The following is a 115459-nucleotide window of genomic DNA, read 5'->3' as shown; positions in this document are numbered from 1 at the left end:
ATTTCTTTACCTGTAATTTAAAATCTGTCACCAAAATGGAAAATACAAGTGAGGAAACAAAATTTATAATCTATGAAAATGTATATTCCACAACCCTATAATTCTTCATTTTTATTATCATGTAACATTCATGAATTTCATCTCACCTAATTTGTCACTAATATTCTTTAGAAGAAGCTGTCAGGGATTTTTCCCTTGGACCTCCCAAACGTTGCATACTTTTGACCCTTTCTATCCCGTAAGGTTGCCAGACAACAGTCACATGATGAAGGACTGCACAAAATAAAAAGAAAGCACATTCTTCGGGAAGTGCTCAAATGTTGCATTTAAAGTGCCTTTGTAACACCTGTATGCTACTGTGTTTCATACAGATGAACTTAGATCTTGTGGAGTTCCATAATGATTCATGTTTTCTGGGTTTTCATGTTGATCTTGGGCTTTTTTGAATGTTTTTGCCTGTATGATTCCTGCCTTTGTGTTTGTGTTTGGTCTTTTGCCTATTCTTGGCCTTTACCTTCAAACCTGGCAAGTACACCTGACCCTTGTCTAATGCAGAGGTTGATACAGCAAAAGGCCGGAAGGAGAATGGAATATATCCTGCATGATAAGTGTTATCATATGGTCTTCCACTGAAATCGTACAGACCTTTAAGGGCAATTGTGCGCACACAAATACGAGTTGCCAGTCAAGTCTAGCTTTCTGCCTCTAATTCCAAGGCAGCACATCACTTTCAATGGCCAACAAGATGCTTCTGTTAAAGCAACCTTTGTAAAAGCAATTGCCATGTCTTATAATGCAGCTTCTGCAACAGTAGTTGCAGCTTCTACGTACTTAGTCCCAAAGCTCCAGTCTTCATGCAGTTCTGAAGCCCTCAAAAAAGTTTAACTTTGTTGAAAGTTATGATTGAAAGTAAAGTGTCAGAGCACCAGAGAATTCTGGATCTCAAGGATCTCCCAGTAAATTAACCCCTTATGAGATGCTTAATCAGTGTGTTGTAAATTTCTTCTGTCTTTTTTTCCATTATTTTGTTACTTTTGTCACCTTTTTGTCATTCCTAACAAGTCACATACCTGTTGTGAACCACTAGGGGGGAGCTGTAGCACCCCAAACCCCACACACAACAGCACAGACACAGTTCCAGATGCCAATAAATAGATTTATTGCCACAAATGCCTTAATACACTCCACAGATCCAGCAATATAACTCTCCTCTTCTCCACTCTACCCAGGTGAGCTTCGTATGATTACTGTACCAACTCTGACTCTCCAGATGAAGTGGAGCAGCTTCATTTATACTAGTTCTGGTAGAACGTCCAGTGCTATCACATTGCATCCAGGAAGGACTTCTGGGTCAGATGGAACTCCCCCATGATAGGAAGGTCTGACTATAGCAACCCCCCCAGCAGCACCTGAGGACCCCAGGAGGGCTGTCCACCAAAACGATAAATCCAATCCTGTATTCTGTTGTCCAAACAGGATGCATGCTAGAGGGATGTCACCACTCAGTGTACCAGAGAAGCATGTGGCCTGAGAAGCAGTCTCCCCGTCCATCCATTATAACTGCCTCTCGACCAGGAAAGGTACCACTAACCAACCTGGTTGGGATGCCGGTCAACCCACATTCTTCCGTTAAAAAGGTCTCCCAGCCACCATTTGTAGTTAGTTTACATGAAAGTTTTCATGACTTTTATGCTATTATACTTTTGCACTTGTACTAGGGGGTATTGAGGTCAGGGATTATGTTCCTTTTATTATTTGCTTGAATTTTGTAGTGATTCAGATGTTGTAGTTTGTTCTGCAACATCTTGGATGACATTTTAGGTTCTCAATCGGATCCATTTTGTCATCTTGTCATTAGGCCAGCTTCCCTGTGTATCTAGAGGCATGGCCTGGGAGGTTGTGACCTGAGCTTAGTTGATAAGACAGGACAAAAGGAAGGCTGGGCATCCATTTCACAGAAAAATTCACAAAAAAAGCCTTGTGCTTTGGATACTATGCTTGCTGTTGGTCACAATACACAGAGGTCACATGTTGTATTAAGTCATCTTGCCCCACTTATATAAGATAGCAACACAGTATGCCTTACTTCCCAGCTTTCAGATATTAATAAACAAACCTCTTTGTTGTGGATTATTCTATCATGAAGCACAATAAGGGAAGCAGGCTTCAAGAAAATACACAAAAACCCGGACCTGTGTTTATTTTCATGTCTGGGCCTTCTGGATTGTCTGGATCCCAGGCATCTTGGCCCCAAACTCAAAAGTTCAGCTTCAATACTATTTCATCCTAATCCAGATTTACCATTTGAATTGAATGTTGATGTGTCCAATATTGAAGTGAATGCAGTTTTGTCCCTGAATTTTTATGAATACTGGTAAATGCCAGTTTTCTCACTAAAACTGATCAATAAAGAACAAAATTAGGATGTGGGAGATAGAAAACTATCAGCGATTAAACTTAAATGAGTGAAGGCTTTGGTTTGAAGATGCCCAACTACCTTTTACCATCTTCACTGATCATAAGAACCTCACTTAACTTTAGACAGGCAAGCATCTGAATGCATATCACTGGGCCATATAACTGCTAAACTGTGGGAAAAGACTATCAATTCTTATACCCTACCACATCAGTCTGATTCTAAAAAGACTGATTCTGCACCAGATATGCAAAATCAAGTAATTGGTTATTGATTTTCGGCGCACCAAAGAGCTCTATGTGCAGTCACTACTCAGGGAGTGGATGTAGAGGTGGTCTGCTCTTACAAGTACATGGGGGTCCACGTTAATGACAGGTTGGATTGGTCTTGAAACACAGAGGAACTAAATAAGAAAGAGTAGAGCAGGTTATCTTTCCTTACGAGATTGCATTCCTTTAATGTGGGTTGTGATATCCTTCACATCTTCTATAACTCTGAGATTAACAGTGCAATTTTCCACACTGTGATGTGCTAGGCTGGTAACATTACTTGAAGAGAGTCCCATCTAATCAACAAACTAGCCAAAGGGCAAGCTCAGCTATGGGATGCACTCAGGGCTGTCTTAACAGCATCATAGGACCCCAGGTACAGCAGTGCACTGGGGCCCCTGTTTTGATAGCAAAACAGAAACATACATAGGCATCAGAAACATTGTAGGCCCCTATGCTCCTTGGGCCCATGGCCATGGCCAGTGCCCATTGTGCCCATACGTTAAGATGTCCATTTAGACCCCCTGGTGATAGTAGCAAAGGAGAGAATTAAAATAAAAGTACCATTATGAGCAACGAACAATGCTGCACATCCTCCCTCTGACACACTAACACTGAGTAATTTCAGCCAACAAATTATTCAGCAAAAGTTTGTCAAGAGACGCTGCTGGGGATCCTTTCTACCAACAGCAATACGCCTGCCTAATGCCTCAGTGTGACTGTGACAGCCAAGTTAGAAGTTTGCTTTTCTTTCTTTTTAAGAAATTCTTCCTTTTCAGTTATTCTTCTATGTGTCCAAACCATAGTGTGTGTGTCTGTGTTTGTGTGTGTGTATATTTATCTGTCTATTTATGTTTTTACTAGCTCATACCTGACGCTACGCCAGCTTTGCAATAATTTCACTAAAAAGTTGTCACATTAAGTTTACAAAATAAAATGGATAACAATAAAGAAAACAATACCTTTTCCCTGATGTTTTATTTCAAATAATAAAAACATAATACATTTTTGTTATCAAATTCATACTAAGAACTCACCCCTTCTCTGATTACTTCACAACAAACTGTAGTCTCTGTTATTACTAATTATAACTAGACAGTAGAAATCTGCTTATCAGTGTGAGCTAAATAAAACTTTTACTTCTATTTGTTTATTTATTGGCATTTGCTTTTATATCTCATATGAAACATTCATGAGAAACATCTCTCATAATAACTCAACAATGGTAATATTAATTATAGTTGGTTAGATAATGGATGGTTGGATGGTATTTGTTATGTCCATATCTTTTTAAGTTAAATTTCTTTAAAATACTTATTTTTTAAAAACATTAAATAAACATTCACATAGTATGTTTTTAATATTTGTAAATATATGAGGTCTTCATATTTCTGGTTATATGTGCTAAATCATATACAGTTATGAACACAGTCCATAAATATTTGGACAGAGACAACTTTTTTCTAATTTTGGTTCTGTACATTACCACAATGAATTTTAAATGAAACAAATCAGATGCAGTGGAAGTGCAGACTTTCAGCTTTAATTCAGTGGGTTGAACAAAAAGATTGCATAAAAATGTGAGGCAACTAAAGCATTTTTTTAACACAATCCCTTCATTTCAGGAGCTCAAAAGTAATTGGACAATTGACTCAAAGGCTATTTCATGGGCAGGTGTGGGCAAGCCCGTCGTTATGTCATTATCAATTAAGCAGATAAAAGTCCTGGAGTTGATTTGAGGTGTGGTGCTTGCATGTGGAAGATTTTGCTATGAACAGACAACATGCGGTCAAAGGAGCTCTCCATGAAGGTGAAAGAAGCCATCCTTAAGCTGCGAAAACAGAAAAAAACCCATCCGAGACATTGCTACAATATTACGACTGATGAACTCAGCAACGCAAAAAGACCTGGACGTCCATGGAAGACAACAGTGGTGGATGATCGCAGAATCATTTCCATGGTGAAGAGAAACCCCTTCACAACAGCCAACCAAGTGAACAACACTCTCCAGGGGGTAGGCGTATTGATATTCAAGTCTATAAAGAGAAGACTGCATGCAAGTAAATACAAGTGGTGCACTGCAAGGTGCAAGCCACTCATAAGCCTCAAGAATAGAAAGGCTATATTAGACTTTGCTAAAGAACACCTAAAAAAGCCAGCACAGTTCTGGAAAAACATTCTTTGGACAGCTGAAACCAAGATCAACCTCTACCAGAATGATGGCAAGAAACAAGTATGGAGAAGGCGTGGAACAGCTCATTATCCAAAGCATACCACATCATCTGTAAAACATTGTGGAGGCAGTGTGATGGGTTGGGCATGAATGGCTACCAGTGGCACTGGGACACTAATGTTTACTGATGATGTGACACAGGACAGAAGCAGCCGAATGAATTCTGAGGTGTTCAGAGACATACTGTCTGCTCAAATCCAGCTAAATGCAGTTAAATTGATTGGGCGGCATTTCATGATACAGATGGACAATGACCCAAAACATACAGCCAAAGCAACCCAGGAGTTTATTAAAGCAAAGAAGTGGAAAATTTTGGAATGGCCAAGTCAGTCACATGATCTTAACCCATTTGAGCATGCATTGCACTTGTTGAAGACTAAACTTTGGACAGAAAGGCCCTCAAACAAACATCAACTGAAAGCCACTGCAGTAAAGACCTAGCAGAGCATTAAAAAGGAGGAAACCCAGCATCTGGTGATGTCCATGAGTTCAAGACTTCAGGCTGCCATTGCCAGCAAAGGGTTTTCAACCAAGTATTTGAAATGAACATTTTATTTCCAATTATTTAATTTGCCCAATTATTTTTGAGCCCCTGAAATAAAGGGATTGTGTTAAAAAAATGCTTTAGTTGCCTCACGTTTTTATGCAATCTTTTTGTTCAACCCACTGAATTAAAGCTGAAAGTCTGCACTTCAACTGCATTTGAGTTAATTTAAAATTCATTGTGGTAATGTACAGAACCAAAATAAGAAAAAAGTTGTCTCTGTCCAAATATTTATGGACCTAACTATATTTGATTGCAACTTTTCCATAACGGCCCATTTACAATCATGGCCGAAATTATCGGCACCCCTGGAGTTTTCCCAGAAAATGCACCATTTCTCCCAGAAACCAAATGTTTTGGTATACACATGTTTGTTTCTTTTATGTGCATTGGAACAACACAAAAAAAAAGAGAAAAAAGCCAAATCTGACATCATTTCACACAAAACTCAAAAACCAGGCTGGACAAAATTATAAAAAATAACTGAAATCAAGCGCTTCCTATAACCGTCATCCTATAACCTCTCAACTGGAATTCCCGACCACTCTTCTTTTGCAAGGTCTCTCAGATTTGAAGGGTGCCTTCTCCCAACAGCAATTTTGAGATCTCTCCATAAGTGTTCAATTGAATTTAGATCCAAACTCATTGATGGCCACTCCAGAACTCTCCAGCGCTTTGTCTTCAACCATTTCTGGGTGCTTTTAGAGGTGTTTGGGGTCATTGTTCTGCTGGAACACCCATGACCTCTGACGCAGACCCAGCTTTCTGACACTGGGCCCTACATTGCGCCCCAAAATCTTTTGGTAGTCTTCAGATTTCATGATCCCTTGCACACAGTCAAGGCATCCAGTGCCAGAGGCAGCAAACATCCTTAAAACATCTTGGAAAACTCCACCATATTTGACTGCAGGTACTGTGTTCTTTTCTTCGTAGGCCTCATTCCGTTTTCTGTAAACAGTAGAATGATGAGCTTTACAAAAAGCTCAACCTTGGTCTCATCTATCCACAAGACGTTCGCCCAGAAGGATTTTGGCTTCCTCAAGTACATTTTGGCAAACTCCAGTCTGGCATTTTATGTTTCTGTGTCAGCAGTGGGGTCCTCCGCCAATGGCTCTCCTGCCATAGCATTTCATTTCGTTCAGATGTCGGTGGATATTTCGAGCTGACACCTTTGCACCCTGGGTCTGCAGAACAACTTGTATATGTTTTGAAGTTGATTGGGGCTGTTTATCCACCATTTGGACTATCCTTTGTTGCAGTCTTTTATCAATTTTTCTCTTCCGTCCACGTCCAGGGAGATTAGCTACAGTGCCATGTGTTGTGAACTTCTTGATTATGTTGCGTGCAGCAGACAAAGGAACATGAAGATCTCTGGAGATGGACTTGTAGCCTTGAGATTGTTATTTTTCCACAATTTTTGTTCTCAAGTCCTCAGACAATTCTGTGCTCCTCTTTCTGTTCTCCATGCTTAGTGTGGCACACTCAGACACACAACAGAAAGGTTGAGTCAACTTTTCTCCATTTTAACTGGCTTCAGGTGTGATTGCTATATTGCCAGCACCTTTTTCTTGCCACAGGTGAGTTCAAACGAGCATCATATGCTTCAAATAAAACAATTTACCTACAATTTTAAAAAGGTGCCAATAATTTTGTGCGGCCCATTTTTGGAGTTCTGTGTGACATGATGTCAGATTTGGCTTTTTTTCCTCTGTTTTTTGTGTTGTTCCAATACACATAAAGGAAATAAATGTGTATACCAAAACATTTGTAATTGCAACAATTTTCTGGGAGAAATGGTGCATTTTCTGGGAAAATTCCATGGGTGCCGATAATTTTGGCCATGACTGTATACTTTTTATTATGAAGATTGGTCTTTTTATTTAATTTTTCATATCTCAATTTTCAGCAATAATTGATTATTAAAGTTGTTTCTTATATTTCCCCAAAAAATTTTAATTACTTTATTATGTATGATAATTAAATTTGTAAAAAACATACTTTTCCCTTTTCCCCTCCTCAGGGGCAGAATTTGGAAAAATCCTTTCTTAGTGGGTCCCTATGTCATAAAAGGAACGTATTCTCCAAATTTCGTGTTTCTGGGACCAATGGTTGAGGCTTGGCGTTAATATGTCATCCAGTCAGTCACCTTGCATTTTTATATATATATAGATTTATTTAGGTGGCAGGGTGGCGCAGTGGGTAGCGCTGCTGCCTCGCAGTAAGGAGACCTGGGTTCACTTCCCGGGTCCTCCCTGTGTGGAGTTTGCATGTTCTCCCTGTGTTTACGTGGGTTTCCTCTGGTTTCCTCCCACAGTTCAAAGACATGCAAGTTAGGTGCATTGGCGATCCTAAATTGTGCTTGGTGTGTGTGGGCTGGTGCCCTGCCTGGGATTTGTTTGCTGGGATTGGCTCCAGCAGACCCCTGTAGTTAGGATATAGCGGGATCTATCTATCACATTTTACCAGATGAATGATTTTTAGCTGATGTTCAAGTAGATAAACTTGTGGATTTGATAAAATTAACTGTTATCACACATGTATGCAAGGGAGACTGTTAAAAGGCTTGAAAGATGGTAATCCCATGCTGGACCAGGAGGTGGTAGTGTGCACTAACCCTTTCTCTTTCTGCTGCAGACCACCCAAGGGAAATTCTGCCTCGGCCTGTCAACATTACTGGAGACATTATTTACTGGTAGTAAGCGAACCATGTATTACTGGTAGCCGTGATTTTATTGCTGAATACCTTTGGTTGCTTGCCATCAATAGCGATATAGAGACCTAATGTCAAATCTTGTGCAATTTACAGTTAGTCTAAAGCCATTTCAACCAAAACGTTTCAGTTACTTCAACCAATACCACCAATAAAATATGGATTTTATGACAAAAATAGAGTAATCTTAGTAGTTAATTTCCTTCCCTGCAACTCTTAAAAAAGAAACAAAAAGAATATATTTTTTTGTTCATAAAACCATCTCATATATTTTTTGGCTTGTCTTATTTGGTTGCTGTTTGGGAAAACTGCTCATATGGGTTTTTGAGTGTTTCTGAGTTGCCTTTCCGATACTTTCTGTATCATTTATTTTCAGAATATTTACCATGGAGATGATGAGATCATATGACATTTAAACGTTTAACTTTAGTATTATATATAAGAAGTTTCTTTTGGATGATAAGATGTTTGGTAAAGAATTCTAGATTTACAAAGGTACTGGGTGTGTTGTGGATTATACTACTTATCTGTATGCTGACTGATGCAAACTAACGTATCTCTGAACTGTGTGAAGGTTCTCCTAAGTTTACCAGACTGCATAGAGAATTCAGCTGTTAATATGCTGCCTCCCTTGGGTCAAATACTATAATAAAGTACATCCATATTTGGATCTCTGCAATGATCTTGGCTATTGTTTACGAGTATTTAAGAAGTATTTCAGTGACAGTTACATATTGAGAAGAACTTAACCAGGATTTTCTGGATGACTGAGGCTGGCTGCTTTCTGCAAATGTCCTCTGTTGCGAAATGTCACTGCCAAACTTGTTTGTCTTGTCAAAAAATTTTCCAATTTTAGATTTTAAGTCTTATTTTAAGCGACACTGGGCTCAAAAAAATGAGAGAGAGAAAGAGAGCGAAAAAGGTAAGAGGTCTTGGGCATGGCTTGCATTGTCTTCTGCCCAAAGTTTGCTCATTTTCATTTTATTTACACAGATTTCCTCTGGACACTCTAGTTTTATCCTAAAATTCTGGCACACTCTGTTAAGATTGGTGACTCTGAATTGTCACAATGTGAGCGTGTGATTTTTATGCAAGTGCTCGGCAATGAACCAATGTCTATTGAAAACAAAAATAATTAATGTATCTGATGTATAATTCTGTATGTTAATGCAGTCAGCTGAATAACTCTGGGTTTTACGGTATTTTGCATATTCTGAAATTGTAAGGAATATAATAGGCCATTCAGTAAAATGTCAGGTTGTAATCTTTGAACTATAATACAGATTCAACTTCAAATAGAAGATTGCTTGCCAATCTGGGAAATATCCAGTATTACCATATTGTCAGGATCTATCACCTGGCACAGGTGTCCCAGGTGGCCATTTAACTGCAGCAACACTTAATCTCCTGTGTATTTACTGCTTTCTTGAACCAGCAACAAAAACGACAGCATAGGCATGAAGTGCACACAGCTGAAATTACTGTGCTCACGAAGAGGTTCAAAATGTACTATGTTCTGCTAACAGACTTTAATGCTTACAAGGGTAGTGTATACAAGAAAGAGTAAAACTTAGAAAATAAATCTGCCATGCAACAAGACTGATTAATGCACTTAGATGTGAAAAATAATTTATATTCAACACATGGCCTTGATTTGAGCTTAATAGTTTAATATACATACGGTATGTGCTCAATGTCTGTATTAATGCTAGTAGTAATTACGGCTTACAAGCTGCAGGCCATTTTGTTTTTCTTGTGGAATGAATAACACAGCTATCATGAAGTACATATATACAGGAATGGAGATATTTAGAGAATGCTAATGACCTATGAACAGGAGTGATCATTTTGTGCAGGAGCAAGTCAGACATGTGAACTAATAAGAACAATTCCAGAAATACAGTATATAGAGACAGGGACAGTTCTGATTTCATCAATTTACAGTTTGATTCACAAAATAAAGGAGTTTCAATAGAAATCAAAAAATGTTATTGTGCTTCCTGATGATAAAGTAAACCGCATCTATAAAGTGTAAGAGTCCAAGTGTCTGTCTGTCTGGTTGATATGTCTCTGTCATTTCAACGGATAGCGCATCACAAACAATTTTAGTAATAAAATGCATTGGATTTGTCATTCCAATAGATAATGAAACAACAACATTGGCATCACTTTAATGAATCCCATTCCAAATAGCATATAACAGAGACATATGCATTTTCTAGTGCACTGCACATGTTAACTGTGAGGTCTACGTTGATTATTTAGACTTCAACCAAATGTAGATGGGTAACACAATGAGTCTAAAATAAATATAAGCTTTATTACAGGACTGAAGTAAAGACTGGATGGTGTCAGTATCTTACATTTTTCAGAACTAAGTGGGACACTATTTTTGATTTGATGAGAATTTGATAGTAATGAAAACAGTCTAATTGTGCTGATAATTATTTGTCTACAATATATTTTTTATGAAACATAAAAAATCTCAAGATAAAAAGGATAAAAGTAGGACTCAAGCTACAAAGCTCCTGACTTGCAGTCACACATGCTACCATATACTGTACTCTTGTTGCTGTAGACTGGCACTAAGATTGCACTTTCCAACTATTAAATGTAGAACATCAGCTCAATTTTTTCTGATATACTTCTCTGATGTGATTGCAGTGAAGTTGGATTTTTCTGGCTTCAGAGCCTTGATATTGACCCATTAATGAAAACACAGGTTTCCATAGAATTTCCGCAAACAGCTAATCAGGTATGTAGCTTTATGTATAGATGTAGCTTCTTAAAAGTGGCATTTTTTCCAAGATAATTTTGTTAGGTAGCTCACTGAAAATCTGTAAAATTGTAAAAGTGGCAAACTACATAATTTTGCTAGGAAATAGAAGCAAAATTGATATTACAGTCTGAAGCACATTTCAAATGAAGTAAGTTTAAAATACCCACCAAAGTTCAAGGTGTAACAAGTGCAACAGCAGTAAGACAAGTCAGACTTTGCTTTATTTATTGGCCAACGAAAAACAAATGTTATTTAAAAATTTAAGGTCTTATAATGATCCTATTTTCCTCTTTTATACACTTTATTGTGAAAACCTTAATAAAATGTCTAAAATCCTGACACTCTCTGCTCTGTGATCAGGTACTTTAGCACTCCCAAACCACCCCACCCCCTCTACATCTGTAACCTCAGGCAATGAGACAGTAAAGAAACAGGCAGGAGTTATATTACATATTTAATTATGTATTAGTGATAAAATGTCCAAAAATATTAATGAAGCAGAATAATATGTGAATGTTGGAAAACCATACCCGTACAGCCTAAGTAGCAGTGAATCTTGCCTCCATTGGTGGCTCTTGTCTTATCTTCAGTCAATCTTGCTTTGCTACCACATGGCCTTTGAAAGAAGTATAGAAACAGGATACATGCCTGTCTCAGTATGGCTGCCGAGAAAGAGTTGGCTTCATCATGGTCAGATGGTGAGAGAGAGAGGTAAAGGCAAGGTGACCAAATATGTACAAAGTGCTCACTAAGTGCTGTTTCTGTGAACACTTATATCAGAGCTCCATCTTTTAACGGCTTATCCGGTAGTCAGTTCCCTTCAAACAGTTGAGCATGTGTATGAGATAAAATGTTTTTGTGTTTATTAGAATAGTGATGTGCCTTTGTGATGGTTTTGGTTACAAAGAATGTGCCACGACAAAAAAAAATTGAGAAATACTGACAGAGGGATATACATTTTTAGGAAGGATAGACAGAACAGAAAAGGAGGTGGGGTTGCTGTTTATGTGAAACAGAAATTAAACACAAGTCCTCTTCAGTTGGACGAAGAACCCCATCTTGGTGAGGACATCTAGATTAGTCTGGAAAGCTACATAGGGGAAGAGGCCTCATTTTAGGAATGTGTAATAGACTGCCCAATACATACAATAATTTCAATGCACATCTTTTTGCTAACATTAAGAAGGCAATGTTGCAGGGGGATATTATAGTCATAGGGGACTTTAACTACCCAAATATTAACTGGGCTCTCCTTGTAAATCGCATAGCACAAGAGGAGTTTCTAGAAGTAATCAGTGAGTGTTTTTAACACAGTATGTTAAAGCACCAATGTGGGGTGAAGCCTGTCTAGATTTAGTATTTTGCAATAATCAGGATACAATCAAGGGTATGAAGAGTTAAGAAGGAGTTGAAAAAGAACCTGAAAAGGAAAAAAACAGATGAACAAGGCAATGTGAATCGTAGGGCATATGAGGGCAAAAGGGCAACCATTAAGAAGGATATTAGGGAAGCTAAAAGGCAGTTAGACAGGAATATAGCAGATAAGGCAAAATATGACCCAAAGAGATTTTTTCAGTGTTTTAGTAATAAAAGAACAGTCAAGGAGGAGGTAAAGTGCATCAGTAGTATGATAGTAAAGGTGCATCAATAGTAGAATAGTAAAGGGGAATTAAAAAATACAGACAGTGAAATAGCAGATGCTCCTATAATAATATAAGTTTATAATAGAACTGGAAAACATAACTAATTATTAAAATAAACCTACTGCCTATTCTCAACAAAAAGAGTGAAAAAAACACACGTCCAGCAGCACCCATTCTTAACATTATACACACATCTGTGTTGACTGTCACAGTTCCTAAGGCATTGAAAAAAATCACAGTTTCCCCCACAAATGCTTAATAATCATAGACTGATTTCAACTTTTACCTTATCTTACTTGAGATATTTCAGTCAGGCCTTCACACAGGTCACTGTAGAGAACAACTATTATACTGTCAATAACATTTTAAAGTCTTTTGATAAAGGAAGTGCTACAGTTATTATGTTGTTAATGTTATTGTTTATTTTAATTTCTTTTACAGCCAATTCCTGGTGAAGTCACTGCATTTAATTTCATCTCTGTAGCTTTCTATTGTCTGCATATTCTTTGGTTAAAATCAAGGGTGCTCCTAACATGTGGTTGTGGTCATTTTCTGTTATTGAATAATAAGACATATAAGTGCAGGTGCATGACTTCAGCCTGATTCCACTATAAATGATGGTGCATGCACAACACTGCATTTGAAATGTGACCCAACAAATGAAACCCCAGTGGCAGACTTACAATTATGGCCGAAATGATTGGCACTCCTGGAATTTTCCCAGAAAATGCACCATTTCTCCCAGAAAATTGTTGCAATTACAAATGTTTTGGTATACACGTTTATTTCCTTTATGTGCATTGGAACAACACAAAAAACAGAGAAAAAAGGCCAAATCTGACATCATGTCACACAGAACTCATAAAAATGGGCCAGACAAAATTATTGGCACCTTTTCAAAATTGTGGGTAAATCGTTTTATTTGAAGCATATGATGCTCGTATGAACTCACCTGTGGCAAGAAACAGGTGCTGGCAATATAGCAATCACACCTGAAGCCAGTTAAAATGGAGAAAAGTTGACTCAACCTTCCTGTTGTGTGTCTGAGTGTGCCACACTAAACATGGAAAACAGAAAGAAGAGCACAGAATTGTCTGAGGACTCGAGAACAAAAATTGTGGAAAGATATCATCAATGACAAGGCTACAAGTCCATCTCCAGAGATCTTCATGTTCCTTTGTCTGCTGTACGCAACATAATCAAGAAGTTCACAACACATGGCACTGTAGCTAATCTCCCTGGACGTGGACGGAAGAGAAAAATTGATAAAAGACTGCAACTAAGGATAGCCTGAATGGTGGATAAACAGCCCCAATCAACTTCAAAACATATACAAGCTGTTTTGCAGACTGAGGGTGCAACAGTGTCAGCTCAAACTATCCGTCGACATCTGAACGAAATGAAACACTATGGCAGGAGAGCCAGGAGGACCCCACTGCTGACACAGAAACACAAAAATGCCAGACTGGAGTTTGCCAAAATGTACTTGAGGAAGCCAAAATCCTTCTGGGCGAACGTCTTGTGGACAGATGGGACCAAGGTAGAGCTTTTTGGTAAAGCTCATCATTCTACTGTTTACAGAAAACAGAATGAGGCCTACAAAGAAAAGAACACAGTACCTACAGTCAAACATGGTGGAGGTTCTAAGATGTTTTGGGGGTGTTTTGCTGCCTCTGGCACTGGATGCCTTGTCTGTGTGCAAGGCATCATGAAATCTGAAGACTACCAAAAGATATTGGTAGGGCTCAGTGTCAGAAAGCTGGGTCTGCATCAGAGGTCATGGGTGTTCCAGCAGAACAATGACCCCCAAACATACCTCTAAAACAGTGTTTCCCAAACTCAGTCCTGGTGGACCCTGTGGCTGCAGGTTTTTGTTCCAACCAGATTCCTAATCAGTGACAACACCTGATAGCACTGATCTCATTTAATTAGCTGGGTTTTTTTTTTCTTTTATTCGACATTCAGAAAAGCTTAGCAGCATGATTTTTACATTTATAAGATATTTAGAAATATTTCTGCTTTTGCTATAATGCTTAACTCTCTTTTGTTGATTTCATTGTACTTTGCCCTTTCTCTGTGTAGTTTTTCCCCTTTGTTGTATCTTAATAATGACAATTAAAAACAAGCAGAGCAAACATGCAGGCAAACAACACAAAATAATCAAAAGCCACTACAAACTCACTAATTAGTAAACAATGAATTAATTAAACAATTAGAAGACGTAGAAAAGTAAAATGAAAATCAAGATGAAAATACTGTTAAAAAGAAAAAAAAAACATTATTCCTATATAACTGCTTGGTACATTTTAATATATTTTTTTTTTAGCATACTTAGTTTTCTAATTTCTATATTGTTCCCCAAACACAGAACTTGAGAAATATCAGTCCACTTAATTAGCCCAGGAGTTCAATTAAAAACAGAAGCTGGTTGGAACAAAAACCTGCAGCCACAGGGGTCCACCAGGACCGAGTTTGGGAAACACTGCTCTAAAAACACCCAGAAATGGCTGAAGACAAAGCGCTGGAGAGTTCTGGTGGCCAGCAATGAGTCCGGATCTAAATCCGATTGAACACTTATGGAGAGGTCTCAAAATTGCTGCTGGGAGAAGGTGCCCTTCAAATCTGAGAGACCTTGGGCTGTTTGCAAAAGAAGAGTGGTCGGAAATTCCAGTTGAGAGGTGTAACAAGCTTGTTGATGGTTATAGGAAGCGCTTGATTTCAGTTATTTTTTCCAAAGGGCGTGCAACCAAATATTAAGTTGAGGATGACAATAATTTTGTCCAGCCCGGTTTTTGAGTTTTGTGTCAAATGATGTCAGATTTGGCTTTTTTTCTCTGTTTTTTTCTGTTGTTCCAATGCACATAAAGGAAATAAACATGTTTATACCAAAGCATTTGTAACTGCAACAATTTTCTGGGAGAAATGGTGCATTTTCTGGGAAAATTCCAGGGGTCTCGATAATTTTGGCCATGACTGTAATAGTAGCAACGAAGCATAATATAAACCCAAATTAATAGAATGTTTCATTGGGACTTTGAAATTGGTTTAGTAGCAGTGTAGTGAATGAAACAGATGATTTCTAAGTAATGACCTTGCTAACAGCTATAATGATTCTCCTGCCTAATCTACAAAGAAAGGAAGCTTTTCAAAATCACTTTTGCCTTCTATAAAAATTCATCCATTGCTCCACTCCTCTTATTGCGGGTGTTGGTTTGATATTAGCACAGCCTTCGACCTCATAGACAACTCTATTTTGATACACAAGCTTAAAAATTACACTGGGCTTTCATGCAATGTCTCTGCATGGTTTAATTCATACTTACTGTATATCACTGTATATCATCAGGAATGTAATAATAGCACTTCACTGTTATAATCTAAAGTTAGATAAGGTGTTCATTAGGGCCCAGTATTTATGTTACACGCTGTCCTGGAAGATCCTATAAGATAACACACTATTCACTTTCACACTTCTGCAAACAAAACTCAGCTAATCCTTTCTTCAAACCAAATAATGTTTCTTCTATTATGTCCTTAATTAACTGTGTCAACAAATTAAATCACTGGATGAGTAATACAAGAAAAACAGAGTCATTGTTAATTGATGGGGATGGTACAAACACCACCAAAGTCCTGTCACATTTTAAACCAATAGGCCCAAACATTAGTTTATTATGCTATTCATTAAAGGGCAAATGTTTTTCTGCTTAGGTTTCATGGGCACTACCACTTTATGTGTCTGGTCGCTATGATGTAGTGTGGTTGTTAGGTGCATGATCTACATGATCCATGACATAACAGCAGGTGTGCTATAAAGGATGGCACATACATAGAGAAACATCTCAACCTTAAGTAATTGTAGGGAAGACTCATTACAGACTAAAACTTAATCAAATTAAGAAAAATACAATTTTTCATTTTAGTGCTCAAGATTGTTTTTGACTATGGATTTTTGGCTTAAAGTATGTGGCTAGACATTTGAAAAATACCTGTCTACTTATCTATGAAAATGCCATCCATCCATCTTCCTAACCCATTAATCCAAGGGCAGGTCATGGGGCAGCTGGAGCCTGACCCACCAATCATGGGGAAACAAGGAGGAAAAGACTTGCTTGCTACTTGCTACAAGTTTGGGGTGGTGAGTAGCGGGGGTGGTACGTGTTTTGTATTTGTGTATAACTGTCAAAGGTGCCTGTGTTGGATAATTATTATTTTTTAATTGGAAAAGATTTCACCGCTTACTTGGTTTCATAACAATGTTACCATCATAATCCAGTCTGTCAACGATGCCTGCCTTTATATTTCCCTGAAATGATGTGTGGGAATATATACTAGTATAGTAGAAGGCGACAAGGTGACGCAGTGCTTAGAGTCATGGGTTCAAATCAAAGCCAAGGCAACGCCTGCGTGGAATTTTCAAGTTTACCCCGTTTGTTTTCAAAACATGTCTTCCCACGTCAGAAAGAAGTGAGGGTAAGGTCAATGTGTGAGTGAGTTCGCTGTCTGGACGGGCGTGCATTTCTGAGAAGGCGCAAGTCCATCACAGGGTGAACACACCCACAAAGACTAAGGCCCATTTAACAATACCAGTTCATCTAACCTGCATGTCTTTGGACTGTAGGAGGAAGCTGGAGCACCTAAAGTAAACCCACATAGTATGGGGGGAGACCTGCGAATTCCACACAGGGAACACCAAGGAAGCAAAGCCCAGTCTCCTTTTTGTAAAGAGGCAGTGCTACTATGTCACCCTATGAGAACACCATCCGTCAACTTCTCCCGGTCAAAAGATTAAGAATTTTAGTGGCTGGAAAATCTACCCAAGGGCTTATCATATAATAAACACTGTAACAAAGTAAATAAATAAAATCCCTTGTGATGTCTGTGAGTAGTGACAACATTTATAATAAGCACTTATTTATTTATATAAATTGGCTTTTATTACCTTTCCATTTTAAACATAAGACAAAAATGTGCCTGCCGTCCCGTTCAGTGGTGCTGCATCATTCCTTACGGCAAGGCGTGTTAGACAATCAAAGGGTTTTACATTTAAAAAATATATATTTAACCACTCATTTTCAGAAAACTCTTTTCATCGAGTTGACACCCATGTCCATTATACTTATAGGGTGGTCCAGATCTAATTATGCAATTTTCATTACGTTATAACTTAAGTTATTACATACAAAATCACCCGAAAAATCCCAGACCATCGAGAAGTGTGCGAACTGACGACATGAAGAATCGTCTTCGCACCGAACTGGAATCGTCCCCGCATAAATCAAAGTCATCCAGACGATCTGGATCTGCATAATTAGATCTGGACCACCCTGTAGATTTGACTGCGCGAATGCAGTACCTCTTGTAACAATAGTGAAAGGTCGAGGACGAAGTTTTGTTTAAAACACTTCGCACTATGATCTGCTCAACAGCTAACAACATTGTAAACATTATGTCGTACAAATACAACAAACTATCCGTAATGAAAACGAATGCGAGTTCAGACACTGCTGCAATTCGTTCGTCCACATTCAAAGCAGATCTGCTGATTTGGCTCGTTGGGTGCTACAGTTGTGATCGGAACCAAATATCACGAAGCTCAGTGGAGGACACAATATAAGGAAACACCAAGATGCGCACGGTGCTTGCTACTTGCTAGAAGTTTGGGGTGGTGAGTAGCGGCGGGTGGTACGTGTTTTGTATTTGTGTATAACTGTCAAAGGTGCCTGTGTTGGATAATCATTATTATTTTTTAATTGGAAACGATTTCACCGCTTACTTGGTTTCACAACAACGTTACCGTCATAATCCAGTCTGTCAACGATGCCTGCTTTTATATTTCCCTGAAATGATGTGTGGGAATATATACTAGTATAGTAGAAGGCGACAAGGTGGCGCAGTGCTTAGAGTCATGGGTTCAAATCAAAGCCAAGGCAACGCCTGCGTGGAATTTTCAAGTTTACCCCGTTTGTTTTCAAAACATGTCTTCCCACGTCAGAAAGACGTGAGGGTAAGGTCAATGTGTGAGTGAGTTCGCTGTCTGGACGGGCGTGCATTTCTGAGTTAGGCTCAACTTAAAAGTATATCATCCTTCAGTCCCTGACTTGTGCCAAATGTTCAAGGGATGGGCACCGGTTCCCGCAACACCTCACTTGGCTGAATGAATGAACACGCTGTTAAACCGGATAAACCTGACAACATAGATACGAATTAAAGTTTATACGTGTATTTATTTATTCTATCATCGGGCTAAAAAAATGTCATCAAAGTGGGAGTGGCCACACTTATATCCTGGTTATCGTGGAACAATGTTAGAATAAGACACATTAATTCATGTAAATCGTGCTAAAGTTGTGATACTAGAATCACTTGACTACATGAATGCATTCACCCAAATGAACAATATTTTGGGTGGCTTTATTTTTATTAAAAGACTAAACTAAAATTAGATATTTAGCTAATGGTGCTGCTTATTTTCACAATGGTCTGCACATTGAAATTCAACAGCCATTTTCAGTTACATAAATTATATCATCTTTTCAATAGTTTTTTATTTTTAAAACAGTGCAGCACATATTTAGTGCAATTCAACTCACTTTTTCCATTTCCTTATTTAGCAATGGAGAGGAACATACTAGAAATAGAAGAAGACTGCCCTGAACTTATTCCTATTGAAAAAGAAATCCAAGTCCAACCTGGTCAAATACCCGTCACTATAATTACTGGTTATTTAGGTATGGCCAAGCTCATTTTCATTATTGTGTGTGTTTGTTTGTTTGTTTGTTTTATGGATTAGGCCAGTGTTTCCCAAACTCGGTCCTGAGGACCCCCTGTGGCTGCAGGTTTTTGTTCCAACCACATTCATAATCAGTGACAACACCGGATAACACTGAGCTCATTTAATTAGCTGGTATTATTTTTTCTTTTATTCAACATTCAGAATAGCATAGCAGCATGATTTTTACATTTATAAGACATTTATAAATATTTCTGCTTTTCCTGTTGATTTAAATGCTTAACTCTGTTTTGTTGATTTCATTATATTTTGCACTTTCTCAGTGCAGTTTTTCCCCCTTTGTTGTATCTTAATAATGACAATTTAAAACGAGCAGATCAGACACCCAGGTAAACAACACTGAATAATCAAAGGCTGCAACTACTTTAGAGTTAGACCTACTAATTAGTAAAAAAAAAAAGTAGAATGAAAATCAAGATGAAAATACTATTAAAAAGAAAAAAATACATTATTCCTATACTGGATAACGGCTTGGTACATTTTAATATATATATATATATATATATATATATATATATATATATATATATATATATATATATTTAGCAAACTTAGTTTTCTAATTTCTATATTGTTCCCTAAACACAGAACTTGGGAAGTAGCAGTTCACTTAATTAGCCCAGGAGTTCAATTAAAAACAGACTGAGTTTGGGAAACATTGGATTAGGCTGTAATTTCAGAAGTAAGAGTTTACCACATAGACCTTTATCACAGTCATTTCAGTAGTTAGCATTGTTAATTAGGCAGGCAGTGTGGTGTAGTGGTTAAGGATTTGAACTTCATATACCACTACTTGACACTGTATCGTCATGAGCAAGGCACTTCACCTGCTTGTGCTGTATATAGAAAAACAAAAGAAACTAAATCAATTGTACAGTATCTCTCAGATGTTCTAAGTCACCTTGAATCAAGGCACCAGCCAAATAACAAGTAATGATAGTAATAATAATTATCCTTAAAACTGTACTTTTGGACAATTGTGTGAATGCAAAATGATCAAGTTAACTTTATCCTTTGTTGTGGTCAAAATGCAGATATAAACTGTTGCATTACTTTCATTTTGTACTTGAATTCCTTGAATCTGCTGTAAAGTGTCATGTTACATAATATACTTGCTTTAGTAATGATTTATTAGAAATATAAACATAAAACCTATCTGTATTTAAAAGATTTCAGATCAGATGAAATTCACTCCTTTTTGCACCTCATGTTGCATTATCAATGTCTGCAGAATGTTTAAAATCACTTCTGGGTACTTAGGATAATTTTACCTAAAGAAATCATCTTCTGTAGTCACACATGCTTTAATGTAGCATTTCTTTGATGATTTTTACAGTTTTTGTTTCTTTTACCAGTTTCCTCCTTTTAGTGATTTAAATGGATGTATTAAATTTCAAGGTAACTTCATTTTCCGATGTTGATTAACCTGAGTATTTAACACAAAGCATAGCCTGTTTAGTAATGCTATCTTCAACAAAGCACAAATTCAGTCCCTGTTTCTTGCTAGGGAACATAAAGCACATTGGGGTGATGATATACAGTGCAGTTAGCAGTGTATAAAATAAAGACAGCCTGACTGTTCATGCATAACACTTGTATCTGGCATGGAACCATAAACTTCTATATCACTTGTCTTTATTTTAAGGGGGTGGACACTTTTTAACATTTTCACACTTACTGTAATTAGGTTTGGAGTCAACATTTTGCACCCAATGAAAGAATGATCAATAGACTTAAGATATTTTGGAAGTTTTTATTATTTAGGCTTTAAACTTGTTGAATGAGATAATTAATATTTATTGATATTATAAGGGAAGTAGAAAGCAGTATGGACATTACATTTGTTACATATTTTATATTAACAAGGGTTCCTGATCCTGTCTAGGATGGAATAGAGTGCAAGTGCAGTCACTAAATACATTACCCAGAAGAAAACAATCTTTGCCCCAAATCAAAATTTCAGTGACTAATTCCACCATGAGAAGAGACTTTGCATTTCTGTGCCAAGTTTCAAAAATGCCTTCTAGAAGGACATCTACAATAAAGTGTATGACTGTATGTGAGTTAACTTACACAAACACTGAACATGATCTTTTTTTGTTTGTCATAAAATGAATATTCAGAACAGATGGAACAAATTTTGATACGATCAACCATTAAAAGAGGCAAATGTATTAAAAAAAAATGTAATTTTTTTTCAATTCACTTAAATATTTAAAAGTTTTCAATAATTATTGTAGTTAACATAAACACCTGAAATTGGTGCTGTTTTTGTTAGACTATTGTTTCAAATTCTTTTGAAGTAAAAATCATGTCACCATCATGTTGTATTCTGGAGATATTAAGGTTAAAAACACAAAGGTTCAGCAAACATGGCAACTTTTTCTCTAGATATTTATATATAGAAAATGTAAAATTTTATTAGCCTGTATTCTAAGTTAGATTATACTGGAAATAAATGCAATGTTTTATTGAAATAGGTTTGGTAGTTTTTGTATGATGCTCTAACAGACAGAAAGAAATTTAGTTTTATGTACTATATATATAGATTACAGAAGATTGTCTTTTTAAAAGAATGCATCAGCCTCTTTTAACCTTTTTGGATTGATGTATTTCAAAGGCAAATAATAGTTGATATGTACAGTGGTGTGAAAAACTATTTGCCCCCTTCCTGATTTCTTATTCTTTTGCATGTTTGTCACACAAAATGTTTCTGATCATCAAACACATTTAACCATTAGTCAAATATAACACAAGTAAACACAAAATGCAGTTTTTAAATGATGGTTTTATTATTTAGGGAGAAAAAATCCAAACCTACATGGCCCTGTGTGAAAAAGTAATTGCCCCCTTGTTAAAAAATAACCTAACTGTGGTGTATCACACCTGAGTTCAATTTCCGTAGCCACCCCCAGGCCTGATTACTGCCACACCTGTTTCAATCAAGAAATCACTTAAATAGGAGCTGCCTGACACAGAGAAGTAGACCAAAAGCACCTCAAAAGCTAGACATCATGCCAAGATCCAAAGAAATTCAGGAACAAATGAGAACAGAAGTAATTGAGATCTATCAGTCTGGTAAAGGTTATAAAGCCATTTCTAAAGATTTGGGACTCCAGCGAACCACAGTGAAAGCCATTATCCACAAATTTCAAAAACATGGAACAGTGGTGAACCTTCCCAGGAGTGGCCGACTGACCAAAATTACCCCAAGAGCGCAGAGACGACTCATCCGAGAGGTCACAAAGACCCCAGGACAACGTCTAAGAACTGCAGGCCTCACTTGCCTCAATTAAGGTCAGTGTTCACGACTCCACCATAAGAAAGAGACTGGGCAAAAACGGCCTGCATGGCAGATTTCCAAGACACAAACCACTGTTAAGCAAAAAGAACATTAGGGCTTGTCTCAATTTTGCTAAGAGACATCTCAATGATTGCCAAGAAGTTTGGGAAAATACCTTGTGGACTGATGAGACAAAAGTTGAACTTTTTGGAAGGCAAATGTCGCGTTACATCTGGCGTAAAAGGAACACAGCATTTCAGAAAAAGAACATCATACCAACAGTAAAATATGGTGGTGGTAGTGTGATGTTCTGGGGTTGTTTTGCTGCTTCAGGACCTGGAAGGCTTGCTGTGATAGATGGAACCATGAATTCTACTGTCTACCAAAAAATCCTGAAGGAGAATGTCCGGCCATCTGTTCGTCAACTCAAGCTGAAGCGATCTTGGGTGCTGCAACAGGACAATGACCCAAAACACACCAGCAAATCCACCTCTGAATGGCTGAAGAAAAACAAAATGAAGACTTTGGAGTGGCCTAGTCAAAGTCCTGACCTGAATCCAATTGAGATGCTATGGCATGACCTTAAAAAGGCGGTTCATGCTAGAAAACCCTCAAATAAAGCTGAATTACAACAATTCTGCAAAGATGAGTGGGCCAAAATTCCTCCAGAGCGCTGTAAAAGACTCATTGCAAGTTATCATAAGCAGCTTGATTGCGGTTATTGCTGCTAAGGGTGGCCCAACCAGTTATTAGGTTCAGGGGGCAATTACTTTTTCACACAGGGCCATGTAGGTTTGGATTTTTTCTCCTAAATAATAAAAACCATCATTTAAAAACTGCATTTTGTGTTTACTTGTGTTATATTTGACTAATGGTTAAATGTGTTTGATGATCAGAAACATTTTGTGTGACAAACATGCAAAAGAATAAGAAATCAGGAAGGAGGCAAATAGTTTTTCACACCACTGTATATCGATAAGCCTTTAAATACTGTGGCAGGAGGAGGTTGGGCTTGAGCAGAACTCCTCTGAGTGTATACTTATGTGTTTGCGAAGAATTAGGTAAACAAGTTTGTAGATAGGAGACTGATTCTTAATTTTGTTGTTCATTTACAGGAAAGACTGAAAAAACAGTACAAGTCTACCATCACTAATCCAGCTACCGATGATCTGGTTCCACACTAATATGGACATAATTTCTGCAAGCATAATTTCAAATTTGCCAGGTTGGCACATCAACCTGCCACTACCAGTTTAGTCACATTGGTGTAAACTTGTAAACACTGGCAGGACATTCCTACTTGTTTTTCTGCATTTACTGTTATAACATGCTCACATTTAGCCCCAGCTATGATTCCAATGCATAAAGGAAGTGCTTCTCATGTTGTAAAGTGCAAAAACCATATATTGTTCATAACAGGTAAAGTTGAACTTCTGAAAAAACTCGACAGTGGTGTGTGTAGCTGCCATGGTGAAAATACATCATTTTTCAGGATTTTTTCTTTCTGGATGCTTTCCTGAAGAAGCTTAGCCAGTTCCTTATGTAATATAAAAGCAAGAAAACCATAAAGAGTTGTGGCGTCAATTACGTAATTGATAGAAAATAAGCAAAAAAAAAATATCTTGCAGAAAATCAAGAATAACAAAGTACAGTGATTTTTGCCTCTTCTTCAGACGAAAGTCTTTCTACACACAGAGCTGGTCCATAATTGTCCATACAGTATAACCTGTCATGATTTTATCAGCTTGTGAAAAAAAATTACTGAAGTTACCCACATAGTTGTAGAATAAATGTCAGAAATATGCATCTTGATCGACTCAGCATCATGCCACTTGGCAGACTTATTAGCAAGGCTATATTGCAAGCAATACCTAGTGGCATAGTTGATAACTACACCATACTCCTGTACTATTGACAGATTCTGGAAATTTTTGGCCACCACCACCTCAGCCCGTATATGCAAATTTAACCATTGGTGATCTGCAAACTCAGTAATCTGGCATCTCTGGGAGATATGTGATGCGGAACCCGTACAATGTAGCAAGTCAGCGCAATCCACATATAACCTACACTTGCTCAAAAAGTGTAAAGACTATAACTCAAAGGTTGCTGCAAACATCGATGAACATGTTACACATGTATGTAAATGTATATCTCTATTTGGGTTTGAAATGCATTTGGACAGTTATTTGTTGTAATAACTTTATTCCTGTTAAACTCCGCCAAACTTTTTTTCCTTTGTCTACACAACACGCACACTTTAACTCTTTCCCTTCTGTTACTAAGATTTTAAGCCATCTGCCCTTTAATATAATGATGTCTTAACAAGGTTTCTTGAGTGGGTATTTTCTGTTATAATGTTAGGTGCTCTTTCCTGGTAACTCTGGTGTTACTACAGCACCAAAGAGGACATCTTCTTTTCATCCAGTTTCTTACAGTCATTTTAAAGGAGAATTCACACAAAGACAGAATTTGCAAAAGCACAAATCTGGGGAATAAACCTTAGGAATACATCTTCAGTTATTCTTTTGTAGTTATTTCACTTTAGGTAAAACAGCAGAGAAAATATCTTTTTGGTATATCATTTACAAGTATTGATATTGTCCTCACAGAAAAACTCAAGTTCAGTTGTTAATGAATTCCTATGTAACTTTACACATTGTGGATATTATCATAAACCAGACTGGATATTTAACTCTTACTTTACTATGAATGTTGTTCTATAATAAAACTAAATACTGTACAGAACATATGTTTATACTGCTAAAATACACTGACTATCAATTTTTGCCCTAGGAGCTGGAAAAACAACACTGTTAAATTATATTTTAACAGAACAGCACAACAAGAGAATTGCAGTCATCCTAAATGAGTTTGGAGAAGGTATGTTGATTAGCAGCAACTTCTAAAAAATATATGTCTGTTATTAAAAGTTAGTCATTTTAACCTAACATTTTGTCATGCTGCAGCTGAGCAAAACTAATTACTTGAATGTTTTCTGCTTTGTAAACTTCCATATCTTCAAAGTTGCTGCTGTACTTTCTGTTATAGTCTAATCTCTTATTTGACTTATGCTGATTGCAACAAATAGTGCTTGAGCTCCCTCCAGCGGTGAATATGGCAATTTTGAGCTCATATGCTTTTCTCTTACTCTACTGTCTCTACTTGTGTGAAGGCCAATTTTACATCCCCAACCATATAAAATACATAATTTATCAGTTTTATGAATTTCTTTATTTTAAACTTAGGGTCAAGGGTAGCCGGAGCTAATACTTACAACAACAGGCAGAAGGAAGAATCCTTGGCAGAGGCAACAGTGTACAGCAAAGCACACTCACACACACATCCTTACTTGCTAATACCAGGCCAGTCTAGAGTAGGAACAAAACTACAGTACCAAATATAATAATGTATTAACATGGGGAAACTTGTAAACCCCACACAAACTGTAACCAGGCCAGTTCATTAACACAACATCTATTTACTGTAGGAAGCATTAGAGATGCCCAAGGAAAAATAACAAAAGTAAAAAATGAATTTCATGTTTAAGCATTTTTTAAATACAGATAAAATGTGCTTTAGACACTAAGCATGTTGAATGCTAGCATGAGCCTGTTGGGATTTTACTAATACTGGGTAAACGTTTAGTTGGCAATTTCCATGAATCATTTTAGATTCAAGAAGTACTTGATAACTATAAAGTTGCAAATGTTCTGTAGTCTACGCGAAGAAGAGAAAATTGATCTCTGTTATTAAAAACTCTTAAGTCTTAATTACAAGGCCACTTCTATGACATAAGAAAACAACCGTAAAGGGTTTATGAGTGAAGTATGCTTCCAGACCAGTCTGTTATATATTTTGAACAGGCAACAGGAGCAGCAGACAAAAACAAAGAATACCATACAATTTATGTAGAAAACTGAAAAGCTTTTGACACTATTCAGCAACAAAATCAATTCTGAAGCAAGAATTTACTAACATTAGAGGCAATTTACAGATTTAGATTTCAAGCTGTTTGCCAGGACGGATACAAAGAGTACAAACAAGGGTAGAATGCCAATGAGTATCAGTTGACTTCATGAGGGACATGTGTTTGGACTTCTACTTCATAAATGTATAATAATCCTTGTAAATAAAGAGTAAATATGTGAAATGTGTGGATGACATAAAATTTCAGGTATTGCAAATAAAATAAAATGTAGCAAAACAATTTAGAAAGAACTGGACAAACCTCAGTAGAGTATAAAAATCTGAAAATGCAATTTGATGTAGAACAATGTGTACTGCTACATTTAGGAATAAAGAACATCAACTATAAATAAATATTGCTGGTTTTACAGGACAGAAATTCTAGAAAGAGACTTTTTTGTTGAAGCACAATTTCTTAACATTAACAATGCACAGAAACTTGTAAAAAATAAAATGTTAAGTCAAACTGTAAATAATATGCTAGTGAGATTGCATCTGTAGTACTGTATTTTTCATCCTCATCCTACTAAAATACATGTTAACTCTAGATACTATTCAGAGAAGAGCAACCATGTGTATCCCTGAACTAAAGGGCATATCTTACTCTGATAAGCTAAGGGAATTGAACCAGAGAAGGAGGGGACCTAATGAAGGTCTTCAGAATTCTCAAAGGAACTACTACTAAATCTAGCAAATTTATTTTATTTAAAAAGTTAATCATATAACTCATAGCACACTGAAAATTGAAGACAGATAGCAATTGTTTAAACAAAGGGATGTATAAGTCTCCAATTAACTACAGTATAACATCTTTAAATTTTAAGTGGTAGACATAACAACTTTTAATGGGAAATCATTATGGTTTTTGCCTTTTGCTTAGTTTTAGGATGGATGTCTCCACACAACTATGTAACAGAATAAGAAAATTTATTCTTAATATTTTGTTGTATCATTTTAGTGCTTACCACATACATCATTTTCATCAAATGTACAGTAAATAAAACACTCAAATCTTCAGACTTAGTTTTTTAATTTTAAATTAATATTTTCTTAAATGATTTGGTTAAGCTTTAAAATAGAAAACAGATTTATATACGGTACAAAAACAGTGGAAATAAGTAAAACTTATCATGCCTTTTTGTTAGTACTTATCAATAAATACCATGGCATGCAATGGACAGATGTTCTAAGGATGACTCTTACCTTGCACCTAATGCTGCCGACCCCTTACTGCTAACAGGATTAAGTGGGCTTTATAGTGGATGGATAGATTATTAATACTATAGTTTTACCGAATGATCAATCAATTCACTTTTTTTGTGAAATCTGTAAACTGTTTTTATTAGAAAATAAAAGATTTAAAAAAGCAATGCCTTGGAAAATGCTGTTCAGTAGAGTGATTGAGTGTTAGCTCCACTCCTGCTTCATTGGATTAAGTGGTTTTAACAGAAAAGTGTGTTATGGATCATTCCATTGAACGTCAGGAATTACTATTTTTTAAGTTCAGAACTATCAATCTCACAAACTAAAGAAAAAGTTGTTAATTGCCAAAGCCAAGGAACTGCTGCTTGTAAGAAATGCTTTTTAAATGTTGAAGCTATTCATTACACTCCTTAGACACATGTTCAACATAAATTCTCATTTTATATATATTATAAATCCACCTAGATCCTTTATTAGGCTGTAATATTTCTTCTAAATAGAGTAGTAGGATTATTTATCTCATAAATTATATAATTAGTTTATAATTTCATATTTACTTTTGCTTACAGTTTAAAATGTACATGATAATATATCAGTATTGCAGCTGTAGAAATCCATGTTAGTAAATCAAGAAGTCATATACTGTAGTTCCAATTTATAGTATATGTATATTCGATTTTCCAGGTAGTGCTCTTGAAAAGTCTTTAGCAGTAAGTCAAGATGGTGAACTTTATGAAGAATGGCTTGAACTCAGAAATGGTTGTCTTTGCTGCTCTGTAAAGTAAGTTAATTTTATGTGGTATATTAATTTTCTTCACTTACTGTTTTAGCAAGTTTAATTCATCATTCCTCAAAGTAACATACAGTGCACATGTAACAAAACTAAATGTATAAATGTATCTTTGCAGGACTGATATGTTCAATTTGTGCTTTACCTTCTTTAGAAAAAGCAAGTCAAACTTCTCAGACAAAAAATCTTACAAAAGCTAAAGCATAATCAATATTTTTTTCTTGGGTCTATACTATGTTCCTTACATTAACTTAAGCATTACTTAATGTCAATACAAAAATTACAAGGGGTACATGCATAATTGTAGCAAATGCAGATTTAAATTAAAAGCCCTGTCCTTAACTATGTTAATATCTTTCTCTTTATTATATTATTGTAATTGAGTACATTAAATACCATTATTCAATAGATTAGATCAAATAAAATGTATTAATCCCATGTGAAAAATTCCGATGCATCCCTTTACTAGGGTTCTAGCCCTCTATGGACCTTTGTCAGAGGGTGGGAAATTTCTTTTACAACCGAGAATATTTAGACTTAAACTGAAGTACACATTTTAATATTTCAAATAGTTGATAGAACGATTGTTGTTTATTGTGTACTGTACTTGTATCTCATCAAGTAAATCATTACATTCCTTACACACCCCAAATTACAGTGGCTTACTCCAATTCAGACTTTTCTCCCATATACATTTGTGCTTGAAAGTTTGTGAACCCTTTAGAATTTTCTATATTTCTGCATAAATATGACCTAAAACATCATCAGATTTTCACTCAAGTCCTAAAAGTAGATATAGAGAAACCAATCAAACAAACGAGACAAAAATATTATACTTACTATATTTATTAAGGAAAATGATTGAATCTATACTAATAAAAGGCAAAGCCCTCACTCACTCACTCACTCACTGACTCACTCACTCACTCACTCACTCATCACTAATTCTCCAACTTCCCGTGTGGGTGGAAGGCTGAAATTTGGCAGGTTGATTCCTTACAGCTTCCTTACAAAAGTTGGAAAGGTTTTATATCGAAATTCTACGCGTAATGGTCATAACTGGAAGCAGTTTTTCTCCATTTACTGTAATGGAGATGAGCTTCAACGCCGTGGGGGGAGTTTAGTGTGACATCATCACGCTCTCACGTAATCACGCAGTACATAGAAAACCAGGAAGACCTCAAAAAAGCGCTCAAGAAAACATGCATTATATAATTGAGAAGGCAGCGAAACAATAAGAAGCGAGTTCTGCTACTTCGGAAACAAAGCCGATGTAAACCTACACTTTAAATTAAGTTCATAGACAGGCTGCCGCTGGCGTTTGTAATTTAGTGCCTGCCCATATAAGGCCGTCCGTCAGCGGCAATCAATAGCAAACTGCCACGGGTAAATATTCACGGGTGAAGGACTGTGCTTATGGAGAGGAAGATGAGATGGTCAGGGTGGTGTTTGACACAAACTCAGCGAAACTGCCAGAGAAAGTTTTAAGTGCCAGGACTAAGGTAACATTAAATAAAGCTATGGACATAGCGAGATGGCACCAGCACAGCTGGGAACCTTCGATGCAAGTACACGAGTGGCTCCGTGAACTGATGCAGTGCACAGATAAAAGCAACAGTTCCAAAAAGCTGAACAAAACCGAATTACACAATTGAAAAGGCAGCAAAAATATGAAGCGTCTGATAAGCATATTCATAAATGCAGCTACTGTGGAAACAAAGCACACGGTGGAAAAAGTCAATGTCCGCTAAAGGAAGACAGCGTAAAAAAAAAAACCGTGCATGCAGTTTGTCACATCACAGATAAAAAGGAAGGCGAGCTGTTTATTGATGCAGTAAGGAACTAATCGATGAATGAAACCTCTTATCTTTACAGCGATTGACAAACACGGAATGTAACTTGAACACATCGTACAAATCGAGCCTGATTGAAAGAAATAATGATAATCAAATCCTTGATGACAGCAACATTCAATAACACTCACAAAACAATTACTGTATATTGACAATCATGTTACGTTATTTTTAAAATGTTCCCTTTTCTTTTCATAACTTCTACTTCTCCACTGCGATACGGGTATATATATAAATGTATATCTATAGCCCGATCTACAATACATACTTTAGCATAGACAAGCGGTGGCGCAATTGTAGAGTCTTAAGCCTCTAACGCCGACATTGAGGTTCGATTCGAGAGGGATGTACTGACTATGTATGCGCTACCGATTCATTTTACCTTCCCATCTCCTTGGTTTGGGGCGTATGAAAAATATTAGGTTAGCAGAATCATGTTACGTTATTTTTAAAATTTTCCCTTTCTTAGCACAAGCACAGTTGAGAAGCTTGATGCATGTACTCCATAGCAGCGTTAAAAATAACGCATTTAATCACACTTTCAATTCCAAGCAAGCGGGAACTTTTGTCAATGCATGATTTCCTGGTACATCCATTACACTGATGCACACATCACAGCTACAAAAATGTTAGAGTCGGAATAAAGCGCGTTCCTACGACTGATCATTTCGACTACCCCGAAGCCTTGATAAAAGCATGGTTTTGTGCACACTGAAAAGCAAGCAAAATTAGATGCATTACAGAAAGCGGACTTTGTGGCTCTTACTGGGGATCATTGGACTTCCGTGACCGTTAGTAATTCTAAATACATCTAATTACAAAATGTTCAATGATCACACTGTTTTAGCCTAATGTACAAAATAATTTTGGCTAATGTTACTCAGAGTTTAAAGAGTAAGCTGGTCAAATTACCTTTTATGTTTCTGACTTATTTTTTTTAAGAAGAAAAACTGCACTTTATGGTGAAATTTTGGTTATTATTATTTAAAGACAATACTATTCTGAAAATGTACTTAAAGTACTTAAACTACCACTTTATTTTTAAGTCTGCCCAATTTTAACCAGGGATGATATTTTTGTTTCTGTTTTGAATTCAAATGCAGTTTAAAGCTTTTTTCAGAAATTAAAACAGCTTCAGTTTACAATATTCATGTCCATGTCTATTATTTGATTCTGTAAGCCCACTAAAACCGTTTTAAATAAAAAAAAACATTTGCGATTTGGGGCAAATTTCGTGTCGATTACATACGATTAATCAAGATTAATTCTTACACAGCCTCTAATTAATTGGATTAATTTTTTAATCGAGTCCCACCTAATATATATATGTAGATATATATATGTAGATTTGTATATATATGTGTATATACAGTATATATGTAGATATGTATATGTTGTATATACAGTATGTATATATGTGTGTGTATATGTATATATATATAACTGTATATATATATGTGTATATATATATATGTTTATATTTATATATATGTTTATATATGTGTCTGTGTGTGTGTGTGTGTATATATATATATATATATATATATATATATATATAACACTCATGACAATTACAAAACAATTACATTGTCAATCATGTTACGTTATTATTAAAATGTTTCCTTTTCTTTTTACTTCTCCGCTGCCAATGCAGCTATTTTGCTATATATATATATATATATATATATATATATATATATATAACTAGATAGATATGACAACAACACTCATATCAATGACAAAACAATTACATTAACAATCATCTTACGTTATTTTTAAAATGTTTGCTTTTCTTTTTCATAACTTCTTTAACACACTACTTCTCCGCTGCGAAGCGCGGGTATTCTACTAGTATTACATATTTGTGAGTGGCAAAAGTATGTGAACCTTTGCTTTCAGTATCTGTTGTGACGGACCCCCAAAACTAAACGTTTCCTGTAACTTTTGTTCATTTCTGCACACCGGCTTGGATGAATTTTAGCCCATTCCTCCATACAGAACAGCTTCAACTCTGGGATGTTGGTGGGTTTCCTCACATTAACTGCTCGCTTCAGGTCCTTACACAAAATTTCGATTGGATTAAGGTCAGGACTTTGACTTGGCCATTCCAAAACATGAGCTTTATTCTTCTTTAACCATTCTTTGGTAGAACAACTTGTGTGCTTAGGGTTGTTGCCTTGCTGCATTACCCACCTTCTCTTGAGATTCAGTTCATCGACAGATGTCCTGACATTTTCCTTTAGAATTCTCTGATATAATTCAGAATTCATTTTTCCATCAATGAAGGCAAGCCGTCCTGGCCCAAATGCAGCAAAATAGGCCCAAACCATGATACTACCACCACCATGTGTCACAGATGGGATAAGATTCTTATGCTGGAGTGCAGTGTTTTCCTTTCTCCATACATAATGCTTTTCATTTAAACCAAAAAGTTCTATTTTGGTCTCATCCATCCATAAAACATTCTTCCAATAGCCTTCTGGTTTGTCCACGTGATCTTTAGCAAACTACAGACGAGCAGCAATATTTTTTTTGGAGAGCAGTGGCTTCCGCCTTGCAACCCTGCCATGCACACCATTGTTGTTCAGTGTTCTCCTGATGGTGGACTCATGAACATGAACATTAGCCAATGTGAAATAGGCCTTCATTTGCTTAGAAGTTACCCTGGGGTCCTTTGTGACTATTACAAGCCTTGCTCTTGGAGTGATCTTTGTTGGTCGACCACTCCTGGGGAGGGTAACAATGGTCTTGAATTTCCTCCATTTGTACACAATCTGTCTGACTATGGATTGGTGGAGTCCAAACTCTTTAGAGATGGTTTTGTAACCTTTTCCAGCCCGATGAGCATCAGCAACTCTTTTTCTGAGGTCCTCAGAAATCTCCTTTGTTCGTGCCATGATACACTTACACAAACGTGTGTTGTGAAGAGCAGACTTTGATAGATCCCTGTTCTTTAAATAACACAGGGTGCCCACTCACACCTGATTGTCATCCCATTGAATCAATCATCCCATTGATTGAAAACACCTGACTCGAATTTCACCTTCAAACTAACTAACTTTCACATACTTTTGCCACTCACAAATATGTAATATTCGATCATTTTCCTCAATAAATAAATGGCCAAGTATAATATTTTTGTCTCATTTGTTTAGCTGGTTTCTCTTTATCTACTTTTAGGACTTGAGTGAAAATCTGATGATGTTTTAGGTCATATTTATGCAGAAATACAGAAAATTCTAAAGGGTTCACAAACTTTCAAGCACAACTGTACTTTTATTGTTTAAATTAGCATTGACATTTATACAAAAGCACTTCTGAAGGTCAAATTTTAAACTTATACCTTAAACTGGCTGTGTGTCAGTATACTTCTCTATCATTATGAGGCTTCCGTATTTGGCAAATGGCTGAAACATCAAACTAATCAAATTGCAGCTCTCCATACATCTGTTTCTTTGACAAGTATGACCCATGCTATACAGTACATCAAGTCTACACTATTAATCATACCAGCTTAATACAACCGGCAGCATCATATATTTGGACAATGTTATTTAATGCTTGTAAATGGGTGTCATTGAACTGTATTTATGTGTAATTCTGAAAAAAAGCAAGACTAAATATGCATGTTGTTTCAAATGCAGCACATATAGCATGTGTCATAAGTGTACCAGAAATAGGAACACTGATGGGGTTTTTGAGCATGACAGTGTCACTGGTACACTTAAGAGACAGGACCCCACTGATAAAAATTCCAGCTAATCGAGGCTTTGAGATTAAGGAAAATAAATAAATGCAGAGATCAATTGGGGGCTGATATAACTCACACAAAATAACTGATCAGCTCCAGTTAGTAAACTAACAAGTGAATACAATAAATGTGAAAATGGTTGTTTATTAGAACACACAACCAATTTTACATTGTCATGGATGAGGTATATTAGATGATGCACCAAACTACTTTCAGTCTTTTCAGCAAAAAAAGAAGTAGGTACTTTTAGAGTAGGATATGGAAGACAGATCAAAAGTTGTATGGTTGGAAAATCTTTGCCCAGCCTGCTGAATCTTGTTTCCCATTTGCTCATGCTTATGACAGCATGTCATATTGCAAAAATCTTGATTTCCTATTGCTAGTTACTAATAATGCATGTCTACATTAATAATACAATACAGATATATGAGATTCACATCTGGCCTGAATCTGAATACTTTGATTGAAATTGTCCAGTAATAAAATTCAGATATCTTTTGAATGTCCTTACCATAAGAATTGGTCAGCAACATCCTGTACAATTAATAAAAGTCACTTCTTCTGATTAAAATAATTTATGTTGTTTTTCCGGGGCTAGGCTGTGGGCCTAGCAATGATGGGAACATAATGTATTATGCCAGTGCTACATGCATACTGCAGAAATATCCTCTAGCGCATTCAGGAAGTCATCAGGGTTGAAAAACCTTCATTTGGTCAGGCTAGGTCTAGCTCTTCCCTTGTTTCCACAGGTTTCAATGAATGGAGACATCATTGGTTATTTGCACCCAAAGCAACAGCTATTATTCTTCATTTAAGGTTTCTTTTTCTTGCTATGACAACTTAACAATTTTGCATATGGCATCCACTGGAAACAGTATTACTAATTAGCACAGTAGCCATGTTGTTGTTGTTCACTGTTGTCTGTTAGGTTGCATCTGTCTTTCAAAACAGATTTGTTTATAGTAATTTTGTGCATCTAGGCTACATTCAGGATAGATTTATATACAAGCAATATCGGATTTGGATAATTTGTAAAGCTAATATTAACAGATAAAAACAAAGATATGTGCCAAAAATCATAATGGAGTAATCTTTAGCTGCAATGTAAACATAGCTTTAAGCATGTGTCATCCACCAGGCCAAACACTAGAGGTCAAGATTTTGAAGTTACTCCATGTTATCATATTTTAGAATGAAGCCTTTGTTAATATAATAACATATGAGGAGAAAAAGAGGATTTTTTTGACAAATGTTGATGATTTCATGTGCTCATTAGAGCCATTTCAATTAGATTAAGACTAATACATAAAAAAATTGAGAGCATCCCAATACACGTTTGTCCTTAAGCCAATACATTTCCTAATGTCAGTGTTATGACAATACTACTACTACTACTATTACTACTACAAAGACTGTTATTCAGCTCTGTTTTAGAACTTTATTTCTCAAAGTAAACATTCAGTTGCCAGCTTATGTGCAGTATTCCTATTACTTTTGTTCTTCTTGGTGACAGTGAAGCATTTGAAATTTCAGATCTCAAGAGTACATGGTTGTTTGAGGATTCTTGTGTATTCTTTGTCATATTTAAACATTAAACTTTGACAACATTTAAACATTTTTAATCATGTTTCTTTTTTCATCTTTCTTATCACAGCATTAATGAGTCTTGGCCCAAAAAAACTGTTTTATAATTTGACATTTTTTTTTTTTATCTTGAAAGGAATAATGGCCTAAAAGCTATTGAAAACTTAATGCAGAAAAAGGGAAAATTTGACTATATTTTGTTGGAAACCACTGGACTTGCTGATCCAGGTAGGACAGGCAGACTTCACATTTTGCTATTAGCTGGTAGTGTTTATTCAATTATTGTTTATTTAGACAACATGACAATAAGTAAAATACACCAATATGGTGCCTTTCTGATGGTAAGCTTATTTAACGTTTGTGGAAGGAGCCTTACATGTGTATTGAATGTGCAAGCAACATAACATAACATTACAAATCATCTTAGTCTATTTTGAGAGCTGCAAAGGCTTTCTGTCTGTCAAGGTTCTTTTAGACTTTAGGCAAGAACTAATCCTGAATCCTACAGTTCATTACAGGGCCCACTCACTTGGGACTCATCAGTTTGGTAGGCATGTGTTTGGTGAAGTGGGATAAAAAAAGCTGTTGACACAGAGGTTTTTGTACATAGTATTTTGTTAGGTAGACAAATATCAGCAATAGTGGGAAAATGCTTAAAGGTAAGTAATAGTATATAATGATGTTTTATGAACTAAAATCCACTTCAATGGTTCTGGAATTGTATTCTTTGAGATGGGTGATTTTATAATGTATATGTGGCCACTGATTAAAAAAAATGTCAGGAATTTAACCAGGAAAACTACCACTGTAGCCTTACCATTGTATACAGATTCCTATGCTGTATTCCACTGGTGAAGTGTGCCATGAGTTATTTCAATTTTATGACTTCTACTCTTTTGAATGTTCTTTCTTCTTTGAGACCCAACACTAGAAGCATTCAAACTACCGGTATTCCTGCAAATGAACCTTTTATCTTCTGAAAATACTGGCTATGCCTGAATCTCTTTCAGTCTCTATCTGACAACTTGTTAACATGGTATATTAACTGTTAGGTATTATCTGTTCATTTTTTGTTTTTTTGAGGGAGTAGTGGGGGGGTGGGCTCTGCCTAATACTTGTATCCATGTGGTTTATCATGTGATCAAATGATCTTATATTGCACTTGGTTATCTTGTTGATTTTAGCTGTATTCTTGCATGCTTTGTAAAGCACCTTGTAATGCTGAGCTCAGTGTAAAGTGCTTTATACATCTAAGGTCGATAGGTTTTTCCCCTGTAACAGCAATTTTTTTTTCTTAAAAATTATGAAGGTCAAAATTCTTTCACTCATCTCTTTCACATTTTTCAAAAATTCTATTGTAATAGATTGCAATATCTCAAAGGCCTAGTTTTTGGTTACCAAGCTTCAAGGATTCAGAAACCAATAGAACATTCAGGCTGAAATCACAGTGTGTAGAACTATAACCTTATTGTTAAAATGCCACCATGTCACTAGCTAGGGTCAAGCATTTATGGATGAGCACCCTTAAAGGTCTACTAATAGCTATTATCATTCACTATGGCAAGTGTTCTGTTAAAAGGTAAAAGTAAAATCTTGGGACAATTTTTATATAGTTTGTATTATATGATTAATATCAGTCTCTTACTGATGTAATGCACACTGAAATATAGACCTTTTTAGTCTTGTATTTAACACTTAAGTAGCCTTTCAGGGTCAGATTGAGAATTGTAGTAATATGCTCACGTCAAAATGAAATGCATTATGTGAATGTACTCTGTATATTGATGTAAACCGGGCGGAGTGGTGGCTCTGAGGCTAAGGATCTGCACTGGCATCCCGAAGGTAGGCGGTTTGAATCCCTGTCACTGCCAAAAGAGATGCTACACTGCTGGGCCCTTGAGCAAGGCCCTTAACCTTCAATTGCTCAAGGGGCACTGTACAATGACTGACCCTGCGCTCTGATCCCAAGGAGTATGCGAAAAGATGCATTTCACTGCATGTTGTCCTGTATAACTATGGATGCGACAAATAAGTAATTATTATTATAAATGGAATTGTGAATATCTGCTTAATAGCTGTAATTGGTTCTGGCTCCTCACAGTTGTTTAACAGACTAAAGGTTGAAATTGGTTCCCCTGAACTGAGGTGGTAGAATGTCTCCTTTCCTTTCTTTATCATCAAGGTTTTAAAAACCATCAAATCTAGATTACTTATAATTATTACCTTCTAATTACAAGTATTTAAGCAATTCGATCCTGGTTTAAACAGTTTTACAGATGAAAGTTACTTTAAGTCAATTAGCTACTTGTGTCAGTTTAACAATGGTGGCCATCTACACGGTCCATTACAAGTGCTAAAAAAAAGTAAATAAAACTTGACCCAATTTGGTCTTCTCAAAATATTATCTGCCTCCGCTCAGACCTGATATGATCACATAGAATGGAACACTAAGTCAAAGAGTGCAAAATAGCTTTAAATTACATAAAGGCTACTAATATAATCATCTTCCTTACTGCTAGTCTTGTTTCTGCCAGGGTTCCTCCCCTGGATAGGGTTCAAAGTCTTCTTTCATGTTGTTTTTGTGTATTTTGTGTCATTTATTTATGTTAAGGTTGCTTTTGTTGGGTATGTACATTATTCTTTGTATCTTGTATATACAGTATGTTGCCCCAACTATGTTCCATGTGCTTTCACCACCAGGAACTGCCCTCCGCCCCACATATTTGGAGGGTCTTCTACAGCTCCTCATGGTTCACTTCATTGTAAATGCACTCTGGGAGCTTGGGGAGTTCTTGCACCTTTACTGTGCTTTGTGAATTTTGAACCTTCTTGCTATGTTTTTTTTTACTTTTTTCTGGACTGTGAGCTTTAGGTTCTCCTGTATTGCTTTGTGTTTTTAAACATGTTGCCTATTTGCTCCATGGACCTTTCATTTGTTCTGAACATTCTGTGAAAATAAACTTTATTCTATAAAGATTCTTCAAAGCCCTTTTTGAGTCTAGCTGGGGATTTTGACAGTGTTTGCTCCTCCTAGTGGACATTATTGGAAGTGTTTATTGGAACTTTTTTGGAACTTGTGTTCTTTGGAACTCCTAGATCAAAACACTGCTAGTTTATTTTGAACAGCAAATGCTCCTGCCACAAGCTGCTCCTCATCCCACATGTGAATGCATGTCCTGTTTACTCAGTAATGCAAAAACACGTTGTTATCCAATTTAGAAAAAATTCAACAAGTATACAAGATGTGACAATTCAATTGGATGTAGTGTCGCCCACGCTATAAAATGCTACTGAAATGTTGCAGCTGTTGAAAGTGGCGTACGATGAGGATGCTATTAAAAAATCAAGGGCATAAGGGTGGCATAAGAGGCTCAAGAAGGGTTGAGAAGATGTGACTGACAATACCAGAAGTGGACTATCACAACAGTGCCCCAAGCCAAGATGCACTCAGTCTTTGTGACTTCCTCACTAAAAATTTGCAAATTGGATCATCCATTCTACTCACCTAATTTGTGAATAACCAAAAAAAAACAACTGCCATGAAAGGAAGATTTTTTTGTGACATCTAGTAAAACATGACAACAGAACTCGGGGGGAGGGGAGGGGGTATTCTAGAAACAGAGTTCTAGGGGTGTTTGCCAGGAATGGCAAAGTTAACTAACTAACTACATAGCTGTGGAAGGAATATACTTTGAAGATGATAGTAGCTGTTAGTGCACAGATACACACATATTTTTTCTACAGGTTCACTCCGTGAATTAAATTATCACACCTTATATATAAAAGCTAGATTGATTTCAGAATACTCTGTCATCATCAGAAATTAAAGTGAATGAGTTAATCCTATAAAAGTGTCATTTTTAAAAATTAAGAGTTATTAGTTGTAATGTGGCCAGGAAAGCAGTCCAGGGTTGACACCCAAAAAAGTTTGGGGTACCAGCATGGTAACCCCTTTATAATAACAACAACAACATTTATTTATATACCACATTTTCATACAAAAAGTATCTCAAAGTGCTTTACATAGTGAAGAAAAGAAAAATAAAAGACAAAATAAGAAAATAAGACAACATTAGTTAACATAGAAAAAGAGTAAGGTCCGATGGCCAGGGTGGACAGAAAAAACAGAAAAAAACTCCAGACGGCTGGAGAAAAAAAATAATCTCACAAAAGAAAAAGACAGGTCACTTGACTTGAAAAATACCCAACTTATTCTTTAAACTATGACATGCTTAAATATACTATTTGCCCCGGTCAAGATTTCACATTATGATAAAAGCAGTACTGTATTATTTATAACTCTTGTGTAATTACATTTAGCACTGAAAAGGGTGAACACATGTCTATACTTTTAAAATTGTGATACAGAATACTGTACCTCTAATACAATAAGTACAGTATATTAGTAGCTGAAATATACAGGGTGAGTCAAAATTATGTTAACATTTGAATGGCAGAAACAATGAATTCACAAAACATACTTCATATGTGCAAGATGATTTACAGGAGTGCCTCAACCTGTTCACCATCATGTTCAACACATGTACCATGTGTGGCACAAAAATTGTATATAAGTATATACATAGCAGTACCATCAGTGTTAACATAATTTTGACTCACTCTGTAATAGAATTTTGTCTTTTTAAAAAATTTTACCCACTTGTGTATTATCTTTCACTGTAGTGAAATATGTACCACTGTCTTTAATTTTTTACACACTTATTTCATTATGCTGGAACTTTATTAAGTATTTTAATTCTGATAATCTGAAATATTATTGTTACATTGCCAAATTTAATTTTGTAGAAATGAAGGAACACTTAAAAAAGACATGTTTTTCTTCATTTATTATCAGCCTTAACATAAAGATCTACTTTTGGTCACAATGAATTTGTTCACAATAAATGGGTTTAAATTTCAAAAATTGTCTAATAAAACTTACCTTTGTTGTACTTTTTATTGTAATCCATTGTTTCTTTAAGGTTTTCTAAATTATACTTTTGCCTGTTCTGCAAGAGTTTTAATTTAGTATCAAATTTAAATAAGTTAGTAATAATTTTATATATAGCATTGTATGGTTAAAACTGTAATTATTAACTATTTTGATGTAATGAAATATATTCTTAACAAACTGAAATATTGTAATGCACAAACAAAACAAGATCAAAACACAAATTGCACATTTGTGTCAAATAAATGCTTGCTTTTTTATTATAATTACATTTAAGGTGATTTCCTGTTTAAAAGAACATGTTAAAACCAAATGACTGTCATGTACACTTCTAGTTACAGTGATTTAGCCCTTGTTGGAAAGGCAAATCCTATTTCTCACAAATTGCAAAACTGTTTAACTTGTGAAAAAAAATCAATAAAAATCAAGAAGTCATTAGATTACAAAGTTCTTGCTTTCTCTTGGATGAGTAAGCAGCATAAATAAGCAGAATGTGTTTGAGCACTGACATGATTGGCAGTTCAGAGGCTTCTACACCTACGCATTTAGGATAGATCTCTTAGGACAGGAGGGGAATGAGATCAGTTATCCTTGCTTCTCCCCTGAGTTTCATTCGCCTAGACAAGCATGTCACAAAACATGCCAGTAAGACTGAAAAATTCAGAATACCATTATTTACTGGTCAGTTTTATGTTTGTTTCTTTTTAATAGATATTTCTTTGCTGTGTTTAATAGTTAGTCATTCATGTGTCAAAATAAAAGATTTACAGTTAATTTTAGACAATCTCATTTAGTATTTCTCAAAGTCAACGTAAATGTCAAAATCTCAATGCAACACACTGATACCATTAATCTTAAAATGGCTTTTAAGGAATAATATTTATAGTGCAATAAATTAAAGTAGTTGATTCCTTTATTAGGTGTCACAATGATTCGCACTGCTGCTTGACAGCTTAAGAGTCCTAGGTTTGAATCTCAACCTTTGCACTGTCTGTGTGGAGTTTCCATGTTCTCTCCATTTATCATTGCTTTCTCAGTTATTTTCCATTGGTTTTTCTCCTGCCTCCCAATGATGAGTGAGCTAGGTGAAGTGGCACTCTGCTTTGGCCCAATATAAATAAATTTGGGTACATACTGTATGTAAGCATTGCATGTCAATGGCTAGTTCTTGCCTTGTACTTTATGTTAGATGGACAGTTTTTGACACCACCAACTGGATTATAAGTATGTTTGAAGATGGATGAATGATTGGATTGCGTCTTAAATATAATTACCTTTATATATAATACTCTACCGTGGCTGTCCGTTTGTCTGTCCGGGATTTTAAATCACATGTAGCTCGCTGGCACCCTGCCCGGGGTTTGTTTCCTGCCTTGCGCTATGTGTTGGCTGGGATTGGCTCCGGCAGACCCCCGTGACCCTATTCGGATTCAGCGGGTTAGGAAATGGATGGATGGATGGATATACTACGTTACATCTACTATCCGCTTTTGGGGTGATGATTGACCTCCAAGGTTTTTTATTCCTCTTTTTATTTTTATTTTATTTTATTGTAGAATCAACTCACAACAGTGGCCAGCAGGGCAGCCGTGTGGCACATGCGTACGGGCATTGTTCTCATCCCTACCACCTTCGCCATCACTTCCCCTACCTCTTCATATCTTAAATCATTCTCGAGGCAGACTGAAGACTTAAGTGCCAGTTTAGGTGAAAAATTAAAGAAAACATACTAATAATTGCAACATAAACACTGACAATCAGTTTTAACACGAAAGGATGCCGACAAAAGAAGAGAAGAAGCGAGCCACAGGAGTGGAGAAAAGAAGAGCTGCTCAGGAAGCAGCAAGCACATCAACCTCTGAGCAAACGAATGCTAAAAGCACAGAGAAAGAGGATGAAAACTATGAATGCCATGAAGTCAAGTGTATTCACTGCACTTATCACACAGTGCACTGTTACTGGTTATTTAATATTATGTGACGCAAAATACTCACATATTTAGTAGTATTCACACAACTTTCTTGCTTAAAGAATTTTTAATTGTGGTTGATAAGAAAAATTAACTACTACTGGATTTAAAAAAAAAAAAAACCTAGAAAAAAATAACCATAAATTGCCTAGATACCGCGTGGCTGGGCCATGGTTATTGTTACTGTGTCACAGATTCAAGGAACAGGTTTTGAATCCTGGTTTGGTCACTGCTTCTGTGTAGTTTGGATTTACTTTCTATGTCTGTATAGTTTTCTGTCTGGGAACTCGAGTTAACTCTCACATTTCAGAGATGTACATGTGAGACTGATCGAATACTCTTAATTGGCCACAGATCTTGAAGTGGATGTGAATATATTCTGTAATGCACTGGCACATCAACCAGAGCTGGTTCCCGACTTGTTGCTGATTTTGTCTTTAAAAGGCTCAGGTTCCTTCAAAATCCTTGATTGGATAAAACAGGTCTGAAAAATGGATGGGGTTAATACTGTAGATGGGCTTGATCAAGTGTTTATTTTTATTTTGAGATTAAAAGAGCTGACTTTGAATAACAAGATTTTTTTGTGTGATAATAATGTGATGTAATATAGTTTAATTGTTCTTGCACTTTCTGATTGTACTTGATCTATGCATTTAGAATTAGACTGTGTGTTAGCTTTTATTATGATCTGATCATATTCTTTGCTTTACTTTACTGTTCTCACAAAAGATTATATCCTGATTTGGATGCAAACAAAATGTGGCACAAGCTCAGTAAGAGCATTGTGTCATCTTTGTAGCTGCCAAAATAGCTTTTCACATCAATGCAGATTGCTTGCTCTGTATTTCATTCTAGCAAAGCTTAAATGTTACTGCTTTTTTAAGCAGTTCTCTATGCTAACCTCCCCTAAGGCTGTCTGTATGTCAGTGTATTTCATTATGTTATGATTTAGAAACAGAAAGTCTACTCATCACTACTGTGTAACTTGTAAAGATGCCTAATACTGAAACCCAGTTTTGCAAGGAGGCTGGGTTCTGCAAGATATGAAATTCTTCTATACAGTTTATTCTTTTCACTCTTCTTACAGGTGCTGTAGCTTCCATGTTCTGGGTTGATGCTGAACTAGGGACTGATATTTACCTGGATGGTAAGACAAAGCAGTTATTTTATTACTATAGTTAAATTATATCATATAAAGTGCAGTATGTTTTGTATCATCTTTAGCCATTACCTGTAGAGCCCTAATTGATATGATCCACTATTAAACAGTACAAAGTAAATAATTATAGTGTTTCACTTCAGACATTTCACTGTTACTTTTTTTGAATTTTAAAGGTTGACTAGTATAATACTATTTTTGTTTAATTGGTAAACAAAATGAAAACAATGTACTATAATTACCATCTATAATATAACACTTACAGTGGGTTTCTTTTAACACGTTGGGTTGTTTAATGATACCTTTAAATACTTAGCATGCAGTTACGTATTATATATGAGTTTGTGCTCGCTTCCATATGAGGAATCCAAGTTCAGCTTCTGGCATATTAGAATGGCATAAGTATGGGAAAAATGATTTGATTTAAGGGCTGGGCTTGTTGAGAAGAAATCATGCCAATGCGGACTATTGCAGGAGCGACTTAGATATTTATAAGGCATATGAGATGGATTTAAACTGGCTTCTGTGAGAAGCAGGTTGGAAGATGGTAGCTTATTCCTATTAAACTTATGTTCAATCAACAGAGACAAAAATATGTTTGATTATAAACACAGGCCCTATAAAGTTTTATAATGAGTCAAAAAGATTAAACCTCCATTTTAAGCACTGTTGTTATCAACAGAGGCTTCATTTTAGTCTATGTATTGTAAATTAGTATAGATAGTTAAATGTGCACTTTCACAAGTTAAATTTCACTTTGATGTGTCACAAACCAAAATGTGCAGTGTTGTGTCTATCCTTAAAACTTGAAATTTTACCATGCTAAAGTTTACTTAAAAGTTGGAATGTCAAATTTTAGTAGTGTATAGCTCATGTTCTGACATCTGCAAGTAGATTCTGATAATTATGAACTACCACCTGGTTTTGTGAATTAAGATAATTTGGTCTAATTTATTAACAAGTAGTTTTTGGAATCTGCCATGGAAATCCTGTCTGATGATTTCGTATTGTATGCTGTATTTTATATATTGATTCTCAAACAATTAAGTTAGTGTTGAAAGGTGTCAGAGTATGACCTGTCAGCTGCCAGTCTAACGACATACACCATCTTTTGAAACCATAACAGAATTATATCAATAGAGACCACTTTTACTTTTAAAACATTGTTGCTTGAAAATTGTACACGCATGATATTGCATTGGATATTGTTTCATACAATAAAACACATTTATACATGTCATAGATTATCTGATCGTTTTCACTATATTGTCGTGTATTAAACATAAGTATCATTTTGATAGCTATTTCCATTTAAACTATAGCTCAGAGATATAATAAAGGCTGATATTTTATTCTCAGGTATTATAACCATCGTAGATGCAAAATATGGTATTCAGGTAAGTACTATTCTATCTTTTCTTTTTCTGTTCATTTATACATAATGTGTTCTTTTCTGGTTCCTTCTCATGTAAAACTTTTACTTTGTGTCATATTAAAATAAAGATAAAAATGTATATGTATGCATTAAAAAGTGGCTGTGACGGTAAAGCTTATCAAAATTGTTATAAGTGTAAAATGCAGACAAACAGAAACATAATATAAAATACAAAATTATCAAAAAAAATCTCTGAAGAACATAAACATGAATTTTAGCACTTGAAAATGTTTATAATATTGAAGTTTAGTATGCCCCTAAACCTTTACACAACCGTCTTTGATGTGATTTAAACAATTCCACTTCCAGGAGTTGTAATGACACTTGGATAATAGGCAGCAATTTAAGGGCGTCATGCTTCACAGATCTAACTTTTCACAGCTGTAGCTTTGAGAGCTGTTGCTTGGCTTGGGAGCCAAATTGAAACTGAAGGAGTAATTGATATCAGGGCCTATCACAGTAATGGGATTGTCACCTAGTGATCTAAAATATTCATTTCCTAATCATGGACAAATGATGGGACAAGTTGAAATGCCAATTCTCAGGCACAGAGGAGCTGACACCTCGGCCAGAGACAATGTTCTTTTGTTCTTTAAATCTACAAATCTGGCAACTGAATAAATGGATAACAAGTTACAAAGAAGAGGTCAGAATAAGGGTTGTTTTTTGATTTCCTCTATTATTACACATCAAACATTAACACCAGAAAAGTCTTAGTTTTCAAATACATAAAGAGATATGGCTGTATTAGGAAGAAAATAGGGTTATGCTTCAAGGTCAAATTGCTCTTCAGTGATTTTGTTCCTTCAATCAAACACAGATTTTCTGTCATTGGTTTTTTCATTTGAAGAATGTCACATTCGTCTATTGCCGCTTAAATGAAACAAACCTGATTTATTTTAAACTCATTTATTTTAAATCGGATTATAATATAAAGTCATTGTTTGAGTCTATTATTTTAACTGGGAAAGGGTTTCCTTATATTTAAATAATATGGATAGAGCACTGCAGCTAAATTGAGGAAGACTTTCACCAAAATCTACATTTTTGGACTATCAGAGCTTATTTTAAGGAAATAGTCTGCTTAGAATGATCAGAAACATTGACAATGTAGCTCATTTCACAGTAGTTTCAAATAGTTGTTCTTATGAAGAACCCATCATTCTGAAACCTTTTCCTATAATAGATTTAATCTGTTCACACTGAAATGTAAACATGTTGCAGATACAGGTCTGCGAATTTCATCTGAAAATTACACAGTTTCTTTTACTGTAATGTAACACCATTTACTTGTGAATAATTTGAAAGTAGAAATACTGGTTACTGATACAACAACATTTATTTATATAGCACATTTTCATACAAAAGAATGTAGCTCAAAGTGCTTTACATAATGAAAAATAGAAAAATAAGAGACACAGTAAGAAAATAAAACAAGTCAACTTTAATTAACATAGAATAAGAGTAAGGTCCAATGGCCAGGGGGGACAGAAAAAACGAAAAAAACTCCAGACAGCCGGAGAAAAAAATAAAATCTGCAGGGATTCCCTCTGGGCAATCTACCTAACATAAATGAAACAGTCCTCTTTGTATTTATGGTTTTCACGGAAGGACTTGATGATGATGATAATGATGATCACGTGGACTTCTGGATTTTAGCCCATCAATGCTGGGGCATCGTGGTGCTTTGAGTAGGTTGGTGGTGGCGCAGGCCGCCACCACAGAGAAACCGGAAAAAGCAACAAGAGAGAGTAGGGGTCAGTACGGATTTTAGAGCCACCATGAATAGTTATTATGATGAATTGAACATACAGAGTATCAGGATTAAGATAAAGTGAAGTTATGAGAAGGCCATGTTAAAGTAATGTGTTTTCAGCAGTGTTTTAAAGTGCTCCACTGTATTAGCCTGGCGAATTCCTATTGGCAGGCTATTCCAGATTTTAGGTGCATAACAGCAGAAGGCCGCCTCACCACTTCTTTTAAGTTTAGCTTTTGGAATTGTAAGGAGACACTCATTTGATGATCTAAGATTACGATTTGGAATATAGGTGTCAGACATTCCGATATATAAGATGGAGCGAGATTATTTAAGGCTTTGTAAACTATAAGAAGAATTTTAAAGTCAATTCTGAAAGACACAGGTAACCAGTGTAGTGACATCAAAACAGGAAAAATGTGTTCGGATTTTCTTTTCCTAGTTAGGATTCTAGCAGCTGCATTCTGCACTCGTTGCAAATGATTTATGTCTTTTTTGGGTAGTCCTGAGAGCAGTGCGTTACAGTAATCTAGTCGACTAAAAACAAAAGCGTGAATTAATTTCTCAGCATCTTTCAATGATATAAGAGGTCTAACTTTTGCTATATTTCTTAAGTGAAAAATGCTGTCCTAGTGGTCTGATGAATATGTGATTTAAAATTCAGGTTACAGTCAATGGTTACCCCTAAGTTTTTTACTTCCATCTTAACTTCTAATCCTAATGCGTCAAGTTTATTTCTGATAACCTCACTGAATCCATTTTGCCAATCAATAACATTTCAGTTTTCTCTTTATTTAACTTGAGAAAATTACTATTCATCCATTCAGAAATACCAGTAAGACATTGTGTTATTGATTCGAGAGTCGGTGTCATCAGATGCTACTGATAAGTACAGCTGTGTGTCATCAGCATAGCTGTGGTAGCTCACGTTGTAACTTGAGATAATCTGACCTAAGGAAGCATATAGATTGAGAAAAGAAGTGGACCCAGGATAGAGCCTTGTGGAACACCATATAGAATATCATGTGTCTTTGAGTTGTGATTACCACAACTAACAAAGAATTTTCTCCCTGCCAGGTAGGATTCAAACCAATTTAAGACACTGCCAGAGAGGCCCACCCATTGACTAAGGCGATTTCTAAGAATATTGTGATCAATGGTATCAAGCGCGGCACTCAGATCGAGGAGGATGAGAACAGATAAATGGCCTCTGTCTGCATTTACCCGCAAGTCATTTACTACTTTAACGAGTGCAGTTTCTGTACTGTGATTTGTTCTAAAACCTGACTGAAATTTATCAAAAATAGCATGTTTATTAAGTGGTCATTTAACTGCATAATGACTGCCTTCTCTAGAATTTTACTTAAGAAGGGCAGGTTAGAGATGGGTCTAAAATTTTCAAAAGCAGAGGGTCAAGATTATTTTTCTTGAGTAGGGGTTTAACTACAGCAGTCTTAAGACAGTCTGGGAAAACCCCCATATCTAATGACGAGTTTACTATGTCAAGGATATTAGCAATAAGCGTCTGATACTTGAAAAACCTTGTTGGTATTGGGTCAAGGACGCAGGTGGAGGGTTTCATTTGAGAGATTATTCTATGTAAATCAGGTAAATCTATCCTGGTGAAAGAATTGAATTTGTTTATAACGGAGTACTGGGGCTTAGGAGGTTCCACAGTGTTGGGGAGATATACTATATTATTTCTAATATCATTAATTTTTTGATTGAAAAATATAGCAATGTTCTCACAGGTTTCGCTGGAAGTATTATGAGGGCATTCCTTTGTGTTACCTGGGTTTAGCAGACGATCAATTGTAGAAAATAGGACTCTGGGATTACTAGCATTGTTATTTATAATCTGAGAGAAATAGCAGCACCTCTCAAGACGGACTGTGTTATTGTATTCTGTTATTTTAACCTTCAATATCTCATAATGGATAGTTAGTTTAGTTTTCCATTTACGCTCAGCTCTACGACATGTTCTCTTTAATTCAGACACTCTTTGGGTCTTCCATGGTATAACAATGCTAGAAGATTTTTTAATTGTCTTTTCAGGTGCAACTATGTCAACAGCAGCTCTTACTTTAGAATTAAAGTTTTCCACTTTACTATTTACATCATCCTTGCTATTGTAGCTGGCACTATAACCGGACTAATGGTTAGAATGTTTGTAAGTTTTACAGCTGCTGAGGAGTCAAAGAAGCGTTTTTTACAATATGCTTCTCATGAATGTTTTCTATCATTATTTCTATACTGAATAGTAGAAGAAAGTGGTCTGAAAGACCAATACCAACGATCTGCTTCACATCAACTGTTAGTCCTTTGGTGATACACCACTATAAAACCCCTAGTGACTTCTCCCCTGTATTAGTTTGTTGGTCTTTCTTGTGAAAAATACAGATTACACTCATGAATAAGACCTGGGATTAATTTAGGCCTGTGTGTCCCTATAAGGAGAGTGAGTGTGGTATTCTAGATGGAAGCATTCATGCGAACCTTAGATAGATAGATAGATAGATAGATAGATAGATAGATAGATACTTTATTAATCCCAAGGGGAAATTCACATAATCCAGCAGCAGTATACTGATACAAAGAAACAAGACATCTGACAAACAAGGAGAGAGAGACAGCAGCCTTGGATCTGAATTTAGGCCCATAGCACTAAGTAGCAATTGAAACTGATGGGTGCAGGGACACTAGTGGGGAGCTATAGTCTGGCATATTTGACCAGGTGAGTATTTAAAACCTTCTCATGCAAGAGAAGATTAGAGTGAATGTTATCTTCTAGGGAGAAGAGAGACTAAGATCATGATAGATAGAATGGGGCAAATGGAGAGCATGGTAAGGTGTATAAACTATGGACAAGTAGGTGCCTACACAACCAAATGGATGGGATATTCACTTGTCTAGGTAAGCACAAACTGTTTTGTACTGTGCTTTTTCCCTTTGTGTGATTCTATCTTGCTAATTAAAATAAAATTACTAGTCTTTTGATACTTGTTGCTTATTCTACATTTTGCCAGTTGTTTTTTTGCTGGGTATTGTCAATATTTTTTACTGAAGGTTTTCCACAATTTTGATCTTGTTTTTGTACAACCTAGATGCCGTCAACTTCACTCTTGATGACAAACACCAAAATTTTTTAGCATATATTAGACAAGGCTAGCTTAAATTATCCCTTTAAATGAAGGTTTTTCACAGTAGACTTTTCACACCTGAAAAACATGTTTGACACCTTTTTTTCTAAACAAATGAAATGATAACTTTATTTTTTCATCTATGACTCTCCTCTATTTATAATACTCCAACCTATAAAAAGATTTGACTAATACTTTCTCACTGCATTAAATAAATACACAATATATCCAATGTATAGTGAATTCAGAAAGTATTCAGACCCCTATATTTTTTTACATTTTGCTGTGTTACATCCTTTTTCTAAATCATTTCAGTTATTTTTCCCCACATAAAGCAACACTCAATACCCTAGAATGATGGAGCAAAAACAGGATTTTAGACAATTTTGTAAATTAGTGATTTATTGTACTCACTTAGTGTATAATTGTGGCACATTAAGAGGAGGAGGTCTGTGAAGGTGCATTGAGGAATAACTATTCTTCATTTTATTCTATTAACGTGTAGTGCATTGTCTGTGTTTTGGGTTTGTCTGGCTCCCCCTTATGGTCTATATATTTAAACTGCTCAAAAAAACTAAACGAACACTTTGAAAACACATCAGATCTCAATTGGGGAAAAAAAATCATGCTGGATATCTATACTGATGTGGACTGGGTAATGTTTTAGGAAGGGAAGGATGCAACATCGTTTGATGGAAATGAAAATTATCAACCTAAAGATGGCTGAATTTAAAGACACTCCGAAAATCAAAGTGAAAAAATGATGTGGCAGGCTAGTCCATTTTGCCGAAATTTCACTGCAGCAACTCCAAATCGTACTCAGTAGTTTGTATGGGGGCATCACCGAGCTCCTGGACAGTCTGAGGTGCAACCTGGTGGCATCAGAAGGACCGAAACATAATGTCCCAGAGGTGTTCCATTGGATTTAGGTCGGGCGAGCGAGGGGGCCAGTCAGTGGTATCAATTCCTTCATCCTCCAGGAACTGCCTGCATACTCTCGCCACATGAGGCTGGGCATTGTTGTGCACCAGGAGAAACCCAGGACCCACTGCACCAGCATATGGTCTGACAATGGGCTCAAGGATTTCATCCCAATACCTAATGGCAGTCAAGGTGCTGTTGTCTAGCCTCCATGGATATGCCTCCCCAGACTATCACTGACCCACCACCAAACCAGTCATGCTGAACAATGTTACAGGCAGCATAATGTTCTCCATGACTTCTCCAGACCATTTCACGTCTGTCACATGTGCTCAGGGTGAACCTGCTCTCATCTGTGAAAAGCACAGGGCACCAGTGGTGGACCTGCCAATTCTGGTATTCTATGGCAAATGCTAATTGAGCTCCACTGTGCTGGGCAGTGAGCACAGGGCCCAATAGAGGACGTCGGGCCTTCAGGCCACTCTCATGAAGTCTGTTTCTGATTGTTTGTTCAGAGACATTCACACCAGTGGCCTGCTGGAGGTAATTTTGTAGGGCACTGGCAGTGCTCATCCTGTTCCTTCTTGCCCAGAGAAGCAGATACCGGTCCTGCTGATGGCTTAAGGACCTTCTATGGCCTGTCCAGCTCTCCTAGAGTAACTGCCTGTCTCCTGGAATCTCCTCCATGCCCTTGAGAATGTGCTGGGAGACTCAGCAAACCTTCTGGCAATGGCACGTATTGATGTGCCATCCTGGAGTTGTTGGACTACCTGTGCAACCTCTGTAGGGTCCAGGTATCGCCCCATGCTACCAATAGTGACACTGATTGTAGCCAAATGCAAAACTAGTGAAAAAACTGTCAGAAAAGATGAAGAGGGAAAAATGTCAGTGGCCTCCACCTGTTAAACCATTCCTGTTTTGGGGGTTGTCTCATTGTTGCCCCTCTACTGCACCTGTTGTTAATTTCATTAACAACAAAGCAGGATTAACAATCCTCCGTACTACTTAACTGACCAGATTAATATCCCAGAAGTTTCATTGACTTGATGTATATGACTTGATATATACAGTACATAGGAGCGCTCCTGGTGTTCCTACTATCTCTAGGATGGATTTGTTTTGTTTTCTCTGCCTAATTAAGGCCTGTTTTTACTTGCATTGACAGCTCTTTGGACTTTATATTTATATTTAGAATTAACAGTAACAGCTTCCAAAAGCAAATTCCACAAATGGAATCAACTCTAGACCTTCTGCCATCTTAATAGTTAATGAACTAACGAGGGACCTGCTCACACCTGGCTGTGGAACAGCTTGTCAGTCAATTGTCCAGATATGTTTGAGCCCCTGAAAATGGGGGGTCCATGTATAAAAATGAATGTAATTCTTAAATGGCTCATACAATATTTCTGTTATATCCTTTAAATTAATACTGAAAACCTATACTTCAATCATGCAATTATTTTCTTCATTTCAAATCCATTGTGATGGGGTAGAGAGCCAACATTATGAAAATTGTGTTAACTGTCCAAATACTTATGAATCTAACTGTATATGCACAGTATGTGTGTACATAAAACATTTATACATATATACAGTATATATCTATACAATTTATATCATTCTGTAAACTCAAGAGAAAGACATAATGAAGGATTGGGGCATATTTTTAATAATTTTGTCAAGAATTATAGTTTGCTAGCCAACCTGCGGCGTAGCATACGCCGCATATAATTATTTATTGATGAGTGAACACTTCCTGAAAGACATAGTTGTCTAAATGGGGAGGGTTTGAGGATAAAACTGGCAGTGAATGAAAAGATGGAACTCTGAAGAGAGCAACATACAATTGTCCGTGAGTGAAAACAGGTTTTAGCAGATACAGGCATATTTTTTTTTAATTTTGTCCTTGTGCCTTATTAATAGTCATTGCAAACGCCAATCTAACAGGAAATTGTCTGCGTGTAAAAGTAAAAGGCAAATTTGAATCTGATGGGGTCAGGAAAATCCGGGGAATAAGAATGTTTGTGAGGTAGCAGATGTGATAGTTTTACACTCCAGTACATTGCGGTGAATGCTAGTAACAGAAAGTCTAGTGCCATTACAGAGACCTTTTGCTGGCATGAGGTACCTGAGAAGCATGATGACTGAACCATTTTTAATTTTGAGTTTATACGGAGGCATGCCAGCGGGAGTAAGACTATTAAGAAATTAATTGGGGAATGCAAGTTGATCTGCAGGATCGTCTGTGACGATGGAGTCAACGTTGGTGAAAGTTACTTCGTCATTAGGGATAAGTTTCAGCACCTGTTCATTAAGGTGTAGTGAGTCTTCATTGGTGATGCTTAATATAGCTCGCATACTGAGTTGTTCCAGAGTGACAGTTGAGAAGTCGATGTCACCATATAATTGCCTCGAGAGAGATGTTGGAAGCCTGCAGAGGGTTAGAGTTGGAGGGCGGGGTCTTGTCGTGCGTTTCCCATGACGTGGGAGGAGGGTTAGAGTTGGCGTTCGTGGCTCTTTCGTGAGTAACCCATGGCCGGGGCTCTGTTAGAGTTGGCGGGCGGGGCTCTCTGTCTTGTGTGCGGTAAAAATTCAATGTGGCTCAGAGTTGCATGTGGACGAAAGCAACTGAGGCTGTGTTTGATGAGTTGTTGCGTGCGGGCACATGAGCAGGCAGTGCACATGCCTCGAGAGCAATGCTGGACGCGGGAGGACAGTTATAGTTGGAGTGCGTGGCTCTGTCGTGTGTATCCCATGACGCGGTAGGAGGGTTAGAGTTGGCGGGTGGAGCTGTGTGAGTTGGCGGGTGTGGCTCTCTGTCTTGCTTGCACTCACTGTCTTGCATGCCCTTAGTGAATTATATAAATAGATATTGGGTTGGCAGATGTGTGTCTTGTCCCTGTGAATGAGCATACAGTTTCTGTATCTGTTTATGAGTATATTAGTGGTTTTCATTACTCAGACTGTTCTGTCATCTCATTCTTAACATTCTTTAACCATCTTAGACAAACTGCTTTATTTTTGTCTACTGATGGTAGTCTGTTTCCATAAAAAAATCTTAAAAAAAAAAAAAAAGAAGTAATCCAGCTTCACTCCAGAATCTATGATTGAAACTACTTCACACAGCTGAAAACCCAGAATTGCATTCCTCACACATGCCTCTATGGAACTTACATACAGTATAATTGTCAGAATCTGCCGCTGCCTTCACCTGTGCAGGCATTTCTTCAAAATATAGTTTTATTAAAGTTATTTTTACCTAAAAAGAAGTGAAATTAAAATGACACCTTACTGTATGTCAGGTATATACACTTATTTCATGTTGTTTTCCAATTTAAGTAGTTGTTTATGATGCTTATTGGTTATGTCGCACTCAAAGTAATGTAAATTCTAAGCAAACATGTAAATGTAGAAGGATTAACACACTAAAAATAGCTTGCCTTAATGCTAGAAGTATCAAAAATAAGGTAAGTGAGTTGGAGTTGTATGTAACAGAGCATAATTATGATATTATAGCAATAATGGAAACCTGGCTAAATAACAAAGATGGGTATGAGTGTAACATAGAGGGATACACATTTTTTAGGAAGGATAGACAGAACAGAAAAGGAGGTGGGGTTGCTGTTTATGCCAAACAGGGTTTAAATGTAAGTCATCTTCAGTTGGATGATGATCCCCATCTTAGTGAGAACATGTGGCTTCGCCTGGAAAATATTAGGGAAAGAGGTCTTATTTTAGGAGTGTGTTATAGACCACCCAATTCAGACAGTAATTTCAACAAACATCTTTTTAGTAATATCAAAAAGGCAAGTTTACAGGGGGATAATTATAGTCACGGGGGACTTTAATTATTCAAATATTAACTGGGATAACCTTGCAGATGGAGGAGCACAAGAGCAGGAGTTTTTAGAAGTAATCAGCGACTGTTTTTTAACACAGCATGTTAAAGCACCAACATGGGGTGAAGCCTGTCTGGATTTAGTATTCTGTAATAATCAGGATAGAATTGAGGGTGGAGAGGTGATTGAACCACTAGGGTCAAGTGACCATAATATAATAAAATTCTCAGTATTTTGTAAGAGTACAGATGCAAAGACTAAAATTGTTAAGTTGAACTTTGGTAGGGCTAATTTTGAGCAGATGCGACAAAGTCTAAATAGGATAGACTGGGATAAGCTTTTAAATGTGGAGACAGTCGAAGAGCAGTGGAACAGGTTTAAAAATGTTTTACATGTAATGCAGGACAGATACATACCTAAATTTGGAATTAATAGGAAACTAAAAAAACTCCACAATGGATTAATAAAGATTTAAAAAAGAAGTTGCAAAGGAAAAAACTGCTGTATAAGGCATATAAGACTAATGACTGCAAAGAGAACCGTAGCGCGTATGAGAAAATGAGGGCAACCATTAAGAAAGATATCAGAGAGGCTAAAAGACAGTTGGAGAGGAATATAGCAGATAAGGCGAAAGAAGACCCCAAGAGATTCTTTCAGTATTTTAGTAGTAAAAGAACAGTTAAGGAGGAGGTCACGTTCATCAGGAATAGTAAAGGGGAATTAAAAGATACAGACAATGAAATAGCAGATGCCCTAAACTTACATTTTTCTGAGGTGTTTACAAGTGAGCAAGTGGATAACCTTCCAGAGGTAAATGCAACTACTAAGGAGGTACTGAGGGATTTGGAAATTGTAGAGGGAGAAGTGCTGCTCAGATTAAATAAGATGAAATCAAACAAATCACCAGGCCCAGATAATATTTATACTCGTGTTCTTAAGGAGGCTAGTGAGTACATATATAAACCCTTGACACATATTTTTAGGAAGTCACTGAGCACTGGAGAGATTCCGAAGGTCTGGAAAATGGCAAATATCATCCCATTATATAAAAAGGGTAACAGGACAGATCCAAGCAACTATAGGCCAGTAACCTTAACATGCATCACAGGAAAATTAAAGGAAGGAATTATTAAGGATAAGATGGAGCAACACATGGCAAGGGCAGGAGTTATTCTGAACAGTCAGCATGGGTTCAGAAGATGGAGGTCGTGTTTTATTAACATGTTGGAATTTTATGAGGGTGCAACAAAAGCATACGATCAAACTGGAGCTTATGATATTATTTATCTGGACTTTCAGAAAGCATTTGATAAGGTGCCACATGAGAGGTTGGGCATCAAGTTAAAAGAAGTGGGAGTTCAGGGTGATGTTTTTAGATGGGTGCAGAATTGGCTCAGACACAGGAAGCAGAGGATGATGGTGCAAGGAACCTCATCAGAACTGGCCGATGTTAAGAGTGGTGTTCCACAGGGGTCAGTGCTAGGGCCGCTGCTATTTTTAATATATATAAATGATTTAGATAGGAATATAAGTAACAAGGGGCGGCACGGTGGCGCAGTGGTAGCTCTGCTGCCTCGCAGTTAGGAGACCCGGGTTCGCTTCCCGGGTCCTCCGTGCGTGGAGCTTGCATGTTCTCCCCCTGTCTGTGTGGGTTTCCTCCGGGCTCCGGTTTCCTCCCACAGTCCAAAGACATGCAGGTTAGGTGGACTGGCGATTCTAAATTGGCCCTAGTGTGTGCTTGGTGTGTGGGTGTGTTTGTGTGTGTCCTGCAGTGGGTTGGCACCCTGCCCGGGATTGGTTCCTGCCTTGTGCCCTGTGTTGGCTGGGATTGGCTCATTTTCCCGGTGTTCAGATTCAGCAGGTTGGAAAATGGATGGATGGATATAAGTAACAAGCTGGTTAAGTTTGCAGATGATACCAAGATAGGTGGATTAGCATATAATTTGGAATCTGTTATATCATTACAGAAGGACTTGGATAGCATACAGGCTTGGGCAGATTTGTGGAAGATGAAATTTAATGTCAGTAAATGTAAAGTATTACACATAGGAAGTAAAAATATTAGGTTTGAATACACAATGGGCGGTCGGAAAATCGCGAGTACACCTTATGAGAAGGATTTAGGAGTCATAGTGGACTCTAAACTATCGACTTCCTGACAGTTTTCAGAAACCGTTAAGAAGGCTAACAGAATGTTAGGTTATATAGCACAATGTGTGGAGTACAAGGCCAAGGAGGTTATGCTCAACCTTTATAACACACTGGTGAGGCCTCATCTGGAGTACTGTGTGCAGTTTAGGTCTTCAGGACACAAAAAGGACATAGCAGCACTAGAAAAGGTCCAGAGAAGAGCGACTAGGCTGATTCCAGGACTACAGGGGTTGAATTATGAGGAAAGATTAAAAGAGCTGAGCCTTTACAGTTTAAGCAAAAGAAGATTAAGAGGTGACATGATTGAAGTGTTTAAAATTATGAAGGGAATTAGTACAGTGGATCGAGACTTGTATTTTAAAATGAGTTCATCAAGAACACAGGGACACAGTTGGAAACTTGTTAAGGGTAAATTTTGCACAAACATTAGGAAGTTTTTCTTTACACAAAGAACGATAGACACTTGGAATAAGCTACCAAGTAGTGTGGTAGACAGTAAGACATTAGGGACTTTCAAAACTCGACTTGATGTTTTCTTGGAGGAAACAAGTGGATAGGACTGGCGAGCTTTGTTGGGCTGAATGGCCTGTTCTCATCTAGAGTGTTCTAATGTTCAAAGTAAAGATGAAAATATTAGTTAATCCTCATACGAGCATCTTCACACTGGTCACATTTTGGGAATCAGAATCATATTACCATTTATAGCCAAGCACAGACTGGCATTACTTTATCCTAAAGCAGTTTGCACAAGAAGAGAAAATCAGATCTGTGTTGTATGGGCCAAAAAAATTGTCTATGGTAAAAATGACGAAAATGTAGCCAGTGTGCAGTTCTTTCTATGGCCAACTTTCTCCTGGTTTTGAAAAAAACAAATATGTTTACCAGTTGGGTGAAAAATACATGCCTGAAAATACACATTTACAATTCTTTTTTTGTTTTGATATATCATTAAATGAACCCTTTGTTATGCACTTTACAATTTCTGGCGCATAGATTCTAATGTGCTATTCTTTCTTTGATAGCATTTAACAGAAGAAAAGGAAGAAGGACTTGTTAATGAAGCAGCAAGGTATATTTTACCGACAGAGTGTAGTGGCTGTCTTTTTGGACTGTAAAACAATATGTTGCTGGCTCTGTGTTCTGAAATTAGTTTTTATAAGAGTCTGAGTAGTGAACTATTCAGCCAGTTATGATATTGTAATCTATCAAGTAATGTTTTTTTTATATACTAAGCAACGTCATGCAGAATTCTATAAAATATACAAAAATCTAATTGTAGAATTTGATGTTTTTTGTCACTGAAACATAAGCATAATAGATCAACTATAACATGAAATATATTAACAACAAATGAGGGTTTACAGTGAGATATAAACACCAAAGTAAACCTAGGTACAAATTAACAATCTCCAAAGAATAAGCCTACCTTCACAAATCATGCTTCCTCACTAGCTGTGAGAGCTGCCTCCCTCCTTTTACTAAAAGCACACAATTTAAATCTCACCCTGCTCTCTCTCAAATCTCTTCTCTGATTAAACTCTTCCCTTAGCTTTAAACTATGCCAACACATTTTATTTTAGAGAGCGTGTTTTAGTTTAAATTATTATTATTTGTGCCTCAAGTTTAAATGTTTTAATGCAATGTATTTCACTATAAGTCTATCCGTTGTCAGATGCATTTTGGCATCCTTAGTAACTGTCTTGTTACTATTTATAGCATAGCAGAAAATTGTGTATTGTCTTTTATTTTAAATAACAATGAGGATTTGCTCTAGCAAACCACCGTGACCTTATGTTAGGATATAGCGGGTTGGATAATGGATGGATGGATGAAAAAATATAGAATTAATTTTTCAATTATAAATGTTTTAACGTTTGCATCAAATAATTCATATATCTTTAAGGTTTATAGTGACAGTAGAATGCCTACACACATTTTTACATTTTATTTTCTTAGTGTCTCAGTTTTAAATGAGGAATTTTTCCCTTTTCTATATAATAAACCACAAAAGTACATGGGAAGAATACTATTGTAAAATAAATATATATCTTAAAAATACAAAACTTACAGAAGCAGAACCATCATGCAGTGGATAGCGCTACCACCTCATGAATTAAGCATTTGACCAGGCACCATTCATATTGAGTTTGCAAGTTGCTCATGTCTGCATGGGTTTTCCTCTCAAACCTCAAAGATGTGCAGATTAAGTTAACTGGCGTTTCTAAACTGGTCCCGTGTGAAAGGACCGTGCGTAGTAATGTTGCTCAATCCAAAGTTGTTTCTTGCCTTGTGCTCGATGCTACTAGAATAAGCTCTAGCTGTAGTCACCATGACTCGATTCAAGCAGATTTAAGAATGTTACGTTACATTTAAAAAAGAATCATGAAACATAGTGTTCTAGCAAAGTCAATTTAATTAAATATTAATTTAGTCTACTTTTGTTACGCAAACAACCACTCAACACCTCACCGTAGTAAACAATAATTATGAATGTAGTAGGCCATTAAAGACATAAATGTATAACATATAAACAAAACAGAAAAATAAAATATGCAACATACTGTACAAGCAAAACAGAAACATCATCCAGTATATAAAGGGAAATACACATACAGTATACGTACTATGTGCTCAATGAGTTGCCCTAGGTTAGCTATACAGTATTTAGAAATGCATCACTCCTGACAAAAAACTACCATTTCAGTAGAAAATCGAATGTCTGAAAGTAGGATTATTATTTGTGAAGACACATCCATTTCAAGGCACACCAGCTACCACTTTGTATGCTGGGAAAAAGATTAGTAATGGCCATTCAAAACAGTTAGTGCAGTTCATTAGTAAGCAATATGAAAATAGTTTTCTATGCTAAAATAATAAGTCTTTAGCCTTGACTTAAATACTGAGACTAGCAGTGTTTCTCTAATATTAGTAGATAGTTTTGGAGCTCTATAAGTAAAAGTGATAGCTCCTATCCTTATTTTTTAAGGCCAAGGTGATTTTTTTAAGCCATCTCCTTATGCTCAAAGTTTTAAACAGGACTGCATCTTGAGATCACTATGTACACTGCAGACAATAGGTATTAATATGTCAATAATGTTAAGGTGCTAAACCCTTTATGACGTTGTAAGACAGATATATTTAAAGCCAGCTTTAAATGTTATTAGATGGCAGTGGGGGAATCTAAGAACTGAAGAATGATGGTCATAATCCTTAGTTCTTAATATCCTTGCTACCTTGGTTTTAGTTATCTGTAAACTACTTGGCGAATCAAATGATTAGACAAACAATAAAGTACTATAATACTAAATTTTGGAATGAAAAGCAGACTAGAAAAAGTTCCCTATTAAACAGTAAGTTTTGGCATAGGAATTTGAGGTTTTATCTGTTATATAAAAGCTTGGATGCCAAATACTGCAGCCACCCTCTTTTTATAGTCGAGTAACAGTGGCATCACATGCCACACCCATATGATCGGCCATGGCACCATTACATTAAACAACATGGTGTACTGACTCAGAAGGAAACTGTAAAACTTTTTCAATAAAAAATATCAGAAGATGATACAGAGTTGAGAATTTAATCCAAAATCATGAAATTGTAAAAGGTACAACTGTAAAAGGTGCAAGTACATCAAACAAATAATATAAAAAGTGCACAGCTTATGACAAATAAATATAATACATAAATAAATAAGGAAAAGGAAATTATTATTTACTAAATTGATTGTCATTCGTACTGGAGGAAAAAAGAAAAGGTAACAATTCTATGATTTCTTAAAATTTAAAATTCTGATGACCCAAGGACAAAAACTATCTGCAAACTTTTTGTTATACTTCTAATGATCTTCTACTGCTTGCCGGATAGCAGTAGTGTGAACAGTGAGTGGCCAGGATGGAAAGGGTCTTTAATGATTTTTCTGGCCTCTGCGGAGTCATCGGGCACTGGAGATACAGTATCTTCCAGGGATGGCAGAGAGCAGCCAATGATTTTCTCTGCCGTGGTTATTGCACTCTGCAGAGCTTTCCTGTCTGCTGTTATACAGCCAGCATATCGTGTTGAAATACAGTATGCTAAAACACTCTCGAAGGTTGAGTGGTAGAAGGTCAACAGCAGCTTCTCCTTCATTTCCACTTTCCAGAGAAGTCTCAGGAAATGCAGTCGCTGCTGGGACTTTCTGACCACCGCTAGAGTGTTTGCTGTCCAGGACATGTCTTCAGAAATGTAAGATCCTAGGAAGTTAAAGGAGGTGACCCTCTCCACCAGGTCCCCATTGATGTATAGAGGGGCTGGCTGTGCTCTGTGCCTCCTGAAGTCAATAACCATCTCTTTAGTTTTGCAAGTGTTGAGTGAAAGATTGTTTCCGGAGCACCACGCTCACCTCGTCACCGGTAATGAGGCCTTCCATGGTGGAGTCATTAGCAAATTTGATGATTGTGTTGCTGGATTAATTAGATGTACAGTTGTAAGTGTACAGGGCATAGAGAAGTGGGCTCAGTACACAACCCTGGGGTGAGATGGTGCTAAGTGTGAGGGTGGAGGAGCTGTGGGGACCAATACTAACAGTCTGTGGGCAGCCAGTGAGGAAATTAATATTCAAGCACAGATGAAATGGAAGAGTTCAGGTTATGCAGCTTAGTATGCTAGGGATGATTGTATTAAATGCTGGGGATGATTGTATTAAATTCTGAGCTATAATCGACAAATAGTATCTCTACATAGGTTCCCAAGTGTCCCAGATGGCTCATCACTGTATGGAGGGCTGTACTGATGGCGTCTTCCATGTATATATTTGATCTATAAGCAAACTGGTGAGGGTCAAAGGTGAGAGGGAGGCTGGCTTTAATATACTGAACTATAAGTCTTTTAAAACATTTCATTATTGTTAACATTAATGCAATTGGTCTGTAGTCATTAAGGTTATTGATGACTGACCTTTTCGGGATAGGAATGATAGCAGCTGACTTAAGACAGGGTGTAACGGTGGCCTGCGGCAGTAAAAGATTAAATAACTTAGTAAGAACTCCAGTCAACTGGTCGGCACAAGCTTCAAGTACCATGCCAAGTATGACATCTGGTCCAGCAGCTTTCCTCATGTTCACTTTAGTACCAAAAAAAGCTTGTTAACCAGAAAATGTTTTAGTTTCAAGAATCGCACACCAACACTGTTATTATCCATTCTCGGACACCAGAAAGTATATGCACCTTTCTGTTATACCCTTGACTTCTACTACACATGTGCAGTGTGACCCTGGACATCACCCATAGCAGTGCCATAGTAATCACTACAACAAACCTGCACAAAAAGGACACATCCAAGTTCAAACAAAATGGCATTGAAAATGAATCAAAAACATTTTCAGTTTCTTCAAGAGCCCTTCTAGAAGAAAACAAAGGTCACAATTGAATTCTTCAAGTAATAAAACTCCAAAATTGATGCATAGCTTATTCATTACACTTCACAGTTACTCATAAACATTTGATGAACCACACCTGTCATAACACATGGCCGCTGCCATGAAAATCATCCAGAAGCAGGCGATGATCTCAAAAATTATCAGTAAATAAAATGGCACTAAAAAAGCCATCAAAGTAATAACAACTAAAATGAGCAAAACATAATAACAATAAGTATTTCTAGTCCCCACAAAATGTTTATGACAAAATAAAAATGATGCCTATATATATATATATATATATATATATATATATATATATATATATATATATATATATATATATATATATATATATAAGCCAAATCAAGTATTAATTGTGTGTTGAAAAGTGCTACGATCAATAGTATCAAAACCTCAGCTTAAGTTTAAAAGCATAATAATGGTATTATTTTCTGCATCAGAAGAAATCAGAATATCATTTACAAAACAAGTCAAAGCTTTTTCTGTGCTGTGACTAGGGCAAAAGAAAGACTGAAATCTGAGTTGTAAGAATTACAGATTTCTCCAGAATTTTACAAAGAAAATTTAAAGGTAAAATTAGTCTCAATAATTCAGCAAGTACAACAAGTACATTTTTTTAAACTACTTAGAACTGGCCAAAGGAAAAGTACTTGTAGTAGATGTTATTTATAAATCAAATATGAACTCCTGTTTTATAACATTGTTTTAAATGAAAATTGAGGGATTATGATATTTTTATATATTAGTCTGAATAGTCTTCTGAGTGTGAATTGAGGCTTCTTATGAATGTTTTTTTCTCTGCAAGATGGTGCCAGTGTATGTGGCAAGCCATCTCCTTCTTCTCCTGGTCTGTTCGTGGATTGCTTGTGTTTGTTTTGTACACATTTTTCTTTGGGGATAATGTCTCATCTCTGCTAGTCATAGTTTGTTGCTGCCTATAGAGATGCTGCTCTGGCCTATGCTTTATGCAGGCCCTTCACTCACCTTTGTGTTGAGAACCTTATTATTTTGTTTAAATGCATTTGCTGCAATAGTTTGTTCAACTGAAGGCTAGATGTGCTAAATGTAAATCTGAGCCATAGTTAAATGATGCCAAGAAGGTCTTTAGACAAGCTTGTAGGAAACTGGAGCGCAAATGGGAAAAAGATAGCTTCAGGCACTCTGACTGCGTCTGGCCTGTCTGAGTCCATTTCTACAATCAAGCAGTGGTTTTATAATTAGCTGACGGACAGATATTGTTGTTTAATAGTTTTGCTAATTAGTTAGTTTTTGATATATTTGAACAAATATGTATCCTTATTTGTGATAGTCCTGTACTTAGTGAGTGGTATACTGTAGTATATTTTTCTGGGCCTGCACTTGGTGAGGAGCACTGTGCGAGAAGAAAGTAGTTTCTGCTGAAGAAGATTGTATTTATGAGGCAGCAATGACTGATTGGCCATCTAAATCTGTGAAGAGGATTTGTTGTGTTCCGTTTTTGTGTATTGTATTTACTCAATTTTTGACACCCATTGCATGTCCAGCCTACCTGGAAGGGGGTCTCTCTTTGAATTACCTTTCCCAAGATTTCTTCTATTTTTTTTTTTTTTGGTCTACAAAGTTTTGTTTTGGGAGTTTGTTCTTGTCTTCTTAGGTAGACATCTGGGTTGGTTGCCTGTCAAAAACCTCCTTGTGTGATTTTGGGCTATACAACAAATACTGTTGTTGATAGTTAAAATATCAGGAACTTAGTACTTTTCAAATGTTATTAATAATAACTGTCATCAACCAGGAGTTTTGTTTAACATCATTAATATAGTTATTAATCCTGTTGTGTCTGCATGCCTTGATGCATCCCCGTCAACTTGTGAAAACGTCCTTAGCTTTCCCTTCCTCCACTCAACCAATCCAGAATGCTGCTGCTAGACTTTTGACAGGCACACATAAGCGTGACTCTATTGCAGCCTCCCTTGATTTGCTTCCAGTCCATTACAATGTTCATTTTGAGATACTATTTTTTGTTTTTAAGTTCCTAAATGGATTAGCACCTTCCTACCTGTCCAACCTTTTACACCTTTACATTCCATCTTGCTAACTTAGGTTGTCTAATTAGATACTCTAGTAGTGCCAAGGGCTTGACTAAAACGTAAAGGTTGAGCATGCATATGCAACAGCTGCTCTTAGACTTTGGAACAATCTACCTGCTACAACTGTGAGCAATTTTTAAATTTATAAGCTCATCTTTTATCTTTAGCTTTTAATTAGAATTGGTTCATTTAATATATTTTTACTGTGTTTATTGCCTTTTGTTTAACTTTATTGATGTTAAAATAAAGCATTAAATGCAAATATAATTCTCAAGAGTGCATTGGTCTTTTACAATTTTGCAAAAACAAAAAAATGTTGTAAACATATTTTCTGGTGAAGTTTCCACATCTAAGTGAGCATTAAGGTTAGTAAGAATTCTTAATCATAATTTATAGTTAATTTAGATAAAAGGTTAATAAATTGGAAAAACAATTGGGAACAAGGGAATTAATAATATAATTATGTTTAATTCATTTTTGTGTAACATTAGGATGAAATGTTATGTAGGCTTTTTGCTTGTATTCATTATTAAGTTCTTGGACTCCAACATGTTATTAATACCATCAGGAGAAATCTAAACCAGCTGTTAATTAAGATTCACCAACACCGTTTTATGTTTTGTTATTAGTATTTTCATTTGCAACAATACAATAGATACAGTGGGTACGGAAAGTATTCAGACCCCCTTCAATTTTTCACTCTTTGTTATATTGCAGCCATTTGCTAAAATTATTTAAATTACTTTTTTTCCTCATTAATGTACACACAGCACCCCATATTGACAGACAAAAAAAAGAATTTTTGAAATTGTTGCAGATTTTTTAAAAAAGAAAAACTGAAATATCACATGGTCCTAAGTATTCAGACCCTTTGCTCAGTATTTAGTAGAAGCACCCTTTTGAGCTAATACAGCCATGGGTCTTCTTGGGAAAGATGCAACAAGTTTTTCACACCTGGATTTGGGGATCCTCTGCCATTCCTCCTTGCAGATCATCTCCAGTTCTGTCAGGTTGGATGGTAAATGTTGGTGGACAGCCATTTTTAGGTCTCTCCAGAGATGCTCAATTTGGTTTAAGTCAGGGCTCTGGCTGGGCCATTCAAGAACAGTCACAGAGTTGTTGTGAAGCCACTCCTTCGTTATTTTAGGTGTGTGCGTAGGGTCATTGTCTTGTTGGAAGGTAAACCTTCGGCCCTGTCGGAGGTCCTTAGCACTCTGGAGAAGGTTTTTGTCCAGGATATCCCTGTACTTGGCCGCATTCATCTTTCCCTCGATTGCAACCAGTCGTCCTGTCCCTGCAGCTGAAAAACACCCCCACAGCATTATGCTACCACCGCCATGCTACACTGTGGGGACTGTATTGGACAAGTGATGAGCAGTGCCTGGTTGTCTCCACACATACCGCTTAGAATTAAGGCCAAAAAGTTCTATCTTGGTCTCATCAGACCAGAGAATCTTATTTCTCACCATCTCAGAGTCCTTCAGGTGTCTTTTAGCAAACTCGATGTGGGCTGTCATGTGTCTTGCCTCTCCTCAGTGTGTGGAGACAACCAGGCACTGCTCATCACTTGTCCAATACAGTCCCCACAGTGAAGCATGGCGGTGGCAGCATCATGCTGCGGGGGTGTTTTTCAGCTTTCCCAAGAAGACTCATGGCTGTATTAGCTCAAAAGGGTGCTTCTACTAAATACTGAGCAAAGGGTCTGAATACTTAGGACCATGTGATATTTCAGTTTTCTTTTTTAATAAATCTGTAACAATTTCAAAAATTTGTTTTTTTGTCTGTCAATATGGGGTGCTGTGTGTACATTGATGAGGAAAAATTTAATTTCAAATGATTTTAGCAAATGGCTGCAAAATAACAAAGAGTGAAAAATTGAAGGGGGTCTGAATACTTTCCGTACCCACTGTATGATAGATAATTAAAAAAAAAAGGTTAACTGAGAATTAGGCTGAATGTTAAGACAATCTGGTGCATGATAAGTGATGTTTGACATTGTGGGTGATATGTGATTTAAAAATTAAACCAGAAGTGATGAATGTGTCTCAGACGAGAAGGAGATCAAAAATTAACAGGTGTGATGGTCAGAAAAATGAGAAATGATGTCCAAAATGGACACCCTGTGTTTACCCTGAATGGCATCATAAAGAAGCAGGAAATGCTGTCTTGACTTTTGCATAAATTATATATTCAGTACAATAACATGAAAATAACCTTTATATTTGTGAGTCACATATATTGTACGTCAATATGCAGTATGGTTAAAAGCCTCATTTGTAAAATAGAGAGATTTGCATGTTTTATCTGTTTTATGTTTTTACTTTTTATTAATTTATATTCAGGCAGGCTGCCTTGGCCGATCTTATTATCATCAATAAAACAGATTTAGTAGATCAGGACGAAATTAATCACCTTAAAGAAGTTGTGAGGTAAGATCTAAGGTTTTTATAAATCTGTGATAATAAGGTATTTTTTAATCAAACTTGATACTTTTTTTACAGTTCAATAAATGGATGTGTCCGAATTACAGAAACTAAGAAGTCAAGGTATGTAATTTTTGACACATTTCACTAAATACGAAAATCTAGTTAAGCATAAAAACAGCTGAAATGCAGTACTCCTTTTACATAAAACGTAACTGCAGTAATAGTATTCACAAAGGAGATTCTTAAAAATGTCAGTTTAATAAATTTAATTCATTATGCATGTATCCATTATGCTGTTTTGACTATTTTAGGTCTTATTGTATATACTTTGGTTTGATAAGTACTTAAGATTATAAGTGGAATGTTTTCTTTCCAGATACTGCTCCCTTAGTTTTGAAAAAGAAAAATATTCATGATTCTGCAAGTTTATAAAAAAACAATATGAATTTCTACATATAGCACTTAATATGCTTTCCGAATCTCTGACTGTCCTTGAGTGACCCAGCCAAAGCCCAGACTTAAACCCCAAAGACCATGTATAGAGACAGCTGGAGATGGCTGTTTTGCAGATGCTTCCCATTCAATTTAACTGTCCTTGAGAGGAACTTCCAGGAAGAATGGGATAAACTGCTCAAATCCAAGTGTGAAGAGCTGGTAGAGATTTACCTAAGAAGACCTGAAGCAGTAATTGCTCCCAACAGGACTTCACTGAAGTACTGAATTAAGGGTCTGAATATATATGTGAATGAGAGATTTCAGTTTTTGATTTTTAATAAATTTGTAGATCTTTCTAAAAACATGTTTACACTTTGTCCTTAGGGGGTTATTGAGTGTAGATTGATGGGCAAAAATGACAAATTTATTAATTTAAAATTAAATCTGCAACACATTGAAGTGTGCAGAAAGTGAGAGGTCTGAGTACTTTCTGATTCCACTGTATATTGTCTTCTGTATTCTGTAATTCTGAACTGTGCATTGCAGAGCTCCGGTTTGCTTTACATCATTTGGCCTTGATCACTGTATTATACTTAAAAGTTATTATACCATTTTTTTCATACCTGTGGACAGTTCAATTTAACTGTCCTGTGATACACATTAACATACTAAGTATAGAGTGCGTCTGCTTTTTTAAATTTTTATTATTAGAACTTTTTTTATACATTCACCCTATGAATTACTTATTGTAGAATTTCACATACATAAAATTTGGCTTGACTAGTAAGGAAGAAAGGATTGCTAAGTGTGTGGTTGATTAGGAACAAACAAACAAATGCTTATAGAAGAAGCAGCAAAATGTTTATTTGCACTTTATGCTTTTCAACACCTTTGATCCTGCCATAGTTAGCATTGGTAGGGAATTCACAACTAGGTAGCTATGTGATATCAGTCTTTTATATTAGTCAGCCAGTCAGTAAGTCATTTTGCAACCCGCTATATCCTAACACAGGGTCATGGGGTCCGCTGGAGCCAATCCCAGCCACCACAGGGCGCAAGGCAGGAACAAACCCTGGGCAGGGCGCCGTCTTTTATTTTAATAAGATTGTAAATTGAAAAAGTTGAGAAAATGAGCTGATAGGCATTTTAGGCACACAAAACTGAAGACAGTCATACAAGTTCTGATACTGTGCATTATTATTGCTATTCTGTTTCCTTAAAAAAATGTCTTATGCAATATTGTTACTCACTTTAGTATTAGGGTTAGAAATGAAAGGATTTCTTATCTGTCTAGTTGGTTTTGATATACTTATTTTTAATACACTTAATATTTCTGTTTTATCTACAGATTTCACAGTTAAGGCTCTTTATTTAACCAGCAAATAGTGGTGACCAAATGGAATAGTCAGGCCTAATCAGTGACTGAAAAATAATGATTTTTACTTATATCATCCAGGACATACAAAAAGTATATGATATAATTAATATAAGTGAAGGGCCTTTGTAATAATGTAAGAAGGCTACAGTAAGAGGTCATTTGTGCTTTTAGCTGTTTTTCTAGTCTACAACTAGCCACAAATAAAACAATACATTTTAAATTTGCACAAAATGGTTTAGTGGATACTGCTGCTGTTTCATATTTGTACTTTTTTCATCCTGGCAGTTTGCATGTTCTCTTTGTGGGCATTTTACATTAATTGGTGACTCTAAATTTGGTGTGGGTTTGCTCAGCAATGCCCTAACACTCCATCATAGGGCTGGCTTTTGCAGGATGGTTACCAACTCCTAGTGACCCTGATAAATGTGTTAGAAAATGGAACAATGGCTCTTCTTAGAGTTAGTAGTATTGGAGTTCTTATGATGTTTATGCTCAGGGTAGATTGGAATCTGATGTGTTACAAAAAACCTGATCTACTGATTAGTTATATATTGTATCCATTTTGGTAACTGGTACACTGTATCTGTCATGGCAGATTGAGTTACATTTACAGTCTTATTTGTTGATATCCTCGCTTCCTAATTACACTGTTTAGTAATATGATAATTCTGTATGGGATCTCATCTATTTGTACTATAATTTATTTACAATAAAAAAATTAACCACAAAATAACAAACAAGGTCCTAGCACCTCATAACGACAGATTAATTTTCTGATTTTACTTTACATGTATTTTTTCCTATAGGGTTAACCTGTCAGATGTTCTGGATTTACATGCATTTGGCGGCAAAGCATCAACAAGGTATTATTTTTTTCCAATTCTTTAAGTTTTGGGTCGGGTTACATTGGTATATTTTAACTTTTAGTTGCATGTTTTAATTGCTAATAAGCATTGTATTTTTTAATTATCATCTAATGCACCCTCAAAAATGTTTACCTACTATATACACAATGTCTTTAAAAGTTTTAGCTTTTTATATTGTTTACCATAAGCAAAGTGATGCCCTATCTATAAATATGGGACGGGGGCTTCTGAAATTGTTTTAGTCCAAGGGAATATTTGTGTGTCTCTCTCTCTTTAAAGAATACGATGTCTTAAGATGGAAGTGAACAAGGATAGTGCAAGGATAGTTGAATTACTTTTGTTACATTATTTGTAGATGAAAGCAAGACAGTAAATCTTGTGCCAAACTTAAAATTTTGAATTTTGAAAAATTTTATAATAATAATTCATTACATTTATATAGTGCTAATAATGCATACAAAACATGTGGACTGAAAGTGTGTGAAAGTGTACATTTAGAAACGGCATAACAAAAAGAACAAACTGTACCAATTCTGGATGTGCCTTGTGTAACACTATTGAAAAATTGATAAATTAGAAGTTTCACAACTATTACATAAGTCTTTTCTTTTTCCATTTTCTTTATTTACTCACTTAATTGAAATATCATTCCCAGTGTGATGCTTAATTCTCATATTAGTGACTAAATCATATATGTATTTGATTAAAGCTCTATTTCATTTTTTTTTTCATTCAACATAGCCTATCCACTGAAATAATGTCAAGTTACAAGCTACTCTGAAACATCATTGGAGTGTGGTGGGGATATACAAGCTGCACCCTATTTTAACTAAATAGATGAATAATAAAATTAACAGAAACAAACTACAGCCTGCACCCCATCCAGGGTTGGTTACCGTCTGGTCCCAGATACTGATGATATGGGCTTGGGCCACCAATACTCTCATCCAAATAAGTTGGGCTTGAAGATGAATGGATGGAAAATACAGTTGTGTAGTTTTACTTAATAACAATTAAATTATGAAACAAAACTATGAATCTTCAGAATGAAGGTTCACATGAATCTATACAAAACATATATGAAAATATCTCAGTCTGCTCTACGGACAGTACTGCATTGCAGTCTGATAACAGCTGCATATAAACATACAGTATTTTAAGCAGGCTGTTGAGTAATGCCATGTGACACTTCTTAGTTGGTATATAATGGCAATATATTAATGATCACTAAATGAATCTTTTCCTTATTTAAAAAGAAGTTAAAAGAGTCTAACATGCATGTCTTTGGGGATGTGAGATTAAACCTAAAGTACACATAAAAACCCTCACAGATATGGGAATTATATGAAATCTCTTCAGAGGCTGCAACCAGATGCAGAATTCACACCAAGGAGGCCGGGACTATGATGCTCCGGGACTTTGATGCTCCAGCACTGACCCTTGCACCACCTTGCATGCCTGCCACATGAATCAGCTAAGGGGTAGGACAGGTTTTTAAGGTCACATTAGTTCAATTTTGAGGTTTCTTGACAAAATTCAAAACATTATATTCAACACTAATATAACCCCAGGCACCAATTCTACCATTGTATTAGTAGCAGCAGCATTATGTAATATGAATCATTTTTATTATCACAGACTGGGCAATGGTATTGATTCCAGAAGTGAACATATTTAAAATAGAGCTAGAAAGCTACTTTCAGTCTACTAAAAATTGAAGTTAGGGAAAAGATTTTTCTTTCAACAGGACAATGATTCCTCTTATTCAACTTGAGGTTCATGAGGTATTAGTACACTCTGTGATTTGTTTTTCTACTTTGCGCTCCACCAAATGCATTCCCTTTTTGTATGCCTGCCTTCACGACTTCATTATCACACCTACCCAGGTCAGAGGTGATCATTGACCTATCCTTGTCAACTCCATTGTGTTGGAACACAGTTTTTAAAAATGTAGATTCTGGATGAATTTGTTAATCATCAACACATTCAAGATAAAGTTATTCACAGAGTTGTTACTATCCTAGAAAAATATTTCTTGATGAATTTAGCTCCTGAACCACTCTGTCACCAGTACACCAGGCACTTTTCTCCACACTTTCTGAGAATGTCCTCACAGTTCTTTGAGCCTCAATTGCTCTGATTCTCTACTCCATTTTTCCTGTCTCAGTTCCTTGCTCTCCTATCATTCTACTTCTTTTATATTTATCTATTCTCTCACTCTCTCTTCATCAACAGTGCATTATTTCAATAGCTTCAATAATGCCTTCTTCCTCTTTTGGCAATGAAAAATAAAACCAATCTCAAAATATAAAATAAAAGAAAAAAACAGGATGATAATTCCAGGAACAAATTCAAAGCAACACTAGAGTAGGCCTTAATCTACTGTATACTAATAAAAGGCAAAGCCTTCACAGACTGACTGACTCACTCACTCACTCATCACTAATTCTCCAACTTCCCGTGTAGGTAGAAGGGTGAAGTTTGGCAGGCTCATTCCTTACAGCTTACTTACAAAAGTTTCATTTTGAAATTCTACGCGTAATGGTGATAACTGGAATGTATTTTCGTCCATATACTGTAATAGACTGAAGCTCGATAGCCGTGGGAGGCGGTGTTTCGTATTAAAGCATTTAACCAATCACATTTCAGCCATCATTTGTTGCCAGGCAGAGAGGCTTTCACAATCCATTGTGCAGGTTTTCTAACACAAAATAAATGTCGATTAACCTGTTGCTTCAACCAATCAGGTTTTGAGTTGGTGTCTGTAGGGCCCTCTAGCAGGCGTACGGCAACGTCACCGTATTCAGACTCATTGATTGGATAGAAGCCGATATAAGGAACTCTACGAGGCCACTGAACACACCGCAAACGCTCCGAGCGAAAGATCGTCGCGCCCACTACGGCCAACTCCATGGCAGGATTCTGGACAATATTATTTGCCAGACACAGACCAGATTTCAAGACCACGAAAACCTGATGTTTGTCACGCTCCTCGAGCCCCAGAAGTTTCAGGAATACAAGAAAAATTTCACGCATGCAGCCTTCTCCAGTTTAACACAAGAGCCACGGAGCACTTTTTGATCTGTCTCGGCTAAAAACAGAACTGACTGTAATGTATGCCATGGATGATTTTGTAGGAAAATCCCCCACTGATCTTCTTTACTTCCTTCATCAAAAAAATCTGAATGAGAGCATGGGGCAGCTGTTCACATTGGTATATTTGGCGGTGAGCATTCCCGTGTACACTGCTTCTGTCGAGCGGACATTTTCAGCCCTAAAGCGAATTCAAACTTATGCCAGAAATACCATAGGGCGGGTTCGCCTTTCAGCATTAGCTTCGAATGCGATAGAAAGGGACGTTTTGATGGAACTGAAGTGCACGGATAATCTGTACGACAGAGTAATTGAACTGTTTTTGAGGAAAGAGAAGAGGATGGATTTTGTGTACAAATAATCCGAATTTTTGGTGAGTAAAATGTTGCAATTTTCCAAAATAATATTGCAAGTTTATGGGTTATTATTGATGGTTTTTATGTGTATCGCGGCTCTGGCTGCAGTAGAAAGGAAACTTGTTCACCCCGGTTTGTCTATTCAATAAAGGCATTTATTGTGGCTACAGGAGTTATCTTATTTTTATATATATATATACAGTAATCCCTCCTCGATCGCGGGGGTTGCGTTCCAGACCCCCCCCCGCGATATGTGAACATCCGCGAAGTAGAAACCATATGTTTGTATGGTTATTTTTATATATTTTAAGCCTTTATAAACTCTCCCACACTGTTAACATTATTAGAGCCCTCTAGACATGAAATAACACCCTTTAGTCAAACGTTTAAACTGTGCTTCATTACAAGACAGAGATGGCAGTTCTTTCTCACAATTAAAAGAATGCAAACATATCTTATCTTCAAAGGAGCACCGTGAAGAGCAGATAATGTCAGAGAGAAGCTCGCTAAGAAAAACAAACAATCAAAAAATCAATACGTGCTTTTAAGTATACAGACGCACCGCGATAAAGCGGTATTTTGTAGAGGAGCGTCCTATCTTCTAGGCAAAGAGCCACTGTGTAAACAGCCCCTCTGCTCACACCCCCTCCTTCAGGCAGAGAGAGTGAGAGAGACAGAGAGAAGCAAACAAAACAAGCGCCACGCGGGAAGCATATCTTATAGCATTGAGGAGTTTTAGTTAATATGTAATACATGCTCTGATTGGGTAGCTTCTAAGCCATCCGCCAATAGCGTCCCTTGTATGAAATCAACTGGGCAATCAAACTGAGGAAGCATGTAACCTAAATTAAAAGACCCATTGTCCGCAGAAAGCGGCGAACCAGCAAAAAATCCGTGATATATATTTAGATGTGCTTACATTTAAAATCCGCGATAGAGTGAAGCCGCGAAAGTCGAAGCGCGATATAGTGAGGGATTACTGTATATATATCCCGATCTACATACTGTCAAATAAACGAACCACACGCCGTGGCGCAACATGAGAGACTTCGCCTCTAGCACTGACGTCCGAGGTTCGATTCCCGAGAGGGTGCAGTGAGTGTGTACGCCTGATGAGCCCAGAATTTGGGCCAAACACGTGCCGCGTACTGATTGCATTATTTGACAGTAAAACTATTTCAGTATATTCAATATATACTGTATATATCAGCGCTTCCCGATTCATTTTACCCTCGCACCTCCTTGGTTTGAGAAGTATGAAAAAATATGAGGTTAACGCAGAAAAACAGATCATCAATTGAAGCTTTATGAATAACGGATACTTTATTCGCCATCAATAATTGTTTTGGTAAAGCCTTACTCAGTGTAATCCTCCTTCCATTTTCTAATTTTTTCGCGACTAGCCATGATTAAATGAACGGTAAAAAAGTAAGAGCGAAGCGAGGGTCACTTATTGAGGCAGGCAAGCAACAGCTCAATAGCTCGCAGGCTCGATGTGGTGCGTGTCAAGTCGATCTAAAATGCGCGATCAGATTCGAAAAAATATATCTTTTCAAGTTCTATTTGGATATAAGTAGGTTCTATTTAGTTGACAGAAATATCTTTGGTAGGAATGAATTTAGTCTTTAAATTTCTATAGTGAAGAAAAATGTATGCAATGATGACTAAATTTAACTTACATTGCTACCAAACATATTTCTGTCGACTAAATAAAAATTATCCATCCATCTTCCAACCCGCTGAATCCAAACACAGGGTCACAAGGGTCTGCTGAAGCCAATCCCAGCCAACACAGGGCACAAGGCAGGAACCAATCCCAGGCAGGGTGCGAACCTACTGCAGGACACACACAAACACACCCACACACCAGGGCCAATGTAGAATCGCCAATCCACCTAACCCGCATGTCTTTGGACTGTGGGAGGAAACCGGAACGCCCGGAGGAAACCCACGCAAACACGGGGAGAACATGCAAACTCCAAGCAGAGAGGACCCGGGAAGCGAACCAGGGTTTCCTAACTGCAAGGCAGCAGCGCTGCCACTGCGCCACCTTAAATAAAAATTACTTATATTTAAAATTTAAATAGAACTTGAACAGATACGATAGTTCATAATACCCATGCAGCACTAAGTGCACGTAAGAGCAGGAGTCATCTGTTTTAACAAGCAGCGTATTGCACTGATACGAAATAGCCTGCCCATTTAATTATTTAGGAATGGATAGATAAATTAAGATTTTGTACAAATGTTTTTCATTTTTCTTCTTCGATGGATTCTGGCACCCCCAGCAACAGCTGCTTGCACCCCAAAGGGTGTGTATATATATATATATATATATATATATATATATATATATATATATATATATATATATATATCTATAATAATAAAAGGCAAAGCCCTCACTCACTCACTCACTGACTCACTCACTCACTCACTGACTCATCACTAATTCTCCAACTTCCCGTGTGGGTGGAAGGCTGAAATTTGGCAGGTTCATTCCTTACAGCTTCCTTACAAAAGTTGGGCAGGTTTTATATCGAAATTCTACGCGTAATGGTCATAACTGGAAGCTGTTTTCTCCATTTACTGTAATGGAGATGAGCTTGAACGCCGTGGGGCGGAGTTTCGTGTGACATCATCACGCCTCCCACGTAATCACGCAGTACATAGAAAACCAGGAAGACCTCCAAAAAGCGCTGAAGAAAACATGCATTATATAATTGAGAAGGCAGCTAAACAATAAGAAGCGAAGCGAAAGTGACATATACAACCATGTTCATGAGTTCTGCTACTTCGGAAACAAAGCACGATGTAAACCTACACTTTAAATTAAGTTCATAGACAGGCTGCCGCTGGCGCTTGTAATTTAGTGCCTGCCCATATAAGGCCGTCCGTCAGTGGCAATCCAATAGCAAACTCCCACTAAATATTCACGGGTGAAGGACTGTGTTTATGGAGAGGAAGATGAGATGGTCAGGGTGGTGTTTGACACAAACTCAGCGAAACTGCGAGAGAAAGTTTTAAGTGCCAGGACTAAGGTAACATTAAATACAGCCATGGACATAGCACAAGATGGCACCAGCACAGCTGGGAACCTTCGATGCATGTACACCGAGGCTCACGTGAACTGGCGAGTGCACAGATAAAAGGCAACAGTTCCAAAGAGCGCTGAACAAAACCGAATTACACAATTGAAAAGGCAGCAAAAATATGAAGCGCCTGATAAGCATATTCATAAATCCAGCTACTGCGGAAACAAAGCACACGGTGGAAAAAGTCAATGTCCCGCTAAAGGAAGACAGTGTAAAAAACCCGTGCATGCAGTGTGTCAGGTCTCAGATAAAGAAGAAGACGAGCTGTTTATTGATGCAGTAAGAAACGAATCGATGAAAGAAACCTGTCATCTTTACAACGATTGACAAACACGGAATGTAACTTGAACACAACACATCCTACAAATACGAACCTGATTGAAAGAAATAATGATAATCAAATCCTTGATGACAGCAACACTCAGTAACACTCACAAAACAAATACTGTATATTGACAGTCATGTTACGTTATTTTTAAAATGTTCCCTTTTCTTTTTCTAGCTTTTTTAACACACTACTTCTCCGCTGCGATACGCGGGTATATATATATGTATATATATATTCCGATCTACATACTCGAATAATGGATACTTTATTCGCCATCAATGATTGTTTTGGTAAAGCCATACTCAGTGTATTCATTAGATGAACGGTAAAAAAGTAAGAGCGAGGGGAGGATGCAGGCTGTAGTGCGCGTCAACTCTATCTGAATTGCGCGATCACATTTGAAAAATATATCTTTTCAAGTTCTATTTAGTCCATATTTGTCAAACTCAAGGGCCACGGGCCACATCCGCCCGGCGTAATTATATCCGCCCCGAGATCATTTTATATACTGTATTATTGTTATTAATGGCCCAGGTATATGAAGCGCTGGTAACACAATAAACTACAGATCCCATAATGCAGCGCTTCAGCTGCCTTGCCAACACTTACCGCTAATCAAGTCTAGCTTATGATGCTGCAAGTTATTGTGAAGCTAGCTCACACGATGCTGAGAGAAAAGTTCATTCTGAAAATAGAGCCTTTAAAACCGATGGGAGGCTGAGTATATGTTTACTGAACCCGTGTGTCTCATTTGTGGAGCTAATGTGGCTGTAATTACAGAATTTAATCTAAGACGGCACTATGAGACAAAACATCAGGGTAACCTGAATGCAATGCAGAAGATACAGAAAGCAGAATAATTAAATAAGAATCTGACACTTCAGCGGACGTTTTACCCGTGCACAATCACAAAGTGATTTCAAGTGAAGCTGCTTTTATGGGAGACACAAATGCACCTTGCCCCACTTTCCCTGTTGCCAAGTAATGTTAAACCAAGTCGTCACTACGGTGTTCCCAAATCGCACTTTGCTGATAAACTGAGCGCACTGAGTTTGCACGGCGCTTTGGTGACTTTGAAGAACAAAAAGTCCGTCTACATGCGGCTCGAACCTTGTGCATGTTTGGTAGCACATATCTGTGTGAGAAGCTCTTCTCAGTGATAAAGACTAACAAAACAGCACACAGGAGTCGCCTCACTGATGAGCACCTGCAATCCATCCTGAGAATCTCCACAACACAGAACCTCACACCAAACAGAAACGAACCTGTGCCAAAAAGATGCCAGGCGTCCAGCTCTAAAATGACATATGAGCAAAGACAACTGAATGATTTGATTTGTTATTGCTGAAAGGAACACATTTTATTTATATTTCCAGGTTTTGTTATGCAGCATGTTCATATTTGAATTTGTATAATTTTGACAGGATATATTTTTATGGAGAGCAAAATCTTTTGGGATATTTAAAATCTAAGTTTATTTTTTTATATAAAATTACATAAGAGTAAAGAAATTTGAATGTTTGTTCTTTTAATGTTTACTTTATTTCTAACTTGTATAATTTAGACAGGATATATTTTTATGGAGAGCAAAATATTATAAGTTGTTTAAGGTTTGAGTTGATTTATTCAGGAATAATATTCCTGTCTGTTTTACCATTCCTACCAAAGATATTTCTGTCGACTAAATAAAAATTCCTTCTATTTAAAATTTAAATAGAACTTGAACAAATACGATAGTTCATAATATCCACGCAGACTTGCACGTAAGAGCGGAGTTATCCATTTTAACAAGCAGCGTATTGCACTGATACGAAATAGCTGTGTGTGTATATATGTAGATATGTATGTATATGTATATATATGTTTATATATGTGTGTGTATGTATGTATGTGTGTATGTATATGTATGTGTATATATGTAGATATATATATGTATGTATATATGTGTATATGTATAGATATGTATATATATATGTTTATGTGTGTGTGTAAATATATATATATATATATGACAACAACACTCATCACTCACAACAGTGACAAAACAATTACATTGACAATCATGTTACGTTATTTTCAAAATGTTTCCTTTTCTTTTTCATTGCTTCTTTAACACACTACTTCTCCGCTGCGAAGCACGGGTATTTTGCTAGTATATATATATATAATATATCACAGCAACACTCATAACAGTGACAAAACAATTACATTGACAATCATGTTACGTTATTTTCAAAATGTTTCCTTTTCTTTTTCATTACTTCTTTAACACACTACTTCTCTGCTGCGAAGCGCGGGTATTTTGCTATGCAAAGTAAAATCTAAAATTAAAAGCCCTTGGCTGGTTCAGTGAAAAGCCTAGCCTCAGTCCCATCAATAATATGTAGCAGGATTTGAAATTAGAGGTCAACAAACACTGTTCTAGAAGCTTGAATAAGTTTGCCAAAATATGTAGGCAAAGGTCGCCTGTAAAAAGAGGTAGACACCTAACCCATAAGACTGAAAGATGTAATTCTTACCAAAGGTGGCCTTTCTAACAAATAAGTAATTTTGTCTTCTTCAAATAAAAAGTTTGTTTTCTTCAACATGTGAGTCAGCATTAGAAATACAGACTGGAACATTTGGTACTTCTGCAAGGCACTGTAGTTTCTTCTATTACCTCAGAAAGATAAACATTCTCACAGAGGAGGTTATAATGAATACAGCCCACTGCACTGGCAGTTCACCTATTAGCTACATCCAAAGTAGTCATTCACAACACAGAATAAAGCAAAAGCACATGGATTCGGATTTCCTATCACCACAAATATTGCAGGTAGGTTCATGTAGAAGATTAAGTTGAATATTGAAAAGAAAAAATACAGTTTCATCTTTTATTTTATTGCGGTGAAACTAGTAACACAAGTACCAACAGCTTACTGTTTTCGCTAATACAAATTATATTCAGTAGAAAAAAAGTTATGCTTAGGATTGCTTTTGTAGTAAACACTGCCTCTAGAGCTGAACTTATAAACTGAAGAGTAACTCTCCCCTATTTTGGTGTTGCCCGATTTTTGGAGTTTGTGCCATTGTGAATTCAAGTGTCAGAAAGTAAAACGTGACTGTTAGATAGATAGATAGATAGATAGATAGATACTTTATTAATCCCAAGGGGAAATTCAAATAATCCAGCAGCAGTATACTGATACAAATATATATATATATTAAATTAAAGAGCAATAAAAATGCATGTAAAAACAGACAATAACTTTGAATGATGTTGAACAGTCGCATAGTGTGGGGGAGGAACGATCTCCTCAGTCTGTCACTGAAGCTACTCCTCTGCTTGGAGACGACACTGTTAAGTGGATGCAGTGGATTCTTCATGATTGACAGATGTTTGCTTAGTGCCCGTCGCTCTGCTACAGATGTTAAACTGTCCAGCTGTATTCCTACAATAGAGCCTGCCTTCTTAACAAGTTTGTCCAGGCGTGAGACGTCCTCCTTCTTTATGCTGCCTCCCCAGCACACCACCGCGTAGAAGAGGGCACTCGCCACAACCGTCTGGTAGAACACCTGCAGCATCTTATTGCAGATGTTGAAGGACACCAACCTTCTAAGAAAGTATAGTCGGCTCTGACCTTTCTTACACAGAGCATCACTATTGGCAGTCCAGCCCAATTTGTCATCCAGCTGCACTCCCAGGTATTTACAGGTCTGTACCCTCTGCACACAGTCTCCTCTGATGATCACGGGGTCCATGAGGGGCCTGGGCCTCCTAAAATCCACCACCAGTTCCTTGGTCTTGCTGGTGTTCAGGTGTAAGTGGTTTGAGTCACACCATTTAACAAAGTCTTTGATTAGCTTCCTGTACTCCTGATGCAGCCCACAATAGCAGTGCGAACTTTTGTACGTGGCAGGACTCTGAATCGTATTGGAAGTCTGATGTATATAGGCTGAACAAGACCGGAGAAAGTACAGTCCCCTGTGGCGCTCCTGTGTTGCTGACCACAATGTCAGACCTGCAGTTCCCAAGACACACATACTGAGCTCTGTCTGTTAGCATGTATTACTGCTATTACAGATGTGGATGTAGTACTCAAAAATTAATTTTCAATCCTGACTTAAGGAATGCAGGAAACACCTAATGGGGTGTGAGTTTGTAATCTGTCCTGCTTATTCTTAATTTGATTAGATAGATTTTTATGATATTCATTGATTACAGATCACACTGTACAAAGTTTTAAAATTTCCCATTGAAAGGCAATGAGGAATTTGCAAACTCATCCTGTGTGGCTTCACCTTGGAATTAGTTTATTGTTCTATTTTTACTATTACATCGGTTGCCTGAACTTATTTTGTATATTTTCCTCTTTTACTCATCTAAAAGCCATTTGGATACCCAATAAGAGCAGGTCAGACTCTGTGCAGAGGACGAGTACACAAGCATCTCACACGGTCACGCCCTTTTCCTGGTAGTTTAGATAAGTTAATTAAAAACTAACTACTCACACTGGTGTATTTTGTACACCAAAATCAATTATTTTTGTCCAGTGTCCTTTTACTTGAACCTACTGGCAGCATCTGCTATCTATTCTCAGCTCAATTCATTATAAGTACAGTATTGCAATGGTTTCCCTCCAGGGTGCCGCCAGCCTGTTTTATGAGTGGATGCAAGTTCCATATGGTGCATTTGGTACACTGCCTGGATACTTACGTATGTATGACAATGATGAGGTGTTCTTCTTGCAATTACTTTGTCTGCAAAAAACATTCAACAGCTGAAGTGAAATATGATACATGTGCAAATCCTGCAATGGATGAGAGTGTGACCGGTGACGAATGAGCACTGGAGAAGTGGTTCAGGTTTATTTTCAAATAGTCCTAGACTGTGTCATACTATTCAGTCAGTCAATCAGTCAGTCGTCATCCAACCCACTATATCCTAACACAGGGTCATGGGGGTCTGCTGGAGCCAATCCCAGCCAGCACAGGGTGCAAGGCATGAACAAATCCCTGGGCAGGGCGCCAGCACACCGCAGGGCACACACACACACACCAAGCACACACACACTAGGGACAATTTTTGGATCGCCAATGCACCTAACCTGCATGTCTTTGGACTGCGGGAGGAAACCGGAGCACCTGGAGGAAACCCACGCAGACACGGGGAAAGCATGCAAACTCCACACTGGGAAAGAATGCAAACTCCACACTGGGAGGACCCTGGAAGCGGACCCAAGTCTCCTTACTGCGATGCAGTAGCGCGACCTGTGCAACACCATGCCACCCTACTATTCAGTAATATGGTATTAAATTACTTTAAAAACATGTACAATTTAAAATTATTGCAATATTTTATATTACAACCTCACAGTATGCATATATATATATAGCCATTTTAACACTGGTGCATAATGTACTTATGAGAAATGGTGCGAGTAGTTAAGAGTTAATAGAATACAAAAAGCTCACGTCTCTGAAAATAAACAGAAGCGGAAAGCAATCATATAAGTATATATAATACTGAATTGATTTAACCATATAATCTGCATATTATTACTGTAAATAATCAACATTTATCCTGCAACTAAATGGTGTTTCAACAAATTAATAACACAGGAAAGGTGCAGCTGCCCTAACTGATGTAAACATAGTATGGATTTACAAATGGGCAGTGGTGTTGGGAGGTGGAAGGCTTCAGTGGCTTAAGTCCCTGATCTCTTGTGCCCAGTCCCTGATCTTTCAGCTCCAGATATACTGTACACAAACAATCACAGCAAGCCCAGGATCTTCTTGCTTGTCGTGCATTATTGTATTCCTGTTATAAAATAAATCACTTCCTTTACAAATTCTTAGTTATTTGTACAATTTTACTCAAATTCAATTACTCAAATTTTACACAATTACTCTGGTTTAACTAATATTAATAGCTAAATGGGGAACTTATTTCAGTTCCTTTTTTCTTTTCATATTAATACTGATTTTATGCTAACATTGATCACTTTGTATTAAAAGATATTTTTACAATAGTTAATTACAGTACAGTATTGGCTACTACTCTATTGGGTATACATTCAAAAATGTTATGCTTAAGAAAATTGAACAACAATTAGTCACAGACCCTCCACCACTAAAACACATCAATCCATGCCATTTTCACTTTATTTGAATTGCAATCTGCTGTGTGTGAAAGCTATTGAGCCCACCACAAGCCTATTTGTGCCCAGTTTTAAACTCCATTGTAAAATGTTGTTAAATAGCTCATATTTAATGTTGTTTACTAACACATGTAATTGAATTCTGTTATCGCAATTTCTTTTAAATATTGACTCATTGCTACAAAACTATTTCATAAAAATAAATTAAAAAAGTGAACAACTCCAAATTGGGAGCGGTGCTTTTGTAGTACAGTGATGCAGACTTATTAATGCTTGCCTTCAGTCTTAGTAGGTGCAGAATGAGAGTTGGGTGTTTTGAATTAAGTCGCATCTGTTTGAGGTTACACCCTAAGTCCTTTGTGCATTTTTTATGTCAGTGTGTAGCTGAGGCTTAAAGAGTACCTGGGTTCCACTCTACTGTTTTAGGATGACCGTGTTCTCTTGGAGCAGTTTGCACCTAGAAATAACACAGCTGGGAGTGAAAACTGCCAAATCCCACAAGAAAATATTTGCTTGTCTCTACAGATAATAGGTGATGATACACACACTAGAAGAAGTTCCCAGCATGGAATAAAGTAAAGGTACAGCTATTAAATAAATTACCCAGGGGAAAAATGTGTTTATCCAAAACAAAAGTTCACCGAGTAGACCCACTGTAGGGACTAACTATGCATTCCTCTGTCAAGTTACAAACAAGCCCTCATAAAGCATAGGTGCAGTCAGTAAATAAAGTTCAGCAAGGGGAATCTGTGCAAAATTTGGAGATAGGCCAACTTTATAGATTTTCATACCTGACACACACTCCGCTTTATATGTTACATTATATAAATATATAATATATATAATATAAAATGCACACACACACACTCTAACATTGAAAAGTCTGGAGTCACCCAGAAATTTTTATGTTTTTGATATAAACTGATACCTTTTTATTGATACCATTAAACTGATTTAAAAATGTAACCAAAACATTACTAATGGCTATTACTGCTTGAAATGATAGGTTTTTTATTTATTATTCACATGTCAAAGTAACGTCTGCATGAATGCCGAGACCCAAGGTTTTCCAGCAGAACTGACTCCACTGGCTTGCCTTCTTCCCACAGTGCATCCTGCTGTCATCTCTTCCCCATGTAAACAACACACACAAACCTAGCTGTCCTCACGATTCACAAGGTCACCTTCTTCCATTGCTCCATGGTCTAGATCTAATGCTCATGTTCCCGTTGTAGTTGCCTTCGGTGGTGGACACAGGTCACCACTTACACACTGGATCGGTCTATGGTTGCACAGCCATCTGCAATTTGTGTTCTGACTCCTTTCTCTCATGCCCAACATTCAGTTTTTCAGAAATTTTTGTGCTACAGTAGCTCTTCTGTGGGATTGTAGCAATTGAGCTAGCCTTTGCTCCTCACTCTCATCAATGAGCCTTGGGCACCCAAGACTCTGTCTCTGGTTCGCCAGTTGTCTTTCCTTTGACCAATTTTAGTAGGTACTAACGTCTGCATACCAGGAACACCCCACAAGAACTGCAATTTTTGAGATGTTTTGAACCAGTCATATAGCCAGCTCAATTTGGCCCTTTTCAAAGTCATTCATATCCTTACACTTGCCCATTTTTCCTGCTCCCAACACATCAACTTCAAGACCTGACTGTTGCTTACTGTCTAATACATCCCAATTCTTGACAGGTGCCATTGTAACAAGATAATCAATGTTAGTCACTTCAACTGTGACTATTTTTAATGTTTAAGCTGATGGGTGAATATATATATTTTATATATATAATATACATAACATGTACAGTATGTGTGTGTTTTTGGGGATATTTTAGATATGCAATTCATATGTGAAAGAAAAAAGGAAATGATATTTTGAAAAGGCTTCCAGCTGAGTAGGATTAAATTTACTATTTTTGTAAAGAGGCGGGGGCAGGGCAGTGTGGGTGGGCAGTAGATGAGGTAAAAATGTTAGGTCATTAAAACCTTGTCCATGGGGATACTTTCCCTCTATTCTTTGAAACCTACTGTTGCTAATTTACCCCCTTTGCAGTTCTTCCAGAACCATCTGTTTGAAGTTACCCCCTGCATCTGACTCTATACCTAGTTGTAAATGCTATAATCTGTTGAACAATGTTTGCCTGCATGTCATCTCTCAGCATGTCAGAATACAGGAGCTGACTTACACATAATTGTGGGGCTCCGCATCTTTTATTAGTTTTTTCTATGGATTAAGCTATAGAAGTTAAACTTTCTAAGGCAGTAGATAAGCCAATACATGGGCAAAACTGTTTGCAATAGGGGTAAACATATTATAAAAAGTGTTCTACATTAAATCCTGTTATTATAAGTATATGTTTCGGAGGTTCTTTTTCTTTCATTTGGTGTTTGATGCATAGGTTATATTTTACCTATTTATATCATGTGGCCAAAAAGACACAACAGGTAAACAAACCAAGTTCATGAATTATTTAGTAATTAGTCTCTGAATATTGGTCAAAAAAGTGTGATTTTCTTTTTTCCCCCCATGTGAGGAACGAGGTAATAGCATTTTTATGTATAGCATGCTAGGATGTGAATTAAGTATAATTAGTGTTTTTGTAGTATAGTAGTTGTAGTAGTAGTATAATATTTCCACTTTGCATTCATAAAGTGAAAATTTATGTTTAGCTATTTATCTTAAATACTTCATTAAATTCTAAGGGACAATCTGCACTTCTTAGATGTTAACTAACATTTTAGAGCTTAAAGTTGAGAGATGAAAGCAATTTTTGAAATGTGTTTGAAACATGTTAATTAAAAGCTGAACATTGTAAATAAACATAAATGCTGTTTTTCACATTAGACAGTCAATAGACAGCATTATTTGATTTCTTCTATGATGTATTGTTTTTCTTCTGTAATGTGTACATTTTTAAACTTTGGTAAAATTTTGTTTACTTTTGTGTATCTTTGTGGATTATTAGTTTTATTTTAAGTTCCTTAAAGATTTACTATGTTTGCTAAGAATTGCAAAGCTGAAATAGAATGCTTCCATTATTGTATTATATATTTTACAGGCTTTTTGAACATTTTAATAGTTCTGGAGAAACACATCTAGACAAGGTAAATATTTATATTAGTAATACTTTGCATACCCAATTGTTCTTTAATAATTTTGTACAAGACACAAATATGGAGAATTCAGTAACAGATATAATCCTGGAGTAATAACCTCTGCTTATCCTATAGAGTTCCAAAATTACTCAATAGATACTTTACTTTGCTCTGTAGATGATTTGGCAGGGGCAGTAGAGTAGGGGCCAGTATTGAAGATCAATCACACTCTTGCTTTGTATACTCAGCTGCCTTTGTTTGCTGTGTAGGAGTCTATGTCTTTGCATGTGGAAATTACAAGTACACAAGTAAACCTAAAGAGGCTTTTTCTAGGATAATTTTGATTTCTACCAGGCTGGTAAAATATATTACAACTGTGTTCTGTCAGAGTATTAGTTAAATTGAAATGACAGTACAAAGTCACAGTTTCTTGAAAACACTAGAAATAAGTTGTTTTAGAGCAAAATTATTTTAGTGTTTTTTCTCTTTTTTACATATTGAAATGAGATAAGAATTGAGAAAACAATATGCCTTTTTTAGTTAGTAGCATATCATTACAGGAAATAATATATGTATATTACTTGAATTCTTGTTATTCAAAAAATCAAAGCATTTCCTTTGCATTTGGTTTTTACATTTGCATTTCATCATCAGCTTTAAAAAAGCAATATAATTAAACACATATTAAAATGGAGAAATAGATGGTTTTGTCTTCAAGCAATACATTTGCTGCAATGTTGTAATATTATTATTAATATTTTACGATTTTCTTTTATTTCATTCTACATACAGTATGTGATATGATTAATCTTATTACTCAAGAGCATGAAATCTGTTTGACAATAGCAGTTTAAAAATTATTTATTTTCTATTGTTCTACCCTCTAAAAATTTAATACTGTATGTACAGAGCCAGGTCTCTGTCAATCTAAATTTTAAAATTTGGAATTTGATTACTTTACATATGTCATATAAAAAGTCTGTTTGGGTTTCAGCTTGAGAAACAAGAAAATATTAGTTTGAGGATGTTTTTTTTATTTTACGAAATATTGTTCAGGAAGCACAATCACTGAGGACCATGCAAAGAAATTAACATTGTGAGTTAAAAGTACAGTAAACTATAATGTATATGATACAGACAATCATATAAAAGTGACTCTAGCCCTAACTTTTCAATAAAATAATAAAGAATAAAAATAACTGAATGTTTTGAAAGTATGAAAAAAGGGTTGAGGTTCTGTATAGAACTGAATGTTTAGATGAAAAGACCTTTAGCAGATGGTCAGAGTGAAATAATTGTTTAGAGTGAGTGCATTAAAGATGAACATACTTTTGTCTATAATTTAAGGCTAAGCAGGTAGAGCTAGTTCTTTTTTTCTCATAAGCTGTAGAAAAAATTCTTCTACCTAAATTTTCATTATGTTAATGGTGTTAGTGAGCTCTTCCATATTGACATGACTGGTATCTTCAGTATAATCATGGAATGTCAATATCTATATGGGTTGAAATATACAGATATTATAGAAAGGCACATCAAGAAAACATCTTTTAAGGATACCACAGGAAAGAAAAACTGAAAGAAATAGATTCCCTTTCCGAGAAACTAGCTGTTTCCATTTCATCACGATAGTGATTTGCAGCTTTAATCATCATTGCAGCTTTTGTATTGTTTTTCATACTATGGTATAGTTAAATGTTAGGTTGTCAATATTTTGACCTGTTGATTATTTTAATTCATTTATTTAGGCAATTGCCTCAGTTTTTTGTAAAATATGTATTTTTTCTTGGGAGAATTTTTTTCATGTTGTTGTTCTCTTCTATGTGATAGGTAAAGCCAAAGGATGTCTGCCACTGTGCTACCTTTTAAAATGCTTATGGGAGGGAGTTAAATGTTTGTATTGTCATTTGCTTTTTTTAGGTGCTTTTAATAATCGACAGACCCCCGCAAGGGATTGTAGTATAGTTGTTCTTTTCATGTTAATGACTTTTCTAGTTTCTGTTGTTATACTAAATGAAAAGGAAGTGTTTAACTGTAACACTTGTGCACACAATACCTAAGTATCTGAAAAGAGCTCTTAAATACTGAGTAAAATGTCACTAGGAGAGAAAGACAAATAACACTGATGTGAAGCTTAATGTTTTACCATTTTCTGTGTGTAACTGGGCCTTTTGTCCTCATTGGGAGCCAAGCACTGCATACATTAATGCTATACAGTAGTAACTGCTGTGATGTCACTTACCTCAGCAAATGTGAATGTTATAAGTTGTACATATCATCTGCTTGTTACAATGATGCATTTAATATTTTTTATTTTTACGTTTTCTGCTGTTATTTCCTAGCCATCAAATTAAAACTAGTAAAATACTTTGTATAGATTTTAAATAACTGTTGTCATTTAGCAGTGCGGTGTGTTTTTTTATATGTGTTACTTTATTTATTGTAATTCTTGAAAAACAACATTAACATACTGTAAAATGTATCAGTACAGTAAAATATTGGAAGCAAAACGGTTTACATTTTTGTAGCTAGAAATCCACAAAGGGAGAAAATGAATCATGTATCTAAAAACATCAATAGTATGTGAAATACAGATCTAGTTCAGACAAACTTACTGTTGTTATATCTTGGAATACAATGAAAAGTATGTGTTGACTAGTTTGCAGGTGCAGAAACTTCAAAATCTTCAAATCTTAAAATGGTATGCATATACAAAATAAATACAATGATTAGCCACAATGCTAAAACTAGCTGCTTTATGTTGTGTAGGTCTCACTTGTACCACCAAAACAATTCTGACCCATCGAGGCATGTATTCCACAAGACCTATGAAAGTGTCCTGTACTTTCTGGCACCATGATGTTAGCAGCAGATCCTTTTAAGTTCTATAAATTGTGGAATGGGGCCACCATGGACCACACTTGTTTTTTTAGCACATCCCACAGATGCTCAATCAGACTGAGACCTGGGGAATTTGCCACATCAACACCTCAAACTCTTTCCCATGTTCCTCAAACCATTTCCTGAACAATTTTTGCAGTGTGGAAGGGTACATTATGCTGCTTAAGAGATCACTGCCATCAGTGAATACTGTTGCCATGAAGGGGAGTAGGTGGCCTGCAGAAATCGTTAGATAGGTGGTACATGTCAAAGTAACATGAATGCTAGGACCCAAGGTTTCCAAGAAAAACATTGCCCAGAGCATCGTATTTGCCTTCTTCCCACAGTGTATCCAGCTGCCATCTCTTCCCCAGGTAAATGACACACATGCACCCGGCTATCCAGATGATCTAAAACAATACTTGATTCATCAGACCAGGCCACACACTTCCATTGCTCCATGGTCTAGTTTTGATGCTCACATGCCCAGTGTAGGTGCTTTCAGCAGTGGACAGGGGTCCATATGTGCACTCTGAGCTATCTGTAGTTACACATCCCCATATGGAGTAAACTGCAATGCACTGTGTGTTCCAACACCTTTCTTTCATAACCAGCATTAAGCTTTTCCACAATTTGTGCTACAGTAGTTCTTCTGTAAGATCAGACCAGTTGTGCAAGCCTCACACACACCAGCAACACTTGAGTGCCCTTGACCCTGTCACCAGTTCACCGGTTGTCCTTCTTGGGTCCATTTTGGTAGGTACTAACCATTACATATTGGGAACACCTCACAAGACCTGTTGTTTTGGAGATACTCTGACTCAATCATTTAGCCATCGCAATTTGACCGCTTTTAAAGTTGCTCAGATCCTTACACTTGCCCATTTTTCCTGCTTCCAACATAACACCTGCTTAATATATCCCACCCCTTACCAGGTGCCACTGTAACAAGATAATCAGTGATATTAGCATTACCTGTCAGTGGTTTTAATGTTGTGGCTGACCAGTGTATACACAGTTTGTTGGTTTTTTTTTTTTTCAATTAATTTAATGGATTATTAAATTAATTTAAATGGTTATTCCAATAGAAGGTTGTGGGGTGTAGCATCAGTCACATGGCAGGAACCAACACTTGGATGAATGTACCCCCACACTACCTCACTCTGGATCAATGTTTCTTATCAGTGTAACCTGCATATCTTTGTAATATGGAAGGCATATGGAGTAACCAGGCGAAATCCATACAGACATAGGGAAAATATACAAACTACATGGTTTGGCCTGGGATTTGGACCCAGGACTCTAGATTTGTGACTCAACAACAATGACAGTGGGAACCAGCTGTTTGTGAAGGGATAAACGCATAAGCATGCTGAAAGACCACCAATAAAAAATTTAAATGTGAATCACTAGTGTAAAGATAGCTATAAACCAACAGGATGGAGCACTCAATATTAATATCCCTTCTGCTCCTCTTAATTCACCTGAAATGTATGTTACATGTTACTGTATGCCAAATGTGTTCTAGGGTTATTCAGATAAGGGAAGGAGAATGTTTGAGGTAAGACAGTTATGTTCATATGAAATGTGTTGCATGTTGATGAGCACATGCAAGTGTGAATTTCACTGTACTATGTACATGTGACAGTAATGATCCTATAACAATGGTCAGTCATTAGACGTTTAGTGCGACCCTTAAATGGTTTACTTACATCTAGGGCCTAATCAACTCTGAATGGAAAGAACAGAAGCAAAATAAAGGAATAGGTAAGACGGAGATTGAATGTGGTGTGTATGTGGAAAAAGCAGTAGCTAGGTCAGCTTTTTTTTTTTTTGGAAGGATCCCATATGCTATACGGGTATCTTCCCTCAATGCTGAGCTGATTAATTTCTTAAAAAAATCTTTTCTCTCTTTATATATGTACATACAGGCAATTACCACTGTTACCTTTGATGTACAAGGAAATGTTTCTGAAGAAAACCTAAATGCTTACATTCAGGTAAGGGAGTTTATAATCTTTTCCTTTATGCTTATGAGACTTTTGTAGAGAAATGATATACAATAAAGCCTGAACCAAAACTGATAGAACATAGGTAACCAATTATTTTTCTCTTAAGAATCTTTTGTGGGAGAAGAACATTGAAGACAAAACAGGTGCTCCCATGAACATCATAAGACTGAAGGTATTTTTATATTGGCTGTGATTTTATTATGCAGTTTCTATTCAGTTATGGCTTTACTCTCAATTACTGTACATGCCAATTGAATAAGACTGAATGTTCATTTAATGACTAGAATACTTAGTATATTAATATAATAAATATTAAACGTACATTGATTACTATATTAAAGTATATTACATGATATCTTGTAAATACCCCTAATAAATAATTTACAAAGTTGAGAAACCTCAAAACTGTTTGGATCTCAGCATTTTCTGGTCAAGCCCAGTGTTTTATTTGCTATACTTTACAAAACTTGTCACACTCTTACACACTAATCAGCAATATCTATAAGATGAGTAATATGCTTATTTTTAGAAAAAAAAACAATTTTGGTTGTGTATGTGTGCACTCTCTGTAACTAGTAACTTGTGATAAAACATTCTGCTCCAATTACAGCAGTAAACCAGTTTAAACAGTTCTCATTTAAATTACTTTATGAGCTACAGTATATTGGCATTGCACCAAGCATATATGTTTAAATTAAAACTAAAAAGTTCTACCATGGGCACATAATTTCATAATACATTTTCTAATATGGTTTTAAGAGAATAACCATGTCTTCTCCTAAAATTTACACAAGCTTGAATATATTTTTTACTGTTGTTATAATATCATCTATTTGCCACCCCCACTCCACAGTTCAGTCTTGAAGAAAGCAAAAAAACTGTTATAATGTCCAAGGACTGGTCAGTTACTGTTATAAATTCCTGCTGCTTCCTTTTAAGAATTGATAATGGGTTATTGGTAGCTTCTCTGATTAACTTTCTCCACAGCCATTCATCATTTTTAGGGAGTCCTAGAGATGCCTTAATGTTTTTACTATTTAATGATTGACACTTCAGTGTCTATGACAAAGGTGATGTCTCTGAAACTCTTTTTATATCTTGTTCCTCATCTGTACCTTTTTAAAATGAGATCCAGGAGATCTTTTGTTATTGCTTTGTGTAAAATTATCAGTACAATATGAAAACAAAGCACCTTCAAGGAAAACCCACAGAATCCCTACAGTTTCATTTAGACTTAATCAAAATTGCTTCTGCCACTGTCGGTTGAAGGAAAAGGTCTATTTCTGTGTGATTTAGGATGTGAATGGTTATATAAATATAAATACAGTTGCAAACTAACTTTGGAAGGGTGTGCATATTTTGTTATATTCAATTAGGCATCTTAGAAACAAAAAAAGTGTTCAGTAAGAGTAGAAAACTTAAACAAAAACAACCACCCACATATTGCAGCTTTAATTAATTATTTTCTGGACCTGCAACATAATCTTGTAACTAACAATGTATAAGTTGAAAAATGAGGAAATGGTTGCGAAAAATAATTGTTTAATCCATGGTAGTAGTTATACATGCAGATACTCTGTTACAGTGGTAGCGCTTCTGCCTTGCAGTATGGAGACCAGGTCCCTGCCTGCATGGAGTTTGTATTTTCTCCCTATATCTGCATGGGTTTCCTCCCACGGTCCAAAGACATGTAAGTTAGATGAATTGGTGATACTAAATTGGCCCTAGTGTGTGTGTGTTTACTCTGCCGTGGACTGGTGTCTTGTACAGGGTTTGTTCCTACCTTGTGCCATATGCTGGCTGGGATAGGCTCCAGCACCACCTTCAACCATGTTCAGGCCTAAGCGGGTTAAACTGACTGACTCTGTGATAAATATCTGATACTGATTTTCTGTATTAATAAGTCTTTTTACTTTGCCACTTACAAAAAAAAAAGTATACATTTTAGTAGATAAGATTTAAGAGTCATGTAACACCAATGAACATGACACTGCCATGTTAATAACTTTAAAAACAATTTTGGTTAAATGTTAATTACTACATAACAGATTCAACATAGAATGTTATGTTCCCCATATTGCACAAAAAAGGTTGTATGTTGCTGTGAAAGGTTTGACACTGAAAAAAATAAGCAGAAAAAAATCTGATGATGTAACATCAGATAAGAAAACCATTATAGACACACACTTAGCATTACCAAAATGTTTTTTATACACTATCAGCAATTACCACCATACATTTAGACATATCTAATGTGGATGAATATTATCAATCTTTTACTATAAAAACTATATAATTATGATGGCTGCATCCTCACTTCTAAGTAAATTTTGGACGTTGTTAACTTTCTTTGATAAAGTTTACATATGTTATTATGTATTAAAATATAGACATTAAAAAAGAACACACATGTTTATTGAGATAAGATCATTAATACACAAAAGGTTTCAAATGTAACATATGTTTGGTATTGAACTGTTTGTAACATCAGTAATTTACAGTCGCTCAGTTACCCAAAACATTCTTTCTTCTGTCAGACTTTCTAAATGTTTGCAATTGCATTAATCACATGTTTTAAAACAGGGAATTGTATCGGTGAATGGTAAATCTCACAAGATAATGATCCAGGGTGTTCATGAGCTGTATGACTTGGAGGAAACACCAGAAACATGGAAGCTAGGAGAACAAAGAATCAACAGATTGATATTCATCGGTAAGATGACTTGATGCTTGGATAATAATTACATCAAATTAATCAATTAGCTTCATTGACACGATAGATTTACTTATTTCCATATTGGGCTTTTCTCTTCCATACTCCTAAAAATAGGGCTGTTAGATTAATTCCAATAGCAATTCCAAACGGATCCAGTTTGAACATGAGTTTGAGTGTGGGTATGTGTGTTATTGAGCCCTATAGTGAATTTCTGTCCCTTCTATAGTATGGTTGTTTTCTGCCTTGCACCTGATGGTGCCAGGATTATAAGCTCTGGCCCCCTGCAGCCATAAATCATATTTAAAGGGCTGAGAATGTATGATATTTATTATATTAAATATTTCTGTAACTTTTTAAAAATATGCTAATTGTTGACATAACTGATTTTTCATTTTTCATCATATTTTACAGGTAAAAATCTGGATAAAAAAATACTGGAAGATCTGTTTACTGCAACAGTTATTACTGAAAGAATGTGATAAATTAAGCCAACTCTTTTCAATTGCTACAACGACTGCTAAATATTTATGTACAAAAGAATACTAGTTTAAAAACATTTGATGAAATGTTTGTTGCTAGGAAAGACGCAAAATGTAAGTTATTTTCCAAATATTGTATAGAGCACATGAATTTATTTGAATACTTTTTTTCAGTCTTGGCACTGAACATGTATTGACATCAACTTAATTTAGTTAAGAATTCAGGTGAGAACAAACACAATTTTAATAAATAAATCATCTTGAGCATAGAAACGGCTTACTGGTAATGACTTGGGGATAAATTAAGTATTGTATCATCTGGTTATTTTTCTAAGCTTATTAAAGTATATTGTTAAGCCAAGTGTATTCTTAAGTTCAGAATGGATTGTAAATGTATTCAGATACAGAAACACAGAAGTATGAAAGGATGATTAGCATAGTCACTGCCAAACTAACAAGGCAGCAATTAAAAATAAGCTACTGCTAAGGCGGTTAAATGAAATAATCCATATAACACTATTAATTTATTTTTGCCACTATACACTCACACACACATTTACTTTACAGATACAACAGTATAAAACTAACAACGTTTTTTAAAGTCTGAATTTCCACCTGTCTATCTGGTTTCCATTTTTTCATTACGGGATCCCATGAGTCTTTTCCAATACAACTGGCGCAAGGCAGGAACCAGGTCTAGACAGGACGCAACTCGCTTCTAAGTATCTATCTGTCAGTATGGCCGGTTTCCATTTTTCCATACGGAGCATCATGTGAAACCAGCATAAATGCTTTTGAAACATGATGTCTTAAGAAGTGATGGACAGTTTAATTTTATTTTTTTTTATCTAACGTTGCAGTTGTTAAAGGCCGCTACCTCACGGCGCCAGACTGCTTTCCTATTACTGTCTGCGTGGAGTGCGTTTTCATAGAACACAAGCGTATGCTTTCAAAATGTGCATGTTCGACCCGATACGAAGATGTTTTTGCGTGTTTCTTCAACGCCGGAATGAATCCCGCGTTTGCGTACTGGCTTACATTGGATGCTGTTCATTTAAACTACGATTCTCTGCTACTTCTTCGCCTTTAAAAATAAACGAATTAAATATGCGCAGTGTTTGTAGGTGCAGTTCAACGCCGTGGGTGACTGTACTACAAATTCGAAGAGTAGCAAACCTTCATTATCTTAAAACTGAATGTCTTAAATTTAACGTTGCGATGTATACTCATTTTAATAACCGACATTTTAAAGATTATACATGGTATTCGTTGACGCTTTATAATCATCACATTATTGTTTTAGGTAAAAATACTATTTTGCTTTATATCATTCCCTTTCCATGGTTAATATGTTAGATTATATTACAAATCCGAGATAGTAAAGGACAAAAGCCCCATTACTTTGACAATCAAATCATTTGGTAGCATGCCGTTGTTTAAGCAACCCATCCTGGATATGTTAACTAACACCTGTTTAGTAAGTGCAAGATTTCACAAACGCACGGTTTATTTTCTCACAATGGAAAGGGCCATTAAATTGGGAAGATTACTTGTGCGTTGTTTGCACTGGCTGAATTCGATGGATTCTCCTCTGGGTGCCTTTCTCATTCAAACATTTCAGGAAGTCCTAACGCTTGGGACGTGTCGAGGTAATTGGCCTGCGATGGGGGTCCGATATGCAATTGAAAGCATTGTTTTAGAAAACTGCAACTTCAGCATTAAAATGGAAACAGGATGGTGTTTAACATGATTATCATTATCTTAAAAAAACTCACTTCATTTTAACAGACGAGCCTCACAGTAAATCAATTCCAGCATACTAGACTAAAAGTAGGTAAATCATAAATCATTTATTGGTATCTCAGTGCTGTCTTAATCTCTGTTTTACCTGCCTCTATTGTATTAGTATAGTGTAACAAATAAATTGGAGGGACGGTTTAGTTCGGGAGTCCGTACAAGCACTAACCCAATGCACTGAACCCTATGCCGGTTCACAATTCTATGTAGTTATTACACTTGGGGGAAAAAAAACTAAAGACGGCAAAGCATCTGATATGAATTAAATACATTATGCTTGATAAAGTAAACGTCTGCCATTCACGCTGAATCATTAGCTGTACACCTGAAACTGCAGAAGCGACACTCCGGAACAAGCAATTGTAACTTCTTAACAGAACAGATAGACACTGCATCAGCAGAAAAGATTGTACATATATTTAATAGCTTAAAACGTGAATGATGTACATGATTTCTTCCCACTAAAACATAATTGTCTTTTGGAAACGACATTTTACGCATTTGTGATGTTTTAAAAATTAAAGAAAATCATGAGCCTAATATTAGGCAATGGGCATTCAATGTTTCTAATTTGTGTTAATTTCCGTGCTGTTTTCTGTATGTGTTAATATCCGTTTCTTGACGGTTATTGACATTTTTCAATATGCATTTAGTTTGGCAGGTACTGAAAAAAAGTACTTAATATTGCACTCTGTTATGCATAACTGTATTATTTTAAGGGTTTCATTTGCTGGTTTCTTTCAGTACCTTTAATAATATGGACATATTCCAACAACAAGCCCTTTATGCGTGGTACTGCGGTGTCATTTCCTATTTCTTTCAGTTGTTGATTGCTTTGCTTAATGGCTCTTCACGCCTTTTTCTAAAGCAAGTCCCCACGGCCATTTTCATGGTCAAACCACCTGCGAGTGACCTGCAGTATACAAACTAAACTGAGCTGTTTTGGGGGTGCTGGGAGTGCAGGAGGTATGCAAAAGTCACAGGAGCTTGCAGTTTTAATCTTGGGCGTGGTGGCAATATTCACAGTCGTTTACAATTGTGTGCCGCCTAATAACAGAAGTACCCTTTACGGTTTCTCACTTTGGGGGGGGTGAACCACCTCAGATATCGATCTGTTCATCAGGTCATTGTGAAGTTAACGAATATTTATTAAGCACAACACTGAAAAAGCTCAACAGTCGAGATGATCTAGTGGATTATACTTTTAGTATAATAGTTCCTTTTATTGTTAGAACGGTAATGTTACAATGTTCGTATGAATTCAGATTTTTCTATAATTGATTAATTGCCCAGAAACCTAATTTTTACGCCAACTTTAAAAATAATACAAAAGCTAATACTGGCATTTCAATAAAAACTGTAATTAAAAAGTACTGAATCCATACCAATAACGTTTAAAGGGGTTTAGCGGTTTCAACTTAAGTGGATATACAAAAGGATCTTACAAATGTAAGTGTTAACCTTTCGTTACCATTCAGTGTTTTTAAAACTTCTTTCACGCAACAAATTAAAGACCATTCGACCATTAATAGATTTTTATAAATAATTTGTTCCATCCCCGGTCCTGCTGAGCCAGAGCCCATCCCACTTAATGGCAGGAACACACCCTGAACGGGTTGCCAGACCTTTGCTGGCAATCACTGTTTAACAGCAAATGCAGAATAGTTACTAATTAGTCCAAAGAGAACATTTTAATTTTACATACCATTTATCATATACGATAATGATAATGATGATGATATTACAAAAAACATAAAAATATAGAGATGGCTTCATCAGGCCCAGGGTTTATTCTTGCCTTGCTCCTAGTGCTACCGTGCTGGGCTTCAGCACGCGTGTCCCTGAAGTGGATTGAGCAGGTTTGATAACAAGTGAGTGGAATGATGAAACCGTGATTTACAAAATCTAAATATGTCGATCACACAACATACACCCTGGAAATGTGTGCTCTTTTTTTTTTTTTCGAAGTAGCATGTGTTTTTGGTAAAGTGATGCAGAATATCCTAAGAATAATATAGTTAGAAAACAGTAAATACCGTAATGGCCTTATTGGTAAGGTCTGTATCGTTAATAACATTCCTCCCTTTTAATATTATGAATTTCAAAATCTGCATTAATTTTTTTACATTTTTAAGCAACTGTTAAAAGTATAAGAATAATGTATAGTAAATTATTTAAAGGTGAGGATTTTTGTAACGTGTACATTTCCTGACTTGTCGCTCTTGTATGCTGTGAAAATTAATACTGAAAAAAATCTTGAACTACAGTACCAAACAACGTTTACATAATTGTGAAATATTCCAGGATTGAAATCATAGTCCAGGCATGGTCAATGTATTCTGCATTCTCCGAATGCAAACGTGGGCTTTTCTCCGCGTGCTTTTATATACATCGCACATGTTGAGTGCTGACCCGCAGTTTTCTCGGTGTGTGAGTTTTAAGTGTAGACGACTGAACCCCTTACAGCTGATGCACTTCCAGCGAATTAATGATTGAATAAAAAAGATTCAGAAAGGGGCGTGTTTGTCCCATAACAGTGGCAATTCAGAAATTGGCTAATTTTAAAGCATGTTTTATTATAAACGGGCAAATATTTTGGGTTTTAAGCTTTACTATTTTGTTGTGTTGAGTTTTAAAATTGCTGATTTTATGCACTTGAAAAGTTGACGTTCCTTTGCCCCTTGGTGTCCGCCGCTCGTAGACACCACTGATAGCACTCATTGACCATTCATTTCGATTGGATAATCTGATAGGTCGGGACATCTTCTCAGGAGGCAGGAACTAAAGACCCACCCCTGCATAAAAACCAGAGTATGTGGACAATCGGTATAATGTGCCTGTGTCAGTCACACAACAGATTGACTGATGCGTTTTGCCGAGCTTAAGGACTTGATATATAATCACTCACGAGGTGTGATAGTTTGAGGTTTACCGGTCTTTATCAATATTGTCATCGCTATGACTCTCTCAAAGAACTGCATAGTTCCCAAACAACAGCTATGCGTTGCTTTAGAAGAAGAGGAAATCGATATCGTGGGTGATGATGAGTGTTCCCTTGGAGGAGATCCCTACTCTGCTCTCAGAGTCACCGGCGAGGAAGGCACATCTTTGGAAATATCCGAGGCCGACTCTTCTGGGGAAAGTGAGGGTGGTTTCACACCCGAAGCAAAGACTGGCTGCAGACCTGTTAACCTGGTGAAGCCGCCCTATTCATACATTGCTTTAATCACTATGGCCATTTTACAGAGCCCGCAAAAGAAACTCACCCTGAGTGGCATTTGTGACTTCATAAGCAGTAAATTTCCTTACTACAAGGAAAAGTTTCCGGCCTGGCAAAACTCGATCAGACACAATCTGTCGCTGAATGACTGTTTTGTGAAGATCCCGAGGGAACCTGGGAACCCGGGCAAAGGTAACTACTGGTCCCTTGACCCTGCGTCGGAAGACATGTTTGACAATGGAAGCTTTTTACGGCGGAGGAAAAGATTCAAGCGCCATCAGCCCGAGTTCGTCAAAGAAGGCCTGACATTTTACCCAAATTTAACTTGTTACCGCTCTTTCGGCCGGTCATGTGGGCAACAGGCGCCGCAAGCAACGGTTCAGCATAATGTGCTACGTTATGTGCCAGTGCAAGATCAAGTGATGTTTCCTCATTTGGCTCAGCATTTGAGTTATCAGGAGCTTAACAGAAAGGTCCCCGACCACAAAGGACTTAACATAATGCCCACCCCTGGGCTGAAACCGGCCGGCGCACCGACCAAATGCTCCTTCACAATCGAGAGCATCATAGGCAGCTCGCACAACTCGTCCGGGCAGAATGCCCACTTAAACGCTTCTTTGGATTATCCACACATTTTACAGAGATCGCCAAGCTGTTTGCTTCCTACGGTTTTATCCGCTGCACCGTCTACTGCGTTCAGCCCCCTCGCTGGCCAATCCAGAAATCATTTACAACTGCCTTACCCCCATTGCTAAACTGACTGCGAACGACTAAGAGACTCGTGCAAACTTATTTGAAAATGAACGTGTACTCACCGAACAAAACCGTATAAAATGGGAAGGTAATACCTAAAATGTCAAAACACCTCTGCTGATTATTCGGAATTTATTTCTTTTAAAGAAGAGACTTAATCGATTGAAACCAGAGTGCTTGCTTGCTGTTTTCGTGTATAGATTATGAATTATTAATAAATGTACATATATTTATATTAAAATATTTATTAACTGAATGTTGCATTCCGAATTGGACAGAATATATTTCATGGCCAATTGCTTTGTTGACGTCTTCATTATTTGGTTATGAAAGCCCAATAAATGACTTGGAAAAACTTTATCCTGGGATGTGTTTCCTGGTTTTGATGACTCTGCTTCTGAGGTCGTTACGGTTAAGTTGGTAATGAGATTGACACGGGCGTTTATTAATATGGCTCGGAATGGGATACTCACGAGTGTGGGGCACGTGTCAAAATTGATCGTTCAGATGGGATTTAGACTTAAAACGAGGATGAGGTTTACTGAACAAATTACAGACCCTGCAAAATCTAAATGTGCATTTATTATGAACGACATGGTTACAATAGACATTATTAATTCTAGTCGTAATCTGAATTAATTTAAATGTTCCACAAGTGAGTGTAGCAGTGTGCTCTTCGATGGAGTGGCTCCACAGTCCAGTGTTCTTTATTGCTTTACACGCGATGCTGCACAGATAGGCTCAGGTCAGCTTCAAACAGATTAAGCTAATTCAATGGATAAGTAGATAGACTTATGTTTTACACCGATTTATGGAGAAACCTGTTTTTAACAGAAAAGTACAAAAACTATTGTTTTGCATCTTATGTTTCATTTATAGTAATTCGAAACATAACCATGCATAGAAACAAAAAGTTAAGGTCATCCACGCTGAAAGTAAGTTTTTGAAAATGTTTCGACAGTGTAGCCTTTGGAATCGCTGTATCCCTTTACCTTCTTTTCTTTTTAGCGCGGAAATAGCCTTAACGTTATCATTTGCAGATGCACGCGGGCACAGCCGATATTTACATAGAGTGAAATAAACAAAAACACGGAAAAAGGGCATATGCCTTATTTTAGTTCGTCGAACTAAGGTACTAAAGCCTTATTTGCTGTTTTTCCTTTTCTTCATGCTTGTCTTGTCCTCAGACTTGTGTCTGGAGTTTTAGGCAAAAAAAGATTGTTATAACAGTTCAATATTCTTTTCATCTTCTGTAAAATTTAAACTCTAGAGGGAGGCAAATAATAATCTCTATCCATCAAGCCATTCTGGCATAATAAGATTTTTAGTTAGTACAGTTACATCTCACATGAGTTTTAGCCGGACAAGGTTTTTGTATTTTAATTTTACCCAATGTTTCAACTCAGTTTTGTGTGTCTGTATGATATATATATATATATATATATATATATATATATATATATATATATATATATAGAGAGAGAGAGAGAGAGAGAGAGAGAGAAAGAGCAAGTGCATATTTGATGTGTGTGCTGTTTTATTTATTAATTAATTATACACATATATTATCAAATAAATAATATTAATATATAAAAAAATATATTAATAAATACATTTATTCATTGTATAAATTTACGTTTCATTGGGCCACATATGCACCAGTGGCTGCAGGATTACAGTAGGTCATAGCACTGTTTTATAAACTCCCGAGAAAAACTACTAAAATTATTTCAGGCCCTGATGGAATCAACCACAAGGAAGGCTGTTAATAAAATGGATTGCAAGTGTTATTTTAAAATGAGCTTTTTGTTTGCAATACAGACGCACAGATGGAAAAGCGCACAACTGCAAAGTCATGGAACAGGTCATCTAGGACAGTACTTGAAGACAGCACTTAACAACTGCCAGTTAGGACAGGGTTGAAAAATGATGGTCATGTGATCACACTAGCCATTTTAAAGGAGCATTTTCACCCATAAAATAACTCTTTTGTCATACAAAAATTGCCATAGTTAAATATTTTCATGGTCCTCTGTAAGGGTGGTAAATTATTACTATGAAAATTAAAATTTATACTAAGCCAAAAATTCAGTTGAAATGTATTACATCAGTGGTTCTCAAACTGTGGGGCATGTTCCCCCAAGGGGGGGTGCAAAGTAACAAAAAGGGGAGTGTGAAGATGTGAAAAAAAGAAAACAAGAATCAAAAATATGAAAAATACATCTATTGAAACCAAAACAAATTAACTTAAACTACATTCTGATACTAGAAAAATAAATATAGAGTTAGATAAATGTCCATAAAAGTTAAGTAGGTATAGTAAAATATGCATCTATGATACATTAATTAAAAAGAACTAATTGGTATTAGTGGGCTCCTTTCAAAAAATGTTAGGGGGGCACGATTAAAACTGTTATGAAAACTCAGGTCACAAATACTTAAAGGTTGAGAAACGCTGTATTACATTATGCCCTATGTGACCTTTATAAAAAAAATATAAAATGTTGCAAGTTTCTGTTAATTCATATATGTCAAAAGTATTATCCTCCACATGCTCTAATAGGATTGCACATGCATACCTATGAAAATAGCCGAAAGGTACATTTGAACTATATTATAGCCTGATGGATTAAAATTATTTAGCAATAATTCATTGATTGTTCTAAATTTGCTTCATTTCATATGTGATCAGATGTTGATTTTTTCTGGGGAAATTGATTTACTGCTAGTCAGTTTGCTGTACTGCTTTACATCATAGCCTCTAAGAGGTTTTAAATATTCTTTAAAATATTTCTTCCATTGTTCCATCTCTGTTCTTTCCTGAAGTACTAGATATATTTTCTGTGGAAATTCTAATATACAGTAAGTCATAGGACATGGGCAATATAAACAAAAAGGTTAAAAATACCTGCAGCCCTCAGTTCCATTATTGTGCTTTTTGAACTTTCTGGGGATTGAATATTAAAAATGATCTTTTTGGTTGAACAGTACTCCGAAAATGAGGTAAGATCGTTATGCTAAATAATCATGGTGCTAGAGAGTGATGTGTGTTGCATGTTTATTAACGCAAGCAAGTAAGAATTTCACCTTACTCTGTACACATGATAATAATGACCCAATAAACCTGCAATGCATTCCTGATTTTATCCACCATTACAAAACAGTTCCTTCCATTTGTTCCTCCAAACCTGTAACTGTTTACATTGAATTAATTAGGCACCATTCAGTACAGAGGCCGAATACAGTTTAGCCATTTGAAAAGATTTAATATATTTGGATTATCAACATGGAAATCATTTTTAGAGTAAAATAAGCTTAAAAAGAAAGTTAATTCTTTGAACATTTTATAATTAAATATTTGTAATAGACATTTCATACAAAAAGGTGGAACATTCTTGATTGTGAAGGGAAACATTTTGTATAGACTTTATCTATGTACTGTATGTCTGTTTTTTAAATCATTTTCTAAAGTAATACACATTGATTGGCTCTGTCAAATTGACCACGTCTGTTCACATATACAGTATGTTGGTATATTCTCTGATGGACTACATTCCTTTCTTTATTTACTACTTGGCCCAGTCTGCCAAAACAGGCTGTATCTCTGGACAGCACAGGTAGCGAGAATCTGTGGGCTTGTGTACTTATGTATATAGCCTTTGAAATTCAATCTCTGATTTCTATTCTGAGCCTTCCTACTACCGTCTCTGACCTAAACATCATTGGAACCACTCTCAAATGGTTTGACTCCTGTCTTATAGCCAGATCCTTCCATGTGTCTTGGACAAGAGAAATGTCAAAGTTGCATCAGGCAAGCACAGGGGTGTGGAGTCCTTTCTTCTCCTTGTACTCCACCTCACCTCCTTGTGCCTCAAGAGCTTCTCATAATAGTGATATGACAATGATACACAGCTGTACCTTTCGTTTCCTCAAGAGCATGACATGGTATCAACTAGAATCTTGGCATGACACACTGTTCCAGTGTGGTGCTGAGGAGTCACCCACTGCACTCGGGTCCCAACCCAGGTGGCTCGTCATGTGGTTGGTGTGGCAAAGCGCTATCAGCACACACTCCCAACCTTCCTTCACTGATATCTCAACCTGGATGAAGGAGCACCATCTCCAGCTCAACCTAAGAAAGACAGGCCTCTTTGTTATCCCACCCAGGCCATTTTGCCAGCACCCCATCTCTGTTCAGCTTAGCTCATTATACTAACACCAGCAAAGTCAGTACGCAAGCTTGGGGTGGTGATTTATGACAAGCTATCCTTTGCTGACCACAACTGTCCCTCATTCATGTAGATTCCTTCTGTATAATATCTGCCAGATCAGACCCTACCTGACAGAGTGTGCAGCTTATCACATCTGGACTACTGCAACTCTTCAGTGGCAGGTGTACCTGCATGTGCTATCAAGCCACTGCAAATGATTCAAAACACAATGGCACATGTATTCAACAAGCTGAAATAGGCACATGCCACGTCTGTTTTCAGGTCTTTACACTGGATCCCTGTGGCAACACACATTATTTTCAAATCCTTTATGCTTGACCCTTTGACTACTCTGTAGACAACACCCATGTACTGTATATGGATACACTTTTGAGGTACTATCATCCTTCTTGCACACTCAGGTCTGATAGTGAATAGTATCTGGTGATGCCATATCTGCAGGACTTCAAATCTCAATCTAGACACTTCATGTGTAGCTCTTAGCTTATGGAATAAGCTAACCACCTCCATACTGTACTCCATACTTTCAGGGTGGAGTGGTGGCTCTGAGGCTAAGGATCTGTGCTGGTATCCAGAAGGTTGCTGGTTCAAATCCCCGTCACTGCCAAAAGAGATCCTACTCTGCTGGGCCCTTGAGCAAGACCCTTAACCTGTAATTGCTTCAGGGGCGCTGTACATTGGCTGACCCTGCACTCTGACCAAAGGGGTATGCGAAAACTACCAAATTCCTAATACAATAAATTGTATAAGGCGAAATAAAGAACAAAAAAAACAAACTGTATGAGCCATTGATTCCCTCGCTGTGTTTAAGGGACATTTGCTGCTGTTTTGTGAATATCTGTCTTAATTGATAAAGGGTTTAATGTTTGGCTCTCATAAATAAGCAAAAAAAAAATATCTAGTTTTGTTTTGTGTTTGGTTTAAAGCTCTTCAGTTGTGGTGATCAATTTTGTAACCTTGTCCTGTAACACTTGTTCCAAAACACTCCCATAGACTGTTGTTTACTTGATGATGTTGACCTCTTTTGTAAGTCATTTTGAATAAAAGCACCTGCTAAGTGAATACATGTACATGCTTTTCAAGAAACACAGACATCTTGCAGGCACAAAATTCACCAAGATTAGTATTGACTTTGTTTTTAAATCTGGGGTACTGTGTCATGTGGCAAACAATTCAGCTTTTCAGGGTCCTGACCAGCATCACTAGCAGGCTGAAAATGGCTACAAGTAAGACTGACAACATTCTGACAACAGCATGAGTAGAGACCTACATGGGGGAAAGGGAGTGGATTGTAGTGGAATGCCAAGATTTCTGGGTGGTCTTAATAAAATTTCCACTTTCCTGAGTCAAGGCTAGGACCGCTAGGCCATGGTAAAGGTTGGAAGATCTTTCACTATTAAGGCATCCAAAATCAGCTTCTGACCACAGTGGCCTGCCATCAGCATTTGAGAAAGCTTCTCATGGAATCTGGGCACTTACCATGGGCAGTAGTTTTTGGACAGTTTAGTACAGTACTGTTTGGAGGAAGCAATGCCCCGGCAATGTCTGAATGCCTGAAGAAAAGTATTGGTATACTTTGGCAGCTTGCTGATTAACAGTGGGACTTTTGGGGATGCCACAGATTAAGGTAGCAGGATGTTACTGATGCAATGGTCAACTATGAAACTCCTTGATAGCAATCATTTTTCTGGTATTCTGTTGGTGTCAGAGTATTTAGACAGTGAAGGGCAAAGTTGCTGTTGTGAGGGAACTTAGCCGCAATTACCAGCCCTACTTCATGAGCTGCTGAACTACTTTCATTATGTTATGAGAAGAATGTCCTGAAGCTGTCTCCACTGTCAGAAGGTAGGAATAACTGTAGGATTTCCATTTTTTTTAAATCTCCCATATGGTATAATACAAGCAGACTTATTCATTTTTAGATTGATACTTAGATATAGAAAGTCTTATGACAGAGACAATTTATCAACTTTAAGTTTAATGGAGTTACACATTTTGGCAATTGTGAACCTGGTTTGATCCTTTTTAGAGTGTGAGGATGCGAGTCTGGCTGCACTCTACAACTGACCACACAAGATCCTGTGTGGCATTATAGTGCATCTTCTCTGCATTCTGAACATCGGGGAAAGATATACGATGCTACCATCCGAGTGTGTAGCGACTATTAATTACACATGTAACAACATGAATGCTGTTAAAATCAATCGTACAGGCATTATGAAAATCACAGGATTCAGCCAGTTAACACACCAAAAGGCCAACCATCATGTGCAGTACCATCATATTTGTTAAAGTGACTTTGCCTCAAAATAAATGAATTATGGGTTGACCCAGGCCACCAAGCTATGATGTTTGTCAGTCTCTCCTTAGCATCACTGATGACTAGTACATTAATAGAATGTCTCTACTTACGGCTAAGAAAAGCAGCTTGTTGATAATGTAACTGGCTTAGCCCTCAGTTATTCATATGGCCTGTACTATTCACTGAAACACCAATCATGGCATTACATTTAATAACAGCAGCTACTGACTCCTTTGGCACCTTATGCCTTTCCCCGACCCCCTGAACATAGAAGAGAGCCGCTATAAGACTGCATGTGATCTTAACCTTTCAGTTTCTGGGTGCAGCCAGATAATCTTGAATGCAGGTGCTTCGGTCTTAATGCTTTAGGTGGGAGGCTGCTCTACCAGTCAAATAAGCTCTGCAGCATCACGGATGCATATGTATGAGGTTGATTAGCATACTCCATATATAGCGTTCAAGGTCCAATCATGATCACATGTACAAAATGATTGTAATATATATAGAGAGAGTAAATTAGATACAAATGTGTATGCCAGGATTTATATATATTTGGTATACACAATTTCCTGTTTATTGCTGTTTATCCTGTTGCAGTCGATTCCTGTTAATTGGACTACATCGGGACGCGATCATTTTGGTCCTAATAACCGGCTGGTCCGATTACAAGAACATGCCCTATACATGTGCAACCAAGACGGGACGTACTATAAGTAACATATTAAAATGTCATTATGACTTTTATTGTGCTGCACACGCGTATGGCGAACATAAAACAAGAACTTCGTACATGTACGGTTGCTTACAACTTTGTTTACTGAAAAAGAAATCTACAGATTCTTGAAAACAATCTACATGACACTCAGCATGCAAAGCACAATAAAAAAAGGTTACATTACCAAATTCCATTCAACGTTTGAAGAACTTGTCTAGTGTGATCTGACACATTCTGTTGACGCACTACACTTGAAAAGAAAGAAAGAAAGGGCAGGCATGTTCACCCCCACTGGTTTGCACTTGGTACAAATTTTACGACATCCTGACCTTTGATAAAAGCATAAATTCTCCTGGGGAGCCCAGGGATCCTCCCGATGTCGCTGACCGCTTTACATCCGCTTTCTGCTGGCGACTTGTGGCTTCTTTTTCTTATTCTCTGTCACGTTCTTTGGTCCAATTAAATGGAATTTTGGTCCAAATAAGCGAACATTATTAGGCTTATGTAATATCTGTTTCGGTTCTTTAGGATTCAGTCCGAATAAGTGGCTGGTTCGATTAACTGGTGGTCCAAGTAACCGGAATCGACTGTATTTTCAAACTTGAATCCATGCACAGTTTTACATATAACTTTCCAAAATGTTTGATTATAGGCGGAGTTTAAGGGGAGGGCAGCCCCCAATCATGGATGCACTATATTACTAAAATAAACCTAGAATAAAGGGTTGTTGTTTTCTTCACAAGTTTTTTAAGCTCACAGCTAATGTAAAATATACTAATAAACACAAATACAATAATTTAAGGTACTACAGAAATTCCGGATTAGTTTGCTGTTTCATATTTAACTTGAAAGAGGTCACTTCATGTAGTAGTTCACCAGTCGGATAGCTTTTCCAGTCCACAAACAGATTCCCAAGGAGCCATTTAAATGACCGCAAAGTCACACACCAGTGACTGAACAGCGTTGCAGCTGTCTGAGCAAACCTCTATCAAACGTCACACAACCGTGACAAAATATTTAATAAACATAAATGCCTCTTTGATGAAGAAAATCAGAGTATTTAAAATATTCCAACTTTCCATTATTCCTTACATTTTTTAAATCCACTTATCCAGAATTAGAAAGCAGGGAAGTCGAAGTCTAACCCAGCAAGCTACGGGCCCATGTTTTCTATCATTTTAATATCATTAGTGGAACTTGTATATTTTTTCATAATTTTGAAATTTCAAGCAATTTTGTAAGAGAGAGTTGGGTTGTTGTGCAACTTTGTATTATGAACAATTTATGACATGTGGGATATGACATACTGTAAATGTAGTATATGATGTCAATATTGCAGTAACCAGCATTGTCACCCTGGAGATGGGCAGAGGCTGGACAGGTTGTTGACGGCAGAGGTTATCAGTTCTGCTGAGCTCTGTGTTCCAGAAACCCCTCATATTTTTCAGTTGCACCTTACAGGTCCAGGAAGGCTCGAGAATGTAGCTGGAGACTCCCAGAGCATTATAAATACAGCCTCGCAGATAATACAGGGAGGATGGAAAGGGCCAGGACACGCGAGTGGAACAGCCTGTCTAGCTTCAATGTCATTTTTATGGGGCGTTTTCCACGGCTTTAACAGCGAAAGGTGATTCTGCTAAATCTACTCCTGTGCGTCGTTATTGGGCTTAACTCTCATTGGTGCGTGTCTCGGTCTTTTCGTCTCGTGGTGTTCCAATTACAATATACAGCCATACTGCAAATGCAGTTTTTTTAATGGTTCGTCAGCCCACCCAAAACCCCTAAACCGCACCTTAATATCAACTTCCTACATGATTTCGACACGCTTGGTTTTCCCGATAAATTATTTGTAAATACAATTGCAGGAATGAAAGGGGAAGACAGAAATGTAACGTCCACACTAACTTAACTAAGTAGCCACGCTAGAAAACGTTGCATTCGTGCATACGGTATGTATATGCTTAATGACACGCGGTTTCTACTGATTGACATCTGCGTTACAGTAATCCGTACAGTAAAACTGAATTGAACTCCATCAAGGCGAGACGGCTCTGCAAATAGAGGCTTCTCTTACCAGCACCACTGGCCTAACATGATTAGCACAGCACCCACACATTTCATCCACATTAGCAGTATATCCTGTAGTTCGACTGAACGATATGCTCGATAACCTTAATTCCTCATGCTCAGGGATCGCTTGTTACCATGTCGAAGCTATAAATGGTCTCGATCTGATTTCTTGTTCCCCACCAGAACGCGACTGGCGTGTTCGTATCTGCCTAAGCAAAACAGGTGGCTATTGCTACAGACTTTGGAGGGAAAAAAATTGTTCCAGACGAACTGGCCATGAAAAAGTCGTTCGGAACTCGTACAATCCACCATCCCCCGTGACTCCTATTCTTACATTCAAACAGACACGCAACGAGATTCGGCTAAGGGCGGGCTCTCTCTCCTACTCGGGGCTGTGGCGTGTCTCGCCATTTTAGTGAAGCTGACCCTCACGACACGAACCTGAATTGATACTGAAAATGTGTCCGATAGCGAATTTGAGGTCATATTCCAACGGTTATTCACGTCTGAATAAATACTTATACAAACTCGCTATATTCCAAACGTTAAACACCTATCGTAGGATTTCTGTAGAACATATGGCATTTAAAACATAAATTTTCCCAATCAGTCGAGTCATTAGTGTGTATATTTTGTGGCAGTGCAACACTAAACACAATAATATAATATTTCAGACACCAATTATGTTTTCCTTCTAAATTGGAATGAGTTCGTGCAGTGCTAAAACACAACGAACATGTTCAACAAGTAGCAAAACTAAGTAACTTTAAAAGAATGGTTACTTACAGACTGAGAAGCTAAACTGCATTCGTTAGAGGACTTGTTAGATTTTTTCACTTTTTTGAGAACTTTTACCCTTAATATAGCCGTAAAGGGAACATACGCCGACGGTGAGTTGCCGCGCACACAACACGACCAAATAGCGGGATGAGCACCACCATCAAAACCTCAACAGCCAGGACCCGGATGTAGTGCCGCGGCTGAACAGAAGGCTTCGCGCTTCCCCGTATGTTTTCAGATGCAGATTTCGAACGCGGCATCTTGGATGTGGACACTGAATTATGGATATATATTTTTAAAAAGGGGTAACAGCAATTGGATGGAGAGAGATTATAAATAGCAAAAGACTGGATTTTATGCGATTTTAAATGTTTTCTTGTACTCAGATTTTGATGGCCATGTAAAAAATCGTGAGCGCCCATAAAAACATAAAAAATTAATTTAATTCAACTAAAGTATGTAGATTCGTTAAAGTAAAATTTCTAACTAGCTTAACTATGGAAAGAAAATGAAAGATCATATAAAAGTTAAAGTATGGTAGGATAATGGTTATAATCTGAGAAATTTTCACAACAAATCACTGAAAAGACTATATTTACCAAAATTGTATATGAATAATGAAATATCGGTCAAATTAAAAAAATAGTTTGTGTACATTGGTCTCGAAACTTCCACCATTCGATTGAATATCCAACATGCTCATCACTTGACCAGTACTGCTTAACTTTCGTATTGAAGTAATTTGACAAAACTTCAATATCAATTAATCAAAAAGATTATTTTAATTTAATTTGTCTGCATTGGCCTTGAACCTTCGACCGTTTAGATCGCTAATCCAACACGCAAACAACTTGACCAACACTGCTAATTTTTCATATATGTGTGTGTATTCGCTAAAATAATTTAAGGAAATGAGAAATTTAAATTTGACGTAGTTAACGTACAGATCCCTGGCCAAAACTGATAAAATATTGCGTTGTTACCGGAGGTCAGCACGCATGCAAAGTTTCAAGTGGGTCAAAATTGACTGCAAAAATTGACCCAGACAAACAGAGAGGGTAAGCTGAATAAAACCATGTAATAATAATAATAATAATAATAATACTATTTCAGTTGGTGTACGTGTAGCCAGGATTTGCAGGACAGTGAGAATATAATAGTTTTCTCACGGGAATTCCAGTCAATTAGCGTAACGATAGTAGCGGGAAGCTGGAGTTTATCCCAGTAAGAAGTGGACACAAGGCAGGGCCAGTCCCTGGGCAGGGTGGCAGTCCATCGCCCAGCGAACACCACACACCATTAGGATTAATCTGACCTCGCCCATCAGCGTAACCTGAACGTCTTTGCACTGTGGGACTAAACCGGAGATCCCGCATGAAATCAGCGTCCCCACGCGGAGAGATTTCAAACACCGGACAGGGCGCAATATCGGATCAGTTTGGGAATGCCAGTTAAGCTGACAACGCATTTAGTTAAAACAGAGAAAATACCACAGAGCGACGCGGGAAGAACGAGCAAAGTGCACACATCCATCAACAGGGACGAGGATTAGAACAGCTGCGTGACAGTGCGGTGCTGGTGCCTCACGTTACAAGCTTGATTTTGGTGCGTCTCCCTTTCAGTTCTCGCGTCTGACCACATTTTACCATTGACTAAAAAAAGAACGAAAATCTAAAGACATTTCTCAAAATTTTAGCTTGGGGAAAGCCTTTTTCTGCTAAATTATGATGCACTAGCTAGACGCCTGATCAAAATGCTTTGCATTATAATTGTCAATCAACTGATGTGCCAAGTGTGATTCGTCAACTTTATATGATCGTACTAAAACGGCTGAATACAAAACGGTATATTTTAAGGCTTTGTTGAAAAGCTGTCATTGCATTTTAAATCTGTATCATTTCCATCACCACATTTTGATTCTATTCTTACTGGTATTGAGATTTGCTGTTCTTGATACTGCGGAACAAACACACCCTTTAAATATTTCATCTTCTGAAAATGCCTTGTATTGGCCAAGACATACATGCAACCCGACTGATATGAATATGAGGAAAGAGTACGTCTGGTAAGCCGATTTGTTTTTCTGTTAAATAAAATAAAGTTCTGTGTTTTGAAAGTATACAATTCCATTCAGTTTAGTTCAGTTTATTTTTCTGTAACGCTCTTCACTCGGTACAGGCTCACAGCCTTGTAACAAGTTCACATGTAGATAAATATAAATTTGACAAATTCTATAATGAGTACACATAGACAGATTTGTTTAAGCAGACAGAAAACGAAGTGGGTTGAAACTGATTCACATAAATGGGGCTCATCGGTATTTGCCCATTAATTAAATGTTGACAGCACATATACAGGGAAGAATCTCAAGGTGGCTATTCGTCGTTCTTTTTCATTTTTCTGTGTGGACGGATAGTGCCATCTAGCGGACAAAACGTCAATCAGTCAATGCCTAAGGGTTCTTCATTGTATTTGTTCACTGTAATTATCATACTGTTCAGGCTGCAAGAACAAATCAGATTTTTTGGATTATTATAGTGTTTCTTTCAATTGTAATTCTGTCCAACAGGGCAGTATTGTTTCATGACATCAAGGCTTATGTTGCCTGTTTTTAATCTAAAGACACCAAAAATTAAATATATATACTGTATGTTTAATCCATATTAGCCTATTCCTTTGAAAATTTGTATACTTGTAAATACATTAATACATGAAGGGGGTGGGAATAGTTGCTCCAAAGCTGCTGAGTGAAAAGTACACATCAAGATAACCTGAACATACTCTGCTGTTAATAGTCCGGAATGATGGTTTGTTCATTTTATCTATACAACCTTTACAACTTCGCACCTACAAATCTAAGTCCAGGTTCTGGACACTCTTCTTGCCAAAAGCCTTCATCCAGTCTCCCTAATGGCCACGGTTTAGCGGGTTGTGTACTGGTGTCCTAGAGTACTGGCTTCTCCTTAAGATCTCCAGAAGCCATTCCTGCATGGGCATACTGTGCTCACCATTTTTTTCAAGCTTTCTTTGAGAATCACATTTTGACTGGAGTGAAAGCACCTTTTTTTATCATCAACTAAATAGCGACCAGTCTCCAGCCTCCTCCGTCAGCCTGTGACACTTTGTAACGATGACTTCCCTTTAATCCCCTGTAATTGGATTGCTGCTTAATGTTTAATTCACAGTGGCGCAGTGGTTGGCGCTGCTGCTTCGCAGCTAGGAGACCAGGGTTCGCTTCCCAGGTCCTCCCTGCGTGGAGTTTGCATGTTCTCCCCGTGTCTGTGTGGGTTTCCTCCGGGTGCTCCGGTTTCCTCCCGCAGTCCAAAGACATGCAGGTTTGGTGGATTGGCGATTCTAAATTGTCCCTAGTGTGTGTCCGTGTGTGCGCGCGCCCTGCCCGGGGTTTGTTTCCTGCCTTGCGCTTGTTTCCTGTGTTGGTGGGGATTGGCTCCAGCAGACCCCCGTGACCCTGTAGTTAGGATATAGCGGGTTGGATAATGGATGGTTATTTAATTCATGGTGGTCATGCTCAACGCATTCCAAGGTTACCATATATTGTAGCTGTGGGCACCTCAGCCCTCAACTGACTCACTGGTGATGGTTTTATGTTGGCCAAGGCATGATGACCCACATCACCGATTAGATAGATACTTTATTAATCCCAAGGGTAAATTCACATACTCCAGCAGAAGCATCTCTCTATTATAAAAAAAATCCCGGAGAGAAACACAAGGGCGACGAGACATGATCTTCATGTTAAGATCACGGAAGACACTTAAAAGACCCGCAAGACTAAAGAGATTGGCCACGCAACGTCTCGTGGGGACCTTAAACATGAGACTTTGTGCCAAGAGATTGACCCTGGACCATCTCGTGATGATGTAGAACATGAAATTCTTGCAACACACGCCCTACTTACAATCAATATCAAATAAGCCAAGAGGCAGTAAAACATGCAGTCGTGTGAAGGATTTGAGCACACACAGATCCAGGGCTCTCAGCGCATATAAAGCGTATAAGGACAATACGTTATAAATGAAACATCGATGACTAAGCGAAGAAGAAAGCAGTGTGGAGAAAAGAGACTCAAAAGCGTTGGAGAGAAAAAAAAGAGCAAAAACGAAAAAAAAAACTAATCTAGGTGCAAATTCAGAAAATAAGGAAAGTAATTATCAGCCCAGAACAAGTGGAATTGAAAAAAGCACGTCCAATTGGGCTCAGAATTAAAAGACAAAGTAGAACTTCATAAAGACATTCACAAACGTTGGCGCTAAACACATGCAGAGGAGGTTAGAGATTATGAAAGCAGTAGAATTCAAAAGGTTCCAAAAAAAAAAAATAAAAAATTTGGCGCGATACACATGTGGAGAAAGTTAAAGGATATGAAAGTAGGAAAATTAGAAAGTACAAAAAAAAGGAGGTAAAGATCGCAGTAGCGCAAACAAACTGCCTTATTTAACTATGCACCAGTCTAACTTTGGTTTTGCACAATAATCACTACACTATTGCACCTTAACACTTAATTCTACTTTATTCACATCATTTTACTTATTTATTATGTACTACTATACTGTTATCTTTCAATCTATGACTTTTTGTTAATCTAACTGATATTCTTCTAACTTTGCACAGTTTTTGATAAGCGGATCAGGATGCATCTCACTGCGGGCTGTCCTATATACTGTAACTATGCATGTGACAAATAAAGAAATCTTGAGAATTTCAAAAACAGAGTTTACCTCACATGCATTTATTGGTTACTTTGTAAAAAAATATTATTAACTGCTGATTATGTAGATCATTTTGTCTGTGCTGAAATTCCAAACAGAGAAACCTATCCTGAATTATGGTACAAAGTCATTAAACACATGTCTCACGGACTTTATTTAAAAGATTCAGCATGTTGGGACTCAAAAGATTCCAAATATTGTTTTTACAGAAGTTCTGAAATAAAAGTGAAAGTGATGAAATAGTAACAATTCAAAGAAAAAAAAAATCTTAAAACTGTGTTTTTGGAAAACCAAACACGGGGGTTGGGAGCGAAGCGAGCGGGGGGTGAAGCCCACTAGTACTGATAAAAAACAATATTAAAGAGTGATAACAATGGAGGTATAACGGACAGACAATAACTTTGTATAATGTTAACATTTACCCCCACTGGGTGGAACTGAAGAGTCGCATAGTATGGGGGAGGAACGATCTCCTCCGTCTGTCAGTGGAGCAGGACAGTGACAGCAATCTGTCGCTGAAGCTGCTCCTCTGTCTGGAGATGATACTGTTCAGTGGATGCAGTGGATTCTCCATTATTGACAGGAGCCTGCTCAGCATCCGTCGCTCTGCCACAGATGTCAAACTGTCCAGCTCCGTGCCTACAATAGAGCCTGCCTTCCTCACCAGTTTGTCCAGGCGTGAGGTGTCCGTCTTCTTTATGCTGCCTCCCCAGCACACCACCGCATTGAAGAGGGCAATCGCCACAACCGTCTGATAGAACATCTGCAGCATCTTATTGCAGATGATGAAGGATGCCAGCCTTCTAAGGAAGTATAGTCGTCTCTGTCCTCTCTTGCACAGAGCATCAGTATTGGCAGTCCAGTCCAATTTGTCATCCAGCTGCACTCCCAGATATTTATAGGTCTGCACCCTCTGCACACAGTCACCTCTGATGAT

The 115459-nt window shown here is 36.9% G+C and overlaps 2 protein-coding genes across 7 annotated transcripts; both read left to right on the top strand.

Annotated features, from left to right (window-relative positions):
* The first annotated feature begins 16726 nt into the window (after positions 1-16726).
* cbwd (COBW domain containing) lies at positions 16727-96276 on the top strand. Of its 6 annotated transcripts, XM_039758838.1 has the most exons (17): positions 19237-19325; positions 20743-20785; positions 23786-23895; positions 25467-25553; positions 28527-28623; positions 35957-36048; positions 43828-43887; positions 45259-45296; positions 58164-58210; positions 66967-67053; positions 67126-67170; positions 69670-69726; positions 85803-85848; positions 90648-90716; positions 90835-90900; positions 93312-93441; positions 93856-96276. In XM_039758838.1, exons 3-17 carry the CDS (start codon positions 23835-23837, stop codon positions 93921-93923), a joined length of 1050 nt encoding a protein of 349 aa, XP_039614772.1. In that variant the 5' UTR covers positions 19237-19325; positions 20743-20785; positions 23786-23834; the 3' UTR covers positions 93924-96276. The 6 variants fall into 6 exon arrangements, with proteins under 6 accessions (XP_039614771.1, XP_039614769.1, XP_039614775.1 ...); XM_039758837.1 differs by lacking the exons at positions 20743-20785; positions 23786-23895 and adding an exon at positions 16727-16732 and having other exon boundaries at positions 19209-19325; XM_039758835.1 differs by lacking the exons at positions 20743-20785; positions 23786-23895 and adding an exon at positions 18166-18262 and having other exon boundaries at positions 19209-19325.
* Positions 96277-97948: 1672 nt separating this feature from the next.
* On the top strand, positions 97949-100000 carry foxd5 (forkhead box D5). The gene has a single exon (XM_039758037.1). The coding sequence runs from the start codon at positions 98679-98681 to the stop codon at positions 99693-99695; it is 1017 nt and encodes a 338-aa protein (XP_039613971.1). The 5' UTR covers positions 97949-98678; the 3' UTR covers positions 99696-100000.
* Positions 100001-115459: the final 15459 nt, after the last annotated feature.

The sequence above is a fragment of the Polypterus senegalus genome, chromosome 7, assembly GCF_016835505.1.
Source record: "Polypterus senegalus isolate Bchr_013 chromosome 7, ASM1683550v1, whole genome shotgun sequence".
Classification (NCBI taxonomy): domain Eukaryota; kingdom Metazoa; phylum Chordata; class Cladistia; order Polypteriformes; family Polypteridae; genus Polypterus; species Polypterus senegalus.
This window is presented reverse-complemented; position numbering and strand designations above follow the sequence as displayed.

What these genes read in the sequence shown, in the direction of transcription:
- cbwd (XM_039758837.1), top strand. Translation starts at nt 19,211, where the DNA reads ATGGAGAGGAACATACTAGAAATAGAAGAAGACTGCCCTGAACTTATT. An exon ending in CACCTTAAAGAAGTTGTGAG is followed by an intron (nt 67,054 to 67,125) that starts GTAAGATCTAAG and finishes CTTTTTTTACAG; the next exon opens with TTCAATAAATGGATGTGTCC. An exon ending in ACAGAAACTAAGAAGTCAAG is followed by an intron (nt 67,171 to 69,669) that starts GTATGTAATTTT and finishes TTTTTCCTATAG; the next exon opens with GGTTAACCTGTCAGATGTTC.
- foxd5 (XM_039758037.1), top strand. Translation starts at nt 98,679, where the DNA reads ATGACTCTCTCAAAGAACTGCATAGTTCCCAAACAACAGCTATGCGTT.